A 144179-nucleotide genomic window follows, 5' to 3' on the forward strand; every position below is an offset into this window, starting at 1 on the left:
TCTGTGTGTGTGTATGTCTGTGTGTGTGAGGGTGTCTGTGTGTGTGTATGTCTGTGTGTGTGAGGGTGTGCGTGAGGGTGTCTGTGTGTGTTCCTATTTTCTCTAAAGTGATAAATTTCAAAATAAAAGATTTCCCCTCACTGATCAACAGACCCATCCTCCTCTGCTCTGAGAGTTCTTACTTTTCACAAGTATTCCATTGGTCGTGAAGCACTTGGAAATGTCCAGTGGTTTTGAAAAGCACTTTCTCTCTTTATTGTTAACGACATTCCAAAACTCTACATAAAACCGATCTCTCTGATCAATCAAGATGGTTGGTCCCCTCCCCAATCTCACCATATGCGGCTTGTTTTCAATGTTGTGTTCAGGAATGTCTCCTGTGAAGCTCCTTGAGGCTTTCACCATGTTAAAAGCAATGCAATTCGTTAAAGGCGCAATAAAAACGCAGCTTGTTGTTAAAGGTGCTATACTAATGCAATTTGATAAAGGTGCTCTATCAATGCAACTTAATCATAATCTTTATTGTCACAAGTAGACTTACATTAACACTGCAATGAAGTTACTGTCAAAATCCCCCAGTCGCCACATTCTGGCACCTGTTCGGGTACACAGAATTCAGAATGTCCAAGTCACCTAACAGCACAGCACATCTTTTCGGGGTTTATGGGAGGAAACCGGAGCACCTGGGGAAACCCAGGCAGACACAGGGAGAATGTGCAGACAGTGACCCAAGCCAGGAATCGAACCTGGGACCCTGGCGCTGTGAAGCAACAGTGCTACCCTTGTGCTGCTTGTTAAAGGCGCTGTATCAATGCAACATGTTGTTAAAGGTGCTATATCACTGCAACTTGTCGTTAAAGGTGCTATATCAATGCAACTTGTTGTTAAAGACGCGACATTAATGCAACTTGTTAAACGCGTTATATCAATGCAACTTATAATCATATAGTACAGGGGTCCCTTCGGCCCATCGAGTCTGCACCGACCTGAAAGAGCACCCACTCCCCCGCCCCATCCCCATAACCTTTGTTGACCTCTGCCAACCTGTTGACAGAATCACAGACATGAACTGGTAGAGCGATAGTAAAGTCGAGGCAGAGATTAAAACTCTCACAGAGAGCTTCACAGATAAACCTCTCCAGCCAGCTCAGAGAGAGAGAGAGAGGGGGTGACAGGGAGGCAAACAGGGTCCTTTCAGAATGGGGATCAAGAGGGCGGACTAACATTAAAACTTGCAAATTCAGGGGTAGCCCGGGATTAACCCTGAGACTCCCACAGACTTAGAGAGAGAGTGAGAGAGCAGAGAGTCTGGCTGCAGAGAGAGGGAGACTGAGTGGCAGAGAGAGAGCAGAGAGTCTGGCTGCAGGGAGAGGGAGACTGAGTGGCAGAGAGAGAGCAGAGAGTCTGGCTGCAGGGAGAGGGAGATTGAGTGGCAGAGAGAGAGTGAGAGAGAGCAGAGAGTCCGGCTGCAGAGAGAGGGGGATTGAGTGGTAGAGAGAGAGAGAGAGCAGAGAGTCTGGCTGCAGAGAGAGGGAGATTGAGTGGCAGAGAGAGAGCAGAGAGTCTGGCTGCAGGGAGAGGGAGATTGAGTGGCAGAGAGAGAGTGAGAGAGAGCAGAGAGTCCGGCTGCAGAGAGAGGGGGATTGAGTGGTAGAGAGAGAGAGAGAGAGCAGAGAGTCTGGCTGCAGAGAGAGGGAGATTGAGTGGCATAGAGAGAGCAGAGAGTCTGGCTGCAGGGAAAGGGAGATTGAGTGGCAGAGAGAGAGAGAGAGAGAGAGCAGAGAGTCTGGCTGCAGAGAGAGGGAGATTGAGTGGCAGTGAGAGAGTGAGAGCTGCAGGGAGAGGGAGATTGAGTGGCAGAGAGGGAGTGAGAGAGCAGAGAGTCTGTCTGCAGAGAGAGGGAGATTGTGTGGCAGAGAGAGAGAGAGAGAGCAGAGTATGGCTGCAGGGAGAGGGAGATTGAGTGGCAGTGAGAGAGAGAGAGAGAGCAGAGAGTCTATCTGCAGAGAGAGTGAGATTGAGTGGCAGAGAGAGAGAGAGCAGAGAGTCTGGCTGCAGAGAGAGGGAGACTGAGTGGCAGAGAGAGAGCAGAGAGTCTGGCTGTAGGGAGAGGGAGATTGAGTGGCAGAGAGAGAGGGAGAGAGCAGACAGTCTGGCTGTAGGGAGAGGGAGATTGAGTGGCAGAGAGAGAGCTGCAGAGACTGGCTGCAGGGAGAGGGAGATTAAGTTGCAGAGGGTGAGAGCTGCAGGGAGAGGGAGATAGAGTGACAGAGAGAGAGAGAGAGAGCAGAGAGTCCGGCTGCAGAGAGAGGGAGATTGAGGGGCAGAGAGAGAGAGCTGCAGGGAGAGGGAGATTGAGTGACAGAGAGAGAGAGAGAGCAGAGAGTCAGGCTGCAGGGAGAGGGAGATTGTGTGGAAGAGAGAGAGAGAGAGCAGAGAGTCTGGCTGCAGGGAGAGGGAGATTGGGTGGTAGAGAGAGAGTGAGAGCTGCAGGGACAGGGAGATTGAGTGGCAGAGAGAGAGTGAGAGCTGCAGGGAGAGGGAGATTGTGTGGCAGAGAGAGAGTGAGAGCTGCAGGGAGAGGGAGATTGTGTGGCAGAGAGAGAGTGAGAGCTGCAGGGAGAGGGAGATTGTGTGGAAGAGAGAGAGAGAGAGCTGCAGGGAGAGGGAGATTGAGTGGCAGAGAGCGAGTGAGAGAGCAGAGAGTCAGGCTGCAGGGAGAGGGAGATTGTGTGGAAGAGAGAGAGAGAGAGCTGCAGGGAGAGGGAGATTGAGTGGCAGAGAGAGAGTGAGAGCTGCAGGGAGAGGGAGATTGTGTGGCAGAGAGAGAGTGAGAGCTGCAGGGAGAGGGAGATTGTGTGGCAGAGAGAGAGTGAGAGCTGCAGGGAGAGGGAGATTGTGTGGAAGAGAGAGAGTGAGAGAGCAGAGAGTCTGGCTGCAGGGAGAGGGAGATTGTGTGGCAGAGAGAGAGTGAGAGCTGCAGGGAGAGGGAGATTGAGTGGTAGAGAGAGAGTGAGAGCTGCAGGGAGAGGGAGATTGTGTGGAAGAGAGAGAGAGCAGAGAGTCTGGCTGCAGGGAGAGGGAGATTGTGTGGCAGAGAGAGAGTGAGAGCTGCAGGGAGAGGGAGATTGAGTGGCAGAGAGAGAGCAGAGAGTCTGGCTGCAGGGAGAGGGAGATTGAGTGGTAGAGAGAGAGTGAGAGAGCAGAGAGTCTGGCTGCAGGGAAAGGGAGATTGAGTGGTAGAGAGAGAGAGAGAGAGCAGAGAGTCTGGCTGCAGGGAAAGGGAGATTGAGTGGTAGGGAGAGAGTGAGAGCTGCAGGGAGAGGGAGATTGGGTGGCAGAGAGAGAGAGAGAGAGCAGAGAGTCTGGCTGCAGGGAGAGGGAGATTGAGTGGCAGAGAGAGAGAGAGCAGAGAATCTGGCTGCAGGGAGAGGGAGATTGAGTGGCAGAGAGAGAGGGAGAGAGCAGAGAATCTGGCTGCAGGGAGAGGGAGATTGAGTGGCAGAGAGAGAGTGAGACCAGCGAGAATAAAATCCGAATAAAGTCCGATGAAAATCTGCCACTCTGGAAGGGACCCAGACCCAGAGAGAGAGCCCAGTCTCCGGGTTGGGTGTCACTTGGCGTTGCCTCTGGAAAAATCTCTTCCAGAAGTTGTGATTTAAAGAAAATATAGAATAATGAATTGGTCGATCGAAACTCGGGGCTGCTTTTGAAGAGGTGTGAGTGAATTAGCAACAGAGGCATTTCCCTTGAAGCTTGGAGTATCTACCTGGCTTCCTGGTGTGGGAGGGGAATAAAGAGCTCGGGGTTTATGGTGCTCCTTGCGGCCAAGATTCCAACTCTTTTTTTTTCTCTCTCTCTGAACCAGGGGCGCCTTTTGTTATGCTAACGACGCCTGACATCATCCCACTTCAAAGGTGGCTGGAGAATCCATATAACCAGGAGCTGACACTGGAGAGAGGGAGGGAGGAGAGAGAATGGTCTTCAGATTAACTCAGGCAGGGGAGGAGAGTCAGGCGGTGTGTCCCCAGGACAGGTCACAGCAACACATCCCCAACTGATGGCACACTCCTTCTGGATTTGAGCTCAACTCATTGGCGCCTTCCTCCGCGAGATTTGCTGGGATTCGCTCGGTGAGGACAGCACCGAAACTGAATGAAGGTAGGATGGGGAGAGAGATATCCCATTCGATTCCCGCAAAATTCCGTGTGTTCCTCGCCTCTGCTGCCGTTTCCCCTGGTTTGTCAATTTCCCCAACCGTTTGTGAGTTTCCCAGTAATTGACGAATTCTGTGCGGGGAGGCTGCGCTGACAGTGTGAGACCGTGGGGAGAGCGGGCACATCCCGAATCGCCCTCTTTCTGCCCCAAAATAAACTTGAAATCAATGCAGGCCAGCTGATAATGATGGGATGGTCGAGAATATCTCCCTTCCCGCGCGGGGTTACATTAGACCCTTTCTGTTGCTGGGAAATAAATGGAAATAAAAGTCCATAATTGGTGGGTTGGGGTAAAATATTCCAACAGCTCAGGGGGCAGCCTCAAGTACTTTCGGGAAGAATAAGGGGAGGCAGGAGCCCTGAGTCCGAATTCTTGACGCACACACGCACTGACTCCAAACAAAAACTTTCAGGATTGCTTCGAGTGCAGTTAAAACTTTTCCCAGCTCAAGAGAGAAAGGGTTCTTCTTGCTGTTTTGTTTTGAACACGCGAGGTAACTATTCCCGGTTGGTTGCCAGCGATCGGGATATTGATCTCTTGTTGCATGTTGAAATAGACTGGTGGCATTGCAAGGCGATAGGTGAGGGGCTGATTTTGAAAATCGGTGCGGATTCCCTGGCATATTGTACAAGGGAACCGTTCCCCAATCGCCCGGTTGCTGCACAAGGTTGTGGGTGGGGGGGGGGGGGGGGTTGGGGTGGCGAACAAACCAAATCCCATGGGATCCTCAACTTTCCCCAAAAATCTTATCGATTTAAATCTTCAAATTAAATTGACATTTCCAAATCCCCCCCCCCCCCCTCCCCTCCCCTCCTCCGTCCTCCTGGTGGAGATTATTTACCCCCACTCCCATCGTTAATACACCACTGGGGCAAGATCAGAGTGGAGTGGTGAAAACTTTGGTCCCACTTTGATTCGGACGCAGAGAGGGAGGGGGCTGGCATGGAACGGTTGGGCCGAAGTCCCGTGTGATTGAGGAGTTGGGGGGGGGGGGTTGATCCTGAGGGTCTTCCGAGGCTGCCTCTCGGATTTGGGGAATGGGAAATATTCCAATCTACCCGCCCCCCCCCCCCCTCCTCAGCAGGAGTGAGCTGCTTTGTGAGCGGGGAGTGAGGTTAACACTCACTCGCTCTCTGCGCTTTTCAAGCCAGTGCAACGATTGACTGTAACCTCCCCCGTTCAAACCCTCTGGAAACTATCACAATATTGAGGGGGTACAGCATCAGCTCATGATTTAACCCCCCCCTCCCCCCAACCCCCGCCCACACACAGACCCTTTCCTTGGAAAGTAATCACGCCCCATAAAGAAGTTACAGAGTCTGAAATTGTTAACTTATCTTTAAAGTTGTGAAACTCGGGGGCAACAAGTGAAATTTCGTCTCCGGACAACATGACGGAGCGATGGAGCTGACGGGAAAGGGTTGGTGTCACCAAGCTGTGGTTTTCAGAGTTTGGAGAGTGGTCTGTAGGAGGGTGAGGGGAGGGGACTGTAGGAGGGTGAGGGGAGGGGGGGAGGGGGGGGTCCCCCAGTCTTCCGGGAGGGGGGCCCCCCAGTCTTCAGGTTAATCTTTAAATGAAGGCTCGGGTGTGACGGCAAGAAGCACTTGTTCATGCAAAAGGGCAATGCGAATTGGGAACTCTCTCCTCCTCCCGAGGGGTCACGCTGAACCTTTCAGAACCAAGATGAATCGATTTTTGTCGAGGGTAATTGGACCAAGTCAATTCAATCCTAGATTGATCGACGCTTGCCGGGACAAAAGTTACATTTTACTGCAAAGCGAGACATGTTGTCAAAGTTTCTCGTCTTGCACGCATCAGGACAAATGCAAGAATACCAAATAGGCTCCCCAAGTTCCAGAGGAATTCAAAAAAGGTGCAAGGCGTGAACAGATTCCTGTGGTTTGCAGGGTTGTTTATGAATGCGTGTCATAGAATGGGAACAGTGCTAATGGAGTTAATGGGTGAGATCCGTAATGATTTTTAAAATTTCATTCATGGGGTGTGTGCATCGCTGGCTGGGCCTGCATTTATTGTCCATCCCTGAGGACATTTAAGAGTCATATACATGAAAATGAAAATCGCTTTTTGTCACAAGTAGGCTTCAAATGAAGTTACTGTGAAAAGCCCCTAGTCGCCACATTCCGGCGCCTGTTCGGGGAGGCTGATACGGGAATCGAATCGCTGGCCTGCCTTGATCTGCTTTCAAAGCCAGCGATTTAGCCCTGTGCTAAACTGCCCCAGATCATTGCTTGGGCAGCACTATGGCACAGTGGGTTAGCCCTGCTGCCACACGGCGCTGAGGTCCCAGGTTTGATCCTGGCTCCGGGTCACTGTCCATGTGCAGTTTGCACATTCTGCCCAGATGGGTTTTTACAACAATCGATGGTAGTTCCATGGGGTCTCTGTTACTCAGCTTTAAATTCCAGATTGTTTTATTAATGGAATTTAAATTCCACCAGCTGCTAGGGTGGGATTTGAACCTGTAGCACCCAGCACATTAGCCTAGACCTCTGGTCTAGTGACATTAGCACTTTACCACCTACACCTTTCAAGTGCCACTGAACCTTTGCATCCACCTAAGGGAGACAGGTCTTCAGTTTCTCATCTCACCTGAAAGACAGCTCCTCTGATAGAGCAGCACTCCCTCAGTACAGCACTATATCGTAAGCCAAGATTATTTGCCAAGTCGTTTGGGTAGGACTTGAATCCACAACCCCTTTACACCGAGGTGAGAGGGTTAGCCATTCAACTGCCGCTGAAACCATTAGCCAGAAAGTGACCATGAAGCTATGTTGCAAAAAAAAACCTTGTCTTATTGCCCCATGTTGTTTAGGGAAGGAAATCTGCTGACCTTATCCAGACTGGCCTATATGTAACAACAGACCCACAGTCAACATGGTCCGCTCTTAACCCACCCCAGTAACACCCCAGCAAGCCACTTGGTTACCGGCAGTTATGTGCAGCACGGTGGTTAGCACTGTTGCTTCACAGCGCCAGGTCCCAGGTTCGATCCCCAGCTTGGGTCACTGTCTGCGGAGTCTGCACGTTCTCCCCGTATCTGCGTGGGTTTCCTCCGGGCGTTCCGGTTTCCTCCCTCAAGTCCTGAAAGGCGTGCTTATTAGGTGAATTGGACATTCTGAATCCTCCCTCCGTGCACCCGAACAGGTGCCGGAATGTGGCGACTAGGGGCTTTTCACAGTAACTTCATTGCAGTGTTAATGTAAGCCTACTTGTGACACTAATAAAGGTTATTATTATCAGCTTGAAATAGAAGACCCACCACCACCTTTTTGGATCAAATAGAAATGGGCATTAAATGTTGTCCTTTCCGCTGAATGAAAACCTAAACTTGTGTGGCTAACCTTGGTTTATTGAAAGAGGGCCAATTTATTACAATGTGTTAATGGTTACACAAAACATCTCAATCAAAATTAAAGTTTCCTTATTTTGAGACGGTGCTTCTCACTCAATTAAATCACTGTTCCTGAGGAAGGACAGCGAGGTTCTCCTTCCCGATGGGGCTGGTTTAGCACAGTGGGCTAAACAGCCGACTTGTAATGCAGAACATAGGCCAGCAGCGTGGGTTCAATTCCTGTACCAGCCTCCCCGAACAGGCGTGGGAATGTGGCGGCTAGGGGCTTTTCACAGTAACTTCATTGAAGCTTACTTGTGACAATAAGCGATTATTCATTATTCATATTCGTGTTTTCTTACACTCTTACACTGACTGAAAAACTAGAGCAAAAAGTTAATAGATTTAAACTAGAGGGGATGTGTGAGGAACCCCAGCCCCTGGCTGGGTCTGTGCCAGGCTAATACTGTCAGGGACGTTGCGTAAATGCTTAACGTGCTTGTATCAAATTCCACACTCCAAATGTTTTAACAGAGGCCTTTTCCATTTATATTTGTCCGATACAACAACGGAGAGGGAACGGCAAAGGCTGTAACCCTGTCAGATTAAGAACACGAGAATGTGGAGGACCAGGAAAGAGCATACTAATCCACCTGGCCAAACTGTTGATTCACCTTTTCGATAAAATGTCAAAAAGAGGAATTTGATCTGAGCGGCTAGGTGCTAACAGTATAGGAATAGTTTGGGGCAGTGCAGTTGAGTTAGATAATCAGTCACGATCATATTCATTAGCAAAGCCAAATGTCCTACTCCCGTTTCTATTTTATATATTCTTATTGTCAACATCAACTTCGACCTTTTAAACTAATACCTTAAGTAAAGAAAGCCTTACATTTCTATACTGAGCAACATCTCAAAAGGGTTTGGTGGAAATGAATTACATATGACAGGCAGTTAATACTATAAAATAAATAGGAAGATAGGGTGAAAGGTTGAGATGAGGTAAATGGAACGAGAGGATTATAAACGCCAGCATGGACCAGTTGGGCCGAATGGTCTGGGGCAGTGTTGTGAATCCATGTACAATGGAGCATAGCATTTTGAAGCACAGAAGGAGGCCATTTGGCCCATTGTGCCTCTGCTATCACTTTGAAAGAGCTATCCGATTAGACACCGCCCCCCCCTGCTCTCTCCCAATAGCCCTGTATTTATGTATCCAATTCTAGCTTGAAAGTTACTATTGAATCTGCTTCCACCATCCTTTCTTTAAAGTATCCAATTCATTTATTTTTCCAATTAAGGGGCAATTCAGCGTGGCCAATCCACCTACCCTGCACATCTTGGGTTGTGGGGGTGAGACCCACGCAGACACGGGGGGGAATTTGCACACGCCACACGGACAGTGTGGGGCCAGGTTCGAACTCGGATCCTTGGCGTTTAGAGGACCATGCCACCATGCCACTCTTCCACCATCCTTTCAGACAGAGCATTCTACATCACAAATAAAATCAATCCTCTTCATCCCCTTCAGGTCCTTTATTCAGTTGATGTGTGTCCTTTGAGGCAGATTTCTCCCATCCACCCACAGCGGGTTTGTTGTGGGTAGGAGCAGAGAGTCGGCAAAGTCAGAAACTCGCCAGCGTAAAATCACGTTGCAATTCTCCCAGTGGCGGGTTAATGTCGGGGCGTTTGTGCCACTGGTTGGTGGCGGGAATGATATTTGTATTCTCTTGTATCCCATGAATGTGCTGCCCACCGGAATCCTGCCAGACCTTTCAACCTTGCCTCATGCCAGCGGGAAATCATGGGCAGGATTCGGGGGAGAGCCGATCCCCGCAGGCAGGGGGGGCTTTGGCAGGGGCTGGGGGTGCTGGTGGGTGGTGGTCCGGGAGTGGCGAGCCTGGCCGGGGGGGGGGGGGTTATTTGGCAGCCCGGGTCTGCCCCCGACCGGCGCCATGTTGCACGATGCGCCGTGTTGCATGCATGGACACGGATCCGGCAATTCTCCGGGCGCATCGGCAGCTGGAACCGGGTGCTCTACGCTGCGTGCCCGCTAGCCCCCCACCAGATGGGGGATCGGTGGCCATTTTGCGCCATTTTATCGGTCGTAAAGGCCCACGCCGATGTCAGCACTTAGTCTCAGAGTCGGAGAATCCAGCCCCATGTTGGTGTCAAAACCAACTGCAAAAGAGTGGTGGGCACAAAGTGGTCCTCAGACGGCAGGTGGACCAATCAGCTGCCAGCCCACCAGGAGAGTCGGAGGGAAGTCATAATTAATGTGGCTCCGGTGCAGAAGCTGGAGCAGGATCCCGCCATTCTGGCCGGCCGGACAGGCTGTGCCCGAGCTGCCCATCACCGCACTCAGTCAGAAAATGGGGAAATTCCGCTCCTGGTTACTGCTAAGGGAAACTATCCCTTTTTATCTACACAATCAATACGTCTCAATTTTTAATGCCTCCGATCCATCTACCCTTAACCCTCTCTGTGCTGAAGAAAGCAACCAAACCTGCAACTGGAGGCCCTCATTTCTACCACCATTGCAGTGGTTCTGCTCTTGCACCCTCCCTGAGGCCTTATTTCCCCTCCGGCCTCGACATCCTTCCTACATTATGGTGCTCAGAACGGACACAATACTCCAGCTGAGGCCCAGCCAGTGATGAATATCGAGTTTCAACATGACTTCCTTGCTTTTGTACTCAGTGCTGATAAAATATTGGACAAAACGTAAACAACAAGGTTCCATCAAACCAACAAAAGCACAGCCCAATGCTTCCTTTTGTCTATCCCCAACACTATTCGTCAATGACAAGTGTTTCAGCTGATGGGAACAGCAGTTCTGCAAATACACATACTTTTGCATTTTGCTAAAAGACACGGTACTTTTCACATCGTTAAGTAAGGTAATGGGTTTGCAGGTTTGCCTGCACAATTAGAACCATGAGTGGAATTGCAAGACCTGGGGGCTAATCACGTTTGATTCGTAATTCACATCTTGCCGGGCAAGACTCAACCTGATTGTATTATCTTCACTATTAGTCTTTCAGAAAACACTTCCTTTCCCTCTCTTTGTGGGATACTTTCAGCCTTCCCCCCCCCCCCCATAATATATCTCCTTTTGTATTGACATTTTTTTATAAATTTAGAGTATCCAATTCATTTTTTCCAATTAAAGGGCAATTTAGCGTGGCCAATCCACCTAGCCTGCACATCTTTTGGATTGTGGGGGTGAAACCCACGCAGACACGGGAAGAATGTGCAAACTCCACACGGACAGTGACCCAGAGGCGGGATCGAACCTGGGACCTCAGCGCCGTGAGGCAACAGGGATAACCACTTGCACCACCGTGCTGCCCTGTATTGACATTTTCCATGCCTTCTTGTGACAATTTACTCAACCCAATTCAACATGGTCCCCAAATGTGTTGTAGGGTTCCCAACTCTGGCTGGGTGCATTCTTCGATTTTTAATCAAATGATTCTTCACCTTCCCCCTCCCCTCCGCTCCCCATAACCTACCATCCCTACATGCCTGCCATTGGTCCATCCTAATATGTCCCCTTGGCATATATATGTCCCCGGTGTAACTATCAAAGTAGATAAAGAGGATCCTAGATTTCCAAAAGGCTTTGATAAGATGCCACAAAATATGTTGCAGGGAGTTGGAGGTAATATGTTGACAGACAGGAAGTATTTTTCAAGGTGGTAGGCAGTGAACAGCGGGTCAATGTTGGAGCCTCAGCTATTTACAATCTATATTCAAAAACAGCTTCTTCCCCGCTGTTACCAGACTCCTGAATGACCTCGTATCGACTGAACTGATCTCTTCACACATCTTCTCTACTGAGTAGCACGACATTCCGTATGCTTCACCCATTGTCTATGTATTTACATTGTGTATTTATTGTATGTCCTAAGTTTTTCACGTATGGAACAATCTGCCTGGACTATATGCAAAACAATACTTCTCACTGTACCTCGGTATACGTGACAATAATATCAAATCAATCAATACTAATGACCTAGATGAATAGTTGGAGAATAATGTGTCTATATTTGCTGATGATGCAAAGTGAGGTGGAAAGGTAAGCTGTGCAGAGGGACATAGAGAGGCTGCAAAGAGATTTCGACAGGTAAGTGAGTGGGTAACAAGATGACAGATGGAGTACAATGTAGCGAAGTTATTCACTTTGGTTGGAAGATGAGCTGAATAATTTTAAAAAGGTGAGCAACTTAATGTTCAAAGAGACTTGGCTGGGCTCGTACAAGGAACACAAGAAGTTAACATAAGGGAGCAATTAGGGAGACAAATGCTATGTTGGCCTTTATTGGAAGGGGATTGGAGAACTGGAATAGAGAAGTGTGAGTTTTGGTGGGGCCACATCTGGAATACTGTGTGCAGTTTTGGCCTCCACATTTAAGACAAAATGTACTGCCATTGGAGATGGAACAGCAACGGTTCACTACATTGGTTCCTGGGCAGCACGGTGGCACAGTGGTTAGCACTGCTGCCTCATCGTGCCAGGGACCCGGGTTCAATTCCGGCCTCGGGTGACTGTGCGGAGATTGCACTTTCTCCCCGTGTCTGCGTGGGTTTCCTCCGGGTGCTCCGGGTTCCCCCCACAGTCCAAAGATATGCAGGTTAGGTGGACTGGGCCATTCTAAATTGCCCCTTAGTGTCCAAAGGTGTGCAGGTTAGGTGGGGTTACGGGGATAGGGCAGGGAAGTAGGCCTAGGAAGGCTGCACTTTCAGAGGGTCGGTGCAGACACGATGGGCCAAATGGCATTGTTCTGTGCTGTAGGGATTCTATGATCAAAGTGAATGGCGGAGCAGACTCAAAGGGTCTACTCCTGCTCCTATTTCTTGTGTTCATAATCTCCAATAGCTAACCTTCATAAAGCACGGTAGCCTTGTGGATAGCACAATTGCTTCACAGCTCCAGGGTCCCTGGTTCAATTTCGGCTTGGGTCACTGTCTGTGCGGAGTCTGCACCTTCTCCCCGTGTCTGCGTGGGTTTCCTCCGGGTGCTCCGGTTTCCTCCCACAGTCCAAAGATGCAGGTTAGGTGGATTGGCCATGATAAATTGCCCTTAGTGCCCAAAATTGCCCTTAGTGTTGGGTGGGGTTACTGGGTTATGGGGATAGGGTGGAGATGTTGACCTTGGGTAGGGTGCTCTTTCCAAGGGCCGGTGCAGACTCGATGGGCCGAATGGCCTCCTTCTGCACTGTAAATTCTATGATGACTAATAATTCAAAGATAATGAAAAATAACATTATGATTGCTCTCCTAGGTTTTGATTGCGGCAGTCCCCGGGAGAATTGTTTCATTCATTAAAAAATCATAGAATCCCTGCAGTGCAGAAAGAGGCCATTCGGCCCATTGAGTCCGCACCGACCGTTCGAATGACCACACTTCTCATGTCCAGTCCGCACTATCTCCGTAACCTAACCTGCACATCCCTAGGTCACTAAGGGGCAATTTAGCACGGCCAATCCACACAACCTGCACCTTTGGACTGTGGGAAGAAACCGGAGCACCCGGAGGACACCCACGCAGACACGGGGAGAAAGTGCAAACTCCACATTGACAGTCACCCAAGGCCAGAATTGAACCCAGGTCCCCGGCGCCATGACGCAGCAGTGCTAACCACTGTGCCGTGGTGTCAAGAATAAAATTATTTTATGCAATGTGGGTGTCACTGGCTGGGCCAGTATTTGTTTCCCACCCGAATTAGCACTGAACTGCATGACTTTCTCGGCCATTTCAGAGGATAGGTGAGAGTCAGCCACATTGCTGTGGGTCTGGAGTCACGTGTAGGCCAGACCGGGTAAGGACGGCAGATTTCCTTCCCGAAGGGGCATTAGTGAACCCGATGGGTTTTTACAACAATCAGTGATAGATTCACGGTCACCACCACTGAGACTCGCTTTACATTTCAGATTTATTAATCAAATTTGAATTCTACCAGCTGCCACAGTGGGATTTGAACCCACGTCCCCACAATATTAAAATCACCAGCTTTCGGAGCGTAGCTCCTTCATCAGATGAATGTCATCCTCATTGAAACACCTAAGATTCTGAAGGGGCTGGAGCAGGTAAATGCTGGAACACTGTTGCCTCACAGTGTCAGGGATCTGGGTTCGATTCCGGTCTTGGGTGACTGTCTGCACATTACAGCAACTGGTCATGGTGAGGCCCAACATTAGAACATAGAAAAATACAGCACAGAACAGGCCCTTCGGCCCACCATGTTGTGCCGAACCTTTGTCCTAGATTAATCATAGATTATCATTGAATTTACAGTGCAGAAGGAGGCCATTCGGCCCATTGAGTCTGCATCGGCTCCTGGAAAGAGCACCCTACCCAAAGTCAACACCTCCACCCAACACTAAGGGCAATTTTGGACACTAAGGGCAATTTATCATGGCCAATCCACCTAACCTGCACATTTTTGGACTGTGGGAGGAAACCGGAGCACCCGGAGGAAACCCACGCAGACACGGGGAGGATGTGCAGACTCCGCACAGACAGTGACCCAAGCCGGAATCGAACCTGGGACCCTGGAGCTGTGAAGCAATTGTGCTATCCACAATGCTACCGTGCTGCCCTTAAGAACAATAAATCTACACTATATAATTTTACCGTAATCCATGTACCTATCCAATAGCTGCTTGAAGGTCCCTAATGTTTCCGACTCAACTAATTCCACAGGCAGTGCATTCCATGCCCCCACTACTCTCTGGGTAAAGAACCTACCTCTGACACCCCCCCTATATCTTCCACCATTCACCTTAAATTTATGTCCCCTTGTAATGGTTTGTTCCACCCGGGGAAAAAGTCTCTGACTGTCTACTCTATCTATTTCCCTGATCATCTTATAAACCTCTATCAAGTCACCCCTCACCCTTCTCCGTTCTAATGAGAAAAGGCCTAGCACCCTCAACCTTTCCTCGTAAGACCTACTCTCCATTCAAGGCAACATCCTGGTAAATCTCCTTTGCACCTTTTCCAAAGCTTCCACATCCTTCCTAAAATGAGGCGACCAGAACTCCAAATGTGGCCTTACCAAGGTTTTGTACAGCTGCATCATCACCTCACGGCTCTTAAATTCAATCCCTCTGTTAATGAACGCTAGCACACCATAGGCCTTCTTCACAGCTCTATCCACTTGAGTGGCAACTTTCAAAGATGTATTAACATAGACCCCAAGATCTCTCTGCTCCTCCACATTGCCAAGAACTCTACCGTTAACCCTGTATTCCGCATTCATATTTGTCCTTCCAAAATGGACAACCTCACACTTTTCAGGGTTAAACTCCATCTGCCACTTCTCAGCCCAGCTCTGCATCCTATCTATGTCTCTTTGCAGCCGACAACAGCCCTCCTCACTATCCACAACTCCACCAATCCTCGTATCGTCTGCAAATTTACTGACCCACCCTTCAACTCCCTCATCCAAGTCATTAATGAAAATCACAAACAGCAGAGGACCCAGAACTGATCCCTGCGGTTTGCCACTGGTAACTGGGATCCAGGCTGAATATTTGCCATCCACCACCACTCTCTGACTTCTATTGGTTAGCCAGTTCGTTATCCAACTGGCCAAATTTCCCACTATCCCATGCCTCCTTACTTTCTGCAGAAGCCTACCATGGGGAACCTTATCAAATGCCTTACTAAAATCCATGTACACTACATCCACTGCTTTACCTTCATCCACATGCTTGGTCACCTCCTCAAAGAATTCAATAAGACTTGTAAGGCAAGACCTACCCCTCACAAATCCGTGCTGACTATCCCTAATCAAGCAGTGTCTTTCCAGATGCTCAGAAATCCTATCCTTCAGTACCCTTTCCATTACTTTGCCTACCACCGAAGTAAGACTAACTGGCCTGTAATTCCCAGGGTTATCCCTATTCCCTTTTTTGAACAGGGGCACGACATTCGCCACTCTCCAATCCCCTGGTACCACCCCTGTTGACAGTGAGGACGAAAAGATCATTGCCAACGGCTCTGCAATTTCATCTCTTGCTTCCCATAGAATCCTTGGATATATCCCGTCAGGCCCGGGGGACTTGTCTATCCTCAGGTTTTTCAAAATGCCCAACACATCTTCCTTCCTCACAAGTATTTCCTCGAGCTTACCAATCTGTTTCACACTGTCCTCTCCAACAATATCGCCCCTCTCATTTGTAAACACAGAAGAAAAGTACTCGTTCAAGACCTCTCCTATCTCTTCAGACTCAATACACAATCTCCCGCTACTGTCCTTGATCGGACCTACCCTCGCTCTAGTCACAAACAGCAGAGGACATCCTGGTAAATCTGGGACCAGATGCTCTGATTCTAAGGCAAAGTGCGGAGAAACCGTGGCGTTTTACGTGGAAAAAAATCGGCACCACCCTACCACCCCCTCACCGATGCTCCTCCCGGTGGGGGGCTAGCAGCCGCCCCACGTAAAACTCCCGGCCTCCACGAATGAAATGGCCGGAGCAATGCCGGGTCCGTGGCTGCGCCGGCACACGCCGAGGACCTGCAGCGGTCACGCCGTACAGCGTGGCGCCGGCCGTGCGCGGACCCGACCTGGACAGCCCCTTGCCACCCCCTGGCCAACCCCAACCAGTCCCCCCCCAGCCCTCGCCGAAGTGCCTCCGGCCAGCAGCATGGCTCCCACCCGACTGTGGTGGCGCTGGGCACAGTTTGCAGTGGCCACGCCAGGTTCCCGCACGGCCTGGACCTCACGTTCCCCGCGCTGGCGTGAACGCGGCCCAGCGGGGGCGGAGCATCAGGATAGGGACTTTAGGTGACGTCCCTGATGCCGTCCCAACGTCGCGTGGTGCGTGCCACGATGATGGTGTTTCGGAGGGGGTGGAGCCCGTGTAAAACAGGCGTCGCCCCGGATTCCATCGCAAAAATGGATTCTCCGTCCGATCGCCGATAACGAAATGGCCGTCGGGAAACGGAGACACTCACCCAGGATATGAAAAGCACAATGTAAATGGAAGTTTTTTTGTTGAACTGAGTGATTTGCTCGCCCATAGCTGTGGGTCTGGAGCCACACATAGGCCAGACCTGGTAAGGACGGCAGATTTCCTTCCCAAAAGGAACATTGGTAAACATTAGAACAATCGATGATCGTTGCCATGGTCACCATCCCAGATTTTACTTCCATTCATTGAAGTTAAATGCCGTCAGTTGCTCGTGGTGGGACTTGGATTCCTGATACTCGAGCATTAGGCAGGGCCTGTAGATTAGTAACCCAGCGATGTTACCACTGCGTCACCATCTCCTAACTGGCAATGGTGATAGGATGAGATGAAGTGGGGCGGGAGGCGGCTCATGTGGAGCATGAACAGTGACACAGTGTAGATGGGCCGAATGGCTTATTTCTGAAGCAGTTGAAACCACTATTGAACCTGCTCCCATAAAATGATCTTGGGCACGATTTAACCGGGAAAAGAAAAATCCATGTTTGGGCTTGGGCACGTTTGGCGGGCGTTTCTTGGTGGCTACAACGCTGAGGATCACCCCGCTATACAACGGCACGTTGCCTTTTTGTGGCCTCGGGGAGTTTATCTCAGCCAAGGCCGCAATTCCTGAGGAAACGCCGCCTCACTCCCTATCAGCAGGAGCAGCACGGTAGCATTGTGGATAGCACAATTGCTTCACAGCTCCAGGGTCCCAGGTTGGATTCCGGCTTGGGTCACTGTCTGTGGGGAGTCTGCACGTCCTCCCCGTGTGTGCGTGGGTTTCCTGCGGGTGCTCCGGTTTCCTCCCACAGTCCAAAGATGTGCAGGTTAGGTGGATTGGCCATGCTAAATTACACCTTAGTGTCCAAAATTGCCCTTAGTGTTGGGTGGGGTTACTGAGTTAGGGGGATAGGGTTGCCCGTGGGTAGGGTGCTCTTTCCAAGAGCCGGTGCAGACTTGATGGGCCGAATGGCCTCCTTCTGCACTGTAAATTCTATAATAAAACCTAGTAAGGCTCCCCGGGCCCCATTGCTGCAATGCCAACCTGGCACCTGGGCACTCTGGCACTGTTACTCTGGCAGTGTCCATGCCAGCCTGCCACTGCCAGGGCACCCAGGTGCCTTTGCCGGGTGCCTGTGTCCAGGTGCCAGAGGGAATGCCAGGGTGTCCCCCACCACCCAGGGATCTCTGATGGCCTGCGAGACCCACCCCCCCAACCCCCGAGGTGTCATTCCAACCTGTCCACACTTGTGGAAACCAGTATTAAACGGTGCCCTGGCGCGATCTCCCAGGTGCAGCCGTTAGGTCCCAGGCGGCAAGTGTATCCAGTGACCTATTCAGCTCATTTAGATGTGCTGAGGGCAAGATCCCGATCGTGACACCTCGCAAAATCTCGCAAGGCGTTTCGAACGACGCATATCTCGTGAGAGGCCTCTCATGGGATTCAACGGCCTCGTCCAGGCGCCAGGTCGGGCGCGAAGAGACCGTTAAATCATGCTCCTTATCTCAGTTGCGTTGCGATTGTTTTTCCAGCAGTTTTTTTTAGGAGTACTCACACCTCAATGCAAAGTGATCTCATCTGGGATCGCATTCACGGACCCACTACTTTCATCTTTTAGCTTCTTGAGATCAATCTCACAAAAACTTTAAATAATATTCTCTTCTTCGCCATCTGAAGGCATAGACGTGACTCAGCTTGAAGCACTCTTGAGTCCGAACGTCATGAGTTCATGTCCCATTCAGAGATTTGGGGGAGATGATTGTTGCAGTATTAATACTAATAATCTAGAGGCCCAGGCTAATTAACAATGGGGGACACAGGTTTGAAATCCACCATGGCAACTGGTGGAATTTAAATTTGTGGGTGCGCAGCCTTATTGGTTAAAGAATGAATTACATTGGTGAGGAGTATGATATACCAAATGAAACATCAAACGAGGCCATATGGGTTGTGCCGGGTTGAGCTCAGAAATATAAAAGGGGCAACCACATTGCCAGGGGTGTACTATACACCCCCAGATAGTGGAGGGGGGTTAGAAGGGCAAATACGTAGACAGATTTCTGAGTAACCGACTTCAACTATCCAATTATCTATTGGGATATGAACAGTGCAGAGGGCATAGAATTGTTGAACTGCCTTCAAGAGAACCTTCTTACCCAGCATGGCAGGTTAAATCAAAGAAAATTTTACGGTGTTTTACCAATACTTTACGAGCAAGATAATAACTAAGGACCATGTCGGACCTATCAGAGGTGTACATGGTAACTTGTGGATTGATTCAGAAGATATGGACAGGGTTCTCAATGAGAACTTTGACTCTGTCTTCACTAAGGAGAAGAATAATGCAGATTTTCTAGTTAAAGAGAAGTGTAAAATATTAGATACAATGAGCATAGTGATAGAGCAAGTCCTGGAGGGGCTGGATGCCTTGAAGGTGGATAAGTCACCAGGGCCAGATGGATTGTATCCCAGCCTGTTGAAAGAAGCCAGAGAGGAAATACTGGAATCTCTGAGGCTCATTTTCCAATCCTCACTAGATGCAGGAAAAGCACCAGAGGATTGGAGGTCTGCGAATGATGTTGTGCCATTATTTAAAAAGGGTGCGAGGGATAGGCCAGAAGATTGTAGGCAGGTCATCTGACTTCAGTGGTGGGAAAAGTGGTGGAAAAATGTCCGAGAGACAGGATAAACTGATACTTAGAAAGGCACAAGTTGATCAGGGTTAGTCAGCGTGGTCATGCAGAATAGAATTCTTGCAGTGCAGGAGGCCATTTGGCCCATCAAGTCTGGACCGACCCTCCGAAAGAGCACCCCACCCAGGACCACTCCCTTGCCCCATTCCCGAAACCGCACCTAACCTGTAAATTTCTGGGCACCAAGGGGAATTTTATTATCATGACCAACCCCCTAACCTGTACATCTTTGGACTCTGGGAGGAAACCGGAGCACTCGGAGGAAACCCACGCAGACACTGGGAGAATGTGCAGACTCCACACAGACGGTGACCCGAGGCCGGAATTGAACCCGGGTCCCTGGCCCTGTGAAGCAGCAGTGCTACCCACTGTCCCACCATGCCACCCTGGGACAGATTGTGTGTTACTAATTTAATAGAATCTTTTGAGGAAATAAAAAGGAGGATTGATGAGGGTAGTGCTGTGGATGTTGTCTACATGAATTTCAGTGAGGCATTTGGCAAAATTCAACATAACTGACTGATCAGAAAAGTGAGATCCCGTGGGATACAGGGACAGGTTGGATCCAAAATTGGCTCAATGACAGGAAATAAAGAGTAATGGTCGATGGATGTTTTTGCAAAAGGAAAATGGTTTCCAGTGGTGTTCCACAGGGCTCAGTGTTGGCACGATTGCTGTCTGTTGCATATATTAATGATTAAGACTTAAATGTGGCTGGCACGATTGGGAAATTTGCAGATGACACAAAAATTAGTCACGCAGTTGATAGTGAAGAGGATAGCTGTCGACTCCAGAATGATAACAATGGTTCGGTTGATTGGGCAGAGAAGTGGCAAATACAGTTCAATCCGGAAAAGAATGAGGTGACACATTTGGAGAGGGCAAACAAAGCAAGAGAATACTCAATAAACAGGAAGATATTGAGAGGGTTGAGGAAGTGAGAGACCAGGGAGTGCATGTCTACAGGCCCTTGAAGGTAGCAGAACAGATGGACAAGGTGGTCAAGGAAGCATATGGAATGCTTTCCTTATTGGACAAGGTATTGAATACAAAACTGGAGTTTAGAGTAGAGTCCTGGTCACATTACAGGAAGGACATAATTGCTCTGGAGAGGGTGGAGAGGAGATTTACAAGAATGTTGCCAGGGTTTAAAAATTGCAGCTATGAGGAGAGATTGGATAGGCTGGAGTTGTTTTCTTAGAATAGAGGAGGCTAAGGGGTGAGCTAATTAAGTGGTACCAAATTATGAGGGCCCAAGACAGGAAAGACTTGTTCCCGCTAGTTGAGAGGTCAATTACCAGGGGGTAGAGATTTAAGATGCTTGGCAGAAGGATTCAAGGGAACACAAGGAAAAGCCTTTTCACCCAGAGGGTGGTGGGTGTCTGGGATTTTACTGCCGAAGTTGGTGGATGAGGCTGAAATGCTCAACTCATTTCAAGGTACCTGGATCTGAATCTGAACTGCTGTAACCTGTAAGACAATGGACCAGGTGCTGGAAAGTGGGATTAAAATGAGTGGCTAGTTACTTCTGGGTCAGTGCAGACAGAATGGGCTGAATGGCCTCAATCTGCACCATACCTTCTCTCTGGTTTTCCAGGCTGACAGTCCCAGTCCAGCACTGAGGGAATGCTGAACTTTCGGAACTGAATGAGACAATCAACTGAGACCGTCTACAGGGGGATAAAAATAAAGTCCTCTGGTATTATTCAAAGAAGAGCCGGGGAGTCCCCCCCCCCCCCCCCCCCTGCCCCCCCGCCGCCGGGGAGTCGCCCCGTCCCCCCCCCCGTCCCCCCCGTCCTCCGCCACTGTGGGATCTTGCTATACTTGGTGAAGCGAGAGTGTCTGTACTTGACATCAAGGCAGCATTTCACCGAGTGTGGTATCAGGTAGATGTCAGAGGTGGGGAGTGCCGTCAACAACACCTGAGATACTGAAGCAGTCCGCGCGTATATGCGGCCTGATCTGGATAACACTCAGGCTTGGGCTGACAAATGGTAAGTAACATTTGTGCCACAGTAGTGCCGGCCATGATCACCTCCAACAAGAGAGAATCTAACCACCTTCCCTTGACATTCAATGACATTGCCCTCATTGAATCTCCCACCATCAATATACTGGGGATATAGCATTGACCAGAAACGGAACTGGACTAGCTATATAAATAATGGCTTTGCAAACAATACTCCCATCTGGAGTATTGTTTAGCACACTGGGCTAAATAACTGGCTTTTAAAGCAGACCAAGGCAGGCCAGCAGCACGGTTCCATTCTTGTACCAGCCTCCCCGAACAGGTGCCGGAATGTGGCAGCTAGGGGCTTTTCACAGTAACTTCATTGAAGCCTACTTGTGACAATAAGTGATTTTCATTTTCATCCCATGATTAAAAAAAGTTACATTGACTACACAACAAAGGCATTTAATTGGCTGTGATGGACTTTGGGGAGCGATGAAAGGCACTATGCAAATGTAAGTCTTTTTTGGGGGGTACTGTTGGGTTGTGGTATTAACAGGACACTTAACCCAAGGCCTTGAGACAGAAATCGTATTGAAAATGTATTGATTATTAATATTCTTTTTCTGAAAGTGTGTTGCCAGCAATGTACTAAATAGGTCTGGTGATAATGTTGATGGGTTCCAAATGTCTCTGTGCTATTTTTAGCACAGAGGTTAATGAGTTCGCATTCATTGCAGTGTATGCTAATTCAACAGGTCGTTATGACACTCATAGTAACAATTGTGTTAAGAGCCTGTAAACAAACAGGGTCTTCTTTCCAATTGTGAACTTGGTGTGGCTAACATTGCACTTGGGAATTAAAAGCCACTATTGTCCCAGTAAACGACTTTGCAAAGCTGTTTCCCACAGCAGTGTTTGATACTGCGACTGTGGCTAAAAGTCTGGGCTTCATAGTTGACCTTTAACTGGAGTTACTTTTTCAAAATCAAGCTCGGACTGTGGAGGCCGCTAACGGCCACAATATTTGGCTCCATATATGGGCTCCTCAAGCCCTGGATGGAATGGAGAAGACTGGTTCATTTTCCCCATCAATTACACTTAGAGACTTTAAGAAACTGAGACAGATTTTGGCAACATCATTTGTATTATGGAACAGTCACTTGTAATAATAATAAATTTTATTATTGTCACAAGTAGGCGTACATTAACACTGCAATGAAGTTACTGTGAAAAGCCCCTAGTCGCCACATTCCGGCGCCTGTTCGGCTACACCGAGGGAGAATTCAGAATGTCCAATTCACCTAACAGCACGTCTTTCGGGACTTGTGGGAGGAAACCGGAGCACCCGGAAGATCCCACGGGGAGAACGTGCAGACTCCGCAGAGACAGTGACCCAAGCCGGGAATTGAACCCGGGATCCTGGAGCTGTGAAGCAACAGTGCTAACCACTGTGCTACCGTGCTGCCCTTGAGATGTGCTCTCCCGGGAATATATAAGATTCTGAGGACCATTGACAGAGTGGATGCTGAGAGGATGTTTCCTACCGTGGGGTATCTAGAAATAGGGGCACAATTTTAAAATAAGTGGGGGGGGTGGGCGGGGTGGGCACGGGGACGCAGTGCGCAGTGGATAGCATTGCCGCCTCACGGTGCTGAGGACCTGGGTTCGATCCCGGCCCCGGGTCACTGTCCGTGTGGAATGTGCACATTCTCCCCGTGCCTGCGTGGGTCTCACCCCCCCCCCCCCCCCCTGCCCCCGCCCCCCCCCCCCCCCCACAACCCAGGGTAGGTGGATTGCCCCTTAATTGGAAAAAATGAATTGGGTAGCCTAAATTCATAAGAAAAAGAGAATCATTATTCTGGTGTCAATCCCAATAGGGACTTCAATGCTGTGAGATTTTCTCCCTGTGAGATTTACCACCTTCATAGAAACATAAAAACTAGGGGCAGGAGCAGGCTGTTCGGCCCTTTGAGTCTGTTCCGCCATTCATTTTTCTTTAATTTAGAATACCCAATTCATTTCTTCCAATTAAGGGGCAATTTAGCGTGGCCAATCCACCTAGCCTGCACATCTTTGGGTTGTGGGGGTGAGACCCACGCAGACACGGGGAGAATGTGCAAACTCCACACAGACAGCGACCCAGAGCCGGGATCGAACCTGGGACCTCGGCGCCGTGAGGCAGCAGTGCTAACCACTGCACCACCGTGCTGCCCGTGCTCTGCCATTCATTATGATCATGGCTGATCCCTACCTCTACCCCACACTGCTGCATTCCTCCAATCCCCCTTGACACCTTCAGAGTCTAGAAATCTATCTACTTCCTTCTTAAATACATTCAGTGACTTGGCCTCCAGTCTTCTGTGATAGAGAATTCCATAGGTTCACCACCCTCTGAGTGAAGGAATTTCTCCTCATCTCAGTCCTAAATGGCCTATCTTCTATCCTGAGGCAGTGACCCCTTGTTCCCCCCCCCCCCCCCCCCCAAGTTATAGAATTTACAGTGCAGAAGTAGGCCATTCGGCCCATCGAGTCTGCACCGGGTCTTGGCAAGAGCACCCTACCCAAGTCCCCACCCTATCCTCGTGACCAAGTAACCCCACCCAACACTAAGGACAATTTTGGACACTAAGGGCAATTTATCATGGCCAATCCACCTAACCTGCGCATCTTTGGACTGTGGGAGGAAACCGGAGCACCCGGAGGAAACCCACGCACACACGGGGAGAATGTGCAGGCTCCGCACAGACAGTGACACAAGCCGGGAATCGAACCCGGGATCCTGGGGCTGTGAAGCAATTGTGCTAACCACTATGTCGCCATGCTGCCCAATACCTGTGCGGCATATTTCTCTGAATGATACTGTTAACCAATGATAACACTCCTGTAACTGCCAGTGTTACACGGGTCAACATATTCTCTGCTAACGCAACTCATCACAGTGAAAAAAGCCGGAGGCGGGATTTTCCTGGTCTGCACAGGGCCGGGATTTTCTGGTCAATGGGTTTTCGGCTGGGATACCGAACTGCCCGCAGTGGGTCTCAACATGATAGGGCAGGGAAATTGCGGTCTAGAACGCTGCTGAAGGCCTTTTTCTTACTGTTGCCCTGGCATTAAAACCCCTACGGTAGTCAGGAACTCTCTACTTAAACATGGACACTGCCTGGTAGATCGGCCATGATTAAGGGCGAAGGACGAGTGGTGCTGTTTCCTTGCCTACTGGCAGCTAAGGGCAAAAGGAAACACCCAACAGATGGCTCAAACCTTGCAAGAAACGGCCATCTTCGAGATACAGCGGCACAGTAGCACAGTGGTTAGCACTGTTACCTCACAGCGCCAGGGTCCCAGGTTCGATTCCCGGCTTGGGTCACTGTCTGTGCGGAGTCTGCACGTTCTCCCCGTGTCTGCGTGGGTTTCCTCCGGGTGCTCCGGTTTCCTCCCACAAGTCCTGAAAGACGTGCTTGTTCGGTGAACTGGACATTCTGAATTCTCCCTCAGTGCACCCGAACAGGTGCCGGATCGTGGCGACTAGGGGCTTTTCACAGTAACTTCATTGCAGTGTTAATGTCAGCCTACTTGTGGCAATAAAGATTATTATTTTAAAAATCTGACAGGTTCACCATTGTTTTACTTTTGAGAAACTCCACCACTTGACGGCTCAGGTTGAATAAAAATTAATTGTTTATTGTTAAAATGAGGTGCCTTGCCTCAGTCTCATTCTTGTCTGAGTCAGGAGTTTGTGTGTACAAGTCCCACTTGAACTCAGAACCCAAACTCACACTTCAGTGCAGCCGTCATCTTTAAGATTAACATTCCAAACTTACTACCTCTTCTTAAGCTCATCAAAAAAATAAATTACATTTACAGAGAGTCTTTCGCGTCCCAAAACCTTTTTCCAGCCCATGACATTGACCGAGGGACAAGTATTGACTAGGGTCTTCTTTGGAATGTTTTGGCAATGGCCTTTTTGACTTTGACTTTGTGAGTGTAGGTAGGGTTCGGCTCAGTACTGTACTGGCTCATCAGTCTTGATTACATACTCAAGTCTCTTGAACGGTACTTGAAGCTTCAACTTTCTGACCCGGAGCTGAGAGTGCTACGCCACAGCTAACACCTGCTTGGCTAGTGCTTGGGGGAGGGATGCTACACTGACTGCTTTACTGGCAGGTGATCTAGCGGCACTTGGGAGAGAGTAGCAGAGCTGTCAGTACATTGCAGAACTCCACGTCAGTTCAAGCCGGTAATTCAAGGGAGAAAATTAGAAACTGATGTTTAACGTCTGTAATTGGTGTTTACTGTCTGACTGACACCACCCATCTTGCATCTTCCAGATCATCTCTTTGTTCCTGGCACTCGGCAGTGAACGGACGAGGCGTCAATTCTGATTTGGAGACGATTTGGGACGATTTTGCTCCTGTTGGTTGGTTCTGACGCGGTCGGCAGAATGAGACTGGCTGTTTGTTGCGTGCTAGCTTCCGTTTGTGCCTTGCTGCTCAATTCCAGGGTCTGTCATGCAATTCGATGGCTGTAAGTATCTCCACGTGTGTGTCAAATACGTGTGTCTGATATATGTGTTTGTACAATATATGTGTCACATGTGCCTGTGTGATGTGTACAATATATAGACTCATTGAATCCCTACAGTGCAAAAGGAGGCCATTCGGCCCATCGAGTCTGCACCGACCCCTGGAAAGAGCACCCTACCTAGGCCCAAGCTCCCACCCCATCCCCATAGCCCAGTAACCACACCTAGCCTTTTGGACACTGAGGGGAAATTTAGCGCGGCCAATCCACCTAACCTGCACATCTTTGGACTGTGGGAGGAAACCGGAGCACCCGAAGGAAACCCACGCACACACGGGGAGAACGTGCAGACTCCACACAGACAGCGTCCCAAGGCCGGAATTGAACCCAGATCCCTGGCATTGTGAGGCAGCAGTGCTAACCACCGTGCCTCCCACCAGATGTGTGTTTATATTTATGCGTGCATATATGGGTTGTATGGTTGTATATGTATTTTTAAGTGTGCTTTTATAATGTTTCAGCGAGCTGAGAACTGTGAATTGAAAGCTCCACACCCTTGTGCCATTGTCTGAACCAGTCGTGTTAACCAATGCACCAAAACTCACAATCCATAACCCAACAGACTCAACTGGGAGTCAGACCCCATCAATGTCCTGTGATTCCCTATGTTGAAATTGAGCTCTTCTGATTGCTTCACCATTTCCCCCCTCCACCCGGTTCCTTGACCCAGTTTCACGGTGTATTGCAGTACAGTGGTTAGCACTGCTGCCTCACAGCGCCAGGGACCCAGGTTCAATTCGTTTTTAAAAATAAATTCAGAGTAGCTGATTATTTTTCTTTTTCCAATCACGGGACAACTTAGGGTGGCCAATCCACCTAACCAGCACATCTTTGGGTTGTGGGGGTGAAACCCATGCAGACATGTGCAAACTCCACACGGACAGTGGCCAAGGCTGGGATTTGAATCCGGATCTTCAGCGCCGCAGTCCCAGTACTAACCACTGGGCCACATGCCACCCTTCGGGTTCAATTCTGGCCTTGGATGTCTGTGTGGTGTTCACACATTCTCCCCGTGTCTGCAGGTACTCCGGTTTCCACCCAGAGTCCAAAGATGTGTGAGTTAGGGGGAGTTGCGGGGGAATGGGCCTCGCTCGGGTGCTCTTTCAGAGGGTTGGTGCAGACCCGATGGGCAAAATGGACTTACTGTGCATTGTAGGGAGTGTATGGAGATAATGTTTGCAATCGGCAACCAGAGAATTTATACTCAATACTCGCCGCTCCAGCTACCTTACACCCGAGGGATCTCAGTTACGATGGAATGATACTGCAAAGACAATGGAGTTTCAGGAAGAAGGTGTTTCAGCTGATTAGAAAGAGTCAGGAATAAATTTGATTGGGTTTAGTTGGTTTGGTACAGTGACGGAATGGTTACGTTACTATCTGGTAATCCAGAGATCTGGGACAGGATTCTCCCCTACCAGGCGGGGGGGGGGCAGTCCCGGCACCGAGGAGTGGTGTCAACCACTCTGGCGTCGGGCCGCCCCAAAGGTGCGGAATCCTCCGCACTTTCAGGAGCTAGGCGGCGCTGGCGGGGTTGGCGCCGCGCCAACCGGCGCTGAAGGGCCTCCGCCGGCCGGCGTGGGTTGGCGCATGCGCGGGAGCGCCAGCGTGTGCTGGCGTCATCCCAGCGCATGCGCAGGGGGGGGGTCATCTTCACATCGGCCGTCGCGGAGGAATAGCAGCCAACGCGGAGGAATGGAGTGGCCCCACGGCACAGGCCCGCCCGTGGATCGGTGGGCCCCGATCGCGGGCCAGGCCACCGTGGGGGCACCTCCCGGGGCCAGATCCCCCCGCGCCCCCCCCCCCCCCAAGGACCCCGGAGGCCGCCCGCGCAGCCAGGTCCCGGCGGTAAGTACCTACTCTAATTTACGCCGGCGGTACCAGCCGAAAACGGGCGGCCACTCGGCCCATCGCGGGCCGGAGAATCGCCGGGGGGGGGGGCGCTGCCAGCGGCCGCCGACCGGCGCGATTCCCGCGCCTGCCAAAACCCCGGTGCCGGAGAATTTGGCAGCCGGCGGGGGCAGGATTCACACCGCTCCCGGGCGATTCTCCGACCCGGCGAATATTCACCGAATATTAGTTCAAAACCTGTAGTTTGATAATTAAAAAAACACCTGCAAATTAAAAATGGGGATCAGTAAAGTATCCGTGCAGTTGCTGGGTTGATGTAATAGCGATTTGGGCAGATGGTGACGTCTTGGTAATCTCACTGGGTTAGTAATCTCGAGGCCCAGGATAATGCTCTGGGGGCACTGTACCAGTAAAAGCAAAATACTGCGGATCATGGAAATCTGAAATAAAAGCAGAAAAAAGACCCAGCAGCTCTGGCAGCACCCAGGAGAGGGAAACAGAGTTAACGTTTAGAGTCCGTATAGCTCTTCCTCAGAGCTAAGGAGAGGGTGAAATGTGATGGATTATTTTCTGTATAAGAGGGGGAGGAACAGTTGGAGTAGAGTGGAAGGTCAGGAGCTAGGAGCGATTGCAACAAAGATGTTTAGGCCACACGACAGAGGAAGCGTTAATCGCAGCGTGAAAGGATATGGAAAGTGCTGATGAAGGTAAGAGAGCAGAATGTGTTAAGAGGAGAACAGGGATCAGTGCTCAGTGAGAAAAAAACTCAAGAACAAGTGACAGATGGCCCAGTGGGGGAGGGTTTTGCATTGGGACAAAAAAAGTTTCACATTTTTTAAAATGGGTCAGGATGGAGGTGAAAGGTCACAGTTTAATGTTGTTGAACTCAACATTCAGTCCGGAGGGCTGTAAAGTGCCCACCCGCAAGATGAGGTACTGATCCTCCAGTTTGCATTGAGTTTCACTGGAGGCCAAGGATGGGCAAGTGCCGTTTCACCTCAGCATATTGCTCTCTTGCCCACATTGGCCTGTTGCAGTAGCCTAGGAAACTCTGCAACCAATTTTCACACAGCAAATCCCACAAACAGCAATGAGGTAAATCTCTTTTCTGTCGTGAGAGATACATTTTGGCCAGGATATCACGGAGAACTCTTCACCTTCGATTGATTGATTGATATTGATTGTCACATGTGCCGAAGTACAGTGAAAAGTATTTTTCTGCGGCCAAGGGCACGTACACAGTACGTACATAGTAGACAAAAGAGTAATCGACAGAGTACATTGACAATGGTACATCAACAAATAGTGATTGGTTACAGAGCGAAACAAGGGCCCAACATGAGCAGCAAAGGGCGTCATGAATAGTGTTCTTACAGGGAACAGATCAGTCCGAGGGGGAGTCGTTGAGGAGCCTTGTAGCTGTGGGGAAGAAACTGTTCCTAGATCTGGATGTGCGGGTCTTCAGACTTCTGCATCTTCTGCCTGATGGAAGGGTCTGGAAGAGGGCAAAGCCTGGGTGGGAGGGGTCTCTGATAATGCTGTCTGCCTTCCTGAGGCAGCAAGAGGCGTAGACAGAATCAATGTGAGGTTGGCAAGCTTGTGTGCTGCGTTGGGCTGAGTTCACGACACTCTGCAGTTTCTTGCGATCTTGGGCCGAGCAATGTCCATACTAAGCTGTGATGCAGCCGGATAAGATGCTCTGTGTGACACATCTGTAGAAGTTTGTGAGAGTCGATGCAGACATGCCGAATTTCTTTAGCTTCTGTAGGAAGTAGAGACGTTCATTGGCTTTCTTGACTGTTACATCAACGTGTGTCTACCTGAGAGGGCAGTATGGACCTCAGTTCAGCATCACGAGACACTGCTTTCCATATCGCGGGGCACCTCCCTCAGTAACTGGTTCAGATAATATCTTCAAGCTTCTGCGATAGGATGTGAAGCAGACCTCTCCAGCTCCATAATGATGTAATGCCTCAACTTAACTAAGTGGAAAACTGGCAATGGTCTTACAGTGTTGGGAATCACTCCGACCAATTTTCCCAAGCAACTCAATCTGCTCCGAGGAGGAACAAGGTAAACTGTCACAAATCTCTCTGGACTCTAGCTTATTACTTCTCTCTCTGTCTCTCTCTATCTCTATCTTGCAAAGTTGGCCAAATTCTGTCCACATTCACAAACCCTTTCTGAGGGAGTTTCTTGCAAAATTCTACCCAATGATTTATGCGACAGGTGTCAAGCCAGGTTGGGAACTTGGAAAAATAAAACTGCCTGTTGGACAATATGGAAAAAATTCGCTGCTAGCTTTGAGGGAAGGTAAACAGCTCCCCAGGACATTTCAATCAGGCGTTATATCACATCAGTCTGTCTAAGCATGAGTATATTGTTGTTATTTAATTTGTTCCAAATCTCTTTCTGCCTATTCCTGTTCTTCCAGGACCTCGCCCCAGGGGACATTCATCATGTCTGTCCACATGGGCTGGGGTGGTGTAACATTTATTGTTAAGTGGGGGTTTTAACGATTGCCAGGCTGTTATAAGGTAAAGTATACGGGAAAGGCACTATATAAATATGAAGTTGTTGCTTTTATACAATTCAGCAGCGTATCATTCACGTTGATGGAATTAGCAATGGCTCATTTGGGAGCACGCTTACTTCTGAGTTGCAAGATTCTTGGTCCAGGTCCCAATCCAGGATTTGAGCAGAAAATCTAAAATTGGTGCTTGAGTGGGTTACTGAGGGAGCACTAAACTGTCAGAGGTGTTGCCTTTGAACTAAGACGTTGGACCAAATCCCGGTCTGCACTATTCGGAGGAGGTAAAAGATCGAAAAGGCTGAGAACACGCGCAAACAGATTCAAAAACAGCTTCTTCCCCGCTGTTACCAGACTCCTAAACGACCCTCTTATGGACTGACCTGATTAATACTACACCCTGTATGCTTCACCCGATGCCGGTGTCTATGTATTTACATTGTGTATCTTGTGTTGCCCAATTATGTATTTTATTTTAATTTAATTTTTTTTTCATGTACTAAATGATCTGTTTGAGCTGCTTGCAGGAAAATACTTTTCACTGTACCTCGGTACGCGTGACAATAAACAAATCCAATCCAATGGCACTATTGGGTGAATTGGACATTCTGAATTCTCCCTCCGTGTACCCGAACAGGCGCCGGAATGTGGCGACTAGGGGCTTTTCACTGTAACTTCATTGCAGTGTTAATGTAAGCCTGCTTGTGACACGAATAAAGATTATTATTATATTGAAGAACAGTGTGGGAGTTACCCTTGGCGTCCTGGCCAATATTTATCCCCCAGCCAACATCAGAAAAAACCCAGATGATTTTTAGATTAAGAATTATTGTTGCGTGTACCGAGGTACAGTGAAAAGTATTGTCTGCCTACAGTCCAGGCAGATCGCTCCATACATGAAAAACATAGGACATACGATAAATACACAATGTAAATACATAGAGATTGGGTGAAGCAGACAGAGTTCAGTGCTAATGTACGGAGTGTATACAGAGTGTAGCGATCTGGTCATTTTCTTTTTATAAATTTAGAGTATCCAACTATTTTTGTTCCAATTAAGGGGCAATTTAGCGTGGCCAATCCTCCTAACCTCCTAATCTTTTGGGTTGTGGGAGTGAAACCCACACAGACAAGGGTAGATTGGGCAAACTCCACACGGACAGTGACCCAGGGCCGGGATCGAACCCGGGACCTCGGCGCCGTGAGGCAGCAGTGCTAACCACTGCACCACCGTGCCGCCCGTAATCTGGTCATTTTCACATTGTTTTTTGTGGGAGCTTGCTGTGCAGAAAGGGGTTGCTGTGTGTCCTACATTACAACTGTGACTACACATCAAAAACAATTACTGCGCTGGCTGTAAAGTGATTTCAGACATCAAGTGGATGTGAAAAACACTATAGAAATGCAAAAGAACTGAGAATGTGATACAGACAGCACCCCCGTGTCAGTACTGAGGGAGTGCTGCACTGTCAGAGGGTCAGTACTGAGGGAGTGCTGCACTGTCAGAGGGTCAGTACTGAGGGAGTGCTGCACTGTCAGGGTCAGTGCTGAGGGAGTGCTGCACTGTCAGAGGGTCAGTACTGAGGGAGTGCTGCACTGTCAGAGGGTCAGTACTGAGGGAGTGCTGCACTGTCAGAGGATCAGAACTGAGGGAATGCTGCACTGTCAGAGGGTCAGTACTGAGGGAGTGCTGCACTGTCAGAGGATCAGAACTGAGGGAATGCTGCACTGTCAGAGGGTCAGTACTGAGGGAGTGCCGCACTGTCAGAGGGTCAGTACTGAGGGAGTGCTGCACTGTCAGAGGATCAGTACTGAGGGAGTGCTGCACTGTCAGAGAGTCAGTACTGAGGGAGTGCTGCACTGTCAGAGGGTCAGTACTGAGGGAGTGCTGCACTGCCAGAGAGTCAGTACTGAGGGAGTGCTGCACTGTCACAGGGTCAGTACTGAGGGAGTGCTGCACTGTCAGAGGATCAGTACTGAGGGAGTGCTGCACTGTCAGAGAGTCAGTACTGAGGGAGTGCTGCACTGTCAGAGGGTCAGTACTGAGGGAGTGCTGCACTGTCAGAGGATCAGAACTGAGGGAATGCTGCACTGTCAGAGGGTCAGTACTGAGGGAGTGCCGCACTGTCAGAGGATCATAAGAACATAAGAACTAGGAGCAGGAGTAGGCCATCTGGCCCCTCGAGCCTGCTCCGCCATTCAATGAGATCATGGCTGATCTTTTGTGGACTCAGCTCCACTTTCAGTACTGAGGGAATGCTGCACTGTCAGAGGGTCAGTACTGAGGGAATGCTGCACTGTCAGAGGGTCAGTACTGAGGGAATGCTACACTGTCAGAGAGTCAGTACTGAGGGAGTGCTGCACTGTCAGAGGATCAGTACTGAGGGAGTGCTGCACTGTCAGAGGGTCAGTACTGAGGGAGTGCCGCACTGTCAGAGGGTCAGTACTGAGGGAGTGCTGCACTGTCAGAGGGTCAGTACTGAGGGAGTGCTGCACTGTCAGAGGGTCAGTACTGAGGGAGTGCTGCACTGTTGGAGTTGCCCTGTTTGAGTTGAGATTAAAGTGAGGCCTTGTTTGACCCCTCAGCCCTCTGTAAATTGATCCCATGACACTATTTTGAATAAATGCAAGGGTGCGCTGGCTAATGTTTATTCCTCAGCTAACATTGCTAATAGGATTAAGGGATCATTTCCACGCTCCTTGTCTGGGAGTTTGCTGGGTGTAAATTGGCCATCAGTTTTTCTCTGCTCCCAACATTTCAAAGGTTGGAAAGTACTTTGGGACACCCTGAGGTATACCAATTTCTTTCTCGATTTTCTCCCTCGCTGCCCATTCTGCAGGAACCCCTGCGGTTGGATTTCAGCTCCTGGGTGTGCGGCATAACCACTGAGTCCGCCTCCAGTCCTGTCAGCAGCAATTAGCACTCGGGAGAACCAGGGACCGTCGCCAATGTTCAACCTCCGTGATGGCAAAGGACAAATTGCAAAGAACTACAGATCAGATCAGCCAACTTAACACAGCCCCAGGGCACCGGACGTAGAGGTTCCTCCCTAAACTGTTCATTTCGTTTCCACAACTAATCCCATTTAAAGAAACACATTTTAACTTCTAAGGTAGACTCTGTTATTTCAGAAGAAACGTGTCCCAGATGCAACAGGAGGATATAGAGCTGGGTTCTCGGCTTCGCCATACTGGAAGCGAGAATCGCGATTGGGCGGAGAATTGCGCGAAATGGGAAAAATCCGTTTTGCGCCGTGCATTGATTCCGACCCCGTGCTCCAGCCCCTCGTTGGCGTTAATATTGAGATTTGTGGACCGCACCAATGGGCCCGTGCAAAACTGTTGTTTGCATCGATTCTAATATCATTAGCGCCTTGGACACTTAATGTTCCATCCACAGCCCCCTCCCCCCATTCCTGCAATGCCCCGCCCCTCTTAGACAGATGTCTCGTGGGTGAGAACTGTTGCAAGCGGGGCCTGGGAGACACGGCTGCGGAGGGTTTCGGTGAGTCTAAAACCTCCCAAAAAGCCTCGAATATTGTCAAGCTTGCTGAAGGTTGGTTGGCTGGGCTGGGGGCAGGAGCGGGTTGGCTGGCTGGGCTGGGAACAACTTTGTGCCAAGCCCGTGGACTCGGGGTGCCCCCCCCAGAATCGGGGAGGCCTGGCTCAGACCCCCATTGCTGCAGTCTCTGTTTAAACACACCCTCTGGTGCTGCTTACAGACCCCCGGCTGCTCACGCTGCTGAGTGCTGCCTGTGTCCTGTGAATGTTCAGAGAGCCTCTGGTCACCTGGGAGCCCACCCAGGCCGCCCCTCGGGACACCCTCACACCCCAGCTGTACCATCAAGGGGATGGGCATGGCCAAGCTCAATCCGGGGCCCACCAGGTGTTGGCACTCCTCAGAATCGCTGCTCCACTGCAGAGGAAGCCGGGAATCAGCAGAGCTCACCCCAACCTGGAGACACCTGCACTGTGGCTGCACCGTAGCGTTTGGAACCCATGGGTAGGGGAGAACAAGTCTTCTCTGAGACATATAGGTGGCTGCAGTGAGCGTGTGGTAAGTGGAGCGCTCAGAAACACCTGTTAGGCTGTTTAGCGCTCACTCCAGCCCCAGCAGTTACACTGCCCGCTGGACTGGGAATCGCTCTCAGTTTATGCCAGCAAAGGGCTGGCCCATTAGCATGCCCTGACTCCCTTACTGAATAGCGGCCCCCCACCCCCCCCAATGGAAACGCAAATTGCGCGCTATTCCGTCCCAGTGGGAACTAAAACTGAGAATTCCGACTATGATTGGACCTAACTTTGTGCTAAAAACTATTTGGTAATTGCAGACCAAATAACACTTTGTGCATTTATTTCTTTATTCATTCTTGAATATCGGTAGTATGGCCAGTTATAATAATCTGTAATCTTTATTATTGTCACAAGTCGGCTCACATTAACACTGCAATAAAGTTACTGTGAATATCCCCTAGTCGCCACATTCCGGCGCCTGTTCGGATAAACAGAGGGAGAATTCAGAATGTCCAATTCACCAAACAATCCCTCTGGTCACTAATGATATCCTTTTTATAAAATTTAGTGTACCCAATTAATTTTTTCCAATTAAGTGGCCAATCGACCTACCCTGCATCTCTTTGGGTTGTGGGGGTGAAACCCACGCAAACACGGGGGGGATTGTGCAAACTCCACACGGACAGTGACCCAGAGCCGGGATCGAACCCGGGTCCTCGGTGCTGTGAGTCAGCAGTGCTAACCACTGCGCCACCGTGCTGCCCCCCACTGGTGATATCCTGTGATTGGGACAAGGGGAAGCCGTTCCTCCTTGTCCTTCTCGAGCTGTCTGCAGCCTTTGACACGGTGATCACACCTTCCTCCACCCAACACCCTCTCCCCAAACATCCAGCTGGGTGGGACAGATCTCTCTCACATAGTCAGAGAACCACTTGCAATGGCTTCTCGTCCGCAACCCGCACCATTACCTCCGGGGCTCCTCAAGAATCTATCCTTGGCCATCTCCTGTTTTCACCCAGTTGCTGCCCTTCTGTGGCATCATTCTAAGACACAGTGATAGTTTTCACCTGTTCACTGACCAGCCACTGTCTCGAGATTGTCAGGCTGCATGTCTCACGCCCAGTACTGGCTAAGAGGCATTTCCTGAGGCTAAATATGTCGCAGGTTGAAATTGTTGCCTTTGTTTTCCACTGACCACCCGTTCCATCCCTCTCCTCGGCAACTGCCTGAACTGGACCAACTGTGTGCAATCTTGATGTCATGTTTCACCTTTTTCCATCTGTGCAAAATTCCCTGTCCCCACTCCTGTCTCGAATCGTCTGCTGCTGAAACCTTCATCCATGTCTCTGTTACCTCCAGCTCTCGCCTGGCCGGCTTCCCCACGTTCCACTCTCTGTAAACCTGGAACATAGAAGAAAGGAGCAGTAGGAGACCATTTGGCCCTTCGAGCCTGCTCTGCCCCTCATTATGACAATGGCTGACGTTCCAACTCAATAGCCTGACCTTGCTTTTCCTCCATATCCTTTGATCCCCAAGAGCTATGTTTAACTGCTTCATGAAAACATGGTTTGGCCTCAACTGCTTCCAGCGGTGGCAAATTCAACAGGCTCATAAATCTCTGGGTGAAGAAAGTCCTCCTCATCTCAGTCCTAAATGATTTTCCCCGTATCCTTCGACTGTGACCTCTGGTTACGAGTTCCCCTACCATCGGGAACACCGTTCCTGCATCCACCCTGTCCCGTCCCGTTAGAGTTTTGTAGGTTTCTATGAGATCCCCCCCTCATTCTTCTGAACTCCAGCGCCAAAGCTTTGCTGAGCATAATCTTATTCACACCAAGTCCCATTCCGCTATTGACCCTGTGCTCACTGACCGACATCACCTCAGTAACGCTCATCATTATTATCCTCGATCACATGCTCAAGTTTCTGAAAGCGATTCGAACCTACCTCATTCCTCCTCAGGAGTGAGAGTGCTGCCCATAGGTGAGACATAGGGAGGGAGCGAGGGAAACCTCAGTGGTTGGGACGATTGGGACTACATCTACACACAAAGGGTGACAAAAGTTAGGAATTCTTTGCCACAAATAGCAATTGACGCAAGATCAGTTGCTAAATTTAAAACTGGTCTATTTTTGTTAACCATGGGGATTATGGGGCAAAGGGTTTATGGAATTAGGTTGCTGATCAGCATGGGGCTTACGTAGGGTGCACTTCCCAAGGGCCGGTGCAGACTCGATGGGCTGAATGGCCTCCTTCTGCACTGTAAATTCTATGAAATTCTATGATCAATGATCTCGTTGAATGGTGGAAATGACTCGAGGGGTTAAATGGCCTCCTCCTGTTCCTATGTTCGGAGTGACACTGCTTACAAACACTTGGCTTTCTGGTTGCTTCGAAGTTTGACGCACATCAAAGTAAGTCACTTTGTCAAAGCAAGGTTGTTGCTCGTATTGAGTGACGCTCGACATGTCTGGGTTGGTTGACTTAAGGCTACGAAGAAGTTGCATTGATAAAGCGGCTTTCACATCCTCAGTAGAGGAACATATTGTGAGATGTCCGGCGCACAAACCTACGCACCTTACAATGAAATTTTAAAGAGCGATTTCTGGTGTAATGTAGAAAACGAATCCATTTGCACGTGGCAAGATCCCACACAGGGGGCGTCATTCTCCGACCCCCCGCCGGGTCGGAGAATGGCCGTTGGCCGCCGTGAATCCCGCCCCCGCCCCCGCCGAAGTCTCCGCTCCCGGAGATTGGGCGGGGGCGGGAATCCAGCCGCGCCGGTTGGCGGGACCCCCCGCTGGATTCTCCGGCCCGGATGGGCCGAAGTCCCGCCCAGAAACTGCCTGTCCCGCCGACGTAAATCAAACCTGGTATTTACCGGCGGGACCAGGCAGCGTGGGCGGGCTCCGGGGTCCTGGGGGGGGGCGCGGGGCGATCTGACCCCGGGGGGTGCCCCCACGGTGGCCTGGCCCGCGATCGGGGCCCACCGATCCGCGGGCGGGCCTGTGCCGTGGGGGCACTCTTTCCCTTCCGCCTCCGCTACGGCCTCCACCATGGCGGAGGCGGAAGAGACTCTCCCCACTGCGCATGCGCGGGAAACTTTCGGCGGCCGCTGACGCTCCCGCGCATGCGCGGGGAAACTGACAGCGGCCGCTGACGCTCCCGCGCATGCGCCGCATTTCCGCGCCAGCTGGCGGGGCAACAAACGCCATTTCCGCCAGCTGGCGGGGCGGAAATCCCTCCGGCGTCGGCCTAGCCCCTCAATGTTGGGGCTAGGCCGCCAAAGATGCGGAGACTTCCGCACCTTTTTGCCGGCGCGATGCCCGTCTGATTTGCGCCGGCTTTGGCGCCAGTCGGCGGGCATCCCGCCGTTGGGGGAGAATTTCGCCCAGGATGACCACAACCAGATGGTCCGATTTATAAAAAAAAAATTTAGAGGACTCAATTATTTTTTTCCAATTAAGGGGCAATATAGCGTGGCCAGGGGGGCGGCACAGTGGCGCAACGGTTAGCACTGCTGCCTCATGGCACCAAGAACCGGGGTTCAATCCCAGCTCTGGGTCACTGTCCGTGTGGAGTTTTCACATTCTCCCCGTGTCTGCGTGGGGCTCACCCCCACAACCCAAAAAGATGGTAGGTGGATTGGGTACTCTAAATGTTTCTTAAATTTAGCGTGGCCAATTTGCCTACCCTGCACATCTTTGGGCTGTGGGGGTGAGCCCCACGCAATCACGGGGAGAATGTGCAAACTCCACACGGACAGTGACCCAGAGCTGGGATCGAACCCGGGTCCTCGGAGCCGTGAGGCAGCAGTGCTAACCACTGCGCCACTCTGTCGCCCTTTGATGGTCGGATTTTTAGTAATCTTGGGCGGGAATCTCTCAGCCCGGGGCCGGGCCAGAGAATCTGCGCCACCGGCGCGAATCGCACCACGCCACCCCGACGCCGGGATGCGATTCTCCGCAGAGTTGAGAATCCGTGCCAGTGGGGCCGGTGTGGTCGGCGCGCGGCCGGTCGTGGCCCACCCCCCCCCCCCGCCAATCCTGGGCCCATGATGGGCCGAGCGGCTGTAACAAAAAACCCGAGTCCCACCGACGCCGCCCACATGTGGTCTTACCCGGCGGGACCTCGGCGTGGAAGGGTCCGGGGGCGGCCTATGGGGGGGGGTGGAGGCGTTCCGACTCCGGAGGGGGGCCACTGCTGTGGCCTGGCCCGCAATTGGGGCCCTCCGATCGGCAGGCCGGCCTCTCCTGCTGGGGGCCTCCTTTCCTCCGTGCCGGCCCCTTTAGGCCGACGCCACGTTGCATCGGGGCCGGCGCGGAGAAGGGAGCAACTGTGCATGCGCACGTTGGCGCCGGTGCCACTGTGCATGTGCGGACCCCGCGGCGCCCAATTGACGCCGGGATCAGCAGCTGGATGATGTTCTTTTCCATCTACAGAAGAGGCCAGATGGGGTTCAACGTTTTGTCAAAAGAGCAGTGTCTCCAACATAGCAACTCCCTCAGTACCAGCACTGAAGTGTTGGCCTAGATTTAATGTTTAGGCCTCAGGTGTGAGACATGGCCTCCAAATCCTCAGACGCAGAGGTAAGGGTGCTCTCAACTGAGCCACACACTATTGGGCACGAACAACTGCACCTTCCAAGGGACCAAGTTTGAAAGCGGCTTTGAGTTCCAAAGTAGAGTCATATTGGACTTGAAACATTAACTCTGTTTCTGACTCCAGAAATGCTGCCTTAACTGCTGAGTTTTTCCAGCACTATCTGTGTTTATATTCGAAAATGGCTAACCCCAGTACTTCTCTCCCATCCAGCGCTCTGGCCAAGACTGACCCATCAATGCCCTTCAATCAGACGCAGAACTGCAAGCACTTGCAAGGTCTGGTCTCAGCTCAGCAGCAGCTTTGCCGGAGTAACCTGCACCTCATGCAGAGCATCATTCAGGCAGCCAGAGAGGTCAAGAAAACCTGCCAGAAAACCTTCTCTGACATGAGGTGGAACTGCTCGGCCATTGAGCTGGCTCCCTACTTTTCACCAGATCTGGAGAGAGGTAAATCGTCATTGCTGTGGTATTAATTGAAGGAATTACTTCCCTAAAACCCTACTGGCAAATTACTATGGTAACAGCGGTCCCAATTGTTTTGGAGCTAAGCAATAATGGTGTGTAGCATAGTGCTTACGTTCCTTTTTTTCTAATTAAAGTAAGTTTTTGTCCACTTAAAGTTGAATTGAGTACCCAATTAATTGTTTCCAATTAAGGGGCAATTTAGCGTGGCCAATCCACCTAACCTACACATCTTTGGGTTGTGGGGGTGAAACCCACGCAGACACGGGGAGAATGTGCAAACTCCACACGGATAGTGACCCAGGGCTGGGATTGAACCTGGGACCTCAGAGCAGTGAGTCAGCAGTGCTAACCCTCTGCGCCACCGTGCTGTCTTTAGCGCTTACGTTCCTAATAGAGGCCTCAACAAACACACTTTCATTTCTGCAGATTTGAATATACTTCAGAAAACTTTGAAAGAAGGATGCAGTGAAAGTCACCATGAAGCTGTTGTATTGTCACACAAATGCAACTGGTTCACTCGCGTATGTCCTTTTGGAAAGGGAACCCGCTGTTTTTATCCAACCTGCAACTCCAAACACACATCTATCAGTTTGACTCTTATCTTACCTTCCTAAGCTACGTAGAAAGCCGCTCTAATATATTAAACTGCTCTCTGCATATCGAGAGAAAACGTTTGTGTGACGTTTTATTAGTAATAAAAATATTTTTCACTAATTTAAATTTGTGCCTTTTAATTGTATTTTCCCCGGTTACTTTTGAAGTATTATTCATAGTTTATTCTACTAACCCTTCAACCCAGTCATCCATCAGCCCATCAGTCAATCCATTCTTCCCTCTACCTCTGCCGATCTGTCGATTCATCTGTCCATCCACTCATCCATTCATTCATCTATCAACTCATCCATCTAATTGCCCCTTTGGGCAGCACGGTAGCACAAGTGGATAGCACTGTGGCTTCACAGCGCCAGGGTCCCAGGTTCAATTCCCCACTGGGTAACTGTCTGTATGGAGTCTGTACGTTCTCCCTGTGCCTGCGTGGGTTTCCTCCGGGTGCTCCGGTTTCCTCCCACACTCCCAAAGACATGCAGGTTAGGTGGATTGGCCATGCTAAATTGCCCTTAGTGACCAGAAAGGCTAGAGGGGTTATTGGGTTACGGGGGATAGGGTGGAAGTGAGGGCTTAACTGGGTCGGTGCAGACTCGATGGGCCGAATGGCCTCCTTCTGCACTGTATGTTCTAATCAGCCACCCCGTCGTCCAGTCATTCAACCCAGATCTTTGCCGATTAAATTTCCGCTGTTCAATCAGTATCTTGTCCTTGTGGTTGAGTTGAATTTTTCTTGATAATGTCCCTGTTTTGTTCCTTACTTTTGTAATAAAAAACTCCACATAAATACAAGGCAGGGTTGTTGACGAAATGGAATTCCTTCATGGTATTTTCCACAATCTCCCCCTCACTCTTCCTTGAACAGCAGTTTGGAAAATTGATTCAGTGCAATGGGGGTGACTTCATGGATTCTCACTTCTCGTTCTAGGCACCAGGGAGTCAGCATTCGTCTACGCCCTGTCAGCTGCTGCCATCAGCCACACCATAGCCAAAGCTTGTACCTCAGGAGACCTCCCCGGCTGCTCCTGCGGTCCAATGGCCTCTGAGGCCCCCGGGCCGGGATTCCGATGGGGCGGCTGCAATGACAACCTGAATTATGGGATTGTGCTGGGATCAAAATTCTCCGATTCTCCGATGAAAATGAAAAAATCAGGATCGCAGGCGAATAAGCTGATGAACTTGCACAACAGTGAGGTGGGACGACAGGTAAGCACTTTGAGGATCTTTCTGTCAGCTGCAGGTGGGATTTGTGGGCCCCTCCCATCAGCAGGACCTTCCGGTCTCATCAAGGCTGACCCCTCACGGTGGGGCAGGCGAGCCGGGCAAAAGCCCGTAGACTTCAGCGAGTTACTTCGCAAGTTATTCGGCCCACCCAGTTTATGCTCTACTCGAGTCTCTTCATGCCCTTCCTGTTCGAAATCTACCATCGTAACCCTCTTTATTTCATAGGCTGGTGTACTTTCCCTTTAAATGGGTCGATAATATTCACTTCAAACGCTCCCCGTGGGAGTGAGTTCCACATTCTCATCAATCTCTGGCTGAAGAAGTATCTCCTGAATTCTCGATTGGATTTCTTGGAGACTATCTTACATGGATGATCTTCAGTTATCATTTCCTTCACATTAGTAAGCATTCTCTTTGTATCGACTCCATCAAATCCTTTCTGAGTTTTCAACCTAGGGACTAGCAAGGCTACATTTATTAGTTAGAATCCCTACAGTGCAGAAGGAGGCCATTCGGCCCATCATGTCTGCACCCACCCTTCGAAGCAGCGCCTTACCTAGGCCCAATCCCCCTACCCTATCCCCAAAGCCCCATTCAACCTTTCGACACTTCGGGGCAATTTACCATGGCCAATCCACCCAACCTGCACATCTTTGGATTGTGGGAGGAAACCGGAGCACCCGGAGGAAACCCACGCAGATACGGGGAGAACGTGCAGACTCCACACAGTTACCCAAGGTTAGAATTGAATCGTATGGTCTTATGATATGGGCCTGGAGTCACAAATAGTCCGAAGCAAGTATAATTGCCAGATTTGTTTCTGTAGAGGATGTTAGTGAACCAGTTGAGTTTTTTTCAACAATCTGATAACTTCATGGTTACACTTTTTAAAACTGATTTCAAATTCTCAAACGGATATGCGGGGATATTTGAACTCAGGTGAGTCTAGAGTTACAAATCTAGGCCAATCAAGCTGCTAGTGCCAATTGCATGACCACTACCGAGAGCTAAATCCAGGTTGTTAGATGACCCACATAAAAATGGCAGGTGAGACCAATTATGGCTTGTTCAAGTCTTCATGCACTCACTTCATCAAATTCTGGATTTATCCTTGGATCTTGTGAAATTGCACGGTACATCTGCCAAGCTTCCCGGGGAATTCCATTTTCACAGAATTTAAAAGGAGAAGGTTTTTTTTTTTAGCCTTTCGGGACCTCAGAACTTCCTGAAGTGTTTTACAGCCCGTGATGCCACCTTGCAATGTAATTACTTTGAGTGCCAAGCAAGCTCCCAACGAGCAGTAACATTTTCCACAGTTATAAGCGATTAGATTGGCGGGTTTTAGTGTTTGCCATTCTTAAATGTGACGACTCAGGGATAAAACACGGTTGGCGATCTGGAACCTAGTTGCGGAGAGCAGCCTCCGATGGTCAGAAGGATGATTTGGGAGGATACCTTTCCATTTTGGCATTGCCTGTATCCAGCTGCTGGGGTTCAGATTTTGATTTGAATGATGAATGGATGATAAAGTTAATGACGAATGATCCCCACTCTTTCGGCAGTGTTAGCTGAGGAATAAATATTGGCCGGAGTATCAGGAAAACTTTCTTTGCCAAATAAGGTCAAATGGAATCTTCTGTCCCGCCCGCCTAAGTGGGGTGCAGCCAGGACCTCGGTTTAATGTTTCACTCTCAACAACAGCATCTCCCACAGTGAGACACTCCCTCAGTACTGCGCTGGGAGTGGAAGTCTAGATTTTGAGTCCAAGTCGCTGGAGTGGGAGTTGAACTAAGGACCTTCTGATTTGGCGGTGAGTGTACCTGTAGTTGGCGGTATATTTGATACTGTTCTGCATCTTCCAGGCTCTGAAGGCATCGCTCGAGATCAAGTGTAAATGCCATGGAGTTTCCGGTTCATGTTCGGTGAAGACTTGCTGGAAGGGATTGCAGGATCTCGGCACCATTGCCCAGGATCTCAAGCTGAAGTACCTGTCGGCCACCCGAGTGGTCCATCGGCCTGTGGGCACCCGGAAGCAGCTGGTTCCGAAGGATATCGACGTCAGGCCCATCAGCGAGAACGAGCTGGTGTACCTGCAGAGCTCTCCAGACTTCTGCACCAAGAACGAAAAACTGGGCTCCAATGGAACTCAAGAGAGGTGAGATGGTTAAAGGGAGAACTTGCATTTATGTAGCACCTCTCATGACCTCAGGATATCCCAAAGAACTTTACAGTCCCAGAGATTAGAATCCCTACAGTGCAGGAGTAGGCCCATTGAGTCTTCGCTGTCCCTCCGAAAGACCACCCCAGCTAGGCCCGCTCCCCTTGTCCAGCCCCGCTACCCCACCTAACGTACACATCCCTGGACATGAAGCGGCAATTTAGCATGGTCAATCCGCCTAATCTGCACACCTTGGGGCGACACGGCAGCGCAGTGTTTAGCACTGCTGCCTCACGGCGCCGAGGACCCGGGTTCAATCCCGGCCCCGGGTCACTGTCCATGTGGAGTTTGCACATTCTCCCCGTGTCTGCGTGGGTCTCACCCCCACAACCCAAAGATGTGCAGGTTAGGTGGGTTGGCCGCGCTAAATTGCCCCTTAATTGGAAAAAAAAGAATTGGATACTCTAAAATCTGCACAGCTTTGGACTGTGGGAGGAAACCGGAGCAGCCGGAGGAAACCCACGCAGACACGGGGAGAACTTGCAAACTTCACACAAGCACCTGAGGTCGGAATTGAACGCAGGTTCCTGTCGCTGTGAAGTAGCAGTGCTAGCCACTGTGTCGCCTCAATGTAATACTTCTACTCAGTGCACTACTTTTGGTAGTCACTATTATATTGCAGGAAATGTAACGGCCAATTTGCACACTGCAATCTCCCACAAACAGCTATGTAATAATGACCAGATTAGCGGTTTTATGAATGATGTTGGTGGAGGGATAAATATGGTTTCAATTACCACAGGGAGAACTCTCCTGATTCTTTACAAAATAGTGATGTGGGATCTTTTATGTTCACCTGAGAGGGTGAACAGGACCTCAATTTAATATCTCATTCAAGAGACAGCACACTCCAACAGTGCAGCACTCCCCTAGTCACACTGGGAGCGGCAGGGTAGATTCTTGTGCTCAGGTCTCCGGGGTGGGACTTGACTCAACAACTTTTCTGCCACAGGGGATGACCGAGCTACTCACAACTGACAATGAAGTACAATTATAACCATCCGAAATGAGGCCGCACCTGGAACATTGTGTGCAGTTTTGGTCTCCTTATCTGAGAAAGGATGTTCTAACTAAAAAGGGAGTGCAGCGAAGGTTTACCAGACTGATCCCTGGAATGGCTGGACTGATGTACGAGGAGATTGAATCGGTTAGGATTGTATTCACTGGAGTTTAAAAGAATGAGAGGGGGGAATCTCATAGAAACCTATAAAATTCTAACAGGACTGGACAGGGTAGATGCAGGAAGGGTGTTCCCGATGGTGGGTGTGTCCAGAACCAGGGGTCACAGTCTGAGGATAGGGGGTAGATCATTTAGGACAGAGATGAGGAGAAATATCTTCACCCAAAGAGTGGTGAGCCTGTGGAATCCGCTACCACAGGAAGTAGTTGAGTCCAAAACATTGTATGGTTTCAAGAAGCAGTTAGATATAGCACTGAGGGTGAAGGGGATCAAAGGATACGGGGGGAAAGTGGGATTAGGCTATTGAGTTGGATGATCAGCCATGATCATGATGAATGACGGAGCGGGCTTGAAGGGCCGAATCGCCTCTTCCTGCTCCTATTTTGTTTCTGTTTCTCTGCTCGAGCGCTGATTGTGAGATGGGAGCTCAGGTAGGAGTCAGTCCAATCAATTCAACCCCATTTTGGCTGGAATGGTGCCGGTGATGAAATACTTTAGCTACGTCATGGGAATAGAGAAGTCGGATTTGTTCTGCTGAGAGAGAAGGAAGTTAGGAGGAGATTAAATCAAAGGGTGCCAAATTATGAAGGGCTTTTATAGACTAAAAAGGAGGGATTGTTTCTCCTGGCAGGAGGGTGGGTAACCAGAGGACACATTTAATGTAATCAGTGAAGGAGCCAGAGGCAACATGGAGAGCGTTTATTTTACACAGTGACCTGCGATCTGGAATGTAGCTGTCTAAAAGAGCGGTGTCAGCAGGTTCAGCAGTAACATTCACGAGCAAATTGCATAAATATTTAACAAGGAATATTTGCCAGACTATGAGGAAAGAGCACGAGGGGGGGGGGGCGGGGGGGGGGGGGGAGCATATCGTCAATGGGTGAATGGCCTTCTTCTGTGTTTCATCCTCCTAAAATTCCCTCAAAGACTTTGAATGGGGTTGGTTTAGCACAGTGGGCTAAACAGCTGGCTTGTAATGCAGGACAATGCCAGCAGCGCGGGTTCAATTCCCGTACCGGCCTCCCCGAACAGGCGCCGGAATGTGGCGACTAGGGGCTTTTCACATTAACTTCATTGAAGCTTACTTGTGACAGTAAGCGATTGTTATTATTATTACTTGTACTCTGAAGGAATCTCTCCTGGTTATCTTCAAAATAATGGCTCGCAATGTATTTGCCCACTTGATAGGACATCAGATTAAATTCCCGGGCTTCATTTTATGGCCCCCCCTCCCCCAAGTGTGTGTGAAGTGAGGGGGTGGCTTTCAAAATATAGCGCACGGTCTGGCCGCTGCCTTTTCGCCCTCCCGTGACCTCTCTGCCACTTTGTGTTCAATCAATGCCTTCTCCTCCCTCGTCACCACTCCTTTAGCTGAATCCTGGGGAGGCCAGCAATGGAGGGTAACCCCGAAGGTTTTACTGAGTGAGCTGGTGTTGGGCAGGAAGGGGAAGAAGCCCCTTGGGGAATTCCCCCTACTGTCAGAGGCACCCCCACCACCCTCACTCCTCAACATGCCATGGTCAGACCACTTCCTTTGATCCCGATCCCGGCCCCTCAAAATCATCCCCGCCCTCTCCCCTCCATTGGGACCTGCCAACCCAGCCCTGCTGACACTGTGGAATTACCTCAAGTCTGGCTTCCATAACCACCTTCCTTCAGGAGCTGCCTCCAGTCCCAGCTGTGGCCACCACGCGAACCTGGTGCTGCTGGGACTATAGAGCTGACGGCCAATCAGATTGACTTAAAATGGCTGACGGGCTTTCGTGTGTAGGTCCTACACTAACCTATTAGTTGGGGGAGGGGGGTGGAATGCGCCACTCCATAAAATCCAACCCCTCATCTGAATGGCAGCATCTCCAATGGTGCAGATCCCTCTCGGGCCTGATTGGAGTTGGTGGTCTAGTTTCTAGAGTGGGTCTTGAACCCACAACCTTCTGACATGGGCAGAATAGCCAACCATTGAGCCTCTACCTAAGGCGTAACAATTGCATGCATTATTGGCTCAAACCGGCACCATTCCAGGCAACAAGGTGTTCAGAAATGGGAGGGAAGGGGGTGGCATGGAGGTATTAATTAATGCTACTGTTGCAGTACTAAAAAGGTGATGATACACTTGGGGGTTCAGAGGCAAAATCTTTTTGGTTTCAAGAAAGGATCAATAGAGGCGTTGTTATCACTGCTGGGCTTAGAGAGGTTAGTGGGGGAGATTTTGCGAGTGGACAGGAGATATGCAGAGGCCCCGGAGGAAAGATTACTTGGGGAAAGGCGACGGCTCCAGACGGAGTTTGACCTGTTGACCACGGGGAAGGCGGAGGCACAGTGGAGGAAGGCGCAGGGGGCGACCTACGAGTAAGGGGAAAAGGCCAGTCGGATGCTGGCACACCAGCTCCGTAAGAGGGCGGCAGCGAGGGAAATAGGGGGAGTCATGGCCCAGAGTGCAACGGAAATAAACAAGGTATTCAAGGCCTTCTATGAAGAGCTGTACAGATCCCAGCCCCCAGGGGGGGAAGAGGGGATGGGAAGATTCCTGGACCAACTGCGGTTCCCGAGGGTGGAGGAGCAAGAGGTGGCTGGTTTGGGGGCACCAATTGGGTTGGAGAAGCTGAGTAAGGGTTTGGAGAGCATGCAGGCGGGGAAGGCCCCGGGGCCAGACGGGTTCCCGGTGGAGTTCTATAGAAATTATGCGGACCTGTTGGCCCCGCTACTAGTGAGGTCCTTTAACGAGGCAAGAGAGGAGGGGTCCGTGCCCCCGACAATGTCGGAGGCGACAATTTCCTTGATTCTGAAGCGAGACAAGGACCCACTGCAATGTGGATCGTACAGGCCGATTTCGCTCCTTAATGTGGACGCTAAGTTATTGGCAAAAGTGCTGGCCACGAGGATTGAGGACTGTGTCCCGGGGGCGATACATGAGGCCCAGACGGGATTTGTAAAGGGCAGGCAATTAAATACGAATGTGCGGCGGCTCTTAAACGTGATAATGATGACATTGGAGGAGGGAGAGGCGGAGATAGTGGCAGCCATGGACGCGGAAAAGGCCTTTGACCGAGTAGAGTGGGAGTACCTCTGGGAGGTGTTGCGTAGGTTTGGGTTCGGGGGAGGGTTCATCAGCTGGGTTAAGCTCCTTTACAGCGCCCCGGTGGCAAGTGTGGTGACGAACCGGCGGAGGCCGGAGTACTTTCGGCTGTACCGAGGAACGAGGCAGGGGTGCCCCCTGTCCCCCCTGTTGTTTGCATTGGCGATCGAACCCTTGGCCATATCACTGAGGGAGTCTAATAAATGGAGGGGGGTGGTCCGCGGGGGGGGAAGAGCATCGGGTGTCGCTATACGCGGACGACCTGCTGCTGTACGTGGCGGACCCAATGGAGGGGATGGTGGAGGTCATGCAGACTTTGAGGGAGTTTGGGGAGTTCTCGGGCTATAAGCTCAATGTAGGGAAGAGCGAGCTTTTTGTACTTAAGGCAGGGGACCAAGAAAGAGGGATAGGGGACCTACCGCTGAGGAGGGCGGTGGGGAGTTTTCGGTATCTGGGGATCCAGATAGCCAGGAGCTGGGGGGCCCTACACAAACTGAATCTGACGAGGTTGGTGGACCAAATGGAGGTGGACTTCAAAAGATGGGACATGTTGCCGCTCTCGTTGGCGGGTAGAGTGCAGTCGGTAAAAATGGTGGTCCTTCCGAGGTTTTTGTTTGTGTTCCAGTGCCTCCCCATCGTGATCACCGAAGGCTTTTTCAAGAGAGTAGGTAGGAGTATTATGGGGTTTGTGTGGGCGAACAAAACCCCGAGGGTAAGGAGAGGGTTCCTGGAGCGCAGTAGGGACCGAGGAGGGCTGGCGCTGCCAAACCTAGGGAGCTACTACTGGGCAGCAAACATGGCGATGATCCGTAAGTGGGTTATGGAGGGAGAGGGGGTGGCATGGAAGAGGATGGAGATGGCGTCCTGCAAAGGAACGAGCTTGGGGGCGCTGGTGACGGCACCGTTGCCGCTCTCGCCATCAAAGTACACCACGAGCCCGGTGGTGGCGGCAACGTTAAGGATCTGAGGCGTCCCGGGGAAGATACTGGCACTGGGCGGGGATTAGAAGAATGGGGGACCTGTTCATCGACGGGACATTTGCGAGCCTAGGGGCACTGGAGGAGAAGTTTGAGCTACCCCCGGGAAATGCATTCAGATATATGCAGGTGAGGGCTTTTGTGAGGCGACAGGTCAGGGAATTCCCGCAGCTCCCGACACAGGAAATTCAAGACAGGGTGATCTCGGGTGTATGGGTCGGGGAGGGCAAGGTTTCGGCAATACACCAAGAGATGAAAGAAGAGGGGGAAGCGCTAGCAGAAGAGTTGAAGGGTAAATGGGAGGAGGAGCTGGGGGAGGAGATCGAGGAAGGTTTGTGGGCTGATGCCCTGGGTAGGGTTAATTCCTCCTCCTCGTGTGCCAGGCTCAGCCTGATACAATTTAAGGTCGTTCACAGAGCGCACTTGACGGGGGCGAGGTTGAGTAGGTTCTTTGGGGTAGAGGACAGATGTGAAAGGTGTTCAGGGAGTCCGGCGAACCATGTCCATATGTTTTGGTCATGCCCGGCACTGGAGGGGTTCTGGAGAGGAGTGGCGGGAGCAATATCTCAGGTGGCAAAAGTCCGGGTCAAGCCAAGCTGGGGGCTAGCAATATTTGGAGTAGTGGACGAGCCGGGAGTGCAGGAGGCGAAAGAGGCCGGCATTCTGGCCTTTGCGTCCCTGGTAGCCCGGCGAAGGATCTTGCTAATGTGGGAGGAGGCGAAGCCCCCTAGCGTGGAGGCCTGGACAAACGACATGGCTGGGTTCATAAAGTTGGAAAGGATTAAGTTTGCCTTAAGGGGGTCTGCGCAGGGGTTCTACAGGCGGTGGCAACCGTTCCTAGACTACCTCGCGGAGCGTTAGAGGAAGGTCGGTCAGCAGCAGCAGCAACCCTGGGGGGGGGAGGGGGGAACGAGAGATTGCTTGAGGGAACGGACGAGCGGGGGATAACATGGAGGGTGGGGGAAACTGGCACGAACGGGCGAGAGCCAGTGTATAAAGCTCTGTAAATATATCATCTTACCATGTATATATCTCGCTCAGGGCGATTTTGTGTTAGCTTGTTACGGGGGGGGGGGGGGGGGTTATTGTTTGTAAGGGGAAAAAATTGTTTTGTTTTGTTAAAAAACTTTAATAAATATATATATTTTAAAAATATCACTGCTGGGCTTAAACTTACGCCAAAGCGTGTAATGAGGCAGTGGGGAAGGGAACACTGACAAAGGAGAGTACTTGCAGGCCCGGAGATGGGTTGAAGTGTGTATACTTCAACGCAAGAAGCATCAGGAATAAGGTGGGTGAACTTAAGGCATGGATCGGTACTTGGGACTACGATGTGGTGGCCATCACGGAAACTTGGATAGAAGAGGGGCAGAAATGGTTGTTGGAGGTCCCTGGTTATAGATGTTTCAATAAGATTAGGGAGGGTGGTAAAAGAGGTGGGGGGGGGGTGGCATTATTAATTAGAGATAGTATAACAGCTGCAGAAAGGCAGTTCGAGGAGTATCACCCTATTGAGGTAGTATGGGTTGAAGTCAGAAATAGGAAAGGAGCAGTCACCTTGTTAGGAGTTTTCTATAGGCCCCCCAATAGTAGCAGAGATGTGGAGGAACAGATTGGGAAACAGATTTTGGAAAGGTGCAGAAGTCATAGGGTAGTAGTCATGGGCGACTTTAACTTCCCAAATATTGAGTGGAAACTCTTTAGATCAAATAGTTTGGATGGGGTGGTGTTTGTGCAGTGTGTCCAGGAAGCTTTTCTAACACAGTATGTAGATTGTCCAACCAGAGGAGGGGCAATATTGGATTTAGTACTGGGTAATGAACCAGGGCAAGTGATAGATTTGTTAGTGGGGGAGCATTTTGGAGATAGTGACCACAATTCTGTGACTTTCACTTTAGTAATGGAGAGGGATAGGTACGTGCAACAGGGCAAGGTTTACAATTGGGGGAAGGGTAAATACGATGTTGTCAGACAAGAATTGAAGTGCATAAGTTGGGAACATAGGCTGGCAGGGAAGGCCACAAGTGAAATGTGGAACTTGTTCAAGGAACAGGTGCTACGTGTCCTTGAAATGTATGTCCCTGTCAGGCAGGGAAGAGATGGTCGAGTGAGGGAACCATGGTTGACAAGAGAGGTTGAATGTCTTGTTAAGAGGAAAAAGGTGACTTATGTAAGGCTGAGGAAACAAGGTTCAGACAGGGCATTGGAGGGATACAAGATAGCCAGGAGGGAACTGAAGAAAGGGATTAGGAGAGCTAAGAGAGGGCATGAACAATCTTTGGCGGGTAGGATCAAGGAAAACCCCAAGGCCTTTTACACATATGTGAGAAATATGAGAATGACTAGAGCGAGGGTAGGTCCGATCAAGGACAGTAGCAGGAGATTGTGTATTGAGTCTGAAGAGATAGGAGAGGTCTTGAACGAGTACTTTTCTTCTGTATTTACAAATGAGAGGGGCGATATTGTTGGAGAGGACAGTGTGAAACAGATTGGTAAGCTCGAGGAAATACTTGTTAGGAAGGAAGATGTGTTGGGCATTTTGAAAAACTTGAGGATAGACAAGTCCCCCGGGCCTGACGGAATATATCCAAGGATTCTATGGGAAGCAAGAGATGAAATTGCAGAGCCGTTGGCAATGATCTTTTCGTCCTCACTGTCAACAGGGGTGGTACCAGGGGATTGGAGAGTGGCGAATGTCGTGCCCCTGTTCAAAAAAGGGACTAGGGATAACCCTGGGAATTACAGGCCAGTTAGTCTTACTTCGGTGGTAGGCAAAGTAATGGAAAGGGTACTGAAGGATAGGATTTCTGAGCATCTGGAAAGACACTGCTTGATTAGGGATAGTCAGCACGGATTTGTGAGGGGTAGGTCTTGCCTTACAAGTCTTATTGAATTCTTTGAGGAGGTGACCAAGCATGTGGATGAAGGTAAAGCAGTGGATGTAGTGTACATGGATTTTAGTAAGGCATTTGATAAAGTTCCCCATGGTAGGCTTCTGCAGAAAGTAAGGAGGCATGGGATAGTGGGAAATTTGGCCAGTTGGATAACGAACTGGCTAACCGATAGAAGTCAGAGCGTGGTGGTGGATGGCAAATATTCAGCCTGGATCCCAGTTACCAGTGGCGTACCGCAGGGATCAGTTCTGGGTCCTCTGCTGTTTGTGATTTTCATTAATGACTTGGATGAGGGAGTTGAAGGATGGGTCAGTAAATTTGCAGACGATACGAAGATTGGTGGAGTTGTGGATAGTAAGGAGGGCTGTTGTCGGCTGCAAAGAGACATAGATAGGGTGCAGAGCTGGGCTGAGAAGTGGCAGATGGAGTTTAACCCTGAAAAGTGTGAGGTTGTCCATTTTGGAAGGACAAATATGAATGCGGAATACAGGGTTAACGGTAGAGTTCTTGGCAATGTGGAGGAGCAGAGAGATCTTGGGGTCTATGTTCATACATCTTTGAAAGTTGCCACTCAAGTGGATAGAGCTGTGAAGAAGGCCTATGGTGTGCTCGCGTTCTTTAACAGAGGGATTGAATTTAAGAGCCGTGAGGTGATGATGCAGCTGTACAAAACTTTGGTAAGGCCACATTTGGAGTACTGTGTACAGTTTTGGTCGCCTCATTTTAGGAAGGATGTGGAAGCTTTGGAAAAGGTGCAAAGAAGATTTACCAGGATGTTGCCTGGAATGGAGAGTAGGTCTTACGAGGAAAGGTTGAGGGTGCTAGGCCTTTTCTCATTAGAACGGAGAAGGATGAGGGGCGACTTGATAGAGGTTTATAAGATGATCAGGGGAATAGATAGAGTAGACAGTCAGAGACTTTTTCCCCGGGTGGAACAAACCATTACAAGGGGACATAAATTTAAGGTGAAAGGTGGAAGATATAGGAGGGATATCAGAGGTAGGTTCTTTACCCAGAGAGTAGTGGGGGCATGGAATGCACTGCCTGTGGAAGTAGTTGAGTCGGAAACATTAGGGACCTTCAAGCAGCTATTGGATAGGTACGTGGATTACGGTAAAATGATATAGTGTAGATTTATTTGTTCTCAAGGGCAGCACGGTAGCATTGTGGATAGCACAATTGCTTCACAGCTCCAGGGTCCCAGGTTCGATTCCGGCTTGGGTCACTGTCTGCGGAGTCTGCACGTCCTCCCCGTGTCTGCGTGGGTTTCCTCCGGGTGCTCCGGTTTCCTCCCACAGTCCAAAGATGTGCGGGTCAGGTGAATTGGCCAATGATAAATTGCCCTTAATGTCCAAATTGCCCTTGGTGTTGGGTGGAGGTGTTGAGTTTGGGTAGGGTGCTCTTTCCAAGAGCTGGTGCAGACTCAAAGGGCCGAATGGCCTCCTTCTGCACTGTAAATTCAATGATAATCTATGATTAATCTAGGACAAAGGTTCGGCACAACATCGTGGGCCGAAGGGCCTGTTCTGTGCTGTATTTTCTATGTTCTATGTTCTATGTACAGGGCACCAAATCATGGCAATGTGATCAGGGAGGAAATCTGTAGGCAAATTACAAGAATATGCTAAACCTAGAGATTAGTAGTAATGGGGGCTTCAATTGCTTAAACCTCACCCTGAACAATAACAATGTGAAGGGCAAAGAGGGGGAGGAATCGCCGAAATGTGCGGACCAAACATTTTTGATCAGTGTATTTCCAGCAGAGAAAGGAGCCCGGGGTTTAGTCCTGTAAGATGAAGTGAGGAAAGTAGAGCAGGTTTCAGTCACTGGGGAGCATCTGGGAAACAATGATCACAACATTATTGGGTTTAGAGTGTGAATGGAAGGTGACGAGAAGAAGTCAAAGGTGAAATTACTCAATTGGAGGAAGATTAATTACAGTGAGATGAAATGGGATCTGGCCCAGATGGACTGGAGTCAAAAATTGCCAGGTGTAACAAGAAGGGCCGGATTTTCTTCTTTTATTAAAATTAATTTAGAGTACCCAATTAATTTTTTCCAATTAAGGGGCAATTTAGCGTGGCCAATCCACCTACCCAGCACAGCTTTGGGTTGTGGGGGCGACACCCACGTAAACACACAAATGCCACACGGATAGTGACCCAGAGCCGGGATCGAACCTGGGAACTCGGCGCCGTGAGGCTGCAGTGCTATCCACTGCGCCACCGCGCTGCCCCAGATTTTCTTCTTTAAGGTGGGAATCAAGAGTCAGGAGGTTTCTCCACATCACAATTTTGCTTCCTTCTTGTCAGTACTCACCGACATTATTTTCATCCGACGGAGATCATAAACATTAGAACGTAAGAACTAAGAGCAGGAGTCGTCAATTAACGCCCTCGAACCCACTCCGCCATTCAATACGATGATGACTAATCTCCTCTCAGACTCATCTCCAGCTTCCTACTCTTTCTCCGCAATCCTGCATCCCACCACTAATTAAAAACCTCTCTATCTGCTCCTTAAATTTGTTTAGTGTTCCAGCATCCACTGCACTCTGGGGGAGAACATGCCACAGATTCACGACTTTGAGAGAAGTAATTCCTCCTCATCTCTGTTTTAAATCTGCTGTCCCTTAGCCTAAAACTATGGCCTTTCGGCCTGGAATATCCAACAAGGGGGAACATCCACTCTACGTCTACCCTGTCAATCCCCTTTAGCATCTTATGTAACTCAATTGGATCTTTTCTCATTCTTCTAAGCTCCAGCGAGTATAGACCTAAACTGCTAAACCTCTCTTCATAAGACAGGTCCTTCATCCCTGGAATCAATCTCGTGAACTTTTTCTGAACCGCCTCTCTCATGGGATGTGGGCATCGTTGGCAATGCCAGCATTTGTTGCTCGTCTCTAGTCGCCCGCGAACTAAGTGGTGCTTTCTAAAGAGTCAACCACATTGCTGTGGGTCTGGAGTCACATGTAGGCCAGACCAGGTAAGGACAGCAGATTTCCTTCCCTAAAGGACATTAGTGCACCAGATGGGTTTTTACGACAATCGACAATGGTTTCATGGTCATCATTAGACTTTTAATTCCAGATTTTTTAAAAATTCAAATTTCACCATTTGCCATGGTGGGGTTCGAACCTGGGTCCCCAGAGCATTACTGTAGATCACTGGTTTAGTGACAATAACACTACGCTAACGCCTCCCCTTAGGAGCTGATTGACAGATAACTTCCCCTGCCAGGCAGACCCCTGTTTGACAAGGCTATTTAACTCACTTGAAGGTTGAAAGTCCTATGTCAGGACCTAACTCATGGTTTAAATTTAAACTTGAGAACAAACTAATCAGAACATACTACACAAATCAAATTCTTAACGACACACTCTGTCTATGTCTCATTCCGGCCTCGTCTCCTCTCCATACTCCTTGGTCGAGAGAAGTGTTATGGGCCAGGTTTAGAGAACCCCAAAGTGTATCATGGAGTTCACCTGACCCACAACTTTTAATAGATTGTGGTATGGGGAGCACACGGCCCACTCTACAGGTGTGGCACAGCAGAAATGGAAAAGTATTTTTTAAAGCAAAACAATGTTTATTCTATGAACTCAAGTTAACCTTTTTAAAACATACAGTGAGCATCTTAGCAACCATTATTTCAAATACAACCCCCAAAGAATACAACACTAAGTAATCCTTAATAACTTCCCAAACAACATCCAGAAGACAAAACAAACACCTTTTAACAGAAGCACATCAGGTTTACATTCACTACTGAAAACATTTATAATTCTGAATTCACCAAATGATCAAGAGATAGTCTTTTCATGGCAGAGAGAACAGCAGTACACTTGCCTTGTCTGGCTTCAGCTCCAACACTGAAAACAAAACCAAAAAAACACAGACAAACTTTTCTCAAAGTGAAGCTAAAAAGCAGAGCCAGAGCTCAGCTCCACCCACACTCTGACATCACTGCAGTAACATGAGCAGACAGACATTTCTTAAAGTGACATTTTCACGGCACCTCCCCCCAAGAAACTGCAAGATGGTTTCATTTTTCACCTTTTCACTCTCCTTTAAGAAGTGTACACAGTAAATATACTTTATCGTTTCAAAAAACGACACACGCAAACAGGTATAATAATATAGTCCATTTTTGTTCTTCCTCCAACTGGAATCCCTCTCGATTGACAGTCTCTTTGAACAAGAAGGTCTCTGCACGATCCATCCATTTCTCTACACCTCGGCATTTCTCTTTAAAGTCAAATACTTTAGTTCAATCTGATCACAGACTCCCTTGTAATTCTCCAACACAGGATCATTGGTTATCACGGCTTTCAGGCAGTCACATGCATGTTGAAACTCCGCTGTCCACTGAAATTTTTGACGTGTCTTCAGCAAGTCCATCAGTGGAGCAACCACGCTACAAAACTTTTGCACAAATATTCGATCAAATCCACTCATGCCAAGAAATTGCATTATTTCCCTTAGTCTCGAGTGTATTGAAAACTCCTCAATAACTGTTGGTTTCACATCCCGTGTGACCATTCGACCCTGTCCGATTGTATGGCCAAGGAAAGTGACTTGGGCTTTTCCAAATTCACTTTTGGCTAGGTTTATCACCAAACCCGCCTCCTGAAGTCGATCGAATAACTCCATCAGATGTTTCAAATGTTCTTTCCATGTCTGGCTGAAAATTACCAGATTGTCGATGTATACCGCACAACTGGGTAATCCTGAAATGACTTTGTTAGTTAACCGTTGAAATGTGGCTGGGGAGTTTTTCATGCCAAATGGCATAACTTTGAATTGGTCTATACCATCTTGAGTCACAAAAGCTGAAATCTCCTTCGCCCTTTCGGATAAAGGTACCTGCCAGTAACCTTTAAGTAAATCCAGTTTGGAAATAAAAGCTGATTGTCCCACTTTCTCAATGCAATCCTCCAAACGTGGGATAGGATAAGAGTCCATTCTTGTAACTGCATTAACCTTTCTATAGTCCACACACAACCATTTGGGTACTGTCTGGTTTAGGTACCATCACTATGGGTGAGCTTCATTGGCTGCAACCCACTTCAATTATGCCATTTTTAAGCATACTCTCAATCTCTTTGTTAACCTGTGCCAATTTTAAAGGGTTAAGTCTATCTGGATGCTGTTTGATTGGAGCAGCATTTCCCACATCTACATCATGTATAGCCATTTTAGTACTTCCCAATTTATCTCCACAAACTTGCCCATGTGATATCAATAACTCTTTCAGGTCAGTTTGTTTTTCCTCTGGAAGGTAACTCAACAATTTATCCCAATTTTTAAGAACATCCTCGTTTTCCAATTTAATTTGAGGTATGTCAAATTCCAAGTCATCAGGATTTGATTCGTCACTTTGAGTTAGAATCATTAAAACCTCCTCCTTTTCTCTCCTTCCCTTTCAAAGTACCTTTTAAGCATATTCACATGACACACTCGGTGAGTCTTCCTTCTATCTGGTGTTTTTACCACATAATTCAACTGACTTAATTTCCTTTCAATCTGATAAGGTCCACAAAACCTTGCTTTTAAAGGTTCACCTACCACTGGTAACAACACTAAAACTTTATCTCCACTGGCAAAACTACAAACTTTGGATTTCTTGTCCGCTACCCGTTTCATCACATTTTGTGAAACTTTTAAATGTTGGCTTGCCAATTCACCTGCTCTATTTAATCGTTCCTGAAAATTTGACACGTAATCCAATCATGTAAGTTCTGATTTCTCACTCACCAATTTTTCCTTAATCAATTTAAGTGGTCCTCTTACCTCATGACCAAAAATTAGTTCAAAAGGATTGAATTTGGTTGACTCATTCGGTGCATCCCTAATTGCAAACAGTACGAATGGAATTCCTTTATCCCAATCCTCTGGATAATCGTGACAATAAGCCCTCAACGTTGTCTTTAATGTCTGATGCCACCTTTCTAACGCTCCCTGCGATTCCGGATGGTACGCAGTTGATTTAAATTGCTTTATTCCTGAGCTATCCATAACTTCTTTGAATAACCATGAGGTAAAATTTGCTCCTTGATCAGATTGTATTTCTGTGGGTAGTCCATATCTAGTAAAGAATTTAAGTAACTGCTCCACAATAATTTTAGCTCTAATATTACGTACTGGAATGGCCTCTGGAAACCTAGTAGACACATCCATTATCGTCAAAAGATATTGATTCCCACTTTTCGTTTTAGGAAGCGGTCCTACGCAATCAATTAGGACCCTTGTAAAAGGGTCCTCAAATGTTGGAATGGGTAGTAAGGGCGCTGGTTTTATCACTGCTTGAGGTTTCCCTATCACTTGACATGTGTGACATGATTGACAAAATTTAACTGCATCTTTATGTCGTCCAGGCCAATAAAATGTTTTTGGATTTTAGCTTGAGTTTTCCTTATTCCCAAATGACCTCCCACTGGTACCTCATGTGCAACTCTCAACACTTCCTTTCTATACCCTACCGGCAATACTACTTGATGAACTTCTGCCCACTTTTTCATCCGCCTGCATATGTAAAGATCTCCATTTTCTCATCAAGCCATCACTTTTACGGTAATAACACTCTGGTATACACTCAGATTCCTCTTCCGTATATGCTTTCTGATACATCCGTTTTATTTCTACATCTTTCTGTTGTAACTCAGCCAATTTTCCTGAAATAAAAATATCCGCCTCATCCTCCACCTGTTCTTTTCCAACCATCTGATCAAAAATAATTTCTGATAATTGCACTTCACCTATATCCTCACTCTCTGATTTCTCCTCTTGTCTTAACCTGTGACTTTGCGACCTTGTTACTATACAATCCGGAAAAATCCCAGGATATTTGTCCTTCAACACTTCAGTTGTCTGATTTTCCACTGGCTTATCAACCACAGTAGACATCACTCCCACCTGCGATCCAGCTATATCATTACCCAAGATAAACTGTATTCCTGGACAAGATAGTTTCTCTATTACTCCTACTACCACTTCACCACTCTTCACTGGACTTTCCAATCTTACCTTATATAATGGAACACTAACCTCTCACCCTGAATTCCACATATTACCACCTTTTCTGGCAACATTCTTCCCAAACTACATAACTCCTCATCTCTTACCATTAAAGATTGACTAGCTCCCGTATCTCTGAAAATTGTGACTTCTTTACCTGCTTCTCCTGATACACATGAGTAAACTTTACCCACACAAGTAAATTCTTTAAAGACATCTGGCACCTTCTTATCAATCACCTCTTGATCAGGCTGTACAATCTTTTGCACCTCCTTCGCTTCACTTGGGCTTTCCTTTACCACTTTAACAAACCCTACTGTCTTATCCTGTTTTACCACATCAGCCTTCCCAGTGCTTTTCTTCAACCACCAACATTGTGACTTTACATGGCCTAGTTTATTACAGTGAAAACATTTGATATTTTTCACTTCTTTTCCACCGTCCTGGATTTCTTTTTTAGTCTGAGGTACACTCTCCTTATTATCTCCCATCAGATCACCGTTACCTTTACCACTTGAGTATTTCTCATGTCCCCAGTTTGTATCCCTCAGAGGCTGAAACTGATGTCGGAAACCAAGCTTTGATTTATGAACTAATTCATAATCATCTGTCAGTTCTGCTGCTAACCTCGCAATTTTAACCCTCTGTAGAGGGGGGATCTGATTGAGGTGTGTAAGATTATGAAGGGTATGGGCAGGGTGGACAGGAAGCAGCTGTTCCCCTTACTCGAAGGGCCAATAACTTTAAGGGGGCGTAAGTTTACAGTGAGGGGCAGGAGGTTTTGAGGGGATTTGAGGAAAACCTTTTTCACCCATAGGGTGGTGGGAGCCTGGAATGCACTGCCCAGGAAGGTAGGAGAGGTGGGAAACCTCACAACCATTAAAAGGTACCTGGATGAGCACTTAAAATGTCACATTATTCATGGCTATGGCCAAGTGCTGGGATCACTTAAAAATTGTATTGGAGGGGATATAAGTTTTTTAAAAATATGATAAAGAATCTTTATCTGAATGCAGAAAGCACCTGAAATAAGATAGATGAACTAGTGGCAGAAATGAGAGGTAAATGATTTTGATCCAATTGCCATTATAGTTGGCATGGTTACAAGGTGATCAAGATGAGAAATAACTATTCCAGGGTGCACAATATTTTGCAACGTCAGACAGAATGGCAAAGGGAGTGGGTTGGCCCTGGTAGTGAAGGATGACATAAGGACATTAGTGAGAGAAGGATCTGGCCTGAGAAGATTATGAAGTGAAATGTGAGGTTCCTGATTCAGTAGAGAACAGAAAGTGTAGAGGACTGAAAAATGTAATGAGGGGCAAAGGGAATATTAGAATAGATTAGCAAGTAACATAAAAGGGAGTATAAAAAACCATATATAAGCATAAAAATAGAAACCGGGTAGTCAAAGGGAGGGATTAAAAAGAGGTCTTCACAGGGAGGCAGATCATCATACAATGCCTACAGTGCAGGAGGAGGCCATTCAGCCCATCGAGTCTGCACCGACCCTCTGAAAGAGCACCATACCTATGCCCACTGCCCCGCCCTATCCCGCCTTAATCCCATCACCCCACCTAACCTGCACAGGTTTGGACACTTAAGGGCAATTTATCATGGTCAATCCACCTAACCTGCACATCTTTGGACTGTGGGAGGAAACCGGAGCACCCGGAGGAAACCCGCGCAGGCACGGGGGGAACGTGCGGACTCCGCACAGTCACCCGAGGCTGGAATTGAACCCGGATCCCTGGCGCTGTGAGGCAGCACTGCTTTTTTTTTCAACGCCCCAACATTTTTGTTAGGGGTCCTCGAGCTCCCTGCACCCTGCCTCGTAAGGGCAGGCCGCCCCAGGGCCCGATCCTAGACACAGGCAAAATGCCACCTGGGCAATGTGGCACCGCCAGCCTGCCAGTGCCATCTGGGCACACCAGCATTGCCCAAACAGCATCGGGAGCACCAGGGTACCATCCTGCCCAGAGTCCGACCACCCAGGGGTCCCGATCGCCTGTGAGACCAAGCGCCACTACTCCTGGTCCACCTTTATGGAGACCAATGCCAACGGCACCATGGCAGGGTCTCGGAGGCCGAGAGGAAACAGTGCTAACCATTGTGTCACCTTGCCGCCCTCATGGTGTGAGCATCAAATGAATATTTTGGATGAGTCTTCACCAACAACGAGGATGCTGTTAATGTCACAAGAAAGGAGTTGGTAGGAGAGAAATTGGAGAGGATAAAAAGACAGGGTATTTAAAAATTGAAGGTAGATGAGTCAACCAGCCTGGACATGATGCATCCTAAGTTGCTGTGGGAAGTAAATGTGGTCATTGCGGAGACTCCGTCCACAATCTTCAAATCCTCTTTAATTATGGGAGTGTTGCCTGAATGTTGCATTCTCCATGGTAACTCCTCAACCAATCTGAGTCAACTTGCCAACCAATCAGCACCCTTTTTTCATGCAGTATAAGTTGTTGCTGGCTGTGAAATTTGGCATTCTTGCATCTGTCCTGATGAGTGCAGAATGGAAAGCTTTGACCGCATGTCTCTTTTTTTCAGCTCATCCTCAAATATTCCCCCTTTGTTCAAGAAGGGCCAATCAGCCTAACCCTTATCATGAGGAAAGTTTCAGGGACAATAATCCAGCTCAAAATTAATTTGCCCCTGGAAAATTATGGGGAGGATAAAAGGGGAAGGTGGTGGCATTGTCCAACCATGCCCAGTGGGCACCATGGGGATTGGGCTGCATTATCAACACTCTTTATCGCATTTTGGTTTGGTGTTTTAAATTCCATTTGTAATTTGTTTTTTGTTTAAGGCAATACCCCTTTAAGGGACCGTCCCTTTAATTTGTTCCTCAGTTGATTTGATTTAGCTCCCTTGGTTACCTGATCTACCTCAAAGTCGGGTAACATAAGAACATAAGAACTAGGAGCAGGAGTAGGCCATCTGGCCCCTCGAGCCTGCTCCGCCATTCAATGAGATCATGGCTGATCTTTTGTGGGCTCAGCTCCACTTTCCGGCCCGAACACCAGAACCCTTAATCCCTTTACTATCTATCTTTATCTGAAAAACATTTAATGAAGGAGCCTCAACTGCTTCACTGGGCAAGGAATTTCATAGATTCACAACCCTTTGGGTCACTGGATTAGTAGTCCAGAGACCCTGCCGAATATTTTTGGGACATAGGTTGAAACATCACCACTCCAAATCCACAGCAAATCTGGTTGACATTTTAAAAATAAATTTAGAGTACCCAATTTCTTTTTCCCCAATTAAGGGGCAATTTAGTGTGTCCAACCCACCTAGGCCGCACAGCGAACATAGAACTTGGAACATAGAACATACAGTGCAGAAGGAGGCCATTCGGCCCATCGAGTCTGCACCGACCCACTTAAGCCCTCACTTCCACCCTATCCCCGTAACCCAATAACCCCTCCTAACCTGTTTGGTCACTAAGGGCAATTTAGCAATGGCCAATCCACCCAACCTGCACGTCTTTGGGTTGTGGGGGTGAGACCCACACAAACACGGGGAGAATGCGCCAACTCCTCACGGACAGTGACCCGGGGCCGGGATCGAACCCGGGTCCTCAACTCCGTGAGGCAGTAGTGCTAACCACTGCGCCACGTTGCTGCCCATTGGTTGACGTTTAATTGCCCAGCAAGGCACTCAGTTGTACCAAACTGCTTCAGGAAAAGTCAAGCCTGATGAATCGACAGCGGGTTCAAGAAGACGGCTCACCACCATCTTCTCATGGGCAATTAGGGATGGGCAACAGACGCTGGCTTAGCCACGACCCCCAGATCCCATCAAATAAACAAAAAAATAAAGTCGGCAGTTTGACCAATAACAGAAAGAGGTGCTGAAAGTTGTGAGGTTGATGGGAATATAGACTCAAAAGGTATTTGGTAAAGTGCCACAATAGCAAAAGTGGAGCGCGCGAGGCTGAAGAGGCAGCGGCAACAAGGATTCAAGACTAGCTCATGGTCAGAAAGCAGAGAGGTGGTGAGCTTCAAGCAGAAAATGCTGAGGATACTCAAAACAGTCTAGAAGAAGACAGGCGCTACAACCCGGAGAGATTGAGGCTAACAACATGGGGACAACTAAGGTGAGGAAAGAAAAGCACGCGAGGGAGAAAGCAAGGTATGCCGATAGAGTGAGACGAAGAAGGGTAGAGTGAGGCGAAGAAAGGGTAGAGTGAGGCGAAGAAGGGTAGAGTGAGGAGAAGAAGGGGTAGAGTGAGGCGAAGAAGGGGTAGAGTGAGGCGAAGAAGGGGTAGAGTTAGGCGAAGAAGGGGTAGAGTGAGGCGATGAAGGGTAGAGTGAGGCGAAGAAGGGTAGAGTGAGGCGAAGAAGGGTAGAGTGAGGTGAAGGAGGGGTAGAGTGAGGCGAACAAGGGTAGAGTGAGGCGAAGAAGGGTAGAGTGAGGCGAAGAAGGATAGAGAGAGGTGAAAAAGGGTAGAGTGAGGCGACGGAGGGGTAGAGTGAGGAGGAGAAGGGTAGAGTGAGGCGAAGAAGGGTAGAGTGAGGAGAAGAAGGGGTAGAGTGAGGCGAACAAGGGTAGAGTGAGGCGAAGAAGGGTAGAGTGAGGCGAAGAAGGATAGAGAGAGGTGAACAAGGGTAGAGTGAGGCGACGGAGGGGTAGAGTGAGGAGAAGAAGGGTAGAGTGAGGCGAAGAAGGGTAGAGTGAGGAGAAGAAGGGGTAGAGTGAGGCGAAGAAGGGTAGAGTGAGGCGAAGAAGGGTAAAATGAGGAGAAGAAGGGGTAGAGTGAGGCGAAGAAGGGGTAGAGTGAGGAGAAGAAGGGGTAGAGTGAGGACAAGAAGGGGTAGAGTGAGGAGAAGAAGGGGTAGAGTGAGGCGAAGAAGGGGTAGAGTGAGGAGAAGAAGGGGTAGAGTGAGGAGAAGAAGGGGTAGAGTGAGGAGAAGAAGGGGTAGAGTGAGGAGAAGAAGGGGTAGAGTGAGGAGAAGAAGGGGTAGAGTGAGGCGAAGAAGGGGTAGAGTGAGGCGAAGAAGGGGTAGAGTGAGGCGAAGAAGGGTCGATGAGGCGATGAAGGGTAGAGTGAGGCGATGAAGGGGTAGAGTGAGGAGAAGAAGGGGTAGAGTGAGGCGAACAAGGGTAGAGTGAGGCGATGAAGGGTAGAGTGAGGCGAAGAAGGGCAGAGTGAGGCGATGAAGGGGTAGAGTGAGGCGAAGAAGGGTAGAGTGAGGTGAAGAAGGGTAGAGTGATGCGAAGAAGGATAGAGTGAGGTGAAAAAGGGTAGAGTGAGGTGACGGAGGGGTAGAGTGAGGAGAAGAAGGGTAGAGTGAGGCGAAGAAGGGTAGAGTGAGGGGAAGAAGGGGTAGAGTGAGGCAAAGAAGGGTAGAGTGAGGCAAAGAAGGGATAGAGTGAGGGGTAGAAGGGGTAGAGTGAGGCGAAGAAGGGTAGAGTGAGGCGATGAAGGGTAGAATGAGGCGAAGAAGGGTAGAATGAGGCGAAGAAGGGTAGAGTGAGGCCATGAAGGGTAGAGTGAGGCGAAGAAGGGTAGAGTGAGGCGAAGAAGGGTAGAGTGAGGCGAAGAAGGGTAGAGTGAGGCGAAGAAGGGGTAGAGTGAGGCGAAGAAGGGTAGAATGAGGCGATGAAGGGTAGAGTGAGGCGATGAAGGATAGAGTGAGGTGAAAAAGGGTAGAGTGAGGTGACGGAGGGGTAGAGTGAGGAGAAGAAGGGTAGAGTGAGGTGAAAAAGGGTAGAGTGAGGTGACGGAGGGGTAGAGTGAGGAGAAGAAGGGTAGAGTGAGGCGAAGAAGGGTAGAGTGAGGGGAAGAAGGGGTAGAGTGAGGCAAAGAAGGGTAGAGTGAGGCAAAGAAGGGATAGAGTGAGGGGTAGAAGGGGTAGAGTGAGGCGAAGAAGGGTAGAGTGAGGTGAGGAAGGGTAGAATGAGGCGAAGAAGGGTAGAATGAGGCGAAGAAGGGTAGAGTGAGGCCATGAAGGGTAGAGTGAGGCGAAGAAGGGTAGAGTGAGGCGAAGAAGGGTAGAGTGAGGCGAAGAAGGGTAGAGTGAGGCGAAGAAGGGGTAGAGTGAGGCGAAGAAGGGTAGAATGAGGCGATGAAGGGTAGAGTGAGGCGATGAAGGATAGAGTGAGGTGAAAAAGGGTAGAGTGAGGTGACGGAGGGGTAGAGTGAGGAGAAGAAGGGTAGAGTGAGGCAAAGAAGGGGTCGAGTGAGGGGTAGAAGGGGTAGAGTGAAGCGAAGAAGGGGTAGAGTGAGGCGAAGAAGGGTAGAGTGAGGCGAAGAAGGGTAGAGTGAGGGGAAGAAGGGGTAGAGTGAGGCGAAGAAGGGTAGAGTGAGGCGAAGAAGGGTAGAGTGAGGGGAAGAAGGGGTAGAGTGAGGCAAAGAAGGGTAGAGTGAGGGGTAGAAGGGGTAGAGTGAGGCGAAGAAGGGTAGAGTGAGGCGATGAAGGGTAGAGTGAGGCGAAGAAGGGTAGAGTGAGGTGAGGAAGGGTAGAATGAGGCGAAGAAGGGTAGAATGAGGCGAAGAAGGGTAGAGTGAGGCCATGAAGGGTAGAGTGAGGCGAAGAAGGGTAGAGTGAGGCGAAGAAGGGTAGAGTGAGGCGAAGAAGGGTAGAGTGAGGCGAAGAAGGGGTAGAGTGAGGCGAAGAAGGGTAGAATGAGGCGATGAAGGGTAGAGTGAGGCGATGAAGGTTGGGAGGAGGCTCCTGTCGAGCACAAACACCACCGTAGACTTGTTGGGGCAAATCCTATTTGGGACACATGTCCTGAATGTGCTGTAAATTGTATGTAAGTTCAGTGAATAGGAGCGAGGGAAACATTGGGGACAGGAAGAACTGGTTTGAGAGAAGGTGGTTTGCATTAACTGACGAGCTGTGGAGAGGTCATTAGCAACCTTTTGTGACTGGGCAATAATATCACAATGATACCTAATACTTGTTAAATCACTCATTGATAGTGACATTTTAATTAAAGCCTTTCAGAAGGGAAAATAGTGATTAAAGAGAGACTTTTCAATGTGTCAATGAATACCCTGTTCCTTTTTCTAAGAAGAGAAAGCAAAATGACTGAATCGAACTTCCAGGTCAATGGGTGTTGTCGCTAACGTACAAAAAATTCACTTTTCTGCTTCCCGATACTACCTCCTCCTGTTTCTGCCTCACTTTGCACTTTTCAATTCTCTCCATAAGTGTTCCCACTCCTCTCTCCCTCTGTAACCTCTTCCTGTTCCACAACCCGTCACAATCTCTGGACACCTCCAATTCCTGCCTGTTGAGGTGGCCTGATTTTATAGCTCCACACTATTGGAGGCTGTGCAATCAGCCACGGTAGCATAGTGGTTAGCATTGTTGCTTCACAGCTTGGGTCATTGTCTGTGCGGAGTCTGCACATTCTGCCCGAGTCTGCGTGGGTTTGCTGCGGGTGCTCCGGTTTCCTCCCACAAGTCCCGAAAGACGTCGTTGGATAATTTGGACATTCTGAATTCTCCCTTTGTGTCCCTGAACAGGCGCCGGAGTGTGGCGACTAGGGGCTCTTCACAGTAACTTCATTGCAGTGTTAATGTAAGCCTACTTGTGACAATAATATTACTATTAAATGCTCTCGAGTTCGCTCCTTAAATCTTCCCACTTTGCCACCTCTGTCTCTTCTCATTGAAGATTCTCTCTCTATCACTTTGATCAAACACTTGGTCACTTGTCCTAATAGCTCCCTCCTGTAACTTGGTGTCAAGTCTTTGACTGATTGATCCTACGAGTGAAATGCTCTGGGGCATTTTGCCATGTTAAAGGTGCTGTATGATATAAGTAGTTATCTCAGACAGCAATGCCCATTGTGGTTAACATAGACATAGATAACATAGAACATAGAGTGCAGAAGGAGGCCATTCGGCCCTTCGAGTCTGCACCGACCCACTTAAGCCCTCCCTTCCACCCTATCCCCCAAACCCAATAACTCCTCCTAACCTTTTTGGGCACTAAGGGCAATTTACCATGGCCAATCCACCTAACCTGCACGTATTTGGGCTGTGGGAGGAAACCGGAGCACCCGGAGAAAACCCACGCAGACACGGGGAGAACGTGCAGACTCCGCACAGACGCTGACCCAGCGGGGAACCGAACCTGGGACCCCGGAGCTGTGAAGCCACAGTGCTACCGTGCTGCCCAATCACAATGACAGCAATGGCACAAGCAATGACGTGTTGTAATTGGAGGCAGATTGATTAATGATCAGAATCGGTCAATAGAGTCAGGACGATTCAATGAGCTAAATCTGTTATGGCAAATTAGTAAATGCATAAAGTTTGTGGAAAAGGGAGAAGGAGTGCCCCATTAATGGCCTATTGTTAAGTCGTTAATGGCTTCTAATCATGGTGCACGGTTAGATGTCGTGGATCATAACCAACTGGTTCTAGGGTCTGGAGCCAAACATTTTAAATTCACGTTGCCTATTGAGGAAGGGGTGTTTCTGGGTTAAACTACCCTGCTAAATTGCCTCGGAAGTAAAACAGTCCGAATGGGAATGAATCACGGCAAAATAGTGCAGATGCTGGAAATCTGAAATAAGAACAGGACGTGTTGGGAAAATGCAACGGGTCTGGCAGCGTCTGCGGAGCAAGTTAACGGATTGAGTGGAATATGATTCTTCTTTGGAGCCGAAAGAGGGTGGCAATGATTTATGCTCTTGAAAGGAGGGAGGGAGGGGGAGGAGGAGGATAGATTAGAGAGCGAAAGAGATGAAATAACAAAAGTCATGGAACAAAAGGCAAAGCAAGTGTAGGCTTGAATGAACTTGGGTAAGGGTGAAATGAAAGCAAAATACTGCAGGTACTGGAAATCTGAAATAAAAACAGAAAGTGCTGGGTAAACTTCGCAGGTCTGGCAGCGTCTGTGCAGAGAGAGAAACAGAGTTAACGTTTCGAGTCCAATATGACTCCAAACGTTCACTCTCTTTTTCTCTCCACAGATGCTGCCAGGCCAGCACTTTTTGATAAGAATGAACCTGCGTTTCTACAGCACGTTTCATAACTGTAGACCATCCCAAAGTGCTTTTCAGTCAAGGAAGTAGTTTTGAAGGGTAGTCACTGTTATAATTCAGGAAACACAGCAACCTATTTACACACAGAACACTCCAGCAAATCACAGTGACCAGATAACGTGTTTTTGTGAAGTTGGTTGAGGATCAATGATTGGCTGGAACACCAGGGGGGGGGGAAACTCCTCTCTGAAATAGCAGTCACAGAATCATTTGAGTCCAGCTGAGGGGGTAGATGGGATCTCAGTTCAATGTGTAATCTGAAGGACAGTGCCTGTAACAGTGCAGCACTTCCACAAAACCGGCACAATGTACATTAACGATCTGGAAGAAGGAACTGAAGGCACTGTTGCTAAGTTTGCAGATGATACAAAGATCTGTGGAGGGACAGGTAGTATTGGGGAAGCAGGAGGGCTGCAGAAGGACTTGGACAGGCTAGGAGAGTGGGCAAAGAGGTGGCAGATGGAATACAATATGGAAAAGTGTGAGGTTATGCACTTTGGAAGGAGAAATGGAAGCATAGACTATTTTCTAAATGAGAAGATGCTTAGGAAATCAGAAGCACAAAGGGACTTGGGAGTCCTTGTTCACTATGCTCTTAAGGTTCAGTCGGCAGTTAGGAAGGCAAATGCAATGTTACCATTCATGTCGAGAGGGCGAGAATACAAGACCAGGGATGTATTTCTGAGGCTGTATAATGTTCTGGTCAGACCCCATTTGGAGTATTGTGAGCAGTTTTGGGCCCCGTATCTAAGGAAGGATGTGCTGGTCTTGGAAAGGGTCCAGAGGAGGTTCACAAGAATGATCCCTGGAATGAAGAGCTTGTCGTATGAGGAACGGTTGAGGACTCTGGGTCTGTGCACGTTGGAGTTTAGAAGGATGAGGTTGGAGTTTAGAAGGATGAGGGAGGATCTGATTGAAACTTACAGGATACTGCGAGCCCTGGATAGAGTGGATGTGGAGAGGATGTTTCCATTTGTAGGAAAAACTAGAACCAGAGGAAACAATCTCAGACTAAAGGGCCGATCCTTTAAAACCGAGATGAGGAGGAATTTCTTCAGCCAGAGGGTGGTGTGTCTGTGGAACTCTTTGCCGCAGAAGGTTGTGGAGGCCAAATCACTGAGTCTCTTTAAGACAGAGATAGATAGGTTTTTGATCAATAAGGGGATCAGGGGTTATGGGGGGAAGGCAGGAGAATGGGGATGAGAAAAATATCAGCCATGATTGAATGGCGGTGCACATTCGATGGGCCGAGTGGCCTAATTCTGCTCCTATGTCTTATGGTTTTATGTCAGCCTGGATTATGTACTCAACCCTCTGGGTGAGACCTGAACTGACTCATAGACCAGAGCGCTAACAATTCTCACACAGTTAAAACAGCGAGCCACTTGCACAGCCCTTAGCGGCCCAGTCAAGTTCTGAGACCTGATCATCACCTCTCTGTGTGCCTCTGCCTCACTCTTGGAACAGCAAGATGCTTTTTGGAATCTTCATATCTGTTATCAGCAGCAACCCGTGCCAAGTTACAAGGTTGGGGGGAGAGGGAAGGGGTCCTGTTGTTTTTAAACTACTCAGTTATCAGACGACACCTCCTGCATCCCGAGGGGTACCAGTCCTAATGAGAATCAAAGGCCAATTAACATACCGACTCTTTGCCAAGGCACGTTCTGCACTGTGTGGGATCTCCACCAGCCATTGGGATAACTTGCCAATTTGCAAATATTCATATGCATATATATCATTCAGGAACTCAACCGAGACTAAAAACACAATAGAAAATGCTTTTGCAAAGCATATATTTTAGACAAAACTTAATTAAGATTTCAAACCCAGGATTCAGATTGTGAGATTGAAGTTCGGTCGCAGTTTGACCATTCTCCAATGATCTCAGTGGGGAAAAATTGCAAAAACGCTTGGGAACCTTAGGCACGAACCAGTGCTACTGGAATGTGCAACTGGTCAGGCAACACCTGTGGAAAGAACTGGAAGATACCACCAATTACTAAACCCCCCCCCCGCCCCGCTCCACTTGGTAACAGCCTCCCCTTCTCTCTGCAGAGGTTACCCAACCTGTTGAATGTTTTTTAGGCTTTGCCTTCCAGATATGTTGTCGCTCGCTCTGCACCTGGATGACATTTTCAACGTTGCGTTGCTCAGTTGGTTGAGGCCTGCCATGTGCCCCAGATCTATAAAGGGTGCACGTGACCATTTAAAGGTGGATCAAACCACCGTCTAGGATGTAGAGCCAACTTTGAGATGTGGGTGTCATTGGCAAGGCTGCTCATCCTTAGTTGCCCTGAGATGGTGGCTAGTTCTTCTGAAAGGGAGTGATTTGATGTGACTGAGTGACTTGCGAGGCCACCTCGGAGGGCAGCTGGGACAACCATGTTGGGGTGGGACTGGAGGCATATGTAGACTGGACCAAGTGCGGGACAACAGGTTCCTGTCCCTAAAGGATGTTAGTGAACCAGTAACGTTTTCCTGACAATCTGACAGCTTCAGTGTCGCTTTTATTGATGCCCCTATATCTGCTTTTTAAACTAAATTAAAACTCTCAAAAGTACCACGGTGAGATTTGACCTCGTGCTCCCTGACCCCTTCAGTTACTGTCCACTGTATCAACGGATCAAACCAGATCGCTCAGTTCCTCTTTTTCCTTTTCCAGAATGAGGGGCAGCACAGTGGTTAGCACTGTTGCTTCACAGCTCCAGGGATCCAGTTTCGATTCCCGGCTTGGCTCGCTGTCTGTGCGGAGTTTGCACGTTCTCCCCGTGTCTGCGTGGGTTGCCTCCGGGTGCTCCGGTTCCCTCCCACAAGTCCCGAAAGACGTGCTTGTTGGGTGAATCGAACATTCTGAATTCTCCCTCAGTGCACCCGAACAGGCGTCGGGATGTGGCGACCGGGGGCCTTTCACAGTAACTTCACAGCAGTGTTAATGTCAGCCTACTTGTGGCAATAAAGATTTTTATTAAAAAGTCATTTTGTGAACCAGACGTTGTCAGATCTGGGGCGCGATTCAACAAAAGAAATTCTGGGCTGGGGTCTTCGGCCTCGCCACGGACGGGTCGCTGACCGCGTAAAGGTCCGTTGACCTCATGCAGGAATGTCCGGTCGCCGGGCAGGCGCGGCCGAAGAAACCGCCGTCCATGTCTGGTTTTGGGTGCATTTAGGGTTTTTTTTCTCGTCACCTGCAGACCCCGCTATTCAAGAGCACCTTTCTTTTGGCCTTGTAGAGGAACCTCGTGGATCAGGGTACCATTTTTAAAGGCAGGCCTGGTCTTTCAACCCCCATACCTCAGCACCCCCACTGCGACCTCTATTCCCCCCCCCCCCCCCATCCCCCATTTCACCCAATTTACCTCTTCCGGGATTCTCAATCCCCCTTTCACCCAACTTCGTATGGGTAAGGCACCCCCCCAGATGCGACTGATGGGCAACCTGGCACCTGGGAACCTTGGCACTGTCAGAGTGCCCAGCTGGCACTGTCAAGGCTCCAGGCTGGCAGTGCCCAGCAAGGGCGAGGTCCAGATCGCCATGTCTTGCGAGATGTTTCGAGCATCGCGAATCGCGCGAGAGGCCTCTGGCCAGGTTTACCAGCCTCTTTCCCACGCCAAGGCGGCGTGACAAGGCTGTTGAATAGTGCCCCTGATCTCCCGGATGATTTAATGCCTGTATTAATGACACCTGGGCCTACAGACAGGCAAATTATCAGAAAAAGAACTTGAGTTTACATAGTGCCTTTCATGGTCACTGACCACTGAAGCCCATTCCGGCCACTGAAGCCCATTCCGGCCACTGAAGTACATTTGAAGTGCAGTGATTATTTTTTTCAATAAATTTAGAATAGCTCATTCATTTTTTCCAATTAAGGGGCAATTTAGCGTGGCCAATCCACCTAGCCTGCACATCTTTGGGTTGTGGGGGCGAAACCCACGCAGACACGGGGAGAATGTGCAAACTCCACGCGGACAGGCACTCGTATGGCACTCCCTCGGTAAGGCACACTCTCCGCACGGCATGCCTTCGGTACGGCATTCTCTCGGTAAGGCACTCCCTCGGTACGGCACGCCCTCGGTACTGCACTCCCTCTGTACGGCATTCCCTCTGTACAGCATTCCCTCGGTACAACATTCCCTCCGTATGGCACTCCCTCCGTACGGCACACCCTCGGTACGGCACTCCCTCTCTATGGCATTCCCTTTGTACGGCACTCCCTCGGTATGGCACTCCCTCGGTATGGCACTCCCTCCGTTCGGCATTCCCTCGGTATGGCTCTCCCTCGGTACGGCATTCCCTCCGTACGGCAAACCCTCGGTGCGGCACTCGCTTCGTACGGCACCCGCTCGGTACGGCACTCCCTCAGTACAGCACGCCCTCGTTATGGCACTCCCTCGGTACGGCATTCCCGTGGTACGGCACTCACTCGGTACAGCACTCCCTCGGTACGGCATTCCCTCGGTACAGCATTCCCTCGGTACGGCACTCACTCCGTACGGCACACCCTCGGTATGGCATTCCCTCGGTACTGCACTCCCTCAGTAAGACATTCCCTCAGTACGGCACTCCCTCTATACGGCAGCCCCTCCGTACAGCACTCACTCAGTAAGACATTCCCTCGGTATGGCAATCTCTCGGTACGGCCACCCATCGGTATGGCACTCCCTCCATCCGGCACACCCTCGGTATGGCACTCCCTCCGTACGGCACTCCCTCCATATGGCACACCCTCTGAATGGCACTCCCTTGGTGCGGCACTCCCTTGGTACGCCACTCTCTCCGTACAGCACACCCTCGGTATCGCATTCCCTCGGTACGGCACTCCCTCCCTACCGCATTCCCTCAGTACGGCACTCCCTCAGTACGGCTTTCATCCGGTACGGCATTCCTTCGGTACGGCACTCCCTCAGTATGGCACTCCCTCGGTACGTCACTCCCTCGGTAAGGCATTCCCTCGGTACGGCTACTCCTTCGGTACGGCACTCCCTCGGTAGGGCACTCCCTCGGTAAGGCATTCCCTCGGTAGAGCACACCCTCCATACGGCATTCCCTTGGCACGGCAATCCCTCGGTACGGCACTCCCTCGGGTCAGAATTCCCTTGGTACGGCACTCCCTCAGTAATGCATTCCCTCGGTACGGCACTCCCTCGGTACAGCATTCCCTTGGTACAGCACTCCCTCGGTACAGCATTCCCTCGGTACGGCACTCCCTCGGTACAGCATTCCCTCAGTACGGCATCCCCTTGGTACGGCACTCCCTCGGCACAGCACTCCCTCCATACGACATTCCTTCGGTACGGCATTCCTTCGGTCCAGCATTCCCTTGGTACGGCACTCCCTCAGTGCAGCATTCCCTCGGTACGGCACTCCCTTGGTACGGCACTCCCTCAGTACAGCATTCCCTCGGTATGACACTCCCTCGGTACAGCATTCCCTCGGTACAGCATTCCCTCGGTACGGCACTCCCTCGGTACGGCATTCCCTCGGTACGGCACTCCCTCGGTACAGCATTCCCTCGGTACGGCACTCCCTCGGTACGGCACTCCCTCGGTACAGCACTCCCTCGGTACGGCACTCCCTCGGTACGGCACTCCCTCGGTACAGCATTCCCTCGGTACGGCACTCCCTCGGTACGGCACTCCCTTCGGTATGCCAGTCCCTCAGTGTTGGACTAGTGTCAGCCTAGATTTTTTGAGTTCATGTCCTTGACTGGGATTTGAACCGTCAACCTTGTGACTCGGGGTGAGAGCGCACCGTGGCTCTCGCTGACACTGCTGAGGCCTAATGCCATATTGATTAGATCCTCACCAATGTAGAGGCTTCTTTGGGAGGTACTTCTTCAACTGAACCTGCCAAACCCTTGACCTCTACTGCACAGAGGTTCTCAAATCTTTCAGATTGAAAAACTCCTCAAGTGGATTAAGCATGGACCGCCTGAATACCTCAATCAACCTCGCAAAAACAGATTATCTGCTCAATGTCACATTGCAGTTTGTGGGTATCTGCTCTGAGTAAAATGGCTGCCCTGCTTCCTATGTGTCAACAGCGATGACACTTCCAGAGTGCTTCATTGGCTGTAAAGCGCCTTTTCTTTCAGGTTAAAGTATGTTAAAACATCGCTCTTGAACAAGGATGTAGTCACACCGAGCCTCCCGCTGGCCTCGGTAACTGTGGGACTCCCTGGCTATCATTCTGCCTCTTTCAGTGCTCCCACCATGAGCGCTCCTCCAAGGGGAGACTGCCAGACCACTCACTGGTTGTTGCACTATTTCTCGCACCTCCTGGTTCACCAAGAATGCTGTCCATTGGGCGGGAATGCACAACTATTTGTCAGGCCCCCTGGAAGTCTTGCAAACCCTTTTGGAGTCTGCAGACCCTAGTTTGGCCGGGCGGGACTAGGGCAGCAGACACATGGGAACACCGCCACCTGCAAGCTCCACTCCCAAGTCTCACACCATCCTGACTTGGAAATATTTTCCGTTCCTTCCCTGAGGCTGGAACTCCCTCCCTCCCAGCACGGTGAATTCACCCTTGTTCAAGAGAGGTGAGGTTTTAAAAGTATTTTAAACTCAAAGAAATACACGTTTCCCCAAAGTGACTTACAGCCAGCACGTTGACTGCAGCAGTCCCAAGAGCGCAGCGAACAATCACCTTCTCTCTCCGAATGGGCAATAACTGACGGCCTTGCCAGCCATGCCCATGTCACACGAAGGAAGAAAGCAAAAACTATCACTATTGTTGCCTTCGCTGAGCTTCTACAAAATTATGAGGGGCATAGACAGAGTGGATAGTAAGAGGCTTTTTCCCAGGGTAGAGGGGTCAATTACTAGGGGGCATCGGTTTAAGGTGCGAAGGGCAAGGTTTAGAGGAGATGTACGAGGCAAGTTTTTTACACAGAGGGTAGTGGGTGCCTGGAACTCGTTGCCGGAGGAGGTGGTGGAAGCAGTGACGATAGACGATTAAGGGGCATCTTGACAAATACATGAATAGGATGGGAATAGAGGACCCAGGAAGTGTAGAAGATTTTAGTATAGACGGGCAGCATGGTTGGCACGGGCTTGGAGGGCCGAAGGGCCTGTTCCTGTGCTGTACTTTGTTCTTTGTTCTTTGCTGTGTGAATAAAGGCCTCGGGAATTGAGCCTGATGCCAACCTAGTCCGTACAGGCTGAGAATCACCACTGACCGAAGAGCCTCTCAGCCCTTTCAAACCCTGAAATGCAGCAGACTCCAAAACAGCTGTACTGGTGAAACAGGGGCTGGTTGGTGTCCAAACTGGATCTGGTTCGTGGGTAACCCCAGGGCCGAGCTGATGATTCTGGCCTCGAAAGCTGCTTTAAGGATTTACAGATGACGATTTGGGAGATATCGGCTCTTCCTGTCTCCTGCTTCCCAAGGGAACATTAAGGGAGAGCGGTTGGAAGGATTTTCACTGGTGCAGTCATTAAAGGTTAAAGCAGTTTAGACCCAGGCTCCCCACTGACAGTACCTAACCAGGTTGACCCATGTGAGTCAACAGCGTCTGTTCCAACCCTTGGAATTTTACAGAAATACATAAAAAGGTTAAGAGCTCTGGCAATCCTATCTTGACAGGTTACATAGAACACAGAACAGTACAGCACAGAACAGGACCTTCGGCCCTCGATGTTGTGCTGAGCATTGTCCGAAACCAAGATCAAGCTATCCCGCTCCCTGTCATTCTGGTGTGCTCCATGTGCCTATCCAATAACCGCTTGAAAGTTCCTAAAGTGTCCGACTCCACTATCACAGCAGGCAGTCCAGTCCACACCCTAACCACTCTCTGAGTAAGAACCTACCTCGGACATCCCTCCTATATCTCCTACCCTGAACCTTATAGTTATGCCCCCTTGTAACAGCTACATCCACCCGAGGAAATAGTCTCTGAACGTCCACTCTATCTATCCCCCTCATTATCTTATAAACCCCTATTAAGTCGCCTCTCATCCTCCTCTGCTCCAAAGAGAAAAGCCCTAGCTCCCTCAACCTTTCCTCATAAGACCTACCCTCAATTAAGTCACCTCTTAACCTTCTTCTCTCTAACGAAAACAGCCTCAAGTCCCTCCGCCTTTCCTCATAAGATCTTCCCTCCATACCAGGCAACATTCTGGTAAATCTCCTCTGCACCCTTTCCAATGCTTCCACATCCTTCCTATACTGTGGTGACCAGAACTGCACGCAATACTCCAAATGTGGTCTCACCAGGGTCATGTACAGTTGCAGCATAACCCCGCGGCTCTTAAACTCCGTGCTGTTCAGGAGGGAGTTATTGGTTGCATGTGGAGCCTGACATATGTTTCAATGGCATACATATACTGTACTTTGTTTTTTAAAAGTTTTATTGAGTTCAGTAAGGTTTGGTGAGGTTATCGGCGTACATTGCACAGCCCTGGAAGATTTCCCGTTGTTTCGGGGAGTTGATATGCACAACAGTACAATCACAACAATAAACCCTTTGTCAGGTTAGGAGTCATTTATAAAGCAAGTTCTGATGCAGTATAAAAGAATGAATAATTCAGCGATAAAAGGATTAGATTAGAAAGACAGGTTGCATAAATCCTGGTTTGTATTCCTTTAAATCTAGGAGATTAAGTGTTAGGCTGATTGAGGTGTTCAAAATGTTAGACGGATTTGATTGGATAGACGTGGAAAGATTATTTCCTCTGGTGGGCGAAGAAACAACAGAGCCAGAACTGTAAAATCAGAGCCAGGCCGATTTGGAGTGAATCCAGGAACAGCAAATATTGGGAGAGATTCGGAACCCTGGTCGCTGTAAGGTTAATGGATGCTGCAGGACAATTGGAGCGTTTAAGACTGAGATTGATACATTTTGTTGGGCAAGGGCATTAACGAGCATGGGGGTGACAGTGGGTAACTGGAGTTGTGGTCTTGACCACCCGTAGTCTCAATTGAAATGTCAGAGCAGGTTAGAGGGGTTGAATGAGCTGTTCCTAATGTTACCATATTCCCAATTTGGGAGGGTGCTTGGGGGGGAGGGGGTGGAGATGGTAATGTCACTAGATTAGTCATCCAGAGATCCAGGCTAATGCCCTGGGGCATAAAACCAGAAGAAATAGGAACAGGAGGAGGCCATTCAGCCCTTCGAGCCTGATCTGCTATTTAATAAGATTGTGGCTAATCTAAGTCCACTTCCCTGCCTGCTCTCCAGAACCCTTAATTCCCCGACTGATTATAAACCTCTCGATCTGAACCGTGAACATATTCAAGGACTCAGCCGCCACAGCTTCCTGGGGTGATGAATTCCAAAAATTCACCTCTCACTCTCTGAGAGAAGAAATTCTTCCTCAAATCCATCTTAAATGGACACCTCCCCTTATCCTGCGACTACACCCTCTGGTCCTGCTCCCTCCCATGAGTGGCAACATTTTCCCAACATTTACCCTGTCTCACCCTCAAAGAATCGTATGTGTTTCAATCGTATCACTTCCCATTCTTCTGAACTCCGAGGAGTACAGACCCAACCTTGTTTGTCTTTCCTCAAATGGCAGCCCTCCATGCCCGGGAACATCCCCTCCATGCCCGGGATCATCCCCTCCATGCCCGGGATCATCCCCTCCATGCCCGGGAACATCCCCTCCATGCCCGGGATCATCCCCTCCATGCCCGGGATCATCCCCTCCATGTCTGGGATCATCCCCTCCATGTCTGGGATCATCCCCTCCATGCCCGGGATCATCCCCTCCATGCCCGGGAACATCCCCTCCATGCCCGGGATCATCCCCTCCATGCCCGGGATCATCCCCTCCATGTCTGGGATCATCCCCTCCATGCCCGGGATCATCCCCTCCATGCCCGGGAACATCCCCTCCATGCCCGGGAACATCCCCTCCATGCCCGGGAACATCCCCTCCATGCCCGGGATCATCCCCTCCATGCCCGGGAACATCCCCTCCATGCCCGGGAACATCCCCTCCATGCCCGGGATCATCCCCTCCATGCCCGGGATCATCCCCTCCATGCCCGGGATCATCCCCTCCATGCCTGGGATCATCCCCTCCATGCCCGGGATCATCCCCTCCATGCCCGGGATCATCCCCTCCATGCCCGGGAACATCCCCTCCATGCCCGGGAACATCCCCTCCATGCCCGGGATCATCCCCTCCATGCCCGGGAACATCCCCTCCATGCCCGGGATCATCCCCTCCATGCCCGGGATCATCCCCTCCATGCCCGGGAACATCCCCTCCATGCCCGGGAACATCCCCTCCATGCCCGGGATCATCCCCTCCATGCCCGGGAACATCCCCTCCATGCCAGGGATCATCCCCTCCATACCCGGGAACATCCCCTCCATGCCCGGGATCATCCCCTCCATGCCCGGGATCATCCCCTCCATGCCCGGGAACATCCCCTCCATGCCTGGGATCAGCTGAGTAAACCTCCTCCTTACTGCCCCAATGATAGAAAACATAGAAACATAGGAGCAGGAGGAGACCGTTCGGCCCTTCAAGCCCGCTCCGCCATTCATGCTGATCCTCCAACACAAGAGCCTGTTCTTGCTTTCCCCCCGTATCCTTTGGTCCCCTTCCCCCCACGTGCTATATCCAACTGCTACTTTAAACCATACAATGTTTTGGACTCAACTACTTCCTGTGGTAATGAATTCCACAGGCCGACCACTCTCTGGGTGAAGAAATTCTCCCCATCTCTGTCCTAAATAGTCTGCCCCATGTCCTCAGACTGTGACCCCTGGGGCGGGATTCTCTGCAATCGGCGCGATGTCCGCCGACCGGCGCCAAAAACGGCGAGAATCAGTCCGGCATCGCGCCGCCCCAAAGGTGCGGAAGTCTCCACATCTTGAGGGGCCGAGCCCTCACCTTGAGGGGCTAGGCCTGCGCCGGACTGATTTCCGCCCCGCCAGCTGGCGGGAAAGGCCTTTGATGCCCCGCCAGCTAGCGCGAAACTGACTTTGCCGGGCGGCGCATGCGCGGGAGCGTCAGCGGCTGCTCACGGCATCCCCGCGCATGCGCAGTGGAAGGGGTCTCTTCCGCCTCCGCCATAGTGGAGACCATGGCGGAGGCGGAAGGAAAAGAGTGCCCCCACGGCACAGGCCCGCCCGCGGATCGGTGGGCCCCGATCGTGGGCCAGGCCACCGTGGGGGCACCCCCCGGGGCCAGATCACCCCGCGCCCCCCCAGGACCCCGGAGCCTGCCCGCGCAGCCTTGTCCCGCCGGTAAGAGAGGTGGTTCGATTCTTGCCGGCGGGACAGGCATTCCAGCAGCGGGACTTCGGCCCATCGCGGCCAGAGAATCGCCGTGGGAGGGCCCGCCAACCAGCGCGGCGCGATTCCCGCCCCCGCCGAATATCCAGTGCCGGAGAATTCGGCAACCGGCGGGGGCGGGATTCACGCCAGTCCCCGGCGATTCTCCGACCCGGTGGGGGGGTCGGAGAATCCCGCCCCAGGTTCTGAACACACCCACCATCGGGAACATCCTTCCTGCATCTACCCTGTCTAGTTCCGTTAGGATTTTATAATCTCTATGAGATGCCCCTCATTCTTCTGAACTCCAGCGAGAACAATCCCAACCTCGTCAATGTCTCCTCATATGACAGTCCCACCATCCCTGGAATCAGTCTGGTAAACCTTCGCTGCACTCCCTCGAGAGCAAGAACATCCTTCCTCAGAGAAGGAGACCAAAACTGCCCACACTACTCCAGGTGTGGCCTCTCCAAGGCCCCGGATAATTGCAGCAACACATCCCTGCTCCTGTACTCGAATCCTCTCGCAATGAAGGCCAGCACACCATTTGCCTTCTTTACCGCTTGCTGTATCTGTGTGCTTGCTGTCAGAGACTGGTGTACGAGGACACCCAGGTCTCGTTGCACATTCCCCTCTCCCAATTTAAGGCCATTCAGATAATAGTCTGTCTTCTTGTTTTTTCTGCCAAAGTGGATAACCTCGCATTTATCCAGATTATACGGCATCTGCCATTCCTTTCTTTCCTTAAATAAGGGAACCAAAACTTTACAAAGTATTCTGAATGTGGCCTCACCCGTACCTGCCACTATTCCAGTTGCCTTCCCTAATTGCCTATGGATTTGAATCCCTGGTGGAATTTAAATTCAATTAATAAAAGGTCTAGAATTAGAAGCAGTAATAGTCACCAAGAACGTATCAGTGTTGCAAAAACCCACCTGGTTACGAATCTGTTCTCCGTCGCCAGCCTGGCCTTTATGTGAATGGTGACCCAGGAGAAAGGGTGGGGCGTTCTACCCCAACATCCCCCACGTGTCTTACAGCAGCAGAGGTGGGCCATCATTGGCCAGAACCTCCGGCCCCACTGCCACTAACAGGGTTTCCCCGTCATTCGGACCCTCCTTCGCCGGCAGAAAACAGCGGAAAAACTTTAGCCAAAGTCTCTGGCCGGGATTCTCCGACAGCTCGCCGGGCTGGGGAATCCCCGGGGGGGGGGGGGGGGGGGGGGGGGGGGGGGGAGGTGCGAATCCTTCCCCGACGCCGGCTGCCCTATTTTCCACCGCCGTTTTTCGGGCGGCGGCGGGATTCCCGGCACGCCGGTCGGGGGCCGTTGACAGCGGCCCCCTCCCCCGGCGATTCTCGGGGCCCTGATGGGCCGAGCGGCCGTCCAGTGTTGACAGCTCCGCGCATTTGCGCGAACCCACGCCAGCCCTTCAGCACCGGCTGGAGCGGCGCCAACCCCTCTGGCATCCACCTAGCCCCCGAAAGTTCGGAGAATTCCTCACTTTCGGGAGCTGTTGACGCCGGAGTGGTTGGCGTCGGTTTTCCCACCGGTGTGGGGACTTAGACCCCAGAAGGGAGAATCCCGCCCTCCGAATCTTCACTACCTTCTGAAGAAGTCCAGCAAACCACCCAGTTGTATTCAAGGGGGCAGCTCCCCACCATCGTCTCAAGGGCAAGTATGGATGAGCAATAAAGGCTGGCTTTCCCAGCGATATCTGTAGCTCATAAATTATATTTTAATAAATCATTGCAGGGTGCAAGATGAACAAGACGGTTCTTCATCGTTTACTAGTAGCAATTTCTGATTCGCCCCCCCTTCCTTGAATTCTAACTCCCTCCTTCTCTTCTTCCAGGCAATGCAACAAAACATCCAACGGTAGCGACAGCTGCACCCTGATGTGCTGTGGTCGGGGCTACAACCCTTACATGGAGAAGCTGGTGGAACGTTGCCATTGCAAGTACCACTGGTGTTGTTACGTGACGTGCAAGAAGTGTGAGAGGATAGTGGAAAGGTACGTCTGCAAGTGAACGTCCCGCCCCTTCCCCCAATTCCATTCCCCTCCCCATTTCCCCACCCCACCCCCACCCCACTCCCAACACCCCTCTACAAAGACGCACAGGGATGTTGGACGAAACGAAGAACACTATTGGCAAGGCGAACTTAACCTACCCAGATGGTTCCGACTGTGTAAAATCCAGGTGCTGCCTGTCAGCTGGGCCTCTGCCAACATGATCGACCTCTGTGTGTTGCACGGCATGAGTGACATTCTCTCCGAAAGCCTGGCCCTGTTTCTCGCTGGATTTCACTGGATAGATACCGATTAATCGATTTGAAGCGGAGGAAATTACAGGCAGACCATCATGAAAGGACACGGTTGCTGGGGTAATGACAAAACCTTGGTCCTTCTGGGTGAGATCCTGCCACCCGCCTCCCCTGAACCTGGGGGAGCGCCACTGGCTTTAGTTCCTCTGCTCCCCCTTTCCTTTTCTCAGCCCCTTATTCACATGAGATTAAAAAAGAAAGGTAGTTGGGATTTGACAAGTTTTAAGAACGGCTGACGTTTGGGTTTGGGGGGTTGGGTTTCGTCCCGAAGCTAGAGAGACCAAGGCAACAAAACGATGGGCGCCTGGCAGACCTGCGCCCGTGAAGGCAGCTGCTTGAGTTACTGCCAGAAGATGGAAATGTGGCGTGCAGGAATCCAGCGGAGTTACCCGGGTGGGGTCGGAGAAAGGGAAGCAGGTGAATGCCAGCACAAGCAGGCTCTGGGATGCAGTCTGGTTCCATCACTGTGGGTGCAAAACACACATGCCTCCAGGTCCCTCTCCAGTTCCAGGAAGTGGAATTTCACAGAGAAACAGACATTTGCCGAGCTCCTGAGCACTGGGAACGACTATCTTGGCAATGGGATTCCCACAGAGCCCCAGCAGCGACTGTAGATATATAATCTGTACATATATTTTCTATTACTGGCTACAAAATAATTTCAAAAACTCTGGAAAAAAATAATATTTATAAGACTTTAGAATTTTAAGTTTTTCGTGGGAGGCTTAAATATTTTAAGGTTTTTTGTGAAAACAATGTCCTATATTTTCTTTGAAAGGCTTTTAAAATAAATACATTTTTAAAATGTCAGACTATTCCTTATTTGGTTTCTCTGATTCAGCAAAAGTCTGGATGTCCTTTATCTGGTAATTCTGGGGGGCGATTCTCCGGTTGCGTTGCGCAATGTCGGGAGATTCCGGAAGAGGGCCGCAATGGGATTTGCGGCAGGCATTAGACAGTTTCCGATGCTCCCGGCCCGCTCTTGCTGCCGTGACCCCGATCTCTCTCAGAAAGGACGGGAACCTGGGGCGGGATTCTCCGAATTCAAGTCGAATACACTGCCTCCCGCTAACGCTCCCGCTCCGCCCACCAGCGCAATTCACTACAGGTGTCTAAAAGCGAGGACCAGCGCCATAGACTCTGAGGGGGTGCAAGGAGGTGAGTACCCTCTCCACTTACCTCCAGGGAACACAAGGGCACAACACAGGGGGCACAGCCACCGCTTGCCAGATGCCATGGGGGAAGGGGTCCTACAAGGGATCTGGGAGTTGGAGGGCTTCAGGCTGAGCTGGAGGGGGACAGGTCGGGGGTCTCCCCCGGAACGAGGGTTGCTTTGGGTTTGTGAAATCTTGAAGCCTGCTTCCTTTCTTGTTTAGCACCCCATAAAAGGACAAATCACACCTGCAGCCTTTCTGTCCTGAAATCCTCTCACAGGACAGAGCCATTCTGCAGCCTGCCTGTCCTGACATCCTCTCACAGGACAGAGCCATTCTGCAGCCTGCCTGTCCTGACATCCTCTCACAGGACAGAGCCATTCTGCAGCCTGCCTGCCTGTCCTGACATCCTCTCACAGGACAGAGCCATTCTGCAGCCTGTCTCTTGGGGGAGCATTTCACTCCCCATGAAATTTCAATTGGCTCTGTGGTTTCACTGTTGCAGTATGCCTGCTTTTATCCCTTTGTACTTGCTTGTTTATATTCCATTTCACACCCCATTGACTTTTAAAAGCCTCGTGACTGACAGCTGAAGGCTCTTTCAAGGAGGGTTAGCTTTGCTTTTATAGCACTTCACTGTCCATAAACTCTGAAGTGCTTCCTCTTTTGCACAGGTGCTATGTCTGGCTGCACTATTTTCATGGAGGCTTTTTTTCGAAGGCTGAAATGTTTCCCAGAAAGAGCAGGCGTTCTGTCTGACTGTATTTTTTTCAGATTGGGTCTTTTTCGACCTCTTCTGCCTGGACAGCGTGCCTGAACTGGGGATAGCTTTCCGCCATAGAAGCAGCTGGAACAACTCAGGCGTAGAAGTCCACGGGGTCCTCAATGAGGACCTGCTCTCAGCCACTGACAAATTCTCTGGATAAAAGTGATGGCCACGCCAGAGGGCTTGGAGGTCACGCCATAGGGCTCGGAGGACTTTGTACCCCAAGGTGGCCAAAAGCACAGTTGGACAGTGCCCTTACACTGCCCTCTGGCACCCTGTACCAGGTTGGTACTGCCAAGGGGTGGGACCAGAAGGGGGAGCCTGAAAGGGGGGGGGGCCTTTGGCGACTCCATAGCGGAGTTTTGCTCACTTGGTTTGGGGGGGGGGGGGGGGGGCGGAACTGATGCCAGTGAAGATGGGGCGGGGGCAAGGTGGGTCACCCTGATGCCTGCATGATGTGAGGTGACCCGACCCTCTTGACTTTAAGAGCAAGAGAATAACTAAGGAAAAGGTTGGGCCTATCAGAGGTGTACATGGTAACTTGTGGGTTGATTCAGAAGATAGGGTTCTTACTGCAGTCAATGAGGAGCCCCAAAAAGGTAAGTCAGAAGTAGTTTATTTCCTACTCACAGTTAGGAAGTACAGCAACTGGGGCAGCACGGTGGCACAGTGGTTAGCACTGCTCCCTCACAGCGCCAAGGTCCCAGATTTGATCCCGGCTCTGGGTCACTGTCCGTGTGGTGTTTGTGTGGGTTTCGCCCCCACAACCCAAAGCTGTGCAGGTTAGGTGGATTGGCCACGCTAAATTGCCCCTTAATTGGAAAAAATGAATTGGGTACACTAAATTCTTTTTTAAAGAAGGAAATACAGCAACTAAGCAACAGTCCAGTCCGAGCCAGGGACAATCCTGATAGGCCGGCTCCACCTTTATAATAATAATAATAATCGCTTATTGTCACAAGTAGGCTTCAATGAAGTTACTGTGAAAAAACCCTAGTCGCCATATTCCGGCCCCTGTTTGGGGAGGCTGGAACGGGAATTGAACCCGCGCTGCTGGTCTTGTTCTGCATTACAAGCCAGCTGTCTTAGCCCACTGTACTAAACCAGCCCCTTGGGCTGGCTTTTATCTTGTGGAATTAATGAGCCATGCTGTTGGGTCTCCACCCTCAGCGGGGGGAGCTCATATTCCACGAGCCCCACGGGAGATCGTTCAGACCGTTCGTGGAGTTATAACAGTCGTCTGTCTTCACCAAGGAGACGGATGATGCAGACTTTCTAGTTAAAGCGGAGGAGTGTGAAATATTAGATACAATGAGCATAGTGATAGAGGAAGTACTGGAGGGCCTGGCAGCTTTGAAGGTGGATAATTCACCAGGGCCAGATGGACTGTATCCCAGGCTGCTAAAGGAAGCCAGGAAGGAAATAATGGATGCTCTGAGGATCTTTTTCCAATCCTCACTAGATGCAGGCGAGTTCCTAGAGGGTTAGATGTCTGTAAAGTATCTTTATTTAAAAAACGATGCAAGGGATAGGCCAGAAACCTACAGGCCGGTCAGTCTGACTTCGGTGGTGGACAAAATATTGGAACCAATTCTGAGAGACAGGATAAACTGTCATTTACAATGCACAGATTAAACAGGGATAGGCAGCATAGTTTTGGCAGGGAAAGATTGTCTTACTTTAATAGAATGTTTTGAGGGAGTAATGAGGATTGATGAGGGTAGTGCTGTGGATGTTGTCGACATGGATTTGAGTAAGGCGTTTGACAAGGTTCCATATGGCAGACTGGTCAGAACAGTGAGATCCCATGGCATACAGGGGAAAGGTGGCAGGTTGGATCCAAAATTGGCTCAGTGACATGAATCAAAGGGTAATGGTCGATGGATGTTTTTGCGAAAGGAAAACAGTTTCCAGTGGTGCTCCATTGGGCTCAGTGTTGGCACTGTTGCTGTCTGTTGCATATATTAATGATTTAGACTTAAATGTGGCTGGCATGATTGGGAAATTTGCAGGTGACACAAAAATTAGTCGTGCAGTTGATAGTGAAGAGGATAGCTGTCGACTCCAGAACGATAACAATGGTTCGGTTGAGTGGGCAGAGAAGTGGCAAATACAGTTCAATCCGGAAAAGTGCGAGGTAATAGATTTTGCAGGATCATAGAATTGTTAGGGCACAGAAGGAACCATTTGACACATTGGACCCTTCCAAACAAAGCTGGGGCATACTCAATAAATAAGAAGATATTAAGACGGGGTGAGGAAGTGAGAGATGTTGGCGTGCATGTCCACAGGTATGCGGCAGGAGCGGTGGACAAGGCGGTCAAGAAAGTATATGAATTCTTTCTTTTATTGGGCGAGGTATTGAATACAAAAGCAGAAACTGTATAAAACGTTGGTTAGGCCACAGCTGGAGTTTAGTGGAGAGTTCTGGTCACATTACAGGAAGGACATAATTGCTCTGGAGAGGGTGCAGAGGAGATTTACAAGAATGTTTCCAGGGTTTGAAAATTGCAGTTATGAGGCTGGAACTCTCTTTGCCAGAGAGCAGTGGAGGCAGGGTCATTGAACTTGTAGAAACCATGGCCAAAATGTTCTGGCCGTTCCCGCCAACAGTATCTCCCAGTCCCCCTGACAATTAAGCCTGACCACGGGTTCCCCTTCGGCAGGGGGCGTGAACAATGGGGAACTCACGCAGACACAGGGAGAAAGTGCAAACTCCATTTGGAGAGTCAGCCAAGGTCGGATTTGAATCAGGGTCCCTGGAGCTGTGAGGCAGCAGCGCTAACCACTGCACCACTGTGCCGCCCGTGTTGCATTTGTTAGATATTTTGTTGGATAATCTATCCTATGGTGTTTGGATGTTTCACTATGTTAAAAGAGATTTATAAATAGAAGTTATTGTTGAGAGGTGCAGAATCGCCAGGTCAGAATGCTGGCAGAGGGGCTATAGTATAATTGCAGGTAGCAGTGGGCAGGTTGACTCACCCATTCACCCAAGGCAGCCTTGGCATCAGGTTGGTGAGAGGCCTTAAAACCAAAAAGCTACACTGACCAGGCATAGGTTTTCTTTCTGGGTGAAAGAGTGGTTCTGCAGTGGTGAGGACTCGTAGCCTCTACATGGCGACAACAGCAGCGTTGGCATATCAGAAACCCTTAGTTTCATTCGATCACGATTGGTGGCCTAAATATGCAACGGTGGTTGAAATATGCAAAGAAGCATCCTGTGTCTGTTGCAGTTTCCACGTTGGGTGAAATGCCGTCGGGGTTTGGACTGCAGGTGTGGCTAAACCAACAGTTCCTTGAAGAAACAGCGGAAAACGTCGGAGATCATGGAAGAAACCGCAAGAGTTAATTCATAAAACTTACCTGAATGTGCAGTCGGGAGCAGCAAGATGTCCCCTCCAGATTCCACATTAAACTGTTAGGTGTTAGTGGAACCACTTTTGCCCTCGAATGCCCTCTGTCCCAAGCTCCCATGCCAACCCCCGATTGTCCTTCGAATAGATCATGACCTCTCTTTTGGCACTTTGACCCTCCCATTCTGCTTCTTTTAACAATAACTTTGTACAAATAAAGCTCTTTTAATGTATCAAAGCATCCCAACATCACAGGATACACTGTCAAACAAAGATGAACACCAAGCAACATAAGGCGCCCTGACGACACAATCTGTTTTGTTGGTTTGTTGCACATTTTAGATATATTTGTCTTGTCTCTCAGAATGCAGCGATGACACTGATTTCAAAGTGTACTTTGATTTCAAACCTTCGATTTCAAAGGTTTATTTGCAGGAGTTTAAAATATATCTGTAATCAGAAAATGTCCGCACTCGTTCTTACAGCTCAACCTCTAGGTCTTTCTAGCACAGTGAGCATAGATAAGTTCCCAGACTCACATACTCAAGCACAGAAGCAGTAAACCTTTGAGCAATGCAGGACAGCTGAGCAAAAACATGGTCAAAGATTTTATGGAACAACTTAAATCCTGGGCACCGTGTTTTTGGAAAGAATGTCGAGGTCTTACAGAGTGTACAGAGGAGGTTTAGCAGAATGGCACCAGAGATTACACAGAGAGTTTAGAGAAGCCGGAATTGTTTTGCTTAGAGCAGTGGGGGTTGGGGTAGGGAAGGGGGGGGGGGGAGATTTGATTGAATAATGAAGGGTTTTGAGAGGGTAAATGAGTAGAAACTGTTTCCACTGACAGCAGGGTTGGGAAACAGAGGGCACCGATTTTAAAGATAATTAGCAAAAGAACCAGAACGGGGGTAAAGAGATTTTATTTAACACCAGGGCTGGATCTTTCAGTCTCGCCAATGGCCCAACCCCCACTGCGGGTTTGCCGGCAGCAAGGGGTACGTTCAACAGGAAAGCCCGTTGACAATGGCGAGACTGGAAGATCCTGCACCGGCCACTGTCGGGCTGCCTTCGCCAACGCGAATCTCACGGCGGGTTGCGAGCAAAATCCCCCCTTTGGAGATGTTGTGATGTGGAACACACTGCGCGAAATGGTGGGCGAAACAGATCCAATAGTGTTGATAAACGAGGAGGAAAGATTCTCGGCTCTGGGGAAACAGCAGAGAGGGAATGGGACTCACTGAATGGCACTTTCCAAGGGCTGGCACGGGCAAGTTGAACGGTTTCAATCTGTGCTCGAAGATCTGGCCTCGTACCCAGACGGGCATCAGATGGACAAAGTTGTCCGCTGACCTTATGACCTCTGGGGGAGAAAATCTGGCCGATGTAGAGGACAAATAGCTTCAAAAGCCTGGACCGCTAGCCTCAATTAGCAAACCAGGAACACCGCCAAGAAATTAAACGCTTGAATCAAGAACCCAATAAAGCTGCAGTTGAAAACAACTGATTGGAACTCTTTGTGGCACAGTTCATTTAACCATTCATTCAACAATTCATCTTGAGCACTGAACACGCACACACACACATCTAAATCTGGGCAGTGTTGATTTTCACAATGTGCCTCTGGTTCAGTTTGCGTCGGAATGCCTGGATAACCACAGAATGTTTGGCGTTTGCAGTGGGATTTTCACAAGCAAGTCATCTGCCAGAATGACAAACTCTCTCTATACTGCATTGTGGGTTCACGTCTAACTCCGGGAGATTCGCACTCCAGCGTGATCCTGAGGAAGTGCTGCACTGTTGGAGATGCCATTTCTCAGGTGAGATGTTGAACCAATGTCCCATCAGGTGAGGGTGGATGATCCTATCAGCATTACTGAAAGAAGAGCGGGGCAGTTACATACAAACATACGGATAATGATGAATAGCAAAAAAAACCTCTGCCCCACAGAATCCCTGCAGTGCAGAAGGAATCCATTCGGCCCATCGAGTCTGCACTGACCCTCTGAAAGAGCACCCTACCGAGGCCCACTCCCCCACCCTATTCCTGTAACCCTGCACGTTGATCATGCCCAATCCACCTGACCTGCACATAGAATCATAGAATTTACAGTGCAGAAGGAGGCCATTGAACCCATCGAGAATACACCAGCCCCTGAAAGGGCACCCTACCTAAGCCCACACATCCAGCCTATCCCCGTAACCCAGCAACCCCACCTAACCTTTGGATATTGCGGGGCAATTTATTATGGCCAATCCACCTAACCTGCACATCGTTGGACCGTGGGAGGAAACCGGAGCACCCGGAGGAAACCCACGCAGATACGGGGAGAAAGTGCAAACTCCACACAGACTGTCACCCGAGGCCAGAATTGAACCCGGGTCCGTGGCGCTGTGATGATAATAATAATAATCTTTATTAGTGTCACAAGTAGGCTTACATTAACACTGCAATGAAGTTACTGTGGAAATCCCCTAGTCGCCACACTCCGGCGCCTGTTCGGGTACACGGAGGGAGAATTCAGAATTTCCAATTCACCTAACAGACACGGGGAGAATGTGCAGCCTCCGCACAGACAGTGACCCAAGCCGGGAATCGAACCCAGGACCTTGGCGCTGTGAAGTAACAGTGCTAACCACTGTGCTGCCGTGCTGCCCAAGGAAGTAGTGCCAACTTCTGTACCCTCGTGCCATCCCAAAATACTTTTTCCTGAAGGGTGTGCGCATATATTCGCCCTGCTCATATGCATAACACCGCACTTTCCCAAATTAAATATCATTTACCAGTCACGCCTCCAATCTCCCCAACTTCTCATAATCAGCCTGAGCCAACCATCTTCAGAACACCAACACTGAAAAAAAGAATACCCACACTGATCTTTTTTTAAAATTTAGAGTACCCACTTCATTTTTTCCAATTAAGGAGCAATTTAGTGTGGCCAATTCACCTAGCCTGCACATCTTTGGGTTGTGGGGGCGAAACCCACACAATCATGGGGAGAATGTGCAAACTCCACACGGACAGTGACCCAGAGCCGGGATCGAACCTGGGACCTCGGCACCGTGAGGCAACAGTGCTAACCGCTGCGCCACCGTGCTGCCCTCCCACACTGATCTTAGTATTGTTGCTCTTTCGGCACCGGAGTAAGGTTGCCGATTAATTGATATGACTGTTATTAATGATAATATTGCTTTTCAGAGTCGCCAGGTATCAAATGATACCACCACAAGACTTTACCGGATATTGATCAAAGACCCAACAAGCAGTTAGTCAGTTCAATTTCAAAGATAATTTATTTATACATAAGGATTACTTTGACATGCGACATAAAACACTACAAGTTAAACTACACCTAACAACTACAATAACCTGTACTTAACTTCAGGGTAACCGGCTCTTTGCAGATGAACAAGGCCTTTGTTCGGATCTTGCGTGGCTGGGTAGAAGAAGTGGCTTCGTTTCTGCTGGGCTCATCCGTCTGGTCGCGATCGTTGGTCTTGAACTTGTCTTCTGGTCGTAATGCTACACTTGGTTTCAGGCGTAGGCCGGGGCCAAGAGAGACCGAACACATGGCTGTGTCCCTTCTTATCCCTCTGGGATTTCGTGCTTTTTGGGGCGGTCCTTAGCTTTAGACCCAATAATTCGACAGGCTTCGATCACTGCCTTCGAATTTTGGCCAATAAAGGGGCGGGTGCCTTGATGGCTGGGCGTGTCCTGAGCAGTCATTGACCTTGGCTGTTTGGGCTTTCTTAGCAAAGGGAGTGGCGCCGGTTAGTCTGCATCTGTATCGGTTACCTGAGTACAGTCCTTTTGTTCTGGGGAAATGGGCCATTAGAATGCAAACGAGCGGGGGTTTCGATCACGTCTAGCTATCTGTGTTGAGTGTGTCTGAGTCCTGGGTTGGCCATAATTCCCATGGTCCTTTGCAGGTGGCCATCTGAGATGGCTACAGTATGGTCTGCCAATCCCTCACACCTACATCTAAATCATTACGAAAATCCCAGATTTGGCTGAACAAATATTAAGTTTATGAAAACCAATATAAAATAAATCTTCCTGAGATTTGCGATGCGGTGGAATCTCGAATAAAGTCAAAATGTCTCCTGGACATGTGAGTAAAAACACAGCCTGTTGCTCTCTGGTGATGCCTTGGCGTTCCTACTTGAAGAACCTCCTTATAATCTATTGAATTCAACAACAAGTTGCATTAGAAAATAAATTATTTTTTCATGAAACCTAGGTGTGGTTTGTTGCCCATTCCTAGTTGCCTTTGAGAAGTTGGTGGGGAGCCACCTTCTTGAACTGCTGCAGTCCATCTGGTTTGAATTTTCTGGCGTGATATGGTAGGACTGATCGTCTGGCTCGTCCGTTTCAGAGGGTCGGTTAAGAGTCAACCCCATTGTTTATGGGTCTGGGGTCGCATGTAGGCCAGAGCGGGTAAGAACGGAAGATTTCCTTCTCGACACGAGTGAGCCAGATAATAATTGGTCATGGTCTTCGAATTGAATTTAAATTCCACCGGCTGCCGTGGTGGGATTCGAACCGGTGGCCCCCAGAGCGTGAGCCTGGGCCTCTGGATTAACAGTCCAGTGACAGTGTGACTACGCCACCATCTCCTCGAGGAGCTTTAAATGGGGAAAAATCATTTCAGACAAAAAGGGATGACAGAAGGTGCGGGTGACTGAAAGTTTGGGCAAGGAGACGGTTTCGTCGGCAGAAGCTCCCTTGGGTTCTCCTTTCTTATGCTGAAGCTAACATTTACAGCTCGTTCACAGAAAACTTCGCCCCCCTGCAGAGCTATGACAAAGAGGTCTCTGTCTTGGCTGTGAGGTAACTTGCGCCCTCGAGAAGAACCTCAAGTGGCCATTCCAGACACGGTGACCTCTACCTACAGTGCAACACAGAAAGGATCAAATTAGTCATTTTATGACCAGTCCCACAACAGGTTTACGTGCAGGAAAGGACTGCTGAGAATGTTTATCTTGGCATTAATGATGACTTTTTGCAGGGCGTTAAGCAATCATTCGCCCTTTGTTGCTGCGCTGATGACTATAATATGCAGAGGGATTTGCTTTCCAGAGGTTAGAAGTCCCATTTACAGCAAGGGGAAGCAGTGGGGTTCGAGGAATGATTATGGTTATAAGTTATCGGAGGAAGTAGTTGGTGGGAGGGGTGGGGGGGGGGATACATTTGAACCTTTCTCTTTCTCCAAGTCATCTATTTACAAAACCTCCTAACACCAGCTGGCCATGTTAACCTCCTCCAACACAGACAGATTGAAACAAAGAACAAATAGTCAGAGAAAAACCTACCCATCAACTGAAGGACAGATTATAAATAATCTGCTCTATCATCTAACCAACCCGTTTAATCTCCTGCAGAAGTTGACCGACAGCTTGTCATATTGCCCTTAAGATGAAGATCTGTGAAATTCCAAACCCCAGAGGTGAAACTAGTAAATTCCCAGGATTTCAGTCCAACATTAACAAAAGCATAGCGCTGAATTCAAATCCTTTGCAATCCACTGATCCGACGAATGGGACAGAAGCCATTCTGCCCCTTGAGCGGCACGGTAGCCCCATGGTTAGCACTGTTGCTTCACAGCGCCAGGGTCCCAGGTTCGATTCCCGGCTTGGGTCACTGTCTGCGCGGAGTCTGCACGTTCTCCCCGTGTCTGCGTGGGTTTCCTCCGGGTCCTCCGGTTTCCTCCCACAAGTCCCGAAAGACGTGCTGTTAGGTGAATTGGACGTTCTGAATTCTCTCTCACACACACAAAGACACACACATAAAGACACACACACACGCAGACACACCTCTGCATCTCTGATGACTTGAAGATTTATATCAAGGTTAACATTGCCGAGAATTAGTAAATGAACCCACAACGTGTTTACACAATCACTCATAAGGCCTTTATGCCATTATGACACACACAACAATGGCAGGCGCCAATGTGATCCATTAGGAGGCGGATCTGAGCAAATAGCTCCAGGTTGGGCATCCCGTAAATGTGGGTTCATGACCCCAATTTGACCCTGCCTGTGGGTTCCTGAAAACTATGGAAAATCCTGCCTCCCTCCCCACTCCTTTTATAATATAATCTTTATTATTGTCACAAGTAGGCTTACATTAACACTGCAATGAAGTTGCTGTGAAAAGCCCCTGGTCGCCACATTCCGGCGCCTGTTCGGGTACACTGAGGGAGAATTCAGAATGTCCAATTCATCACGGCAGCACGGTAGCATTGTGGATAGCACAATTGCTTCACAGCTCCAGGGTCCCAAGTTCGATTCCGGCTTGGGTCACTGTCTGTGCGGAGTCTGCACATCCTCCCCGTGTGTGCGTGGGTTTCCTTCGGGTGCTCTGGTTTCCTCCCACAGTCCAAAGATGTGCAGGTTAGGTGGATTGGCCGTGATAAATTGCCCTTAGTGTCCAAAATTGCTCTTAGTGTTGGGTGGGCTTACTGGGTTATGGGGATCGGGTGGAGGTGTTGACCTTGGGTAGGGTGCTCTTTCCAAGAGCCGGTGCAGTCTCGATGGGCCGAATGGCCTCCTTCTGTCCTGTAAATTCTATGTTAATCTATGCTATGTTAATCTAACAGCACGTCTTTCGGGACTTGTGGGAGGAAACCGGAGGAAACCCACGCAGACACGCGGAGAACATGCAGATTCCGCACAGACAGTGACCCAAGCCGGGAATCGAATTGTCGACCCTGGCGCTGTGAAGCAACAGTGCTAACCACTGTGCTACTCTGCACCACTATACACTGTCTCTCTCTCCACAGATGCTGCCCGAACTGCTGAGTATTGCCAATATTTACAGGGCGGGACCCCCCCCCCCCCCCCCCCCCTCCCCAATGCTCCGCCTGAGCCTGCAGGAAATATCGACGGCGAGGTTCACTTGTGGTATTGAAAATCGGGAACTGGTTACCAGGAACTCTCAGAGGCGGAGGAAACTCCGGTAGAGGAGCTTAAGGGTAAGTGGGAGGACGAGCTAGGAGGAGAGGTAGAGGCAGGTCTAATGGCGGATGCCCTAAACAGGGTTAATACCTCCTCATCGTGCGCCAGGCTTAGCCTGATACAATTTAAGGTAGTCCACCGGGCACACATGACAGTGGCTAGGATGAGCAAGTTTTCCGGGGGAGAGGATAGGTGTGCGAGGTGCGCGGGAAGCCCAGCAAATCATGTTTTGGGCATGCCCGAAGCTTAGAGGGTTATGGCAGGGTTTTCCTAAGGCAATGTCCATGGTACTAAAAACGCGGGAGTCCGGAGGTGGCGATCTTTGGAGTGTCGGAAGAACCGTGAGTTCAGGGGGCAAAAGAGGCCGACATCTTGGCCTTCGCCTCCCTGGTAGCCCGGAGACGGATCTTGTTAATGTGGAGGGACTCGAAGCCCCCGAGTGTGGGTTAGTGAGATGGCTGGGTTTCTCAGTCTCGAGAAGATAAAGTTTGCCTTAAGAGGGTCAATGGTCGGGTTCACCCGGAGGTGGCAGCCGTTCGTCGACTTTCCCGGGGAAAATTAAAATGTCAGCAGGTGCAGTGATGCGGGGGGGGGGGGATGCTGGGGGAAAGAGAGGGGGTACAGACAGTGTCCAACCTCGCTACAGTGTGCTGACAGCTGTGCTAGTGGCCGGGGGTGGGGGGGGGGGGGGGGCGTCTGCCAGGGCAGGCGGAGCAGCGGGGGGCGGCCAGAAGGTGGGCCGTGGGATCGGGGTATCCGGGCATGGACTACCATTGCTGCAGCCTGCAAGGCAGCCACGTGGCTGCTCAGGCCACTGACTGCCCGCTGTGAACCTAGTGCCTTCGTCGCATAGGTACCCTCCGGCCCCAGCCAGCCCATCAACAGGATGGGCAAGTCTCAGTGCCAGCAGTGCTATTGTCTTGGCTGGTGTGGTGGTGTAGAGCCTGTATGTAGCTCCTGCTTGTCAGGCACTCCAGTGCCAATCCTGACCCTGTTGTATCACACGCTGGCATGAATCGGAATTGCGCTAGTTCCACGTGGCACCAGTGCTAGCCCTGAATTGTTCCAAGACCGGCGCCACGTTCGGGACAGTAGAACACTCTCGATTCAGTCCCAGTTTCACCACTTAGCCTCTCAAACGGAGAATCCTGCCCACTGTCTTTATCTCAATTCTATTAACCTGCCTTGGCTCCGTGTTCTTTAGCCAACAAACATTTGAAAGCTCCAATTGTGCCTCCCCGCCAGCTCGTCTCCACAGTCCTTTGGGGGTAAGGAGCGTTTCAGATTTCCGCTACATTTTATGTGAATCTAGTGCTTCTTATTTTTAATATAAATTTAGTGTACCCAATTCTTTTTTTCCAATTAAGGGGCAATTTAGCGTGGCCAATCCACCTACTCTGCACATCTTTGGGTTGTGGGGGTGAGACCCACACAAACACGGGGAGAATGTGCAAACTCCACACGGACAATGACCCAGAGCCGGGATCGAACCCGGGTCCTCAGCGCCGTGAGGCAGCAGTGCTAGCCACTGCACCACCGCGCTGCCCCGAATCTAGTGCTTCTTGATTTCCCTCACAAATGGCCTCGCTCAAACTTAGGAGCATTAGGTTCCACAGGAAAATGTCAGATACAATGAATGAAACAGAGACTTGCCTCTGGTGGTTACGGCACACACATGCACACACACCCAAGCACACAAACGCACATGCGCACACACACATGCATGCACGCACATGCACACATCACACACGCACATACACACATGCATGCACACACACACACATGCATGCACGCACATGCACACATCACACACGCACATACACACATGCATGCACACACACACACACACGCATGCACACACACACACATCACACACGCACATGCACACACATCCATGCACACACACATGCTCACACATGCATGCACACGCACACATACACATACACACACGCACACATGCGCGCACACACACGCACACACATACATAAACACATCCGAGCTGTCAGCCATAGGGGAATGCCTGCAGGGGACATACAATGGCACCTGCCAACAAACACACTATGGTTTGAAGTTCCAAACCACCGACACACTTTCATTTGAATACTTCGAAAATCAAAGTGGGGGATGTCAACGGTGAGCAATGGAAGTTTTTTTTCAGCACCTAGATTTTGTGCCTGGTGTTTTGAAACCAGGTGTAAACTGGGTTAGGTGCAGATTAAGTGAGTCTCATAGTTGCTCCACCTGACCGTGACTCAGGGGCAAGAGGGATTTGCATTGACACTGTGCTTTACAGAACATCAGGAGACCGCAGAGAGTATTATAGCCAATGAAGTACTTTTAAACAACAGCCTTTGTTGTAACGTAGGAAACACGGCAGCTAATTTGTGCACAGAAGATCCCACATACAGCAATGTAACAATGACCAGAAAATCAGTTTCAGTGCTGTTGGTTGAGGGATAAACATTGACCAGCTCCATGGGGAGAATTCCCCTGCTCAAAATAGTCCCACAAAATCACTTCCTTCCGTCTGAAAGTGCAATCGCCTGGAAACTGAAAGGAAATATATGGTAAAGCTCCCCCGATGCCCCGCAGGAAAATCCTGGTTAAAAAACTAATGGCGGCCTTGGAGACTCCTGGAGGTTAATTTTCTTTGACGACTCTCTGGCTCTGTTGATGCAACTCCAGCAGAAACCCCACTTAGCGTAAACATGGAGTTTGGTTCAAAGGGCATGAAAATCCATGAAGTGTTTAACTCCTCTTCCTTTGGGGCAGCACGGTGGCGCAGTGGGTTAGCCCTGTAGTCCCACGGCGCCGAGGTCCCAGGTTCGATCCCGGCTCTGGGTCACTGTCCGTGTGGAGTTTGCACATTCTCCCCGTGACTGCATGGGTTTCGCCCCCACAACCCAAAGATGTGCAGGCTAGGTGGATTGGCCGCGCTAAATTGCCCCTTAATTGGAAAAAATGAATTGAGAGAACCTAATCATCGCCCCTCGACATACATTGGCATTACCATCACTGAATCCCCCACAATCAACATCCTGGGGGTTGCCATTGATCAGAAACTGAACTGGACTCAGCCATATAAATACAGTGATTACCAGAGCAGGTCAGAGGCTGGGAATCCGGCAGTGAGTAACTCACCTCCTGACTTCCCAAATTTTGTCCACCAGCTGCCAGACACAAGTCTGACACAGGGAAGGTAGTGGTACTGTCGCTGGGCTAGTAACCCAGAGACACAGACTCATGCTCGGGGGACCCGGGTTCGAATCCACGTCACGGCAGATGGTCAAATTTTAATTCAATAAAAAAAATCTAAAGGTGACCATGAAACCATTGTCGATTTTCATAAAACTCCATCTGGTTCACTAGTACTCTTTCAGGAAAGAAATCTGCCATCCTTACCTGACCTACATGTGACCCACAGCAATGTGGTTGACTCGTAAATGCCCTCAGCAATGCCCACATCCCATGGACGAATAAAAAAATGTCGGGGTGGGCAGCACGGTGGCACAGTGGTTAGCACAGCTGCCTCACGGCGCCGAGGTCCCGGGTTCGATCCCGGCTCTGGGTCACTGTCCGTCTGGAGTTTGCACATTCTCCCCGTGTTTGCGTGGGTTTCGCACCCACAACCCAAAGATGTGCAGAGTAGGTGGGTTGGCCACGCTAAATTGCCCCTTAAATGGAAAAAATTAATTGGGTACTCTAAATTTGTTTTTTTTTAAATGTCAGGGTGTGATGGAATACACCCCACTGGATGAGTGCAGCTCCATCAAACCTGAAGAAGCTTGTCACCATCCAGGATAATAATAATAATTTTTATTGTCACAAGTAGGCTTACATTAACACTGCAATGAGGTTACTGTGAAAATCCCCTAGTCGCCACATTCCGGCACCTGCTCGGGGACACGGAGGGAGAATTCAGAATGTCCAATTCACCTAACATCCGAATGTCCAATTCACGTCTTTCGGGACTTGTGGGAGGAAATCGGAGAACCCGGAGGAAACCTGCGCAGACACGGGGAGAACGTGCAGACTCCGCACACACAGTGACCTAAGCCGGGAATCGAACCTGGGACCCTGGCGCTGTGAAGCGAAGCAGCCCCGCTTGATTGGCACCCCATCCACAAACATTCACTCCTTTCACCATCGATGCACAGTGGCAGCCGTGTGTACCATCGACAAGATGCACTGCAGCAACTCACTGAGGCTCCTTCCCAAGCCAATTGACAGCCAGCCACGCGCTCTGGGCGCTGCCGGTGGGGGTGGGAAGTGGGCTGGCACCGAGAGAAGTGACAGTGCAGGTTGTCATTTCCAACAAGCTCCCCGAAGGCTGACAGATCCCAGTGACACAAAAACAAAATGCGGCAAGCTCTCTCTATCCTGAAGAATCCTGGAGAATCAAGCAACTGGCAGCATCGCGCAGAGCACAAACATATCTCATCCTGGACATTTTAATCCGCCCTGGATCGGGAATGGCAAAATGACGTGAACGCTGCCTGGCCGACTGGACCGTGAGACAAACGCAAAACGCACGAGCCACGTAAAATCAGGATCAATTTCATGGTTAATGGGCTTAATTGCCCTTTTGACTGTTGGCAGTCTCATGTCCGACTCTCGCACACCCCACTGGCCAAAATATCACGCAAAGGCGCCATGATGTCGGGACGAACGCTGGACAATTTGCGATTTCACGTGAGTTTGGGTTGGACACCCACTCAAGCTCGGTAAAATTCTGTCCATAAAGAACAGTTCAGCACAGTTTCCTGCGCCGTGACGTGACAGCATCTCACACCTGGAGGACTGACGTCACTCCCAGTCGGGTGAACCAGAACGCAAGGGCATTCTGCCTGGCACATTCTGTGCTGCCAGTGCGCGGACAGGATTTTCCCAGGGTTCACATGCACAAAGGCCCAAACGGCCTGGATCTGAGCTTCCTGATTCTGTGATGGTTTGTTGAGCTTGGTTTGCTGTGACTGTCACCCGGCCATTTCACAGGGCGGTTACGCAGCCACATTGCCATGGGACCTGGGGTCACATCGAACGCCCAGACTGGGTGAACGACGGCAGATTTCCTTCCCCCAAAGGACATGGGTGAAACCGGTGAGCCTTTGCGACAATTCGACAACTTCACGGCAAATTTAACTGATCCAAGATCCTGGTTTCCAGGTTTCTGCACCATTGTTGGGATTTGCATCCTCTGTGGAAGCAGGGAGGCCGTGTTGAGGAGGGGTGCGAGGTGGGGTGGCGAGGGGTGAGGGAGTGCGAGTGTGTGCTGGGGGTTGGGGGGGTGGGGGGCGGTTGGAATGTAGCCGTTTCTGAGGCATAAGCCTAAATGCAATCCCTGGGACGAAGCGAATACTGACACCACCCACCCTGCCTGCCCAGATGTTGGAGGCGGGGTGAGATTTGTGGGTTTTAATTTAACTCATAAACTACTGCAAACAGTCTATTTGCTCAGCAAACAGAATCTCTCTGGCAAACTCATAAACTAACAAGAGTTCTAAAACTCATATCCGAACGTGACTAAGAAGCTTTGCTCTCCTTCAAAATGCAGAGTGGAGGATGGGTGGAGAATATAAATTATGTGCATAAATCTGCAGCAGCGCAGACTGACGGGAGAATGAATTCTCTGTAATCGTTTCCATTCTGGCCAGGAGCAGGTTTCTGAAAAATTCTTTTGTGGGGCGCGAGGGGCAAGGTAAGAATTTATTGCCCTTGCAAAGGTGATAGCAGTCGCCTTCTTGAACAGTTTCAGTCCACGTGGTGTGGGTACACCCACACGCTGTCCCTTTGTCCAGCCTTTCCTAACAGGACCTGCACCTTCTGTTACAGGAAACCTAGGAACAGGAGAATAGCATTCAGCCCCTTGAGGGAGGTGATACCATTCAATTAGGACATGATCGATCTGTATCTAACGTCAGCCGTCTGCCTTGTTTCCATATTCTTAACACCCTTCTGCCGCCAAGCCCTAAGAGGTCATTGGCGACCATAGACTCACATTGGGTTGGTCTATGGTTGTGTTTGGCAAAGTACCGCAGTGGTTTGCTGCTGCCTTCTGCAGAGTGGCTGACCAGGAAACTCTCTCACTCTTGTTTGACCACATGTCCATAACCATTCTCTGATTCTATGGTAGTGAGGTGCATTGTTGGCTCTCCAGGGATTGGAAAGGTGACGGTGATGGAAGTGTGGCCTGGTCGGAGTGTGGGATCTGGCGAATGCCTGCAACATGTCACCGATAATCTTTTACCGGGAAGCCTTTGGTGTAAGTTGCTCCAAGATGGCGGAAGGCAATCAAGGGCGGGATTCTCCCGCCCACCAGCCACGTGTTTCCCAGCCGCGCAACAGTCGCTGGCGGCGGGGTCCTATCCTCTCGCCTCTTGTCAATGGAGTTTCCCATTGAAACCGTCCCACGCCGCCGGGAAAACCCGTTGGCAGGGGTGCGCAACCAGTGGGAAAAGTGTATCCCGCCGACCAGAGAATTCCGGCCCAAATATCCCCAGAAATGCCTGACATTCAGAGTGGGGAGCTCCTTCCCTTCCCTGGTGTGCAGAATGTATTCACCATAATGCATGCATGTCCTATGACCTGGAAGTGGTGATATGAACTGCTTCCAGGTACTGTACTGTAACCCCGGTATGGCTCCGCCTCTGGCTCCGCCCACACCGGGGCACATATAGGCCGGCCTCTTGTGGGCGGCATTCATCTGTACTACTGACTCTGGCTAGGCAAGTTCATGACTAATAAAGCCTTATGTTCACTCGCTCTCGCTGCCTCCCTGTGGATTGAAGATACACCAATTTATTAGTCATTGACAGCACCATGGAAGCCGCTCTAAAGCCAGACAGGCTCGAACTCGACGCCCGAGCGTCCGAAGCCAAGGAAATATTTGACATTGGCTTCGATGCTTCGAGGCCTACATCGACTCCTCCACAACGACTCCCTCGGAGACCCTCAAACTGTGACTCCTCCACGCTTGGGTGAGCCATCGAATATCGGTAATGATTGACAAAGCGGCCACGTATGAGGAAGCGGTCGCAACCCTCAAGGCGCACTTCGTGAAACCCGTGAACGAGGTGTTTGCTAGGCACCTCCTCACTACTCGCCGTCAACGTGCCGGAGAATCGCTAGACGAGTGTCTGGAAACCCTGACCCTGCTCGCAAGAAACTGCAGCTACCGAGATGTGACGGCGGAGGAGCACATTAACTCACAGATCCGGGACACCTACGTGGCGGGGGTCCGCTCGAACTATATCAGGCAGCGCCTGCTGGAAAACGGGACCTCCGACCTGCGGGACACGGTAAAGCTAGCGACCTCGCTCGAGGTGGCCTACCATAACCTCAGCGCGTTCCCCGCCGGCCCGGGCCCAGTGACCCCCTCCTGGACACTATCGTCATGTCTCCCGTCGGACCCGCCTGCGCCGCCCGTCTGCCAGCCCAGCCCGGAGAACCGCAATGCTACTTCTGTGGCCAGGGCCAACACCCCCGGCAACGCTGCCCAGCCTGCACGGCGACGTGCAACGACTGCAGGAAAAGGGGCACTACGCGAGAGTCTGTCTGGGCCGCTCTGAGGCCCAGAAATCAAAAACGCACCAGGCCCAAATCATGGACTCTCAGCCCCACAGACCCCGCAATGTGGCTGCATGCCTGCCCGGAACGCCCTCCCCTGACGCGTCATTGGCATCGTGCGAATCGTGGGGGCCGCCATCTTTGCCGCCGGCCCCAGCACCAACCAACACGTGTGACCGATAGGGGCGGCCATCTTGGTCACCATCTTCAACCCCGTCCGACATGTGCGAAACATTGGGGCCGCCATCTTGCGACTCCACCAACCACGCAGACTACCCACAGCTGGACGCGGTGACCCTCGACCAGTCGCAGCCGAAACCACTGAGGGACTCCATGATGGTCGTCCGGGTCAACGGGCACGAGACTCCCTGCCTCTTCAACTCCGGGAGCACGGAGAGCTTTGTTCACCCGACACGGTAAGGCGCTGCTCCCTCCACACCTACCCCGCCTCACAAACAATCTCCCTCGCCTCCAGGTCTCATTCGGTCCAGATCCGGGGGTACTGTATCGTCAACCTCGCGATACGGGGCGCAGAGTATACCCGTTTCAAGCTCTACGTCCTTCCCCACCTCTGTGCTCCCGTACTGCTCGGATTGGATTTTCAGTGTAATCACCGAAGCCTGACCTTACAGTTCGGCGGACCCTTGCCCCCCCCTCACAGTATACAGTCTCGCAACCCTCAAGGTCTCCCCCCCTTCACTCTTTGCGAACCTCACTCCAGACACTAAGCCCATTGCCACCAGGAGCAGGCGGTACAACTCGCTAGACATGGTATTTATCAAGTCAGAGGTCCAGCGACTGTTGAGTGAGGGGATCATAGAGGCCAGTACCAGCCCCTAGAGAGCGCAAGTGGTGGTCGTCCGGACCGGGGAAAAGAACCGGATGGTTGTTGACTACAGCCAGACAATTAACCGGTTCACGCACCTGGATGCGTACCCCCGCATAGCGGAGATGGTCAACCAGATCGCACAGTAACGTGTGTTCTCCACGGTAGATCTGAAGGCGGCCTACCACCAGCTCCCAATCCGCCCAGGAGAACGCCACTACACTGCCTTTGAAACAGCCGGCTGACTCTTCCACTTCCTCAGGGTCCCCTTCAGCGTCACTAATGGGGTCTCGGTCTTTCAGAGAACGATGGACTGAATGGTGGACCAGTACGGTTTGCAAGCGATATACCTGTATCTGGACAACGTGACCATCTGTGGCCATGACCAGCAGGACCATGACGCCAACCTTCAGAGGTTCCTCCAAGCTGCCCAATCCCTCAACCTCACATACAACAAAGAAAAGTGTGTCTTCCGTACTACCCGACTGGCCATCCTCGGCTACGTCGTGGAGAACGGAGTCCTAGGGCCCGACCCCGACCGCATGTGCCTCCTCACAGAACACCCCCTCCCCACAGCCTCAAGGCCCTAAAACGATGCCTGGGGCTGTTCTCATACTACGCCCAGTGGGTCCCCAACTATGCGGACAAAGCCCGCCCACTGATTCAAACCACCAGTTTCCCCCTGACGGATGAGGCCCGCTCGGCCTTCAGCCGCATCAAGGCCGGCATCACCAAGGCCGCAATGCACGCGGTGGATGAGTCCATCCCTTTTCAGGTAAAGAGCAACGCGTCAGACATCGCACTGGCCGCCACACTCAACCAGGCGGGCAGGCCAGTAGCATTTTTCTCTGGGACTCTCCACCCTTCCGAGATTCGACACCTCTCGGTCGAGAAGGAAGCACAAGCCATAGTGGAAGTCATGCGGCACTGGAGGCACTACCTAGCCGGTAGGAGGTTCACCCTCGTCACCGACCAACGATCGGTAGCCTTCATGTTTGACAACGCACAACGGGGCAAAATAACAAATGATAAAATCTTGAGGTGGAGGATCGAACTCTCCACCTACAACTACGATATCAAGTATCGTCCTGGGAAGCTCAACAAACGCCCAGATTTGATTTGATTTGATTTATTATTTGATTTGATTTATTATTGTCACATGTATCAGTATACAGTGAAAAGTATTGTTTCTTGCATGCTGTACAAACAATGCACACCGTACATAGGGAAGGAAGGAGAGACTGCAGAATATAATGTTACAGTTACAGCAAGGTGTAGAGAAAAGATCACCTTAATACGGGGTAGGTCCATTCAAAAGTCTGATGGCAGTAGGGAAGAAGCTGTTCTTGAGTCTGTTGGTACGTGATCTCAAACTTTGGTATCTTTTTCCTGACGGGAGAAGGTGGAAGAGGGTATGTCCGGGGTGCGTGGGGTCCTTAATTATGCTGGCTGCCTTTCCGAGGCAGCGGGAATTATAGATAGAGTCAATGGATGGGAGGCTGGTTTGCATGATGGACTGGGCTACATTCACGACCTGTTGTAGTTTCCTGCGGTCTTGGGCAGAGTAGGATCCATACCAAGCTGTGATGCAACCAGAAAGAATGCTTTCTATGGTGCATCTGTAGAAGTTGGTGAGAGTCGTAGCTGACATGCCAAATTTCCTCAGTCTTCTGAGAAAGTAGAGTCGTTGGTGGGATTTCTTAACTATAGTGTCGGCATGGGGGGTCCAGGACAGGCTGTTGGTGATCTGTACACCTAAAAACTTGAAGCTCTCGACCCTTTCTACTTCGTTCCCATTGATGTAGACAGGGGCATGTTCTCCACTACGCTTCCTGAAGTCGATGACAATCTCCTTTGTTTTGTTGACATTGAGGGAGAGATTATTGTCGTTGCACCAGTTCACCAGATTCTCTATCTCATTCCTGTACTCTGTCTCGTCATTGTTCGAAATCCACTACGGTGGTGTCATCAGCAAATTTGAAGATCGAGATGGAGGGGAATTTGACCACACAGTCATAGGTGTATAAGGAGTATAGTAGGGGATGAGGACACAGCCTTGTGGGGCACCGGTGTTGAGGATGATCGTGGAGGAGGTGCTGTTGCCTATCCTTACTGATTGTGGTCTGTGGGTTAGAAAGTTCAGTCACTTCAGAAAGTGTTTCTGTCGCTACCTGAATTAAGTTCTAGGACGGAACGCCCATGGTCATTCTTGCTGCCCTGTCATCAATTGAGGTTCTTAAGCGGCCAATTAATTGCCACTGAAGTGCCTCAATCAGCACCATTCGCATTAACCCAACTGCAAGTCGGCCTGTCACAATGTGGCACGTACCACAGGTAAACCTGTACCGGTCACTTCTCACCTCATGAAAGGCAGCAAGTCCTTTGGTGAATGCCTGATCGAGAGAAGGGGGAGACTGCTTAGAGCCACCCCTCGTCCTTGCTTCCGACCTCCCTACTTGCGAACCGCTAAATCCACCCCACCCCACATATTTCTTACAGTCTTCTGACACCCTTGGACTCCGGGGCATGTCCTTCTGACAGAAGCCACAATCTCCTCAGTGAGCCTTTGATTGGCCCACAGCTTTCCTTGGCCAGAGGACAAAGGGATTGATAAAGAAGGAGAAATTAGAGTACGAGAGGAAGCTTGAGGGGAAACATAAACACTGACTGTAACAGCCTCCGTAGATATGTAAAGAGAAAAAGATTGGTGAAGACAAATCCCTTACAGTCAGAAACAGGGGAATTTATAATTGGGCACAAATAAATGGCTTACCAACTAAATACATGATGTGGAGATGCCGGCGTTGGACTGGGGTGAGCACAGTACGAAGTCTTACAACACCAGGTTAAAGTCCAACAGGTTTGTTTCGATGTCACTAGCTTTCGGAGCGCTGCTCCTTCCTCAGGTGAATAAAGAGGTCTGTTCCAGAAACATATATAGACAAATTCAAAGATGCCAAACAATGCTAGGAATGCGAGCATTAGCAGGTGATTAAATCTTTACAGATCCAGAGATGGGGTAACCCCAGGTTAAAGAGGTGTGAATTGTCTCAAGCCAGGACAGTTGGTAGGATTTCGCAGGCCAGATGGTGGGGGATGAATGTAATGTGACATGAATCCCAGGTCCCGGTTGAGGCCGCACTCATGTGTGCGGAGCTTGGCTATAAGTTTCTGCTCGGCGATTCTGCGTTGTCGCGGGTCCTGAAGGCCGCCTTGGAGAACGCTTACCCGGAGATCAGAGGCTGAATGCCCTTGACTGAGCACTTCAGCAAGTGTTCCCCGACTGGAAGGGAACATTCCTGCCTGGTGATTGTTGCGCGATGTCCGTTCATTCGTTGTCGCAGCGTCTGCATGGTCTCGCCAATGTACCACGCTTCGGGACATCCTTTCCTGCAGCGTATGAGGTAGACAACGTTGGCCAATTCGCACGAGTATGTACCGCGTACCTGGTGGGTGGTGTTCTCACGTGTAATAGTGGTATCCATGTCGATGATCTGGCACGTCTTGCAGAGATTGCCATGACAGGGTTGTGTGGTGTCGTGGTCACTGTTCTGAAGACTAAATACACACTTTATGTAAACTCAATCCACAAAGGAGAACACAAATAACATACCAGAAATGTTGGGGAACACAGGATTTAGTGAGGTGGAGGAACTGAAGGAAATCAGTATGGTGTTGGGGAAATGGTGTTGGGCAAAATTGATGTAGGCCGATAAATCTCCAGGGCCCAATAATTTACATCCCGGAGTTCTTAGGAAGTGGAATAGAAGTAGTGGATGCATTGATGGTCACCTTCCAGGATTCTATAGACTCTGGAACATTTCCTACAGAGTTAATCTAAACCCATTATTTAAAAAGGAGGTAAAGAGAAAATAGGGAATTATAAACCAGTCAGCCTGACATCAGTAGTGGGGAAAATTCTAGAATCCATTATCAAATATTTTACAGCAGAGCACTTAACAATGGCAGAATCGGACAGAGTGAGCATGGATTTATGAAGGGGAAATCATTCGTAACAAATCTACTGGAATTCTTCAAGGATCTAACCAGTAGAATTGATGAAGGGGGAGCCAGCGTATGTGGTGTATTTGGACTTTCAGAAGGCTTTCGACTAAGTCCCATATCAGAAATGAGTGTGTAAAATTAAAGTGCATGGGATTAGGGGTAGTGTATTGAGATGGATAGAAAACTGATTGGCATACAGGAAATGAGGTAAGTACTGCTTAACAACTTCCTTACCTTGCAGGTCAGCTGTTAGTTCGGGAGAGAGAGAGAGCCGGGACTTTGGAAACAGCGCGGGAGATTGAAAAAGCGCGGGAGCTGCGAGGCAGAGCGGACAGTTTAAAAGGTCGCGGCCTGGGTGAGGTAAGTACTGCTTAACAACTTCCTTACCTTGCAGGTCAGCTGTTAGTTTCGGGAGATCAGTTTCGGGAGCAGGCCTATTGGCTGACTGTAAATCAGGAAGGATACAAAGGGTGTGGCTGAAGAGCCTTTAGAAACAGAGTGTTGGAGGCAAACAGAGTGTATCTGAGTTTGGGTAAGGCTGAGTTCGGGTAAGAGGTGAGTGAGGGCTGTGTTTTTTGGTGTTTGGGGTTGAGTTTCCAAAAAAAAAAAATCCAATTAATTAAGTAAATTAATTAACTAGTTAAAGGAATTTGGTGCTCATCTTAAGGAGGTGCAGAGAAGCAGACCTGTGAGGGAGTCTCGGGAGCAATTACATCACAGCCAGCAGGTAAGTGATTGGCTTGTGACTGGTAAGTGATTTCTCTCTCTTTGACATTCTCTTAGCTGTGTAGTGTAGTTCAAATTTAACTTCAGGTTTAAGTCATGGCAGGAGAGCTCAGACCCGTGTCATGCTCCTCTTGTGAGATGTGGCAAGTCAAGGACCCTTCTGGTGTCCCTGACTCCTTCATCTGCAAGAAGTGTGTCCAACTGCAGCTCCTGTTAGACCGCTTGACGGCTCTGGAGCTGCGGATGGACTCACTTTGGAGCATCCGCGATGCTGAGGAAGTTGTGGATAGCACATTCAGTGAGTTGGTCACACCGCAGATTAAAATTACTGAGGCAGATAGGGAATGGGTGACCAACAGACAGAGGAAGAGTAGGAAGGCAGTGCAGGGATCCCCTGCGGTCATCTCCCTCCAAAACAGATTTACCGTTTTGGAAACTGTTGGGGGAGATGGCTCACCAGGGGAAGGTGGCAGCAGCCAGGTTCATGGCACTGTGGCTAGCTCTGCTGCACAGAAGGGCGGGAAAAAGAGTGGCAGAGCTATAGTGATAGGGGATTCAATTGTAAGGGGAATAGACAGGCGTTTCTGCGGACGCAAACGAGAATCCAGGTTGGTATGTTGCCTCCCTGGTGCAAGGGTCAAGGATGTCTCGGAGCGGCTGCAGGGCATTCTGGAGGGGGAGGGTGAACAGCCAGCTGTCGTGGTGCATATAGGCACCAACGATATAGCTAAAAAACGGGATGAGGTCCTACAAGCTGAATTTAGGGAGTTAGGAGTTAAACTAAAAAGTAGGACCTCAAAGGTAGTAATCTCAGGATTGCTACCAGTGCCACGTGATAGTCAGAGTAGGAATGACAGGATAGCTAGGATGAATACGTGGCTTGAGAGATGGTGCAAGAGGGAGGGTTTCAAATTCCTGGGACATTGGGACCGGTTCTGGGGGAGGTGGGACCTGTACAAATCGGACGGTCTGCATCTGGGTGGGACCGGAACCAATATTCTCGGGGGTGTGTTTGCTAGTGCAGTTGGGGAGGGTTTAAACTAATGTGGCAGGGGGATGGGAACCGATGTAGGAAGTCAGTGGGGACAGAAACAAAAGGCAGGAAGGGAGAGTGTGTAAAGCATGACCAGAGAAAGCAGGGCAGAGAGCAAGGAAAGTCTACATTAAACTGCATTTATTTCAATGCAAGGGGCCTGACGGGCAAAGCGGATGAACTCAGGGCATTGATGGGCACATGGGACTGGGATATAGCTATGACTGAAACATGGCTAAGGGAGGGGCAGGACTGGCAGCTCAATGTTCCGGGGTACAGATGCTATAGAAAGGATAGAACAGGAGGTAAGAGAGGAGGGGGAGTGGCGTTTTTGATTAGGGAGAACATCACGGCAGTACTTAGAGGGGATATATCCGAGGGTTCGCCCACTGAGTCTATATGGGTGGAACTGAAAAATAAGAAGGGAGAGATCACCTTGATAGGACTGTACTACAGGCCCCCAAATAGTCAGTGGGAAATTGAGGAGCAAATATGTAAGGAGATTACAGATAGCTGCAAGAATAATAGGGTGGTAATAGTAGGGGACTTTAACTTTCCCAACATTGACTGGGACAGCCATAGCATTAGGGGCTTGGATGGAGGGAAATTTGTTGAGTGTATTCAGGAGGAATTTCTCATTCAGTATGTGGATGGACCGACTAGAGAGGGGGCAAAACTTGACCTCGTCTTGGGAAATAAGGAAGGGCAAGTGACAGAAGTGTTAGTGAGGGATCACTTTGGGACAAGTGACCATAACTCCATTAGTTTTAAGATAGCTATGGAGAATGATAGGTCTGGCCCAAGAGTTAAAATTCTTAATTGGGGCAAGGCCAATTTTGATGGTATCAGACAGGAACGTTCAGAGGTAGATTGGGGGAGACTGTTGGCAGGCAAAGGGACGGCTGGTAAATGGGAGGCTTTTAAAAATGTGTTAACCAGGGTGCAGGGTAAGCACATTCCCTTTAGAGTGAAGGGCAAGGCTGGTAGAAGTAGGGAACCCTGGATGACTCGAGATATTGAGACTCTGGTCAAAAAGAAGAAGGAGGCATATGACGTACATAAACAACTGGGATCAAGTGGATCCCTTGAAGAGTATAGAGATTGTCGAAATAGAGTTAAGAGGGAAATCAGGAGGGCAAAAAGGGAACATGAAATTGCTTTGGCAAATAATGCAAAGGAGAATCCAAAGAGATTCTACAGATACATAAAGGGGAAAAGAGTAACTAGGGACAGAGTAGGGCCTCTTAAGGATCAACAAGGACATCTATGTGCAGAGCCACAAGAGTTGGGTGAGATCCTGAATGAATATTTCTCATCGGTATTCACGGTGGAGAAAGGCATGGATGTTAGGAAACTAAGGGAAATAAATAGTGATGTCTTGAGAAGTGAGCATATTACAGAGGAGGAGGTGCTGGAAGTCTTAAAGCGCATCAAGGTAGATAAATCCCCGGGACCTGATGAAATGTATCCCAGGATGTTGTGGGAGGCTAGGGAGGAAATTGCGGGTCCCCTAACAGAGATATTTGAATCATCGGCAGCCACAGGTGAGGTGCCTGAAGATTGGAGAGTGGCGAATGTTGTGCCCTTGTTTAAGAAGGGCAGCAGGGAAAAGCCTGGGAACTACAGACCGGTGAGCCTAACGTCTGTAGTAGGTAAGTTGCTAGAAGGTATTCTGAGAGACAGGATCTACAAGCATTTAGAGAGGCAAGGACTGATTCGGGGCAGTCAGCATGGCTTTGTGCGTGGAAAATCATGTCTCACAAATTTGATTGAGTTTTTTGAGGGGGTGACCAAGAAGGTAGATGAGGGCAGAGCAGTAGACGTTGTCTACATGGACTTTAGCAAAGCCTTTGACAAGGTACCGCATAGTAGGTTGTTGCAGAAGGTTAAAGCTCACGGGATCCAGGGTGAGGTTGCCAATTGGATTCAAAATTGGCTGGTTGTAGAGGGTTGTTTTTCAAACTGGAGGCCTGTGACCAGTGGTGTGCCTCAGGGATCAGTGCTGGGTCCACTGTTATTTGTGATTTATATTAATGATTTGGATGAGAATTTAGGAGGCATGGTTAGTAAGTTTGCAGATGACACCAAGATTGGTGGCACAGTGGATAGTGAAGAAGGTTATCTAGGATTGCAACGGGATCTTGATCAATTAGACCAGTGGGCCGACGAATGGCAGATGGAGTTTAATTTAGATAAATGTGAGGTGATGCATTTTGGCAGATCGAATCAGGCCAGGACCTACTCAGTTAATGGTATGGCGTTGGGGAGAGTTATAGAACAAAGAGATCTAGGAGTACAGGTTCATAGCTCCTTGAAGGTGGAGTCGCAGGTGGACAGGGTGGTGAAGAAGGCATTCGGCATGCTTGGTTTCATTGGTCAGAACATTGAATACAGGAGTTGGGACGTCTTGTTGAAGTTGTACAAGATATTGGTACGGCCACACTTGGAATATTGTGTGCAGTTCTGGTCACCCTATTATAGAAAGGATATTATTAAACTAGAAAGAGTGCAGAAAAGATTTACTAGGATGTTGCCGGGACTTGATGGTTTGAGTTATAAGGAGAGGCTGGATAGACTGGGACTTTTTTCCCTGGAGCGTAGGAGGCTTAGGGGTGATCTTATAGAGGTCTATAAAATAATGAGGGGCATAGATAAGGTAGATAGTCAACATCTTTTCCCAAAGGTAGGGGAGTCTAAAACTAGAGGGCATAGGTTTAAGGTGAGAGGGGAGAGATTCAGAAGGGCCCAGAGGGGCAATTTCTTCACTCAGAGGGTAGTGAGTGTCTGGAATGTGCTGCCAGAGGTAGTAGTAGAGGCGGGTACAATTGTGTCTTTTAAAAAGCATTTAGATAGTTACATGGGTAAGATGGGTATAGAGGGTTATGGGCCAAGTGCGGGCAACTGGGACTAGCTTAATGGTAAAAACTGGGCGGCATGGACTGGTTGGGCCGAAGGGCCTGTTTCCATGCTGTAAACTTCTGTGATTCTATGATTCTATGAAATGAAAATCACTTATTGTCACAAGTAGGCTTCAAATGAAGTTACTGTGAAAAGCTCCTAGTCGCCACATTCCGGCACCTGTTCGGGGAGGCTGGTACGGGAATTGAACCATGCTGCTGGCCTGCCTTGGTCTGCTTTCAAAGCCAGCGATTTAGCCCAGTGTGCTAAACCAGCCAAACAAAAAGTGGGAATAAACAGCTCTTTTTCCAAATGGCAAGCCGTGGCTAGTGGGGTACTGGGATCGGTGTTAGGACCCCAGTTATTCACAATGTATATTAATGATTTGTTTAAAAAATGTAGAATACCCAATTCATTTTTCGAATTAAGGGGCAATTTAGCTTGGCCAATCCACCTACCCTGCACATCTTTGGATTGTGGGGGCGAAACCCACGCAAACACGGGGAGAATGTGCAAACTCCACACGGACAGTAACCCAGAGCCGGGATCGAACCTGGGACCTCGGCGCCGTGAGACTGCAGTGCTACCACTGTATATTAATGATTTAGATGAGGGAACTGAATGTAATATATCCGAATTTGAAGATGACACAAAGCTGGGTGGGAGGGTGAGTTGTGAGGACGATGCAGAGATGCTTCAGTGTGATTTGGACAAGTTTAGTGAGTGGGCAAATGGATGGCAGATACAGTGTTATTTGGATAAATGTGAGGTTATCCACTTTGGTAGCAAAAACAGGAAGGCAGATTATTATCTGAACAGCTATAGATTGAGAGAGGGGAATGTGCAGTGAGTCCTGGGTGCCCTTGTACGGCAGTCACTGAAAGTAAGCATACAAGGGATGGCATGATGGCGCAGTGGTTAGCGCTGCTACCTCACGCGGCAAGGACCCGGGTTCAATCCCGGCCCCGGATCACTGTCCGTGTGGAGTTTGCACATTCTCTCCGTGCCTGCGTGGGTCTCGCCCCCACAACCCAAAAAGATGTGCAGGTTAGGTGGATTGGCCACGCTAAATTGCCCCTCAATTGGAAAAAAATAATTGGGTACACTAAACTTTCCAAAAGGAGAAAAAAGTAGGCATCCAGTTGCAGCAGGTGTTGAAAAAGACAAATGGTATGATTACCTTCATAGCGAGAGGGTTCAAGTACAGGAGCAGGGATGTTCTAGATTTGGTATTGGCATAGTTAAAATAATCTTTATTAGTGTCACAAGTAAGCTTACATTAACACTGCAATGAAGTAACTTTGAAAATCCCCGAGCCGCCACACCCTGGCGCCAGTTCGGATACACAGAGGGAGAATCCATGTCGATTCTCCATGGAGTAATCCAATATTCTCATTCCCCAGCTCTAACCCCATAGCTCAGCCCGTTTATTTCCCTCAAGTGCCCCATCCAATTACCTTCTGAAATCATTGTCTTCGCTTGCACCCCCCTCATGGGCAGTGGGTTCCAGGACATTACAACTCGCTGTGGAAAAAAAGTCTTCCCTACATCTCTTGCCCAAAACCTTTCATCTGTGTCCCTAATTCTTGCACGATCAGCTATTGCAAACTGCGTTTCTTTGTCTACTTTATCCAATCCTGTCATTATCTTGTAAACCTCTATCAAATCTCCCCTCAATCTCCTTCAGTCCAATGAGAACAACCCCAGCTTCTCCAACCCAGCCTTGTAACAAAAATCCCTCATCGCTGGACCCATTCTGGTAAATAACCTCCGCACCCTCTCAAGGGCCCTCACAGCACGGTAGCACAGTGGTTAACACAGTTGCTTCACAGCTCCAGGGTCCCAGGTTCGATTCCCGGCTTGGGTCACTGTCTGTGCGGAGTCTGCACGTTCTCCCCGTGTCTGCGTGGGTTTCCTCCGGGTGCTCCGGTTTCATTCCACAGTCCAAAGATGTGCGGGTTAGGTGGATTGGCCACGCTAAATTGCCCTTTCGTGTCCAAAAAATGTTAAGTGGGGGTTACTGGGTTACGGGGATAGGGTAGATTCGTGGGCTTCAGTAGGGTGCTCTTTGTAAGGGCTGGTGCAGACTCGATGGGCCAAATGGCCTCCTTCTGCACTGTAAATTCTATGATCCTGCCTGAGGTGTCATCACCAGAACTGGATCAATACTCTCATTGGAGCCTAACTAGAGCTTCATAAAGGTACAGCAGAACTTCCCTGCTTTCGCACTCCCAATGTCTCTAGTTATGAAGACCAAGATCCCGTTATGTCCTGCTAACCACTCTCTCAATATGTCTTGCCGTCTTCAAAGGTCGATGCACATGAACACCCAGGTCTCTCTGTCGCTGCACACTCTTTAGAACTGTGCAAATGTCTATTTTGCCACTCAGTTTCCCTCCTTCCAAATTCCATCAATTCACACTTCTCTATTACATTTAATCGACCACTTGTCCGCCCTTTGCCTTCGCTGGACTTATTCTCCCTGGGGCAAAGGAGATTGAGGGGAGATTTGGTAGAGGTGTACAAGGTTGTTGTGTTATGCTTCTTCGTGTTGCATAACCTGCTTCCTTGATGTATGCTTTGATAAAGGAAGGTCCAGACTTTGTAATGAGTTCAATATGTTTATTGAACTATTAACACAGTTCTTAAATGAGTTCGACTCTCCTGCTAATCTAACTGTAGTAACTCAGTCTAACTAAACCAGTCTGCTCTAAGCCACGTGGTGGGTGTGATGCTTCTGATCAACCCTGATGTGTGCCCTGTCCTTTTATATGGGTTGTGTACTGCCCCCTTGTGGTAATGCCACCTCTGGGTGTCTTGACTGCTCATTGGTTGTGTCCTATTCTAAGTGTTCATTAGCTGCATGTTTGCATATCATGACATCTCCGATGCCCCCTCTAGTGTTTACTTAGTTGTAGTGTATTTACATTAACCCATTGTGTATATATACAGTGATGCATATCACCACAAAGGTTACGACAGGTTTAGATAAGGTAAATGAGGAAAAACTGTTGCAGTCGATTGGTAACACCCTCACTGTCTGCCGCTCCTAGCACCACGGTGGTTAGCACTGTTGCTTCACAACTCCAGGGTCCCAGGTTCGATTCCCGGCTTGGGTCACTGTCTGTGCGGATTCTGCACATTCTCCCCGTGTCTGCGTGGGTTTCCTCCGGGTGCTCTGGTTTCCCTCCACAAGTCCCGAAAGTCGTGCTTGTTAGGTTAATTGGACATTCTGAATTCTCCCTCTGTGTACCCGAACAGGCGCCGGAGTGTGGCGACTCGGGGTTTTCACAGTAACTTCATTGCAGTGTTAATCAGCAATCTTTGAAATTTTACTCTGCATGCTAATATCCGAGTCATTGAGGTGTCTTTTTTGAAGACCAAAGGAATAAAGGGTTATGGTGTTCGGGCAGGAAAGTGGAGCTGAGTCCACGAAAGATCTCATTGAATGGCGGGGCAGGCTCGAAGGGCCAGGTGGCCTACTCCTGCTCCTAGATCTTATGTTCTTATGTATATATATCAGGAAAAGCAACAGCCCGAGCACTGAGCCTTGGGAAACATTACAGTGCACCATCCTCCAGTTGAAATAGCAGCTATTTACATATCTCACTGCCACTCAGCCAACCTTTTATCCGAGCTGATACTGGCCCAGCTGTTCCCTGAGCAACAATTTTGTTAATCGGCCATTTGTTTTGCGTGCTTCGTTAGCCAACCTTTGAGGATGGTGGAGGGTGAAATCAGCCAGGGATCCCAGTGCCTCTACGTGGAAAGTACAGAAGGCAGATCCTCGTTTTGTGCGATCCCAGGCACCTCGCTCACGCTGCGTAGCTCCGGCTGCTTCAAATAATTATCCACCCTTCCGATAAAAGATGCCGTTGGCTCTGCCCCAACCGATGGCAAGAGAAGAAAGTCGAGCTTGCATTTGTGTAGCCCCTTTCACAACCTCAGGGCAGCCCACAATGCTCGCCAATCAATGAAGTACTTTTTGAAGTGCATTTACTGCTCTGACGTGGGAATCACGGCAGCCAGTTTGCGCACAGGATAATGATCAGATGATCTACTATTGTGATCCTGGTTGAAGGATAAGTATTGGCCAGGACACCAGGACAAACTCTCCCTCTCTTCTTCAGAGTACGTGAAAAAGCAGACAAGCCCACGATTGAACACCTCATCCAAAAGCATTCTTTGCCCTTGAAACCTTCAATGTTGAGAAGTCTCCCCTAACCCGCACTTACTGGGGTAGAACATGGCTATTATCGTCAATGGAAATTAAAGCACGAGAGATAGAACAAAGACTGCTGACTCACTCATTCTTGTTCGAATTGGATAATGCATTGGTGAGGCCACACATGGAGTATTGTGTACTCTTCTGGTTTCCTAAAGAAGGGCATATTTGCCCGATTTTGAGCGCAGTGCAGGACGATTGTCCCATGAGGAGATATTGAGTACCCGAGCGGGTAAGGACATGAGTGAACCCGATGGGTTTTTACAACAATCGATGGTAGTTTTATTGGTCACCATCACTGAGACCCGCTTTATATTCCAGATACAGTAATTGAATTTAGTTTCCATCAGGTGCCATGGTGAGATTTGAACCTGTGCCCCCAGGGCATTTAGCGACATTACCACTGCAATGCCATCCCTCCCGGAAATGCGCTGAGATGAGGAGAAATTGCTTCGCACAGATTATCAACAGTCTTGGAATGCTCAACCCCAGAGAGTTGTTAATTGGTCAAAACAGAGATCGATAGTTTTTTGGAGTACATGGGAGAATTAAGGGACCTGGGGATAGTGCACGAAGGTGGAGTTGAGGTCGAAGGTCAACAATGCCCTTGTTGAATTAAAGGGCACCCTTGAGGAGCTACATGGTTGACGCAAGCTCCTATTTCCTATGTTCTTACCACCCGCTTATGTTATGGAACAAATTCAAGAGGCCCCTGGGTATGAATGTTATGCGTGGGATTATGTTGAATTGCGATGCTCCCCATAGTTCATTAATTTACTTCAGGGAGGTTTCAGTGGGTGTCATGCCCAACGAGTCTCTGTGCCTTCTTGACGGCAGTGGAGATAATAACGACTTGCATTTATATTTTGCCTTGCCTGACTTCTGGCACTTTCCAGCCAATGAAGGACTTGCGAAGGAAAGTTACTGTTGTAATTCAATTGGGGCATTTATTTATCTGTTTAGCTGGGCAAGTATCTCTAATTTCTCCCAATTTTTCTCCTGTGTCCATTTCCTTGCTGTTATTTCTTTTTTAAATTTCCTGTTAATAAACAGCTCCCCATCTGTGTTATGGCCAATGTGTGAGAGAGATCTAAACACACATGCAGAACAGATCGACATTTACTTGCAAACATCTGCGATTGCAATTTTCTGTGTGCTCTTAATCCCGGTTATTGTAAACAGAGCTAGTCAGAGATTGATATTTAATTAGTTACGCTCACCGCATAAGCTAAAGATTGTCAGCGCATTTTTTACCATGAATTTGTGAGATCTCCTTCGCACTGTCAGAACCACGGGAAACGCTGAACCCTGTAACTCCAAACGAGAGTGCGCCTTGACATGGACAATACCTGCTTGTTTTTAAAAGTCGTAATCCTGGACGATGTCAGCATTTATTGCCCATCCCTAACTGCCCTTGAGAAGGTGGTGGTGCCCTGCCTTCTTGAACCGCTGCAGTCCCTGTGGTGTAGGTACACCTACTGCGTTTATACCCCCCCCCCCCCCCCCCACAGTGGGTCTACCCGCGGTAGACACAGCGAGGCCATTGGCTGCTGATGGGATCTTCTGCTTCCGTTATAGTCTACCAGCTTTTGCATGTCTTGCCCACCCCCCCCCCAACCAGGAAACCCTCTGCAGGGGGCCGACATTAGCAGGGCTGTAAGTTCCCGCTGGCGGGAAGGACCAGGTAATCCTGACCATAAGGGATGGTGTGTAACTAGGAGGAGAATTTGCAGCTTGTGATGTTCCCAGTGCCTCCTCGGTAGCAGAGCGTTTGAGAGGTTCTGACAAAAGGGGGCTTGACCAGTTGGCCCAGCCCGTCTGGTAGGCACTTGGCAAAAGGAAGCCATGGCAACACGTGGAAACACGGCTGACGCAGATTCCATTGAGGCCCTCCAGACAGCAGTGGATATTTTCTGAAAAGGATGAATATGTAGGGCAATGGAGAGAAGGTAAGAGAGTAGCACGAGGTGCATTGCTCCTTCAGGTGACAATGGGCCGAATGGTCTCCTTCTGTTCATTATGAGATCCCGTGCATCTTGTAGATGGTACAACCTGCTGCCACTATAAACTGCTGGTGGAAGGAGTGAATATTTGAGCTGGTGGATGGGGTAGAGATCAAACACACAGGATAGCTCTGTGCTCTGTGAGTGGCGAGATGTTTTATAGCGATTAGTCAGAGCCCCGAGAGTAAAATTAAACTAACCGTTCTCATTGGGAACTCTTGTCTTACAGTCCTTCCTTCCTTCCTGACCATTCTGATTTCCATCGATTTTGAGGCAAAGTAAAATTGAGTAAAATCTGGCAGCTTGGGAATTGGACCGCTTTGCTGGGCCCATCGATTTCAATCATCCTTCAACAGCGGAAGGAGAATAAACATTTTGTCAGATAAGTCGACTTATGTTACATGACAAATCAATTTGAAGATTCTTACCCTTGTTCCCAAATCCCTCCATGATCTCGCCCCTGCCTACCTCTGGAATCTCTCCGAGATACCTGTGCTCCTCCAACACTGGAGCATCCTGAATTTTAATTGTTCAACTGTTGACGGATGTGCCTTCAGCTGCCTGATTCCTTCCATTATTGGTCCTTCCATTCCATTCCTTCCAGGCCTCTCTGCCTCTCTTTGCTCAAAGACGTTCCTTAAAACCTGCATCCCTTGATGAAGTTTGAGGTCACTTGCACTAATCTTTCCCTACGTTGCTCAGTGTCAAATTTTGTTTCATAATGATTCTATGAAGTGTCTTGGGCTATTTCATTGCATTAAAGGAGCAATATAAATATAAGCTGTTGTTGTTAAAAGTAAACCATAATGTGCAAAGATGAAAGACCATGGCTGTTCTCAGACTGTTGAAAGTCCAGGAGGACAGGATTCGTGGACTTCCTCAACAGCAAAACTGTCGCCATGGCGGAACCGATTCAGTGACTGTGGAGGGGCAGCACCGGGACCACGTGGAACAGAATCGATTCCAATGGGAAACGGTGCTGGATTCGCCGGGTCTGTGATTGACACTCGGGAGGCTGACAAGCTGCAGCCGCACACACACATTACACTCCCCACACACACTGCCGGTGCGGCAATGGTGTTCCATGCCCGTCCACCCTGACCCCACAGCCCAACTCCTGGCCACCCCCTGCTATTCCCGCCGGCCCTGGCAGAAGACCCCCACCCCCGGGCAGCGGCACAACTGTCAGCAAACTGTGGCGATGTTGGACACTTTCCGTACCCCCCCCCCCTCTCTCTCCCTCCGCACCCACCACGGCGGTTTGACGATTTTTAAAAGCACAAGTGAACTGTGCCGAGGGGAATTTGCCCAGGTGGAGTCGGAGGCCCCGGAGAATACCGGGTCAGGCTCCCGAATGATATGCGTTTACCGTATATTCGTTCCGGAACGCATTATCGTCGCTGTCGAGGCACCAGAGAATTGCGATTTGGCGTGAAACCGGCGCCCGCCACGATTTTGGCATCAAAACTAATCACCTGCCTAATCGGGTTTCCCGATCCAGGTGTCGCCCGATGGAGAATCCCGCCCCCGGTCTCAGACCAACACCTGTAATATGACCAATAAACAGCCTTTACCTCATCCTCCTATTGGTGCAGATGAGGTAAAGAGCTAAATTTCAACAGGAGATAAGAAATTATAATAAGTTATGGGGTTACGGGGATAGGGTGGCGTGGACGGGAGAGTGGACGTGGGTCCAGTCGAAGAGTCGGTGCAGACTTGATGGGCCGAATGGCCTCCTTCTACGCTGTAGGGATTCCAGGATTCTGTGACAAGGTGTCTCCCACAATGCAAAAGGTTCACCAAATCACAAAGACAATTATGGGATCTTACAGCACACAAGGAAGCCATTCAGCCTTGTGTGACTATGCTAGCTCTTTGAAAGAGCTAGCCAATTAGTCCCATTCGCCCTTCACATTCTCCATAACCCTATAATCCATTTTCCTTTTCAGGTACTTATCCAATTTCCCTTTGAGAGTTACTGCGGGAGATGGTGGTGTAGTGGTCACTTCACTCCAAGCGGGAGCCAGAAACCCAGCCTGATGCTCTGGGGACATGGGTTCAAATACCACCACGGTAATCTAAATTCAGTTCATAGATCCGGAATATAAAGCGAGCCTCATTAACGGTGACCATAAAACGACCACTGATTGTCATAAAAACCCATCTGGTTCACAAACCTTACCGGCCTGGCCTGCACGTGGCTCCGGACCCACAACCATGTGGACGACTCCGAACTGGCCGAGATGGCCACTCAGTTCAAGGGTAATTAGAGATGGGCAACAAATGTTGGCCCAGCGACGCCCACATCCCGTGGAGGAATAAAAACAATACAGTTTGATTTACTGGAAATGACCTCATTTTGATTCTCATGCTCCCATCCAAGAATCTGATCCCGTTTATAGGCCAGGCCTGTTGGAGAATGCATTTTAAAATGAGAAACACTTATATTAGTTGTGGAGAATATCTGAGGCTGGTGTGTGTTCAGAACAAAAGCGCACCCTGGCAGGAGTTCAGTGTCATTCTTGTGGTTTCTGATGGAATTTGAATTCTTCAACATGTTCCTCTCTTATTCAATGGCTCAATGTTAATCTGTCAGCAGCACTCTCTGGTTTATATATTCTCCTGTATGTTTCTTTTTAATTCTTTTGTGGAATGTGGGGGTCACTAGCCAGGCCAGCATTTATTGGCCATCCCAAATTGCCCCTTGGGAAGGTGGTGGGGAGCCGCTTTCTTGAACCGCTGCAGTCCGTGTGGTGTAGGTACACCCACAGTGCTGTTAGGGTGCTGTTAGGGTGCTTTAGCCCAGCAACAATGAAGGAACGGCGATATATTTCCAAGTCAGGATGGTGTGTGGCTTGAAGGGGAACTTCCAACTGGTGGCGTTCCCATGCGTCTGCCGCCCTTGTCCTTCTATGCGGCAGTGGTCACAGTTTTGAAAGGTGCTCTCGAAGGAGCCTTGGTGAGTTGCTGCGGTGTAATTTTGTAGATGGTACACACGGCTGCTGTTGCTTGTTGGTTGTGGATGTTCAAGCTGGTGGACGGGTTGCCAGTCAAGTGGGCTGCTTTGTCCTGGATGGTGTTAAGCTTCTTGAGTGTTCTTGGAGCTGCACTCATCAAGGCAAGTGGGGAGTATTCCATCTCTCTCCTGACGTGCGCCTTGCAGATGGCGGACAGGCTTTTGGGGGGGGGGGGGGGTCAGGACATGGGTTATTCCCCACAGACTTCCCAGCCTCTGACCTGCTCTTTTTAAAAATAAATTTACTGTACCCAATTCATTGTTTCCAATTAAGGGGCAATTTAGTGTGGCCAATCCACCTACCCTGCACATCTTTGGGTTGTGGGGACGAAACCCACGCAAACACGGGGAGAATGTGCAAACTCCACACATCCAAAGGATATCCACGAAAGAACACCCTCCAGTGTCGATTAATAAATAGCTTGCAGGGGCAGCACGGTGGTCTAGTGGTTAGCACAGCTGCCTCACAGCCCTAAGGTCCCAGGTTCGATTCTGGCTCTGGGTCACTGTCTGTGTGGGGTTTGCACATTCTCCCCGTGTTTGCGTGGGTTTCGCCCCCACCACCCAAAGATGTGCAGGTTAGGTGGATTGGCCACGCTAAATTGCCCCTTAATTGGAAAAAATAATTGGGTACTCTAAATGTAAAAAAATAAATAAATAAATAGCTTGCAGTCCAAAAGATGTTCTGTTTAATACAACACTTCAGCCTATAGGATATTCTATAAATAATACCGCTCCAGCCTATGGGATGTTCTATATTACACTCTCCAGCCTATGGGATATTCTATATTACACTCTCCAGCCTATGGGATATTCTATATTGCATTCTCCAGCCTATGGGATGTTCTATATTCCACTCTCCAGCCTATGGGATATTCTATATTACACTCTCCAGCCTATGGGATATTCTATATTACACTCTCCAGCCGATGGGATATTCTATATTAAACTCTCCAGCCGATGGGACATTCTACATTACACTCTCCAGCCTATGGGACATTCTATATTGCACTCTCCAGCCTATGGGACATTCTATATTGCACTCTCCAGCCTATAGGACATTCTATATTGCACTCTCCAGCCTATGGGACATTCTATATTGCACTCTCCAGCCTATGGGATGTTCTATATTAAACTCTCCAGCCTATGGGATATACTATATTACATTCTCCAGCCTATGGGATGTTCTATATTGCACTCTCCAGCCTATGGGACATTCTATATTGCACTCTCCAGCCTATAGGACATTCTATATTGCACTCTCCAGCCTATGGGACATTCTATATTACATTCTCCAGCCTATGGGATGTTCTATATTGCACTCTCCAGCCTATGGGACATTCTATATTGCACTCTCCAGCCTATAGGACATTCTATATTGCACTCTCCAGCCTATGGGACATTCTATATTGCACTCTCCAGCCTATAGGACATTCTATATTGCACTCTCCAGCCTATGGGACATTCTATATTGCACTCTCCAGCCTATGGGATGTTCTATATTAAACTCTCCAGCCTATGGGATATACTATATTACACTCTCCAGCCTATGGGACATTCTACATTACACTCTCCAGCCTATGGGACATTCTATATTGCACTCTCCAGCCTATGGAACATTCTATATTACACTCTCCAGCCTATGGGACATTCTATATTACACAATGCTCGGCACAACATCGAGGGCCGAAGGGCCTGTTCTGTTCTGTACTGTTCTATGTTCTAATGGAATGTTCTATATTGCACTCTCCAGCCTATGGGACATTCTATATTATACTCTCCAGCCTATGGAACATTCTATAATAAAACTCCAGCCTATGGGATATTCGATATTACATTCTCCAGCCTATGGGGCATTCTATAATACACTCTCCAGCCTAGTGGACATTCTATATTGCACTCTCCAGCCTATAGAACATTCTATATTACACGCTTCAGCCTATGGGGCATTCTATAATACACTCTCCAGCCTATGGGGCATTCTATATTGCACTCTCCAGTCTATGGGATATTCTATATTACACTCTACAGCCTATGGGACATTTTATATTACACTCTCCAGCCTATGGGGCATTTTATATTACACTCTCCAGCCTATGGGACATTCTATATTACACTCTCCAGCCTATGGGACATTCTATATTACACTCTCCAGCCTATGGGACATTCTATAATACACTCACCAGCCTGTGGGATATTCTATATTATACTCTCCAGCCTGTGGGATGTTCTATATTACACTCTCCAGCCTGTGGGATATTCTATATTATACTATCCAGCCTATGGGATGTTCTATATTGCACTCTCCAGCCTACGGGGCATTCTATATTACACTCTCCAGCCTATGGGATGTTCTATGTCACTGTGGTAGCACTGCCCCTCTAAGGGGATGGGCTGTGTGGCCCACATGACTGACTCAGGACCAATCACATGGGAGCATGCAAGCCCTGACCAATAGGGAGAAAGCACGGGGCCCTGGGAGGAGGGGCCCGGGGAGTATGGACCCCGGGGCTGGAGGGTCAAGACTGAGCCAGTGTTGCTCTGTGTCTTTGTAGAGTTGGCTTTGCCCACTGTTAATAATCCCCTTTGTTGTTACCGGAAGTCTCCAGATCCCGGAGCCCGGTGCAGATCCCGTTGCGGCGGGAGCATCGCGGGAGAGTTCCAAAACGGCCTTCGAGCCCAACACAAAACCGTGCGCTGGTGACCCATTTTGTGGCGCCTGGCGCGATCACTAGATGATATTTAAGATGCGTGGCTGGATTGAGGTCGCATTCTCCCAGCTCCCAGGAGCCATCAGCCTTACCGGCAAGGCGTCAGCTGGGCACCGATTAGTTCCGGTCTCCGCAAGCAGAGCCCGGGCATGATGGTCAGGCTTGGGTAGGCCTGGAGGCCATTGGAGCTCCCTGAGTGGTCCAGAAAAGGGCAGGGGCACTGCCCCTGGCAAAGGGCAGCCTACCAATGCGACGTTGGCAGTACCGGGTGCCAGGCTGGCACTGCCCATTGGGACCATTCCCATGAAAGAGGGGTTAATGGGGGATATGAAGGGTTGCAGGTTAAGGGGGGATAACGGGGCATCATGAACATTGGGGGGTGGGTTTGGGGGGGGCTTGAAAAGAGGGGGGACTGATAGGGGGTGCCTTAAAGCTGGGGGGTGCCCCCAGCAACCCCGGAGCAGGGCATGCTCAATTGGGGAGGGGGGGGTGATGCCCACGAAGATGGGTGGGTGAGGGGCAAGGTCGCCCTCATGCCTGGACGGGGAGGGGGAGACTCCACTAACTTTTATTGATGGGGGGGCAGGTTGCTACTCGGGGATCGAGGGTTGGGGTGTTGTCCATGTGGGCGGGGGGTCACATTGACTGAGGGTGGGGGGTGTGGGGGACCCCCAAGCTCACTTTGGAAATGGTGCCCCGATCTCTGAGGAGATCTTCCCCAGGGCAGCAAAAACTTCAATGTGCGGGAATGATCGGTGAGAACCTTCCCAAGTCCCAATAAATAACCAAGGGCACAATCTACTGGCCGCATTCTGCTGAAAATGGGATGGGGCATGGCCCGTAGATCTCGTGAAAGGCCTCTCCCAGGATTCCCAACAGTGTTACACCTTGCAAAATCTAACAAAGGGGGGGATGTTCCCCACCAGCGGCCAAAATAGCAACAAGGTGCTGTTAGATATCCGAGCGCTTCCCGAACTTGTGTCTAAGCCCACCTAGAACGGATTCTGATTTTTTTTTTGGTTAACCCATGCCCTTGGAGTTTGCACTTTCTCCCCGTGTCTGCGTGGGTCTCAGCCCTACAACCCAAAGCTGCGCAGTGTCGATGGTATGGCCACGCTAAATTGCGCATTAATTGGGAAAAAAATAATTGGGGACTCGAAATTTATTTTATTGAAATCATGCTCTTGGAATGATTCCGGGTCTGGATCTCACCCACAAATCCGGTGGGAATCCTGCCAAACCCACCCAAAATGACACTAATTTAGTCATTGTTTTGGGTGAAGTGCACCCATAGCCTCGAGCCGTCACAGTAACACTCTTCACCCATAGCCTCGAGCCTTCACAGTAACACTCTTCACCCATAGCCTCGAGCTGTCATAGTAACACTCTTCACCCATAGCCTCGAGCCGTCACAGTAACACTCTTCACCCATAGCCTCGAGCTGTCACAGTAACACTCTTCACCCAAAGCCTCGAGCCGTCACAGTAACACTCTTCACCCATAGCCTCGAGCCGTCACAGTAACACTCTTCACCCATAGCCTCGAGCCGTCACAGTAACACTCTTCACCCATAGCCTCGAGCCGTCACAGTAACCCCACTCACCCACAGCCTCGAGCCATCACAGTAACACTCTTCACCCATAGCCTCGAGCCATCACAGTAACACTCTTCACCCATAGCCTCGAGCCGTCACAGTAACACTCTTCACCCATAGCCTCGAGCCATCACAGTAACACTCTTCACCCACAGCCTCGAGCCATCACAGTAACACTCTTCACCCATAGCCTCGAGCCGTCACAGTAACACACTTCACCCATAGCCTCGAGCCGTCACAGTAACACTCTTCAGCCAAAGCCTCGAGCCGTCACAGTAACACTCTTCACCCATAGCCTCGAGCCATCACAGTAACACTCTTCACCCATAGCCTCGAGCCGTCACAGTAACACTCTTCACCCATAGCCTCGAGCCATCACAGTAACACACTTCACCAATAGCCTTGAGCCGTCACAGTAACACTCTCCATCCATAGACTCGAGCCGTCACAGTAACACTCTTCATCCATAGCCTCGAGCCGTCACAGTAACACTCTCCATCCATAGCCTCGAGCCGTCACAGGAACACTCTTCACCCATAGCCTCGAGCCGTCACAGTAACACTCTTCACCCATAGCCTCGATCCGGCACAGTAACACTCTTCATCCATAGCCTCGAGCCGTCACAGTAACACTCTTCACACATAACCTCGAGCCGTCACAGTAACAGTTTTCACCCATAGCCTCGAGCTGTCACAGTAACACACTTCATCCATAGCCTCGAGCCGTCACAGTAACACTCTTCACCCATAGCCTCGAGCCATCACAGTAACACTCTTCATCCATAGCCTGGAGCCATCACAGTAACACTCTTCACCCATAGCCTCGACCCGGCACAGTAACACTCTTCACCCATAGCCTCGAGCCGTCACAGTAACACTCTTCACACATAACCTCGAGCCGTCACAGTAACAGTTTTCACCCATAGCCTCGAGCTGTCACAGTAACACACTTCATCCATAGCCTCGAGCCGTCACAGTAACACTCTTCACCCATAGCCTCGAGCCATCACAGTAACACTCTTCATCCATAGCCTCGAGCCATCACAGTAACACTCTTCACCCATAGCCTCGAGCCGTCACAGTAACACTCTTCACCCATAGCCTCGAGCCGTCACAGTAACACTCTTCATCCATAGCCTCGAGCCATCACAGTAACACTCTTCATCCATAGCCTCGAGCCATCACAGTAACACTCTTCGCCCATAGCCTCGAGCCGTCATAGTAACACTCTTCATCCATAGCCTCGAGCCATCACAGTAACACTCTTCAACCATAGCCTCGAGCCTTCACAGTAACACTCTTCACCCATAGCCTCGAGTCATCACAGTAACACTCTTCACCCATAGCCTCGAGCCATCACAGTAACACACTTCACCCATAGCCTCGAGTCATCACAGTAACACTCTCCATCCATAGCCTCGACCGTCACAGTAACACTCTTCACCTATAGCCTCGAGCAGTCACAGTAACACTCTTCACCCATAGCCTCGAGCCGTCACAGTAACACTCTTCAGCCATAGCCCCGAGCCGTCACAGTAACACACTTCACCCATAGCCTCGAGTCATCACAGTAACACTCTTCATCCATAGCCTCGAGCCGTCACAGTAACACTCTTCACCCATAGCCTCGAGCCGTCACAGTAATTCTCATCACCCATAGCCTCGAGCCGTCACAGTAAACCCACTCACCATAGCCTCGAGCCGTCACAGTAACACTCTTCACCCATAGCCTCGAGCCGTCACAGTAACGCTCTTCACCCATAGCCTCGAGCCGTCACAGTAACACTCTTCACCCATAGCCTCGAGCCGTCACAGTAACACTCATCACCCATAGCCTCGAGCTGTCACAGTAACCCCACTCACACATAGCCTCGATCCATCACAGTAACACTCTTCACCCATAGCCTCGAGCCGTCACAGTAACACTCTTCACCCATAGCCTCGAGCCATCACAGTAACACTCTTCACCCATAGCCTCGAGCTGTCACAGTAACACTCTTCACCCATAGCCTCGAGCCATCACAGTAACACTCTTCACCCATAGCCTCGAGCTGTCACAGTAACACTCTTCACCCATAGCCTCGAGCCGTCACAGTAACACTCTTCACCCATAGCCTCGAGTCATCACAGTAACACTCTTCGCCCATAGACTCGAGCTGTCACAGTAACACTCTTCACCCATAGCCTCGAGCCGTCACAGTAACACTCTTCACCCATAGCCTCGAGCCATCACAGTAACACTCTTCACCCATAGCCTCGAGCCGTCACAGTAACACTCATCACCCATAGGCTCGAGCCGTCACAGTAACACTCTTCACCCATAGCCTCGAGCCGTCACAGTAACATTCTTCATCCATAGCCTCGAGCCGTCACAGTAACACTCTTCACCCATAGCCTCGAGTCATCACAGTAACACTCTTCACACATAGACTCTAGCTGTCACAGTAACACTCTTCACCCATAGCCTCGAGCCGTCACAGTAACACGCTTCACCCATAGCCTCGAGCCGTCACAGTAACACTCTTCACCAATAGCCTCGAGCCGTCACAGTAACACTCTTCACCCATTGCCTCGAGCCATCACAGTAACACTCTTCATCCATAGCCTCGAGCCGTCACAGTAACGCTCTTCAGCCATAGCTTCGAGCCATCACAGTAACACTCTTCATCCATTGCCTCGAGTCATCACAGTAACACTCTTCACCCATAGCCTCGAGCTGTCACAGTAACACTCTTCACCCAAAGCCTCGAGCCGTCACAGTAACACTCTTCACCCATAGCCTCGAGCCGTCACAGTAACACTCTTCACCCATAGCCTCGAGCAGTCACAGTAACACTCTTCACCCATAGCCTCGAGCCGTCACAGTAACCCCACTCACCCACAGCCTCGAGCCATCACAGTAACACTCTTCGCTCATAGCCTCGAGCCGTCACAGTAACACTCTCCATCCATAGCCTCGAGCCGTCACAGTAACACTCTTCATCCATAGCCTCGAGCCATCACAGTAACACTCTTCACCCATAGCCTCGAGCCGTCACAGTAACACTCTTCATCCATAGCCTCGAGCCGTCACAGTAACACTCATCACCCATAGCCTCGAGCCGTCACAGTAAACCCACTCACCATAGCCTCGAGCCGTCACAGTAACACTCTTCACCCATAGCCTCGAGCTGTCACAGTAACACTCTTCACCCATAGCCTCGAGCCGTCACAGTAACACTCTTCACCCATAGCCTCGAGCCGTCACAGTAACACTCATCACCCATAGCCTCGAGCTGTCACAGTAACCCCACTCACCCATAGCCTCGAGTCATCACAGTAACACTCTTCACCCATAGACTCGAGCTGTCACAGTAACACTCTTCACCCATAGCCTCGAGCCGTCACAGTAACACTCTTCACCCATAGCCTCGAGCCATCACAGTAACACTCTTCACCCATAGCCTCGAGCCGTCACAGTAACACTCTTCACCCATAGCCTCGAGCCGTCACAGTAACACTCATCACCCATAGGCTCGAGCCGTCACAGTAACACTCTTCACCCATCGCCTCGAGCCGTCACAGTAACACTCTTCATCCATAGCCTCGAGCCGTCACAGTAACACTCTTCACCCATAGCCTCGAGTCATCACAGTAACACTCTTCACACATAGACTCGAGCTGTCACAGTAACACTCTTCACCCATAGCCTCGAGTCATCACAGTAACACTCTTCACACATAGACTCGAGCTGTCACAGTAACACTCTTCACCCATAGACTCGAGCTGTCACAGTAACACTCTTCACCCATAGCCTCGAGCTGTCACAGTAACACTCTTCACCCATAGCCTCGAGCCATCACAGTAACACTCTTCATCCATAGCCTCGAGCCGTCACAGTAACACTCTTCACCCATAGCCTCGAGTCATCACAGTAACACCCATCACACATAGACTCGAGCTGTCACAGTAACACTCTTCACCCATAGCCTCGAGCTGTCACAGTAACACTCTTCACCCATAGCCTCGAGCCATCACAGTAACACTCATCACCCATAGCCTCGAGCCGTCACAGTAACCCCACTCACCATATCCTCGAGCCGTCACAGTAACACTCTTCACCCATAGCCTCGAGCCGTCACAGTAACACTCTTCACCCATAGCCTCGGGCCGTCACAGTAACACTCTTCACCCATAGCCTCGAGCCGTCACAGTAACACTCTTCACCCATAGCCTCGAGCCGTCACAGTAACACTCTTCACCCATAGCCTCGAGCCATCACAGTAACACACTTCACCCATAGCCTCGAGCTGTCATAGTAACACTCTTCACCCATAGCCTCAAGCCGTCACAGTAACACTCTTCACCCATAGCCTCGAGCCATCACAGTAACACTCTTCACCCATAGCCTCGAGCTGTCACAGTAACACACTTCACCCATAGCCTCGAGCCATCACAGTAACACACTTCACCCATAGCCTCGAGCCATCACAGTAACACACTTCACCCATAGCCTCGAGCCGTCACAGTAACACTCTTCACCCATAGCCTTGAGCCATCACAGTAACACTCTTCACCCATAGCCTCGAGCCATCACAGTAACACTCTTCACCCATATCCTCGAGTCATCACAGTAACACTCTTCACCCATAGCCTCGAGTCATCACAGTAACACTATTCACCCATAGCCTTGAGCCGTCACAGTAACACTCTCCATCCATAGCCTCGACCGTCACAGTAACACTCTTCGCCCATAGCCTCGAGCCATCACAGTAACACCGTTCACCCATAGCCTCGAGCCATCACAGTAACACTCTTTACCCATAGCCTCGAGCTGTCACAGTAACACTCATCACCCATAGCCTCGAGCCATCACAGTAACACTCTTCACCCATAGCCTCGAGTCATCACAGTAACACTCTTCACCCATAGCCTCGAGCCGTCACAGTAACACTCTCCATCCATAGCCTCGACCGTCACAGTAACACTCTTCACCCATAGCCTCGAGCCGTCACAGTAACACTCTTCACCCATAGCCTCGAGCCATCACAGTAACAGCGTTCACCCATAGCCTCGAGCCATCACAGTAACACTCTTTACCCATAGCCTCGAGCTGTCACAGTAACACTCATCACCCATAGCCTCGAGCCATCACAGTAACACTCTTCACCCATAGCCTCGAGCCATCACAGTAACACTCTTCACCCATAGCCTCGAGCCATCACAGTAACCCCACTCACCCATAGCCTCGAACCGTCACAGTAACACTCTTCACCCATAGCCTCGAGCCGTCACAGTAACACTCTTCACCCATAGCCTCGAGCCATCACAGTAACCCCACTCACACATAGCCTCGAGCTGTCACAGTAACACTCATCACCCATAGCCTCGAGCCATCACAGTAACACTCTTCACCCATAGCCTCGAGCCATCACAGTAACACTCTTCACCCATAGCCTCGAGCCGTCACAGTAACACACTTCACCCATAGCCTCGAGCCGTCACAGTAACACTCTTCACCCATAGCCTCGAGCCATCACAGTAACCCCATTCACCCATAGCCTCGAGCCGTCACAGTAACACTCTTCACCCATAGCCTCGAGCCATCACAGTAACCCCACTCACCCATAGCCTCGAGCCGTCACAGTAACACTCTTCACCCATAGCCTCGAGCCGTCACAGTAACACTCTTCACCCATAGCCTCGAGCCATCACAGTAACCCCACTCACCCATAGCCTCGAGCCGACACAGTAACACTCTTCACCCATAGCCTCGAGCCGTCACAGTAACAGCCTTCACCCTTAGCCTCGAGCCGTCACAGTAACACTCTTCACCCAAAGCCTCGAGCCGTCACAGTAACACTCTTCAGTGTATGGGACATCATAGAATTTACAGTGCAGAAGGAGGCCATTCAGGCCATCAGGTCTGAACGGGCCCTTGGAAAGAGATGGCCAATCCCCCTAACCTGCACACCTTTGGACTGCGGGAGGAAACCGGAGCACCCGGAGGTAACTCACGGAAACACGGGGAGAAAGTGCAAACTCCACACAGATAGTCACCTGAGACCGGAATTGAACCCGGGTCCCTGGAGCAGTGAGGCAGCAGTGCTAACCACTGTGCCACCGTGCCGCCCATAAATGACACCCCTGCAATTTATGGGATGTTCTATATAACGTGTTTGGATGTTCAATTTATGACACTCTCCATCCAATGTATGATCCCTGCCAGAATGCCCTATATGTATTGCTGACTAATCTAAGCTTTACAATCCCACTACTGTGTGAGGTTCAGTGCTGAGCAGGAAGTAGGGGTCACTCAGATATGGCATTTGCGAGGGAAGCTTGGACTTTTCCTTTAAGAGATCAACATTTACTTCCTGAGGCTTGTGTACTGATGGATGACATCACCATGTTTTTGACCTGTCCTGTAAAAACTCACCATCTGGATTATAAAACTTCCCACTGAGCTCTGGCTCATAAAAGGACAAAAATATATAACTTATCTGCTTTGCTTCCGAGCCAGTTTCCAATGGAAAGTTTTACAGCGACACAGAGCATGTTACGATGCTATCATTAGGTTGTAAAAGATAACCTACTTCCATTCCATCACTGCAATAATGAGAATCAAATAAAAATACATAAAATGATTTTAAAAATGGATATTTAGGAATGAGGATGATACATTCTCGAGATCAAAAATCACTACTTCTATACTTACCCTGACCCATAAACGCATCTAACCTTTGTCAATTGACCAATGTTATTGCTTCTGTTACCTGATTTTGTAAATTTAGCGCAAATATTTATTTTCTAACCTCACTTTGAGATTTATTTTCCCCCCATTTCCTTCACATCTTATTCCACCTTCATTTTTAGTTTGTTCTTGGGATTTGAACATCATTGTCAAGGTCAGGATCTATCGCCCATCCTTCATTGCCCTTGAGAAAGTGGTGGTGAGCAGTCTTCTGCAGTCCATGGTGGTGTAGGTACACCTACCGTGCTGTCAGGGAGTTGCTCCGGGATTTTGACCCAGTGGCAGTGAAGGAGCGGCCGATGTATTTCCAAGTCAGGATGGTGAGTGACTTGGAGGGGAACCTCCAGGTGGTGGGGTTCCCAGGTATCTGCTGCTCTTGTCCTTCTAGGTGGCAGTGGTCGTGGGTTTGGAAGGTGCCGCCTAAGGAACCTTGGTGAGTTCCTGCACAGCATCTTGTAGATGGTTCACACGGTGCCTCAGTTGTGGAGGGAGTGAATGTTTAAGGTAGTGGACAGAGTGTTGATCAAGTGTGAGGCTTTTTGGGGGGTTGTTGAGTTTCTTGAGCGTTGTTGGAGCTGTAATCATCCAGTTTGAGGTCATGTTATTTCTTTTACTTCCATACGGTGTCAGTTTTTCTTGTTTATTGATTCATGGGATGTGGGCGTTGCTCAGCCAGCATTTATTACCCATCCCTAACTGCCCTTGAGAAGGTGGTCACGGGCGGCACGGTGGCGCAGTGGGTTAGCCCTGTTGCCTCACGGCGCCGAGGTCCCAGGTTCGATCCCGGCTCTGGGTCACTGTCCGTGTGGAGTTTGCACATTCTCCCAAAAGAGAAGTTGGTCACGAGTGACTTTGTGAATCTCTGTAGTCCATGTGGTGTAGGTACATCCACAGTGCTGTTAGGGAGGGAGTTCCAGGATTTTGATCCAGCGACAGTGAAGGAACGGCAATATATTTCCAAGTCAGGCTGGTGAGTGACTTGGAGGGGAAACTCCAGGTGGTGGTGTTCCACGTGTCTGCTGCCCTTGTCCTTCTAAGTGGTAGAAGCCACGGGTTTGGAAGGTGCTGTCGAAGGAACCTTGGCGAATTGCTTGTGGATGGTACACACTATTGCTACTGTGCATCGTTGGTGAAAGAATTGAATGTTAAATGGTGGTGAATGGGGTGCCAACTAGGGGGCTGCTTTGTCCTGGATGGTGTTGAGCTTCTTGAGTGTTGTTGGAGCTGCGCTCATCCAGGCAAGTGGAGAGATTCCATCACATTCCTGACGTGCACCTTGTTGATAGTGAACAGACTTTAGGAATTCTGGAGGTGGGTTTGGCTCATTTGGTAGCCTCGAGCTCTGTCTCAGATGGCCATGGGTTGAGCTGCACTCTAGGTGCCAAACACGAGGCTAACACATCATCGCTGTACTGCGCATTGTTGGAAGGATCAAGTAATCCAGGGGTGAGACACTGTGGTTAATGGAAATCTGATGAAGGGCCATCAATGAAAAATGATCACTCTGTTTCTCCTTGCACAGATGCTGCCAGGCATCCTTGGTATTTCCAGCATTTTCTGTTTTAATTCCAGGAACCTGCATTAATAATCCTGAGGATGAAAATGCCAAAACCAACGAAGCCTGTTTGAAAATTGAATTCAGTTCAAACAAATGTGGAAGTACAAGCTCCTGTTGGTTAGGCACGATGAGGAAGCAGTTTAATTTTCACCAACTAGTTGACTAATGTCCTTCAGTGAAGGAAATCTGCCAACCTGACCTGGTCTGGCCGACATGCGACTTCAGGTTCACAGCAGAATGTAGTGAACTAAGAGTAAGTAAGTAACTCGGTTTGCCGCGTTTCGGGATGGACAATAAATGCTGAAATTCCAAATGACAGCCACATCCTCAGACTGGATATCATCATTTTAAAAAAACGGAATAAAATAAAACTAGGGCCGCACGATGGCGCAGTGGTTAGCACCGCTGCCTCACGGCGCTGAGGACCCGGGTTCAAATCCCGACCCTGGGTCATTGTCTGTGTGGAGTTTGCACATTCTCCCCATGTCTGCGTGGGTCTCACCCCCACAACCCAAAGATGTGCTGGGTAGATGGATTGGCCACGCTAAATTGCCCCTTAATTGGAAAAAAATAATTGGATACTTTAAATTTTTTTTAAAAATAAAGCTACTTCCACTTTTGCTCCAACTAACAAAGTGTTTCAGCACCAATGAGAGAGGAACACTCCCTCACCTGGGTTAGCAGTCAGAGTACAGTTGCTTATTTACACAGACAAATTACAAATTCATTTTGTTGGTCGGGATCATGCACCAGAAACTCAGGCATGTTCCCTCATTTCCCAACTTTCTTTTTTAAAAAAATATTTTTATTCAATTTTAGCAAACCCCCTTCCCCTTACAGAAAAAAGAAAAGCAGAACACAAACAGTACGAAGTCTTACAACACCAGGTTAAAGTCCAACAGGTTTGTTTCGATGTCACTAGCTTTCGGAGCGCTGCTCCTTCCTCAGAGGTATGTTCCCGAAACAAATATATAGACAAATTCAAAGCTGTCAGACAATGCTTGGAATGCGAGCATTAGCAGGTGATTAACGCAGAATCGCCGAGCAGAAACTTATAGCCAAGTTCCGCACACATGAGTGCGGCCTCAACCGGGACCTGGGATTCATGTCGCATTACATTCATCCCCCACCATCTGGCCTGCAAACTCCTACCAACTGTCCTGGCTTGACACAATTCACACCTCTTTAACCTGGGGTTACCCCATCTCTGAATCTGTAAAGATTTAATCACCTGCTAATGCTCGTATTCCAAGCATTGTCTGGCATCTTTGAATCTGTCTATATATATGTTTCTGGAACATACCTCTTCATTCACCTGAGGAAGGAGCAGCGCTCCGAAAGCTGGTGACATCGAAACAAACCTGTTGGACTTTAACCTGGTGTTGTAAAACTTCGTGCTGTGCTCACCCCAGTCCAACGCCGGCATCTCCACATCATAAAACACACAGATCAACGTCGTACACTTAAATCGCGAATTCCCCCAATGTACAACCCCCCCCCCATGAAACAATAATAAACACATACCCTCCCCTCCCCCCGGGTTGCTGCTGCTGACCACCTCCTAACGTTCCGCTAGAAAGTCTAGGAACGGTTGCCCCTGCCTGAAGAACCCGTGCACAGAGCCTTGCAAGGCAAACTTTACCCTCTCCAATTTAATGAACCCTGCCATGTCGCTGATCCAGGCTTCCACGCTTGGGGGCCTCGCATCTTTCCACTGTAGCAGAATCCTCCGCCGGGCTACGAGAGACGCAAAGGCCAGAATACCGGCCTCTTTCGCCTCCTGCACTCCCGGCTCGTTCGATACCCCAAATAATGCCAATCCCCAGCTCGGCTTAACCCGGGTGTTCTTTCCCAACTTTCTAAACTACTTGTGGAAGGTGTCCCTGAATGAATAGTAACAACATGTATTTCAATAGCTCCATCACAGCAGTGAAAGCATCCCAGCAGGGTACTGTGGGACTGGAGTCACATAGAGGCTAGATACACTATAGAATCATAGAATTTACAGTGCAGAAGGAGGCCATTCACCCACCAAGTCTGCACCGGCTCTTGAAAGATCACTCTACTTAAGCCTCACGCCTCCATCCTTTCCCCTTTATCCCAGTAACCTCACCTAACCCTTTTGGACACTAAGGGCAATTTAGCTTGGGCAATCCACCTAACCTACACATCTTTGGACTGTGGGAGGAAACCGGAGCACCCGGAGGAAACCCACGCAGACACGGGGAGAACGTGCAGACTCCGCACAGACAGTGACCTAGGCCAGGAATTGAACCTGGGACCCTGGCGCTGTGAAGCAACTGTGCTACCCACTGTGCTACCATGTTGCCCACCGGGGGGGGGGGGGGGGGTGAAGGTGAGGGAAGGATGTCAAGTTTCCTTCCTGAAAGGACATTAATTTCATGGCAGCGTTGCCAGACAAAATGTGGGTGCCACCTAAGAGGATTTTGGGACAGAGGATCAGGGGCTCGGCTAAAGTCATGAGGCGGGTTCTGCGGCCTCCCAGCCGCATCTTCTTCACTGGCGGGAGGTGGCGTGTTGTTTGCTGGTGGCGGGATTCTCTGATTCCGCTGCCATTAATGGTGTCATGTGAGAGTACCTTTAAGACATGGATGTTTAAGCAATGTACCTTTAAGAAAACAGTGATGTCAGAGAGTGGGTGGAGCTGGGCTTTAGATCAGCCATTTTGCAGTTTAGTTTTGCAGTTTGAAAAGAGCTTGGGAGTGTCTGTGTTTGCAGTGAGCTGAATATCTGCCATGAAAGACTATCTCTGGATCATTTGGGTGGTTTAAACTCATAATAGTAATGCCTTTAACCTGATGTGATTCTGTTTAAAGGTGTTAAGTCTCTTGGAAGTTTGAAGGAACATTTTGAGGAATTATTTACTGTTGTAATATTTTCGTAGTTATCTTTGAAGTAAGGGGTGTTCAGTGATCCAATGTTTATTTAAGATGTTAAGTTGATTTCATGGAATAAATATTGTTTTGTGTTTAAAAACCCACGTGTCCATAATTGTAATCCCACACCTGGGGAGCAAGCCGTGTGCTAGGAAAAGCAACAAATACATTAAAGGGAGAAGTTGGTTGAACTCCATGATACATTTTGGGGTTCTGAAAACACCTCGCCCATAACAATGGGAATTCCCAATGAAGCCGCCCCACACTGGATACGGCAAAGGTTATGAGCCCTGGCAATATTCCGGTAATAGTACTGATGACCTGTGCTCCAGAACATGCCACACCCCTAACCAAGCTGTTCCAGTACAGCTACGATGCTGGCATTTATCTGGCAATGTGGAAACTTGCCCAGGTATGTCCTGTACACAAAAAACAAGACAAAGCCAACCCAGCCAACTTCCGCCCTGTCAGTTACTCTCCATCATCAGCAGAGTGATAAAGGGGATCATGAACAGCGCTACCAAGCGCCACTTACTCAGCAATAACCTGCTCACAAAAGCTCAGTTTGGGTTCCGCCAGGGTCACTCAGCTCCTGACCTCATTACAGCCTTGGTTCAAATATGGACAAAGGAGCTGAATGCCAGAAATGAGGTTAAGTGACTGCCCTTGACATCAAGGAAGCATTTGACGGAGTGTGGCATCAAAGAGCTCTAGCAAAACTGGAGTCAATGGGAATCAGGGGGGAAACTCTCCGCTGGTTGGAGTCATACCCGGCACAAAGGAAGATGGTTGTGGTGGTTGGAGGTCAATCATCTCAGCTCCAGGACATCACTGCAGGAGTTCCTCAGGGTAGTGTCCTAGCCCCAACCACCTTCAGTGGCTTTATCAATGATCTGCCTTCCATCATAAGGTCAAATGTGGGATGTTTGCGGATGACTGCACAATATTCAGCACCATTCGCGACTCCTCAGACACGGAAGCCGTCCATGCCCAATTGCGGCAAGACCTGGACAATATCCAGGCTTGGGCTGACAAGTGGCAAGTTACATTCATGCCACACAAGTGCCAGGCAATGATCATCTCCGATAAAAAAGAATCAAACCATCGTCCCTTAACATGCAATGGCATTACCATCGCTGAAACCCCCCACTATCAACATCCTGGAGGTTACCATTGATCAGAAACTGAACTGGACTAGCCACATTAATACTGTGGTGCCAGGGCAAGTCAAAGGCTAAGAATCCTACGGAGAGTAACTCACTTCCTGACCCCCCAAAGTCTGTCCACCATCTACAAGGCACAAGTCAGGAGTGTGATGGAATACTCTCCACTTGTCTGGAGGAGTGCAGCTCTAACAACACTCAAGAAGGACACCATCCAGGACAAAGCAGCCCCGCTTGATTAGCACCCCATCCACAAACATTCAATCCCTCCACCACCGACGAACAGTGGCAGCCGTGTGTACCATCTACAAGATGCTCTGCAGGAACTCACCAAGGTTCCTTAGGCAGCATCTTCCAAACCCACGACTGCTACCACCTAGAAGGGCAAGAGCAGCAGAGACCTTGAACAGCACCGAGAGGTTCCCCTTCAAGCCATTCACCACCCTAACTTGAAATATATTGTTGTTCCTTCACTGTCGCTGGGCCAAGTCCTGGAACTCCCTCCCTAACAGCACTGTGGTTGTACCTACACCACATGGACTGCAGCGGTTCAGGAAGGCGGCTCACCACCACCTTCTCAAGGGGCAATTGGCGAAACCCTCATCCCGTAAAAATGAATTAAGAAGAAACAGCACCGGGAAGCCCTGTGGAGGAGGGGGTGCGCTCCCTGCGGGACCAGGCAAATCCCGCCACTCGGGAATGACCAGAGAATTCCGGCCAAGGATTATAAAGAGCGGGTCATCCAAAAAGAGGAAAGAGAGATAGGGAGGCAGAGCGGTTTTAGGAGGGGGTTCCAGAGTTTAAGTCCGCCGGAGCTGAAGGCTAATGGTGGAATGAAGGAAGTCGGGATAGTGCAAGAGGTCAGGGTTGGAGGAGCGGGGAGGATCTCGGACGGTTTGAAAGCTGGAAAGTCAAATTAGACCCAAGCGATCTTGAGTTAAGAAAATTGCTCCTCTCTCTGGCATTAATTTCTTGCAGATTGATGAGTACACATCCACATCAAAAGGCAGCTTACATTCGCGTTTATGTAAACGTTCCAAATTTCCACTTGAAATCAAACGGGACAGTTTATATTTCCAGGGACACAGCGAAAAAAATACCCTTCAGAACATTCTAGACTTCATTACTGGACAAATTAAATTGAAACATTCTGTACCCGCAATATAAGCAGACTGACCAAACCACGCCAAACACTAAATGAGGCAGACAGTACAGAGGCAATGGTCACCGGATTATATTCAGTGCAGAAGGAGGCCATTCGGCCCATCGTGCAGGTGCCAGCTGTATGAAAGAGCGATCCAATTAGAACCACAATCTCCCCTCCTCCCCCCAAAAAAACACCCCGCACCACTGTTTTCTTGCATTTATCAAATTCCCTTTTGAAAGTTATTATTGAATCTGCATCCACCGCCCTCACAGACAGTGCATCCCAGATCACAATAACTCACCATGTAAGCAGATTTCCCCTCACCTCCTGCACTGGTTGTCTGGCCAATTATTTTAACTCTGAAGTGGTTGTATGATTGACTGAACGTTCCAGTGTAGGGTTTTGACAAAGAGTCATCGGACCCAAAACGTTCGCTCTTTTCTCTCCCTACAGATGCTGCCAGACCTGCTGAGATTTTCCAGCATTTTCTCTTTCGTTCCAGCGTACCAATAAATTCCGAGTGTTTATAAACTTTTGTGACAACTTTCTGGACGTACACGGGACCGAAACTGATTTCCAGCTTGGAAACGGTACAAGGAATTCTTACTGATAAAGTTTTTTTTAATGTCCGTGCAGTTTTGGATTTCTGTTCTGCATCTTTAATCAGTTTCAGCAACTGAAATACCATAAAATAGAGAGAAAAAAAAATCAGCAGCACAGTAGCATTGTGGTTAGCACTGTTGCTTCACAGCTCCAGGGTCCCTGGAGGGACTGAAAGCACAACAGCGCCTATACTTCCTCAGGAAACTAAGGAAATTCGGCATGTCCACATTAACCCTTACCAACTTTTACAGATGCACCATAGAAAGCATCCGATCGGGCTGCATCACAGCCTGGTATAGCAACTGCTCGGCCCAGGACCGCAAGAAACTTCAGAGAGTCGTGAACACCGCCCAGTCCATCACACGAACCTGCCTCCCATCCATTGACTCCATCTACACCTCCCGCTGCCTGGGGAAAGCGGGCAGCATAATCAAAGACCCCTCCCACCCGGCTTACTCACTCTTCCAACTTCTTCCATCGGGCAGGAGATACAGAAGTCTGAGAACACGCACGAAAAGACTCAAAAACAGCTTCTTCCCCACTGCCACCAGACTCCTAAATGACCCTCTTATGGACTGACCTCATTAACACTACACTCCTGTATGCTTCACCCGATGCCAGTGCTTATGTAGTTACATTGTACATGTTGTGTTGCCCTATTATGTATTTTCTTTTATTCCCTTTTCTTCTCATGTACTTAATGATCTGTTGAGCTGCTCGCAGAAAAGTATTTTTCACTGTACCTCGGTACACGTGACAATAAACAAATCCAATCCAATCCCAGGTTCGATTCCGGGCCTGGGTCACTGTCTGTGCGGAGTCTGCACGTTCTCCCCGTGTGTGCGTGGGTTTCCTCCGGGTGCTCCGGTTTCCTCCCACAGTCCAAAGATGTACAGGTTAGGTGGATTGGCCATGCTAAATTGCTCTTAGTGTCCAAAAAAGGTTGTGTGGGGTGACTGGGTTATGGGAATAGAGTGATGGTGTGGGCTTGGGTAGGCTGCTCTTTCCAAGGGCAGGTGCAGACTCGATGGGCTGAATGGCCTCCTTCTGCACTGTAAATTCTATGATTCTATGGTACAGTATTAAGAACATTAATAAAAAATTTATGAATGATTACGGGTAAGGCAGATGAACTTAGAGCTTGGATTAGTACTTGGAACTATGATGTTGTTGCCATTACAGAGACCTGGTTGAGGGAAGGGCAGGATTGGCAGCTAAACGTTCCAGGATTTAGATGTTTCAGGCGGGATAGAGGGGGATGTAAAAGGGGAGGCGGAGTTGCGCTACTGGTTCGGGAGAATATCACAGCTGTACTGCGGGAGGACACCTCAGAGGGCAGTGAGGCTATATGGGTAGAGATCAGGAATAAGAAGGGTGCAGTCACAATGTTGGGGGTTTACTACAGGCCTCCCAACAGGCAGCGGGAGATAGAGGAGCAGATAGGTAGACAGATTTTGGAAAAGAGTAAAAACAACAGGGTTGTGGTGATGGGAGACTTCAACTTCCCCAATATTGACTGGGACTCACTTAGTGCCAGGGGCTTAGACGGGGCGGAGTTTGTAAGGAGCATCCAGGAGGGCTTCTTAAAACAATATGTAGACAGTCCAACTAGGGAAGGGGCAGTACTGGACCTGGTATTGGGGAATGAGCCCGGCCAGGTGGTAGATGTTTCAGTAGGGGAGCATTTTGGTAACAGTGACCACAATTCAGTAAGTTTTAAAGTACTGGTGGACAAGGATAAGAGTGGTCCTAGGATGAATGTGCTAAATTGGGGGAAGGCTAATTATAACAATATTAGGCGGGAACTGAAGAACATAGATAGGGGGCGGATGTTTGAGGGCAAATCAACATCTGACATGTGGGAGGCTTTCAAGTGGCAGTTGAAAGGAATTCAGGACCAGCATGTTCCTGTGAGGAAGAAGGATAAATACGGCAATTTTCGGGAACCTTGGATGACGAGAGATATTGTAGGCCTCGTCAAAAAGAAAAAGGAGGCATTTGTCAGGGCTGGGAACAGACGAAGCCTGTGTGGAATATAAGGAAAGTAGGAAGGAACTTAAGCAAGGAGTCAGGAGGGCTAGAAGGGGTCACGAAAAGTCATTGGCAAATAGGGTTAAGGAAAATCCCAAGGGTTTTTACACGTACATAAAAAGCAAGAGGGTAGCCAGGGAAAGGGTTGGCCCACTGAAGGATAGGCAAGGGAATCTATGTGTGGAGCCAGGGGAAATGGGCGAGGTACTAAATGAATACTTTGCATCAGTATTCACCAAAGAGAAGAAATTGGTAGATGTTGAGTCTGGAGAAGGGGGTGTAGATAGCCTGGGTCACATTGTGATCCAAAAAGACGAGGTGTTGGGTGTCTTAAAAAATATTAAGGTAGATAAGTCCCCAGGGCCTGATGGGATCTACCCCAGAATACTGAAGGAGGCTGGAGAGGAAATTGCTGAGGCCTTGACAGAAATCTTTGGATCCTCGCTGTCTTCAGGGGATGTCCCGGAGGACTGGAGAATAGCCAAAGTTGTTCCTCTGTTTAAGAAGGGTAGCAAGGATAATCCCGGGAACTACAGGCCGGTGAGCCTTACTTCAGTGGTAGGGAAATTACTGGAGAGAATTCTTCGAGACAGGATCTACTCCCATTTGGAAGCAAATGGACGTATTAGTGAGAGGCAGCACGGTTTTGTGAAGGGAAGGTCGTGTCTCACTAACTTGATAGAGTTTTTCGAGGAGGTCACTAAGATGATTGATGCAGGTAGGGCAGTGGATGTTGTCTATATGGACTTCAGTAAGGCCTTTGACAAGGTCCCTCATGGTAGACTAGTACAAAAGGTGAAGTCACACGGGATCAGGGATGAGCTGGCAAGGTGGATACAGAACTGGCTAGGCCATAGAAGGCAGAGAGTAGCAATGGAAGGATGCTTTTCTAATTGGAGGGCTGTGACCAGTGGTGTTCCACAGGGATCAGCGCTGGGACCTTTGCTCTTTGTAGTATATATAAATGATTTGGAGGAAAATGTAACTGGTCTGATTAGTAAGTTTGCAGACGACACAAAGGTTGGTGGAATTGCGGATAGCGATGAGGACTGTCGGAGGACACAGCAGGATTTACATTGTTTGGAGACTTCGGCGGAGAGATGGCAGATGGAGTTTAATCCGGACAAATGTGAGGTAATGCATTTTGGAAGGTCTAATGCAGGTAGGGAATATACAGTGAATGGTAGAAGCCTCAAGAGTATTGAAAGTCAAAGAGATCTAGGAGTACAGGTCCACAGGTCATTGAAAGGGGCAACACAGGTGGAGAAGGTAGTCAAGAAGGCATACGGCATGCTTGCCTTCATTGGCCGGGGCATTGAGTATAAGAATTGGCAAGTCATGTTGCAGCTGTATAGAACCTTAGTTAGGCCACACTTGGAGTATAGTGTTCAATTCTGGTCGCCACACTACCAGAAGGATGTGGAGGCTTTAGAGAGGGTGCAGAAGAGATTTACCAGAATGTTGCCTGGTATGGAGGGCATTAGCTATGAGGAGCGGTTGAATAAACTCGGTTTGTTCTCACTGGAACAAAGGAGGTTGAGGGGAGACCTGATAGAGGTATACAAAATTATGAGGGGCATAGACAGAGTGGATAGTCAGAGGCTTTTCCCCAGGGTAGAGGGGTCAATTACTAGGGGGCATAGGTTTAAGGTGAGAGGGGCAAGGTTTAGAGTAGATGTACGAGGCAAGTTTTTTACGCAGAGGGTAGTGGGTGCCTGGAACTCGCTACCGGAGGAGGTGGTGGAAGCAGGGACGATAGTGACATTTAAGGGGCATCTTGACAAATACATGAATAGGATGGGAATAGAGGGATACGGGGCCAGGAAGTGTAGAAGATTGTAGTTTAGTCGGGCAGCATGGTCGGCACGGGCTTGGAGGGCCGAAGGGCCTGTTCCTGTGCTGTACATTTCTTTGTTCTTTGATGCTTTCATGTGGTGTCCACTGCTGGCCTCCACCACTTGTACATCCAAAGTTAATACAAAGAAAAGGAAAATAAATTCTTGCATTTATATAGCATTTTTCACAACCACTTGTTGTCTCAAAAGGAGTTTACAGCCAATGACGTCGCTGTTGTAATGTAGAAAACGTGGCAGGCACTGAGCCCTCAGCAAACTCCCACAAACAGCAATGTGATATCGACTAGGTTGTGGTGTAGGTTGAGGGATGAATGTTGGCCAGGGCACTGGAGTTAGTTCGCCTGGACGCCTTTGAACTGGTGCCATGGATCTTTCACATTCGAGCAGAATATTGGGCCCTCGGTTTCACACCTCATCCTAAACGGCAGCACCTCTGGCAGCACAGCACTCCCTCGGTACTGCACTGGACCGTCAGCCTTGACTTCTGTGGGATATGCACATGGAACCCTTGTGATTCAGAGGCACCTACTGAGCCATGGTTACCAGGAACAATCTTCCCTAACACCCGGGCTCGTTCCTTCCTTTCAGAATGTTGATGCCGGGGCTGAAGCAGTGGTGTTCTATGACTGAAAAAATTGGCGCTGCTCCCAGAGCAATTCCACCGGTGCCACGTGGAACATGACCCCCCCCCCCCCCCCCCACACCGCCCACCCCCGTTGCGCAGTCCTTTGGTTCTTCATCTCTTTTTTTCCCCTGGCTGACTCCTCGTTGCTGGCCTCGAACAGGTTTTGGAACAGGCCGACGAACTGCCCCCAAGTATCCAGGAAGCCTTCCTCTGAGCCTCGGGTGACGTACTTCATCTTCTCCAGGGGGAGAAATTCCGAGAGGCCAGCGAGCCAGTCTGCAGCTGTGGGTGGTGCTGCCGATCGCCAGCCGAGCAGGATTCTCCGGCGTGCGGTTAGCGAAGCGAAGGCGAGGCGTTGGCCCCCTTCCCCATGTGTAACTCTGGCTGCTCCGATACCCCGAAGGTTGCCACTATTGGGCATGTACGACCAATTCCTATGAATGACGGTGTCTGAATCACCGGGGCGGGATTGGCACTCGAGAGGCTGACAAGCTGCAGCCACATATTAGCGCCCCACTCCCCACACACACTCATCCCAGCCAACAAGATGGCAGTGTTTCCGCTGGAGCGCGCCCATCCCGCTGATGAGTCAGCTGGGGCCAGAGGGCACCTATGAGGTGGCCTGGGGGGGGGGGGGGGGCACATAGGACCGGTGGCACTAAGTTCACAGTGAGCAGTCAGCGGTGTGCGCAGCTGCGTGGCTGCCTTGCCGGCTGCGGCAATGGTGCTCCGTGCCCGTCCACCCCGACCCCACTGCTCCCCTCCTGGCCACCCCTCGCTACTCCCCCCGACCCTGGCAGAACCCCCCCCCCCCCGGCCAGCGGCACAAGTGTCAGCAAACCATGGCGCAGTTGGACACTTTCCGTACCGCCCCCCCCTCCCTCCCTCAGCAGCCGCCGTTCCGGTTTCACGTTTTTTAAAACCACAAGTGAAACATGGCATCGGTAATTCCTCCTGGCGGTGCATCGCGGAAGCCCCGGAGAAGACCGGGTCAGGCCCGCTAATGATATGTGAACGGCGTTTCCTGTATGTGCGGAGTAGAATGCAGTGACACCGTTGTCGAGGCGCCAGAGCATGGCATTCTGGTGGGTGCCCGGCCCCGGTTGTGGCCTCACGATCGATTTCCGCCCAATCTCCTTTCCTGATTTTGGTGTCGCCTGACAGAGAATCCTGCCCACAGTGTATAATAGTATAATCCTTGACGGCACGGTAGCACAGTGGTTAGCACGGTCGCTTCACAGAGCCAGGGTCCCAGGTTCGATTCCCGGCTTGGGTCACTGTCTGTGCGGAGTCTGCACGTTCTCCCCGTGTCTGCGTGGGTTTCCTCCGGGTGCTCCGGCTTCCTCCCACAAGTCCCGAAAGACGTGCCGATAGGTATTCTGAATTCTCCCTCCGTGTACCCGAACAGGCGCCGGAATGTGGCGACTAGGGGATTTTCACTGTAACTCCATTGCAGTGTTAATGTAAGCCTACTTGTGACACTAAAGATTATTAAATTAAAATATTCGACGGGAACAGAGTTTTCATGATAATACTTCTCTGTTTAATAAGTGCTTCATACGATAATGGTTCATTTCCCATCAAGAGAGTTGAGCGGGTCACCAAATGCTTCATCCCACAGCTGGAAACCTGGCTTCTCTCTTTATCCATTCTCTCAGCTCCACCGCCACAAAAAACAAATCCACAGCCTCATGGTCACTTTGTCCAATACCAACAATTGAAGACTGAAAGCTGGTG

The 144179-nt window shown here is 49.7% G+C and overlaps 1 protein-coding gene across 3 annotated transcripts; it reads left to right on the top strand.

Moving 5' to 3' along the window:
• The first annotated feature begins 3480 nt into the window (after positions 1–3480).
• On the top strand, positions 3481–81804 carry wnt11 (wingless-type MMTV integration site family, member 11). Of its 3 annotated transcripts, XM_072477414.1 has the most exons (7): positions 3481–3717; positions 3869–4161; positions 25513–25708; positions 38976–39211; positions 40764–41041; positions 42922–43214; positions 80525–81804. In XM_072477414.1, the coding sequence occupies exons 3-7, from the start codon at positions 25626–25628 to the stop codon at positions 80697–80699; spliced, it is 1065 nt and encodes a 354-aa protein (XP_072333515.1). In that variant the 5' UTR covers positions 3481–3717; positions 3869–4161; positions 25513–25625; the 3' UTR covers positions 80700–81804. The 3 variants fall into 3 exon arrangements, with proteins under 3 accessions (XP_072333515.1, XP_072333514.1, XP_072333516.1); XM_072477413.1 differs by having other exon boundaries at positions 3481–4161; XM_072477415.1 differs by lacking the exons at positions 3481–3717; positions 3869–4161 and adding an exon at positions 29548–29689 and having other exon boundaries at positions 25517–25708.
• The last annotated feature ends 62375 nt before the right edge of the window (positions 81805–144179 follow it).

The sequence above is a fragment of the Scyliorhinus torazame genome, chromosome 15, assembly GCF_047496885.1.
Source record: "Scyliorhinus torazame isolate Kashiwa2021f chromosome 15, sScyTor2.1, whole genome shotgun sequence".
In the NCBI taxonomy this organism is placed as follows: domain Eukaryota; kingdom Metazoa; phylum Chordata; class Chondrichthyes; order Carcharhiniformes; family Scyliorhinidae; genus Scyliorhinus; species Scyliorhinus torazame.

Bases quoted from the DNA above. Each gene is read 5' to 3' on its own strand.
- wnt11 (XM_072477413.1), top strand. From the start codon at position 25,626: ATGAGACTGGCTGTTTGTTGCGTGCTAGCTTCCGTTTGTGCCTTGCTG. The intron at 39,212-40,763 runs GTAAATCGTCAT...TTCTCGTTCTAG, and splicing joins TTCACCAGATCTGGAGAGAG to GCACCAGGGAGTCAGCATTC. The intron at 41,042-42,921 runs GTAAGCACTTTG...TGCATCTTCCAG, and splicing joins ACAGTGAGGTGGGACGACAG to GCTCTGAAGGCATCGCTCGA.